Source organism: Triticum aestivum, chromosome 1A (assembly GCF_018294505.1).
Source record: "Triticum aestivum cultivar Chinese Spring chromosome 1A, IWGSC CS RefSeq v2.1, whole genome shotgun sequence".
In the NCBI taxonomy this organism is placed as follows: Eukaryota; Viridiplantae; Streptophyta; class Magnoliopsida; order Poales; family Poaceae; genus Triticum; species Triticum aestivum.
In genome coordinates, this window is record NC_057794.1 from 79,794,977 (window position 1) to 79,919,295 (window position 124,319).

Here is a 124,319-nt window from a genome sequence, read left to right on the forward strand (position 1 = left end):
AGGGTGCAGTGAGGCCTCTGCGACATCATAGCTGGGCATAGGAGGTAGGAGCACGCGGCACGACCGGCGCTGGTTTGGGCAGCTGGAGCAAGAAGACCAGAGGTTGAAGAAGCACTACGGCCGTTGGATGGACATCGTACGGTCACTGGAGCTAGAATCATTCATATTGACTAAGTTGACAAAGCCCTCCGTCCCCGTCATCTTAATAGGCCCACAAGTCATCCTCCCACTATGGTGGGTCCCAGCTAGCAGGGGGAGTATTCATTTTTTTTGTGTAATAAGGAGGCACTTCCTTGCGTGCGAAGATATAGCTGGTGGGACCGACCTATTAGCGGGGGGAACATTTTTTCGCGAAATATGGAGGCCCTTCCGGTGGGTCCCAGCTGTCAGGTGGAGGAATCATTATGTTGCGCGTAATAAGGAGGCATTTCCTTGCGTGCGGGCGGGGACCCAGCTGTCAGCCTCTCCACGTACAGTCCACTTCCGATGGATGTTGTTCGTTGACCACGTTAACCATGCCGCACCGAGAGCACCATGGAGGTGGAAGACGGCGAGGCCTAGGAAGGGAACGACACAGAGTCAGGGAAGACTCGACAGTTGTTTCCCAGGCGGAGGGTAGTACGAGGGTTTACTAGTTCGTCTGTCATCGCCGGAGAATAACAGCAGGTGCGGGTGAGTAGAGGGATGGCTAGGCCAGCGATGGGAGGACAATGGGGTGGTGAGGCCTGCGCGGCAGCACAGCCGGCCGTGGGAGGAGGGAGCAGGCAATCCAGTCGGTGCTTGTTTGAGCGACTAGAGCAGGAAGAGCAGAGATTGAAGAAGCACGACGGCCGTTAGATGGACATCAAACAGTCACTGCTTGTGCGTCAACCTTTTTTTTAGGAAAGCCTCAAATCTGTGGAGAACATCATACATCCCAGCTGCCATTATTTCTAATAATTTACAGCCCATTTGCTAATTCTTAAGGTTTTTTGGAGTTCATATTCTTTTTGTTAGCATTACAACCCATACTGTGGCCACGGTTAAAAAATTATACGAAATTTTGCATATTTTAGTGCGGTCCGAACTGTTTTTAATCCCGAAATTTCATGTCACATTCAAACTGATTTTAAAAATAAATGTATATCAATATAAAATCCAACAAATTATACACGCATAAAAATCAATGGAATTGGAAATCTCGAAATGAAAAAACGAAATTTGAAACTAATTGCCGGTTGATGTGTTTTAAAAATATACAGCCCATTTCTCATTACTGATAGGCCATTTTCTGGGCCAGCCAAATGAAGCTCTCCTCGTCTTGAAAGACTTGCAGCCCAACAGTCTTGACAAAGCGACTTAATTGACAAAGCACAAAAAACTGGGCTAGCCATTTTTAGAAAGAAAAAAACTACTGGTCTGGTCTGTGGTAAACATAAAAGAAAAGGTTGTCTAGACAGGCCAGAGTGCCCCGCACAGCTCAGTTGACACCCTGCTTCCGTCTCAAAAACAAATTAGATAAATGCCACTCCAATTATGGTGGTTCATAAAAATGCCATTGCAATGTCCAAACTTTGAAAAATGCCACTGCAATTTTTGCAAACTTTGAAAAACACCACTCCAGACTTTGAAAAATACCACTGGAAATGGCATGAAATGGCATTTTTCAAAATTTGGAAATTGCAGTGACATTTCTTGGAATCACCATATTTGGAGTGGTATTTATCATATTAACTCAAAGCAAAAATAACTGTGCACTTCCTTGCGTGCGAAGTGAGGAGGCACTTCCTTGCGTGCGAAGATATAGCTGGTGGCACCAACCTGTCAGCGGGGGGAATGTTTGTTTCGTGAAATACAGAGGCGCTTTCGATGGGTCCTAGCTGTCAGGTGGAGGAATCATTATTTTACGCGTACTAAGGAGGCATTTCCTTGCGTGCGGCTGTGGACCCAGCTGTCAGCATCTCCATGTACAGTCCACTTCCGATGGATGTCGTTCGTTGACAGTGTTGACCACGCCGCACCAAGAGCACTAGGGCAATGGACAACGGCGAGGCCTAGGAAGGGAACGAACGGAGCCAGGGAAGACTCGGCAGTTGTTTCCCACAGGGTTTACTGGTTCATCTGCCGTCGCCGAAGAATAACAGCAGGTGTGGGTGACTAGAGGGAGGGCTAGGCCAGTGATGGGAATACGGTGGGGTGGTGAGGCCTGCGCAACAGCATAGCCGGCCATGGGAGGAGGGAGCAGGCAGTCCCGCCGACGCTTGTTTGAGCGGCTGGAGCAGGAAGAGCAGAGATTGAAGAAGCACGACGGCCGTTGGATGGACATCCAACAGTCACTGCTCTCGTGTGTTGACTAAGTTGACACGGCGTTGCGTGTGGTTCAACCCTTTTTTAGGAAAGCGTACGCGTCAGCCTGTAGTAGGCGCACATGTCAGCCTCAAATCTATGGAAAACAACATACATCCCATCTGCCATTATTTCTAATAATTTAGATCCCATTTGCTAATTCTTAAGAATTTTTTTGGAGCCCATCTTCTTTTTGTTAGCATTACACCCCATATTGTGGCCACGGTTAAAAATTATACGAAATTTTGCATATTTCGGTGCGGTCAACTGTTTTTAATCCCGAAATATCGAGTTACATTCAAACTATTTTGAAAAAAAATTATATAAATATGAAATCCAAATAATTGTCCACGCATAAAAATTAATGGAATTTAAAATCTTGTAATGAAAAAAAATTGAAACTAATTCCCGGTTTGATGTCTTTTAAAAATGTACAACCCATTTCTGGGCAAACCGAATGAAACTCTCCTTGTCTTGAAAGATTTGCAGCCCAGCAGGGCTGATAAAGAATGTAGGCCTCATTTGTGTATTTCTTAAAAAAAATATAACTGGACTAGCCATTTTCAGCAAGAAAAAACACAATTGGGCTCATGATGTGGTAAACATAAATAAAACCCTGGCTAGACGAGCCACAGCCCCCGCACAACCCCGTTGTTACCCTGATCGCTAAAACTAGTATAAATAACAATTTCTTGTTCCTCAAAAAAGTAAATACGACTGCACGACCTGCTTGGTCCCTGGTGTCGGTCGCTCATTGTGTAATTTTCTCATTTATTAACTATGTTGACAATGGTGTGAGCCCCAGATGTCCAACCATTAGGAGGAACCACTTTTTGGGCTTGTAATAACGAGGCACTTGCTTGCATACTGCCATGACGCTGTTGGGTCCCTACTGCCATCCTCTCAACGTACAGTCATCTCCTTGTTCCTCTCGGTTGTTGACGATGTTGACAACACAAGAGGGCGGCGCACCGCACATGGCGAGCTAACCAAGGCGGAGGACGACGGTGAGGCCTCGGACGGAATGGACAGGATCTATGGAAGATGTGTCGGTCCAGTCTCAGGCGAAGGGGAGTATGAGGGTTGATTGGTTCGGGTGTGGGTGCGTGTTGGGGCTGACGTTGTCGGAGAATAACAGGACGTGTGGGGGAATAAAGGGAGGGACATGCCAACATTGGAGGGTACAATAGGGCGGCGGAGGGGCAGCCAGCCATGGGTGGTGGGAGCAGGTGGAGCCGATGGGGTGGTTTGGTTTGGGGGGCTGGAAGAATAAGACAAGAGATAGAAGAAACACGACAGATGTTGGATGCCAATCCAACGGCTGGTATGCAGAATCGTTCATTGAATAGCTAGTAAGTCGACACCACCTTTGGATAGGCTATTTCCTCGTGGGTCCCAAATGTCAGAATCCAAATCCGTCACGGTCATGCAGCCTTTCCTATGAAAATTTTACAGCCCATTTGGTGTGCTAGTTCGAAATAAGTCTGTGGGTGCTGGTGGGGGCTAATCACTTGGCTTCTGTAATGCACAGTGAGCTCAAGCAGCCGGCGAGAGTGATGTTATTTCCATTGGTTGGGATTTTTTACAATATTTCACTCTAAATTAAATGAATGGAAAGCCATTTGCCTTGTTTCAAAGAAAATATGATAGTCACATCCGAGTTGAAAAGGGCAAGAACATCTAACTCCAGCACTGTTTTCAGCAGTCACAATCAAATGGATCAGTCAGGTCCATAGAATGAACATCCTAGGTCGTAAAATTTACCGGATTATGATCACAATATGTTGTAAATAGAAGCCCAACACGTTCATAAGCTCTTTTGCCCACCTAAAACTCCTTTTTTTGCTCTTCGACATACCCATCCGTCAAAACCATGGTGCTGATGAACTTAAGCATAATGGAAAATAGTAACCTCGCATTCAGTAGGAAGAATGTGACAAATCTAGTGTTTGCATGGTTGGCTACATATCGTTCTAGCGTTATGTCTTCAGTCGAATGTCATGAGAAGTGAGAAAATCCCGGTGCTTACGAATCCACCAATTGGTAATAACTTTCTTACCCCGTCCTATTGCCTAAATGGACATGAAGATTGAAAACAGTTAGGGTCTAAAAAAGAGTGTCGAAAGAGCAACAGCTGAACGGTTAATTCTAGTATGCTATATGCAGGCTTCCAATGTGTGTGAAATTACCACCTTTATATACAAATTCTCCAGACATGGAAAGCATTGCGTCAAGCCAATAATCTTGTTCAGATCAAAACTATTCATTTGGATATATAAGATCTTGATAGAATCTAGCACCATTGATAGGCTATCCATGGAGAAACTCTTCATTGAGCATAGAACATAATATTAGTACAAAATGTGTACTCCGAGATGATATATAACTTATGCACAGAAATTTAAAATGCAGCTTATGGTTACAAGTGTAGATGATAATATAAAGTACCTGAAGAACTGTGGAGCCAAACACCATATTGAAATGAGCACAAAGATCATGTATTACACCCCAAGGTCTCCAGTTTAGGCGCAGAGAGGACGGTTATTTGCGATGGTGAATAACTAGATCAAGGATCAATCTTTGAAGTGAAGGGGCATCTTGGATGATGAGCTGCCTTCCGTCAAAAGAAATTCCAATTCTTACAAGGTAGGCGACTTTATTTGGAGACAACCGATTCTAAATGTGAAAACAAGCACCAAGCACTCCAGGACATGGCAACTGGAGTGGATGATGTTGTGCAATGAGGCCTCCGATATACGAACCCACACAACTGAATGTTTCTTGAGAAATGGGAGTCGAAGGTTTAGTACCAGATTGTCTGGTAGGTAGCACAGCACAAAGGTGGCGGTGTGGGGAGAGGAGGAAAACCGCGAGATGGACATCGTTGTTGATGGCACAAGTACATGGCGTTCGGTATCTGGTAGGTGATTTCCATGGGAATATTAGAACTCAAGCAACTGTAGTTCTGTGAATTCAGGGGATTTCAGCCAGGCGTCCACCATGCAGGGCATGATATGCTTTCTTAGGTAGCATGACGGGATGCAAATGCTTTGAACCGAGTCCTGGTTGGAGGAGATGATGGCTCTGGGGATTTCAAAATCATTGAAGAGAGATAGCTGAAGGTAGTCGAGATTAAGGTGCACGATGCACTATACAGGGTGCCACCGAATTGACAGGACTTGGGTGCGACAGCAATCCTTGGTGGGAGAAGCGAGACGATCTCCTCAAGGACGGCGTCCGGGAGATCGCTGATGCGGTCCACCCGAGATTCTACGTGTTCCTCGGATCCGATGGGGGCAGGGTCGCCGCTTCTCCCTGCGCTGCCCGGTGCGGGATCTACAACAGGCGTCACCGCTGGCGGGAGCCTCATCTTCTTGGCGCTGGGGTCATCCGACTCCATTTTCCTCGAGGGTGTCGCGTCGCGTTCACGGATTTGAGCAGAGTAACGAATGACGAGCCTAGTTGTAGTGCGAGTGAAGAAGAAGGTGAGCTGGGGTTTTTCTGTAGTAGTGAGGAAGAAGGGGAGCTGGGGTTTTCTGTAGGAGTGAGGTGAGGAATTTGGGGGTACGAGTGGAGCGAGCTGACGTAAGGTGGGTGGGAGTGAGGAGGAAGAAGAGCACCTGGGTTTTTTGGGGGGCGGTGTGCTGGGTGTGGGTAGCTCCTTTCATCAAGTAAATATATGGGCTTTTGAATTGATTTTATTATTTACTAGGGTGGATGGGTTGTTTTGTCTTGGGACCAGATAAACAATTACTACTAGTACAGTGGAGACACTCTACAACTACCCAGAAAAACAATTACTACTAGTACAGTGGATACAATATTGCTTCTGGCTCCTCCTAGGTCATCTAAACGTCTCCCTCTATTGAATGTCGCTTTACTTTTGTTCACCAACATGCGGGCCATGCCGCAGGCGGGCCCAAATGCCATCCACCAAATTAGATGGCAGTATGTAGGCGGAGAGTCACCCCAGTCGTAGCGCGATAGTAACAAGTCATCGTATCACAAAACCCCACCTCCCCGCAGTCTAAGTTTGACGAATGAAGCAACCATCATTTCACTCTTCACTGAATCCCCTTCTCCCTCACCGTCTTCAAGAAAGCCCACACTCGCATCTGCCACTGTTCTTCTCTCCCAACAAAGGGAAGGTAAGCGAATCCGCAATGTTGGTATATTTTCGTTCAGAGAAAAAAATGAACTTTTGCAAAGCAGTAACCGATCCTCACTCTCTTTTTTGTTTCATTGTCATTGCGATTGTGTTTTCCTTTCAGTGGTCTCCTAGTATTCGGCAGTTTCATGATGGACCAAGGAGAATTAGACAAAGATCCGCCGATATTGGAGGAGACATGGGAGGTTGATCCCCACGAGACAGAGAGCTCCAAGAAGATGGAGGCAGCCACCGAGCCGACCCCAGATACGCTCACGACCACTACTGAGATGGTCAATGCCCCGTTTGAGGTTACAACCCCCGTGGCACTGCAGGAGCAGTTTCCCCCCTTCGAGGATTTGTCCCCCCCCCCCCGCTGAGCTGCCCAAGGTGATTTTCTTCTTTGCCGATCTCGATTGTGGTTTTTCATCTAAGTATGTGGTGATGAATCATGCCAAATTTTATTATAGCTTCAATGCCATTTTATACATAGTGATTTAAATAACTTGTGTTTCTTATATTGGAAAGTAATTCAGAATTTGTTTCTATTTCAATTAGAGCCCTGATGCAGACAAGGATTGTGTGGTTGTCCATGTCACTCTCTATGAGGCGGATGACCTGAATATACACACTTGGAAAACAGAGTTCTTAGGCTGTTGAATCCTGGAAGCCATCTGCGCTTATACCGATGTCGAGTTGTATTCCCGCCTCACTATTGTCACGTGTGTTGTCCAGGGTGTACTGAAGCACAAGAAGTTCAAAGCAACTCCTTCATTTGTGAGGCATACTATTCTTGTCAAGCTTACGCAGGAAGATGACATGCCATGTCTCCACAAACAAGTTTATGAGTGGCAAGGACACAAGGTTATTTTCATGAAGGTTTATAGGATTGAGATGCTGCCGGACGTCCTCGATGATGTTCATGGCAAGGTCCGTCTTGTGTCTAGTCCAAATTAGATCGAGGCATGAAATAGTTGCCCCAGCTAGTGTTTAATAATAGTTTGGATTGTGTCTAATTATCCGAACCTTGCCTATTATCGAGCCCTTTGGGGCTAGTACTCTGTTTGAATCCATCTATGGAAACTGCTACTACTTTTGTGTGCCCGTGAATCATGTGAGAACCATCATAATTGTTGCCAAAAATAGATGTGTCCTCACTAGTTTTTTCATGAATATGGCATGGTAAGACATAAGTTGTCATAGTTTATCATACGAGCAGTGTGTGTTTGATGAAATAGAGTACTCGTTCGAGAAGTGTGCGCCGACATATACATAAGTACTTCTAAACACGGTTGGTCCTACCCCACTTGTAAGCAGTTGGGCAAAACACGACACATTGGCTCAGCTCGCTTCAACACTAGGCTATCGACCAGCTAACAATCAATAATCTGCTGTCTGATATATAAGCAACTACGTATCTTGTTACAGTGGTTCATGCTGTTAACTGAGGCCACAATGTAAATTCCAAACGTTCACACGCTTGTCCAGCATTCATGTGAAACACTCGCATTAAACTCGGCTTCATAAAAAACTTGAAAAGCATAAGTTAAGAAAATTTATACATCTCAATAATTCATAGAACATAACAAACATATGCTAGTTCACAACAAAAGACAAAGTTGTGAGAAGGTTTAAAAATCAAGAAAAAAAGCAAGGCTTCTCTGAGCAAAGGGCCTCCTGGCAGGCTTAAATTTCAAGGAGTTCACTCTGGTTTTTTCTTGTTGCCACCATCCAAGGTTAGTGAGGGAATCCTGGATTAGGGGGTCTCCGGACAGCCAGACTATATCCTTTGGCCGGACTGTTGGACTATGAAGATACAAGATTGAAGACTTCGTCCCATGTCCGGATGGAACTCTCCTTGGCATGGAAGGCAAGCTTGGTAATACGGATATGTAGATCTCCTCCCTTGTAACCGACTTTGTGTAACCCTAGCCCCCTCCGGTGTCTATACAAACCAGAGGGTTTAGTCCGTAGGACAACATACAATCATACCATAGGCTAGCTTCTAGGGTTTAGCCTCTATGATCTCGTCGTAGATCTACTCTTGTAATACTCATATCATCAAGATCAATCAAGCAGGATGTAGGGTATTACCTCCATCGAGAGGGCCCGAACCTGGATAAACATCGTGTCCCCTGCCTCCTATTACCATCCGCCTTAGACGAACAGTTCGGGACCCCCTACCCGAGATCCACCGGTTTTGACACCGACATTGGTGCTTTCATTGAGAGCTCCACTATGTCGTCATCATAAGGCTTGATGGCTCCTTCGATCATCGGTAATGATGCGGTCCAGGGTAAGGTTTTCCTCCCGGGACAGATCTTCGTATTCAGCGGCTTCGCACTGCGGGCCAACTCGCGTGGCCATCTGGAGCAGATCAAGAGCTATGCCCCTGGCCATCAGGTCAGGTTCGGAAACCTAAACTACACTGCCGACATCCGCGGAGACTTGATCTTCGATGGATTCAAGCCCATGTCAAGTGCGCTGCACGATCACGACAAGCATGATTTAGCTTTGCCGTCGAACAGTGTTCGGGAGGTCACACCTACAACTACTCCGGCCTTTAATCTGGAGCAAATTGCGCCATCCGAGGACGGAGGGATAAACCCCACCACGGAGGCCGCACTCTCAGTGGCGATGGAGCCGGATACTGACTTCACCCCTTACGAGAGCTGTGTTGTTGAACCACTGGATTCGTCTCCGGCCACGGACTCCGAGCCGCCTGCATCCGTGCCTATGGAATCTGATTGGGCGTCGATCATGGAGTTCACCTCCGTAGATATCTTTCAGCACTCACCTTTCGGCGACGTGCTAAATTCATTAAGGTCTCTCTCCTTGTCAGGAGATCCTTGGCCGAACTATGTCCGGCTAGATTGGGATGCGGACGACGAAGAAATTCGCTGCCCACCCACCACACACTTAGTAGCCTCTGTCAACGATTTAACCGACATGCTCGATTTCGACTCCACAGACATCGACGGCATGGACGACAATGCAGGAGAGGAACAGGAACTAGTGCCCACAGGGCACTGGACAGCCACTTCATCACATGACATATACATGGTGGATACACCCAAAGAAAACGATGATGAGGAACGGGAGGAGATAGCGGAGGATGACCCCTCCAAGAAGCAAACAAAGCGTCGGCGTAGGCACTGCTCCAAATCCCGCCTTGGCAAAAACAGCGATAACAGCGCAAGAGAAAATAACACTCCAGTCAACTCTAGAGGAAACGATGACCACATTGCCCCGGCGGCAGAGCACGATGAAGCTGCAAACGGTGAACATAGTACGGATCCGACATCCGAACATGGCGATGCCGAGGATAAACCTCATCATACCCCCTTTGGGAGGAAAACAGTCCGGACGAAGATGCACACATTATCCCAGAAACGCACTTGGAGCAAGAGAACCTCCGCAGAAGGCTTATTGCCACAGCGAGGAGTCTGAAGAAGTAGAAGCAAAGGCTTAAGGCCGAACAGAATACACTCAACAGCAGGTTGAACAAAGTGCTCGACAACGAAGAAAAGTATGGTGGAGGTTACCACACAAAGAGCTATCCAAAGCACAAGCTATTACCAGAATTCGACGATGAGGCCTTAGAGCCCATATAGCCGAAAAATAAAATGGCCAACCGGCCGGATCAACCACCTTGTGACCGCGATAGAGCGGCTAACAAGGTCGCACATAAGTCAACACACGATCTACGTGAGGACTTGCGCCAAAAATCTAGTATGAGCAGATCCATCTATGGATCTAGGAAGCGTGCTCCGGCACAAAATTAAAACCGAATACTACAACCGTCCGAATGCCATGATACATCCAAATACAGGGGTGCCGTACACCCCCTATGTTTCACCGATGAGGTGCTAGATCACGAATTCCCAGAAGGATTCAAACTAGTGAACATGGAGGCGTACGACGGGACCACAGGCCCTGGGGTCTGGATTGAGGACTTTATCCTCCATATCCATATGGCTCGCGGAGACGTTCTCCATGCCATCAAGTACTTGCCCCTCAAGCTTAAAGGACCAGCTCGGCACTGGCTAAAAAGCCTCCCTGAAATCTCAATTGGAAGTTGGGAGGAGCTTGAGGACGCTTTTCGGGCTAATTTTCAACGGACCTATGTCCGACCTCCGGATGCAGACGATCTAAGTCATATAATTCAACAGCCCGGAGAGTCAACCTGAAAGCTTTGGAATAGGTTTCTCACTAAGAAAAACCAAATCGTCGACTGTCCGGACGCCGAAGCCTTAGCAGCTTTCAAACACAGCGTCCGAGATGAATGGCTCGCCAGACACCTCAGCCAAGAAAAACCGAGAACAATGGCAGGCCTGACAAGCCACATGACACGCTTTTGCGCGGGCGAAGATAGCTGGTTAGCCGCAGTAGCACCAGCGACCCAAACACATCCGAAGTCAGGAATGGCAATGGAAAACCACGACGCAGTAAAAACAAGCATTGAAATAAAGAAGATGGCCCAGATAATACGACGGTCAACGTCGGGTTCAGGGGCTCTCGACCAGGTCAGCGGAAAAAGCCTTTCAAAGGCAGCAGATATGGACCATCTAGCCTAAACAAGATTCTCGACAAACTATGTCAGATTCATGGCACCCCCGATAAACCTGCAAAATCACACCCATAGAGAATGCTGGGTCTTCAAGCAGGCCGGTAAGCTAAACACCGAACACAAGGGGAGGAGACACCAAGCGAAGACGAGGACGAACCTCGCCAGCAAAGCACCGGAGGACAGAAAAAATTCCCACGAGAGGTTAAAACAGTAAACATGATCCATGTGACGAAGAGGAGAAGCAAACATGCACTCCGAGACATACACGCCATAGAGCCCGTCACCCCCAAGTTCAACCCCTGGTTGGCCTGCCCGATCACTTTTGATCACGGGGATCACGAGACAAGCATCCGGCATGAAGGATTGGCTGCCTTGGTGTTAGACCCAATAATAAACGGATACCATCTCACACGAGTCCTTATGGACGGCGGCAGTGATCTAAATCTGATATATCAGGACACAGTCCGCAAAATGGGGATAGACCTGACAAAAATAAGGCACAGTAATACTACCTTCAAGGGAGTAATACCAGGCCCAGAGGCCCGCTGTATGGGCTCTCTATTACTAGAGGTTGTATTCGGTTCTCCTGACAACTTCCAAAGCGAAAAGTTAACTTTCTACATCGCCCTATTCCGAAGTGGCTATCAAGCACTACTCGGAAGAGTGGGTTTCGTTCGTTTTAATGCAATACCGCATTACGCTTCTCTCAAGATTCAGATGCCCGGTCCATGTGGCACCATCACAGTTAGTGGAAATATGGAGCATTCTCTACACGCAGAAGAATGTGCGGCGGCTTTAACAGCCGAGCACTAGACGGCCTCACCAACCAGAAAAAATGACAAGTCGTCAAGACCACGGACACGGTTGGACGAGTCCGGTGCATCACTACATATACATGAGATTGGTTTGAGGGTTAAACCCTCATAGACGGTACCAGGGGCTTCCTGCGTATAATCAGGGCTAGTTCGGCTCAACTCGACTTATCTTGAATTTTAGTGGTTTATTGATAATAACCAATTTTCTGGCATGACAACTTTCACCTAAATTCTTCTCTTTTACATATGACAATCATGCTACACCCGTCCAGGACACGGCACAACGGAGACACATGCGCAGACATGCAGTAGGGACCCGCTCAAAGGTTTCTTTTTAGATTAAGACCCTGCGTAGACCTTTTTTACTGTCTCTTTAGTTCACATCCTGCGGATATTCAATACAACCGAGAAGGATGCTGACGTTATTGGCATGTGGCCACGTCAGGATATTGCACGTACCTGGACACTCTGGGTTTATTATTAAAGGCATTGTTCAGCCCGGCATATATTATAAAGACCGAATACCTTAGGGAGTGTTCGGCGTCGCGAGTTTGGCCTTATATGCATCAGCTCCGAATCATGTCTTTGGTCAAATGTTGGGTTTGCCCGGCTCCCGTGTTTTGCTACCTTACGTTCCGCTCTATCGACTAAGGCGGCACCGGGAGAACTACTGCGATTGTTCCCTGGTTCATCTGGATGAGCACCTTAGTAGAGAAAGCCGAAAACTGACTGTCATGATAAAGCGCGAGACTGGTCAACCACTCGATGAATTAGCGGAATCTTTGGGATTCCTCCGCATTAACGAAGGGCCGTTTCCCACTCATGTACATACGCGCCCCGTATTCGGACGAGCGCGGAAGTACCAGGGGCTATATAGTACTCCCACCGTCAAACTCCTATGGCTAAGTGAAAGTGTTAAAGCAATATAGTCTGATTGCCTCGTTCGCTGTGCTACCACCTCCTTCATGGACCAAGACGTTGGATCAAGTGTGAATACGCGTTTTTGCAAACACCCCCGCATTATATGCGTGGGAGCTAAAGTCGACGACTGCAATCTTTCAGGTTATATACATATATACATAAACGGCCGCACAGGAGGCATCATAATACTTTCAGGCAAAAGTATAAACACATCATTTATAATTCAATAAAACATTGTTTTACAATGGGAATACTAGAACATAATATTCTTCGAGCACTGATCCTCTATCGAACGAGCACCTTCAAGGACTTCCTGAAAGTAGTGTTCGGCAGCTACTCGGCCCATGGCCGAACCCTGTGTTGCAATAGTGGTGGCCTCCATCTCTGCCCAGTATGTCTTGACATGGGCAAGTGCCATCCGCGCACCCTCTATGCACGCCGACCGCTTCATAGCGTTGATGTGCGGCACAACACCAAGGAATTGTTGCACTAAACGAAAGTAACTATTTGGCCTTGGCCCTTCAGGCCATAGATGATCCACAACAGACCTCATGGCAAGTCTGGACAACCTATGGAGCTCGGCCCACTCAGCCATTCACTCATTCAACAACAGCGGACGCACTAGAGCATGAAACTGTGACCAGAACAGATATTCCACTTCATGATCTTTTTGATCCTTGAAGTACTCGGCCGCATCAGCAGCACTTGCTGCCAAATCCACGTATGCGTCTGCAGAACTCCATAGTTGATCAAGAGGGGCATACTTCGGATCTCCGAACTTAGTCCGCAACAAAAAGGGCTTCCCAGCCGCGATATCTCCAGCTTGATGCAGCTCCTACTTCGTCGCTCTGATTTTGGAGTGGGTTTCCTTGGCTGCTACCATGGCCTTCTCCAGATTTGTCGCCTTCGCTCGACTTTCCTTTTCAAGAAGCTGGTAACGGTCGGTGGCATCTTTCAACTCAACGGCCATCTTGGCTATTCTTCCTTGCTTTGGCAATGCGCGGCCTGTTCGGCCCTCGGCTCTTCGACCGCCTTTAGAGTGGCCGCATCGCTATTCCTGGCTTGTTCTTTGGCTCGGGCAAGCTCCGCCCGAAGGGTCTCCATGATGGCAGCTCCATCTTCAGTCACAACATATTAAAGATACTGGCATCATGCTCCTCTTACTATGTGGTGATAAACGGAGAAATCACATACCCTGTGCCTCGTCAAGTCGCTTGTTGACAAGCACGATGTCAGCATCTGCCGCATCAAGTTGCCGCTTTAGCTCGGCAAACTCATCAGTCCGGCTAGCCACCAGACCTTCAGCCACCTGCACATGAAAGCGGCCTGATTATTACTTGGGACTATGATCCACTGTTTGCCGCCGTCCTCGACGGCAACCAGTCTCAGGGGCTACTATCTTCATAGGGCACACCTAATGTGTGCGGTATTGTCAAAAACATAAACTATTTCACGTACCTCAAAGCCTCTTTTGGCGGATGAAATCATTTCAATCACCGTACCCATTAGTGTATGATGCGCTTCTGAGATGGCCGCTTGCTCCAGAAGATCCTTCAGTGAGTCCGACCACACACTGTATGGTTCTGAACTCTTTCTGTTGCTCTCTTTCGGAGCCAAATACTGAGGACTTCGGGTGGCCAAAGGATTACCCTCTGGCCTTGGCGGATCAGGAGAAACCCTCCGCGACGACACTTTAGGGTCGCCCACCTCATGAGGCAGGGTGGCAGGGGGAGGTGTTTCGCTCTCCATCATCTCCGAAAGAAGATCCCCCGAAGACAAACTCTGTCGAGAAGAGCTACGATCCGAACTACAAGATATAAGCTTCAGTTATTGTCTTCAGAAGTAAGGTAGGATACTTTTCACTATTAAGTACCTTTTGTTTACTTACAGCTCAGTCGAGGGCTGATCCCCTTGCGGGCACTGTGCGGCAGGAGTACCCTCCTAGGCAGGACCCTCTGGCGAAGATTTCTTGCCCCGTTTGGAAACCTTTATTTCCGGGTCTTCAGAGGTGGTCTTCTTCCTTCCTTGGGGAGAGGGAATGTCAGATTCTTCTCCCTGGTAATCCTCCTTCGCGGAGACGCTAATTCCCCCGGTTTGGACGAATAGTGAGTGAGGCCCGCTTTCAGCCTATGTATTCCCCCCTTTATCTTCCCCTGAGGGCGCCTGATAAGGCGCCGGCTCGAGCATTCTGGCTAGTACTGGATTGGCCGAGCCTTCGGGAAGGGGGGACGAACACCTGATCATCTTCGCCTTTGTTGTCCAGTCCTGGTCAAAGATTGACTTTTCATAATGATGTTATGATAAATAAAAAGACATCATGTTCGGCCATGGGATTACTTACTTGGGTATCAGGGCGATTACAGCTCAGACCCGCATCCTCGGTGGTGTCCGGACACTTTATTTGAGGTCCGAAGAACAATTTGTACATCTCTTCGAGCGTCATGCCAAGGAAGTGCTGGATAGTTTGCGGTCCTTCCGGGTTGAATCCCCACATACGGAGGGGTCGACGTTTGCAAGGCTGGACTCGACGAACTAGCATGACTTGCATTACCATGACTAGGCTGACATCTCTCTCAAGGAGATCTCGGATGCGACTCTGCAGTATCGACACATCGTTTACTGGCCCCCAGTTCAGCCCCTGGTTGATCCATGACATCAGTTGTGGTGGAGGGCCTGAGCGAAAGGTTGGGGTGGCTACCCACTTGGTACTCCGGGGAGCTGTGATGTAAAACCACTCCCGTTGCCATAAACTGGACACCTCTGGAAAGGAACCCTCTGGCCATGGAGCATCAGATTAACCAGTTAACTTTCCGATTAATCCCTACTCATAGGGTCCCCGAGTAGCCGATTACCCGATAAATCGTCCGACTAATTGATTAAATGGCCGATTAACTTGCCGATTAGTCTATTAATCGCCTACTCACCAGCCGACCGAGCAGCTACCAGTTAACGATTTCCTCAACAATGCTTATTGTGGCACCTCCGCACTCTGCGTGACGCTCCTCGATCATCTTCGGCTTCACAGTGAAAGTCTTGAGCCACAGGCCGAAGTGTGGGGTAACGCGGAAGAAGGCCTCACACACGACGATGAACGACGAAATGTGAAGGAGGGAATCCGGGGCCAGATCATGGAAATCCAGCCCATAATAGAACATGAGCCCCCTAACAAAGGGATCCAGAGCGAGGCCTGGCCCTCGAAGGAGGTGAGAGATGAACACAACGCTCTCGTTGGGTTCGGGAGTGGGGATGACCTACCCTCGGGCAGGCAGCCTATGCGAGATTTCGATGGTCAGATACCTGGCCTCTCTCAGCTTCTTGATGTCCTCCTCTGTTACAGAGGAAGGCATACACCGACCTTGGAGGTTGGATCCGGACATGGTTAAAGGTCCGAAGCACCTGACCTGAGCCTTGGGTGTTGGAACTCGAGGCGGGGGAAGGATTCGATTGAGCACGAGAGGGGAAAAAGGACAGGCATTGGCCTCTTTATAAAGAGGGTGAATATCAAGCGTCCTCCTCGTGGCCATTTGGGACTTGCCTAAAATCGAGGAGTCATACCAACATGCACGATTGGGTTACCCACGTCCGTATTAATGAGAATCCTGTAATAAGGGGGACACGATCTCTACTTTGACAAGACGTGTCAGGAAAACCGCCTCGCGATATGTGCGGTGCTGGTTGAGAAAAATGGTTTGAATAATGACCGGGCCGTGGCGTGATGTCATGCTGTCAAACGTGTCAGCAGATGAGATTTGTGGAAATATTATTCTCTCTATGGTGGTATGTGCAACTTGTTTTGCAGAGCCGTACACTATCCTTGTGTTCAAAATCTTCTATGGAGTATTCGGAGGAGGAACCCGCCTTGCAATGCCGAAGACAAATCTGCGCGCCGGACTCATCGTCATTGAAGTCTGGTTCAAGGGCTACTGAGGGAATCCTCGATTAGGGGGTCTCTAGACAGCCGGACTATATCCTTTGGCTGGACTGTTGGACTATGAAGATAAAAGATTGAAGACTTCGTCCCGTGTTCGGATGGGACTCTCCTTGGCGTGGAAGGCAAGCTTGGCAATACGGATATGTAGATCTCCTCCCATGTAACCGACTTTGTGTAACCCTAGCCCCCTCCGGTGTCTATATAAACTGGAGGGTTTAGTCCGTAGGACAACATACAATCATACCATAGGCTAGCTTCTAGGGTTTAGCCTCTACGATCTTGTGGTAGATCAACTCTTGTAATACTCATATCATCAAGATCAATCAAGCAGGACGTAGGGTATTACCTCCATCGAGAGGGACCGAACCTGGGTAAACATCGTGTCCCCTGCCTCCTGTTACCATCTGCCTTAGACGCACAGTTCGGGACCCCCTACCCGAGATCCGTCGGTTTTGACACCGACAGTTAGGTTCTCTCATTCCAGAATAACCAATTATAATTAACTTCTCAGCTGGAATGCTGAACTGAACCATGTAGTGTACTGGCAAGGTGAAATTCTTGTGCATTCCACTAAATTTAATTAAGCACATCTATTTACAGAAATAAGCAGACCACAATGCCTCTTGTCCGTGCACCTGTCCAAAAAACCTCCGTGCAGCCGTGCCAGCTAGTCCTCGGTCCATGGACCAACTCATAGAAAGTGCATTTCAGACTAGGTTGCAGTTGTTTTCGCTCGTCCCTGCACTGCAATCAGGAAGTAAAACATACAAATCAGTTTCTTTTAGATTGCGTTGGTCAATCTACCTAGTTCCTACCAATGTAGGAATACCTGGAACACCGGTGGTTGGAGGACGACAGCTAGGAATAGCCATCTCATTTTGTGCATTTGTAGTAAAACTAAGGTGTGTACTTTTGATTGCGCAGATAGAAACGATATGGAGACATACATCCCTGTTTGCGCAAATACAAAATACGGTTATTTAAATAGTGACGGATATTTGTAGTGGCGTATGATTAACAACAGCATCTATTGTGTTATAATTGGCACTAGATTGCCAGTATGAAAGTGCCCTTAAGTAAGTAGCATCACATCACATCAACACTGCCACTAGATTAACATGAAGAACAATAGCATTAGTATTACTGTCATGAGAGTAGCACATGGTCAGTAAATGTGCAATCAAATTTGTGCAGTTCCACTAGGATGAAGCAATATTAGCAGTGTGAGATTTAAGTGTAACCGCAAAAACACAATTCATGGGAAATAAAGCAAAGACAGAAGCACTTCATAAAATGGTGGTGGCATTGCTTCAATTTGTCGACGACACCAGACCATTACTTATAGTGACATTAGGTGCCATTGCTTAATGCTTCATGTGATTTTACATAAACGGTAGCGATACGGGCGTACGGACAGCATGGGCATAAGTGGTGAGGCAGATGTGGTTGCCGAGAGCGGCAAACACTCAGGCAGCTTGTCTGCATTTGTCCCAGTTTCTATCTCCTCAGCGACATTTTCCAATGTGAGCACAGGAAATCTAGACCTGCTCATTCTCATTTGCGTTGTCCCCCAACACCCCTCACTTTCTTTCCTTTTTCAACCAAGAGACGGGTCTACTTCCCCCCACCCTTCTCCATCCACCATGATTTCTTCAACTTTTCAACCAAGAGACCGGTTGGGTAGCCAGTATCTACTACTTTCCCCCGTTTCCTCTTAGAACCAAGTCCTAGATTCATGTTATAGCTTTCCCACTTTCTTCCCTGTTTGAACCAACTCTTAGATTCGACTGTATGAACTAGCTTTACCTCTAATAATAGTAAAAGTCTAGGTGGATTTGGAACAGCCGACGGAAGTAGAAAAAGATCCACACGCAAGCACGTGGGGAGCTAGGGCAGTAGAGCAAGGCAGGTTTCGAAAAAATATATACCTGAGGGTCGTCGGCATGTGGCAAAGACGGCATCGGGAGGCCGCAGCTTGGCCACAATACTGCAAGGACGAAGAAGGGGTCGAAGGCCCTCCCGAGCTGGCGCTCTCTCGGAGAGAACAGCACGGCCATCGATCGGGATGCGCGGGCAGCGGCTGGTCTCCTCCATCGCCGCCAACGATAGTGTGAACGATGCACCTACACCCTTACCCAGGTCGAGGTGGTCTCGCCGGATTTGTGACCAGTCGTGAGCAGAGAGAGTGTGTGTGGCCACCTATGTCTTTCTTAGATCTGGAGAGCGTGAGAGAGTGAAAGAGAGGAACCCTAGTAAAGCAAGCTCTAAGGCTCCGGTTTATATATATAGTGGAGTCATTTTGTTGTACCATCTTCAAAAAAATGCACTCCTACATGTACCCGCGAGTGGGTGTGAGAGAACTAGTGCGTGCGTGCGCCACTTCTCTTCGTGAGAGTACAATATACTATGCCCAAAGAACGTTCGCCACAAGAGTAATAGTATAAGTGTGTGACATGTGAGCTAAAATAAAAGGTGCGCGATATCTTTTGTTTTTTAGAAGTTCTGAGGGTAGGGTGTGAAGAGCACATATGTGTGTGACGTCTACCTGCAGATAGACAGTGGGTGCGAGAGGACTCGGGAGAGTCGTGACTCATGAGGGTGCATGTGTGCTTGAGAGAGAGGGGCACGTATCAATGCAATGCATGTGTCCGTAAATCATTATCCGACAAATGTTCGCCACAAGCCGTTTCCCGACGAACGCCGTAAGAACCGTTAGATCGGCATCCGACAGTGTCAGTTTTGCCATGTCATTTAACAGAGCAGTCACTCCTCCTACACACAAATCTTCCACGTGAGTGTTAGCAACTGTTGTATGCTCCTCCCCCCGTTTCAAAATGCAGTGCATATAGCTTTATTGAAAATTTGAACCTCGCAAACTTTTAACGAGTTTTCGTGTACCAAAATGCACATATTGAATACCCAGTATATATCATTTCATTCATCTTCGAGAGGTAACTATAAATATATAAATATGGGGGAGGAGTCTACAAACAAAGACCGTCGTACCACCTACATCAATTTCAACCATCCTTTGGTCTGGAGGAATATCATAGGAACTCTATATGATATGATTTTTATAGGATTTTTCCTTTAGAGCCAATTAGTTCATGGGAATAGATTCATATACTCCACATTTCAAAGGAAATAACCATGATATTTATACCTACTAATAAAAGGGCTATCGCTTCTTCCCCCTATTTTTCGTCCGATTATAAGTAACTAGGAAAATTGCCCGTGCGTTGCAACGGGATACACCGAGAAAAAATAACGAAATGATTATGTATGTTTTTAATTCCTCACCATGTCCTGGTTGATACCCATCCTGCTCTGCATCATGACGTTTCATGCGCCATTGCCATTGTCAGTTTAGCTTATTCGCAAGTACAGCAACATGCTTCCCAAATTCGTGTCATCCTTAATCAAATTATTGCATGTGCAGGCAGCCTGCCGGATGGAACACAACCGTACTGAGTGCAAAATGATTACATCAGAGACAAAGGTCGTATTGTCTTTCTACCCAAAAGTGTACTACTTTGAATCCAGAAAAACAATAGCATATAATTAATACTGATACATTGTGATTACCAGTTAACATCCAGCAACCTCTGTTGCCATACCTATATATCAAGCTTAACATCATTAGAATTAGTCCTAAGCCCTGCAAAAAGAACAACCAGTCATAATACAAGATGTAGGTATTTCAAGAAATAAATTTCACATTTGCAGCTCCAAATGCTTCTTATCGTTGGGCTCGAATCTCTCACAATTTGATAGCCCTTATATAATCTAATTTCAAAACAAATGGGTACATTGGTCAAACCTTGATGTTATGTAATCAGACCCTTATGCCCATAGCAGAGAGCCAGTCGCAGGTTAAGAGAAGTGGTATGATGTAGTCATCCAGCGCACCGGTGCAAGGAGGATGCTCTTTGCCTCTAGATGGGAATTACTGCTCGATCGTTCTCCAAATAAACATTTTTTTACTGGTACCAAAACAGAAACATGGTGTATGCATGTATGCAATCGGAAGAACACAATCTAAAGAAAAATATGTTTTATTTCAGAATCAAATACATTAGCTACATGTACACACTGTGCACATTAGGTTTCAGTGACTACATAGATCACACTCAAAATCCTTAATGCGTAAAAATATGACCAGAATCCATATCCACATAAAACAACAAAGAAACCATTCTGATGCATTGATTCAAAAATTTCTAAGGGGCAACAATCTAAACTCAGAAAAGTAACATAGATTATCGGACAAACTGTTGTCCCGAATTAACCAATGAGCAAGGACGTAGAGAACAGAAAGGGGACTATGAGCCTAAGGCATCTCGATATAGAAAATCTCTTACTTGACAGAGCTCATGGTCATTTTCTCTATTTTAAGCTTCAGGTCACCTTCTGACTGGCAAATTGTAGATGGCAGGGTTGCATAAGACATTAACTCGTCAACAATGAAGCAACTTCATAAGGTGACATCTGAAAACATTAGTTGTGATCCTGAAAATAGGTTCAGTCAGAGTATCATGGACAAATTCTCGTTCCCTGGGCAACTGAACTCCTAGCATAGCCTATTTACATTGCGGCACATTTATCTCTCAACAAATAAAAAAATTACTATATCTGTTACATCGTGGAAGGAAACATGAGGGATCGAGGGAGGCGACAAGGCCATTGGGACAGCTAGTCCAGGGCCATCGACTGGTGCAGAGAGGTAGTGTAAGTTCCATACCTTGAGGACGTAGACCTGGAGTAACGTGCTTGTGGAGCTCGAGCTGGGAGTAGCATAAGTCCTAGTTGGTACTCCCTTCGTTTCTAAATATAAGACTTTTAGAGATTTCAATAGGGGCTACATACGGATGTATATAGACATATTTTAGAGTGTAGATTAACTCATTTTAAAGTTCAAATTAGAATCTCTAAAAAGACTTATATTTAAGAACTGACGGAGTACTTGCTATGAAGGGGAAGCAAGCCAAATTCAGGATTGCCGAGACTGCGAACAGAGAAATTACATGGTGAATTGGGAAGGAGAGGGCAGGGAGGAGAAGTAGTGTACCAGAGGTCGTGGATGGAGGAGGGCGCAGGAAAGGATGAAGTCGAGGATGCGGGATGACCTTCAGCCAGTTCCAGCCGCTGCAGGGCATGCGAGCACTCTGTGGTAGGAGTACATGTCTTTCGCGTCGGCGATGAGTTGTCGGACGTGGGCAAGGTGGGCATTTGCGTGCCGAACCAACCAGCGCAACCGCCCAAGGAGAGATGCTCCACGCGCACAAGACCAGCGCCCTTGCACCGCTGCGCCCCTGCCGCACCCTTCCTTCTTCTCCCTACCTCTTCTCCTCGAGCTCATGCGTTGCAACGGGGTATACATATTATAGTGGTTTAACAATCATGCGTTCAACATATACTCAACACGAATATGTCCAACATATACAATTAGGATCGTCATGCACAATTGCACATGCAGATTGGAAAAACATCCCAAAGTGATGGTCCCAGCTATACCAAAATAGAAACTAATTTAATCAAGTTTGTCCAGGCCCTCGCAATACTCCTCATTGTGGGTCAAAAATTGAAGGAAATTTAGCAAGCAAAATCATTGAGTTTACATAATAAATCCAGTGCCAACAACTTGTGATGAGTACGGGCAGCTACGCCTCTGATGACCATAGCAGACGGCACCTTCAATGTTAACGAGCCAGGGACGGATGGAACAGGACACACCATCATGTTCTACTAATTCAATGTTGAATTTATTTATTTCTGTTTCTTTAAAAAATGATTGTGCATATGTCAATCAGCTATGTAACCATATCGCCTTATTAGGACCAAAAAAAGTTCAAGTTCGAACTACCAAGATACATGTTCCTAAGTTTACCTGAATTCAAAACATGTTCTAAGATTGGTATGATAGGTATGACCAATTATTCATGTTTTTAAGACAATACTATATGCCACTATATTAGTTACCGGAAAAAGATTGCACCTTGGATTTGGTTTGCCAACTGCTGCTCTGAGATAGATGGCTACACCAGCAAGCGATACGATTGTTATAGAGCATTTGAGGCAAAAATCAATATACAACGGATCCATGAAAATAAAAAGGGACTGGACCATTTGCATTGTGATTCATTTTGGTGAATTTTGCACCTAAGAGCTCCAAATCAAACAATATTGGAGATAGTCTTAGAATATGTGTGCCGGTATTCTCTTGCTTATGTGAGATGAGGAAAGGATACTTAATTCTTTTTCTTATAGAAAACAAGGGAGGCTCTCCTCGGCTCCATTGCAAGACAATGGAACCTTACATAGTTCAGTCTTATACAAATTCTGGACCAGCAAGATGGATGATTGGATGCCCTAGATGGACATGAAGTGACTACTCCTAGGAAGAGCTCGGCTGCCCAAGACACTGCACACACATTTCAATCTTCAGAACATCAATCTGAACTGTGTATAGAAGAACAAGATAAGCTGCACAATATGAGCAGCAGATAAAACCAGTACCAAATGTAATTCAGTCGTAATGCCAGAAGATTACCTGATGCCAATATAACACAAGATTACCTGATGCAAGGTAATTCAGTCGTAATGTCATCCAGTCTGATTGTACAATCCTTTTGGTATCTGAAACTACATTAACTTAGATTAAATGAATCAGATTGTACTCACACTCACAGAGTTCAAAAAGCATAAAGCATCCACCTACCACTCAATTCGCCTTCCCTCCGTCGCAGTAGTGCAAGCACATCGTCCCATCCTTCTCCATACTTCCACCTCCATTGTCTGCTCTTGCTGTAGACAATCTTCCCCCATCCCCACGGAGGGCACCTCTCCTACATTTCTCAGCACCCGCCATGGCCTTCGAGATCTTCCTGCCAGCCATGGAGGCCCGCCTCCACCTGCAAGGACTTCGCGCCGCCACGCCGGATCCCTCCATCTCCCGCTTCCGCCCGACTCCCGTGAGCTCCTGCCTAGGTCGCAGCACAGCCCCTCCTTTCTTCCTTCTTCTCTCCCTCACCTCACCATCTCCTTTCTGCCCAGGACCGTGGATGCCATGGATCCGCCCGTGAATCCGCGCTCCGGCGACCCCCGCCTTTGTATCCGCCTCCCCAGCCCCTGCAAGCTCCAGTCGCCGCCTCCGCCGCCGCCGTCCCAATGCCGCTCGAGTCGCCGCCTGCCCACATTGATCCGGTCCCCAGACATAGACATATGGACCGCGGGTTGAATATAGCAAAATGCAGGGCCTTTCTGAAAAATCGAAAGGTTATGTCAGATTAGCCACTTAAAAAAGGAGTGCGGGTTAAATTTCTAGAAACGGAGGGACTTTTATGTAAAAATACCGACGACGTACGACCAGAAGCCATAAGCGCTTTATTAGTAGGGAAAGATTTTTGTTCGTCCGTCCATGTACGAGATTTTTGTACGCAATTGGATTTTTATTTTTTCTGTATTACCTGCCAGTCGCATGGGCCTTAGCCCACTCACGTCGTGGGCCAAATTGTGTAGCCCGGGAGCCAAAAATATGGATTGTTAGGAGTCGATCTCCCAACCTCCCGTTTAATTATCGAGCACATGTCCAGTTGAACAAGCTTGCTGTTGTGTTTTAAATGTAGGCTCATACGTATTAGATTGTCCCACATCGCTCCCTTACATAAAATACTATCAACTTATATACTTCTACGAGTTGATAACAATAAGCGGCCTAGAAAAAGACCAGTAGAAAATTATGGAATTTTGGAGACAGAGGACGGAAAATTGTGTGATCATAGAAGAGAATTAATGGGAGAGAGAGACAGGGCGGGAGAAATTTGAGGGGGATTGTGGGATAGAATTAATTGGAGAGAGGGCTGGAGAAAATTACGGAATTAATGGGTGAGAATTAAGGAGAAAAAGACATGATTTAAACCGGCTCATGCTGTACGCATCCACTCCCCTCTATGTCCGCGGAGAATAAGGAGGATAGTAAAAAGGAGGAGGAATTAAAGAGGAGAGAAAACAGTCCGCGGGGAATAATAAGGAAGGGGAATGAAACGGTATATAAGGACAGAATTACAGAGAGAAGCAGACAGCAGATTTAAAAATAATAGTGCATGCACGCACCATGGCGGTGTTGTTCAATTTAGATTGATCCGTTATCACCGCCGGCCATAGATGGTCAATAGTTTCCTTTCCTTCAAACTCTCCCTGGCTCGTCAACAACACCGCGTGAGGCAGTTTAAACAGAGAGCGGATCTCATATAAGGTGTTTGTTTGGTGCTGGTCGGTTTTAACCAAAGTTGGATTCTATTTGTTACTGTTTTTGTGTCCTCCACGGACTGGTATTAGAGTAGAGTCTTGCATAATAAACTACTACGACTAATATATATATATATATATATATATATATATATCCCTAATAATAAAGCACGGATTGGGTCTTCGGGTTCACCGTCACAATACACTTCTTCACGTGAATTTATGCTTTCAGTTTTCTTTACCTATATTATTTTCTACATCTAAAATGATACTATTTTACCTGCAAACTAATACATCCGCTAGGAGTCCCAGGGATCGACCTGGTCAAATAATTATCAGCTAGCTAGGAGTCCAAGAAATCAACGTGGCCGGAGAATTAGTGTCCTTATTTATTACACAAAACGATGCAGCTTGGGCCACGTCCTAGGTCTCCACGGCCCTGATTAGCCTTATCCAGTGCGTAAACATCTCGCCTTTCTCTTCGCCTCTGCGATCTCATCTATCTTGGCAGCCTCCTGCTCCTCTCTCGAGCCCCTCGATCAATGGATGCAACTGAGAGGAAAGCGACGGTTCTATGATCGCGAATGCCGGCGACGTCCTGGAGCTCGCAGGCGAGGAAGGCTAGCAAGCGCTTGCCGACGTTGGCCACGACCACGAGTCTCTTGACGGCGTTGGACAATACGATCGGCATGGCTAATTAGCTGCCGCCGCCATGTCGGAAGGGCCAAGCACACAGCTGACTAACCTTGCACCGTCACCGTTACCGTTTGTGATTGGTCGTCAGTACCATTGCTAATGGCGGGCAAACCTCGCGATTCATGCTTTTGTTTGTATGGCGTACAACACTGAGAAATACTGCGCTGCCACTGCCACTTGCAGGCCGAAGGCGCATCGCGGTCCATAGGTGACGCTCCTGCTGCTGGGCTAGCGTGTAGGCAACCGCATCGGGGAAGTGGCAGAGGGTGAAGGACAGCATACTCCGATCCGAGTTGGCGACAAGCGCCCATGGGAGTACCAAGCTGGAGGAGTTTGAGGGTGGCTGCGCAGCTTCACGACGGCCGCTTGCACCGTCAAGCCGGCGGTGCGGATCGGCAGGCTTCAGATTGAGTCGCATGGTAGCAGTATGTTCCTTGATCGAGGTTCTACAAATTTATTAAGGTGGCTGCTTGCCTGCCTTTCTGTGCTCGCTCCCTTACTTTTTGTCCCAGTATGCAAGATTTATGTGGTATTACCAAGTAGTGAATTAACAGGATTAAGTTCTCGTGGGCACTGTTCTTTTGGTGAACAGCGGGCCATGCAAAGAGTAAATGGGTAATGAAACAAATGCATGAGATCCTGTGTGCAGAGTTTCGATGTGTATGGAAAAGTTTCAGTAAGGAATTTTGGAGAAGCTAATTTTGCAGTCTGATGTATTGTCAAAGTGTCAATTCAATTTCGTCGGTCTCACAAAAACAGCCGATCGTGGTTCCAACGTCATCTGGCTCCATGTTGCGCTAACAAAACCCTCCTTCTTTGTTTTTAACTGAATTTGGATAGATTTCTGTGGTATCTATTGTCTGAACAGATTTATGTTGTACAGTATGTGTTACCTGAACATATTTGAAGTACTTTTTTGGCTGATGGATATGTTAGCAGCCAGCATGGCGCTCACATGGCTGTTGTCACGGGCAGCTGCCTCATTGTGTGCATGGGAGACGTACTGCATGAACCGTGGAGGCTTCTCGGAGAGGAGTGGTTGCAGGTCCGCGTCTGCATGCTTGGAGCAGCAGCCGATGGATATCACCGGCCAGAGGAGCAGCAGAACGACGGTTCAGTTTTTCTAAATTTGCTTTGTGTTTTTTTACTGAATTATTTATTGGCTTGCGCGTGAGATTAACCAGGTGCTAGCATGTCGTGTGTATCTTCTGTTCTTTGTTTACATACAATTGAAGACTATTTTCTTTTCCTTCTAATTTTGGCCTCATAAATATGTACAATACTGCAGTCGTGTTTTAGTGAAGAACTCTATGCACTATGCATATGGAGATTCAGTTAAATTCTTTCATTAGAAGAAAAACATCTATATATTTCACAAAAAGAATGTACTACCGGAAGAAAGTCCTGACATTGGGATGCCTACATGCAATTACTTTCTACTCACTCGGTTTCTAAATATAAGTCTTTTTTAGAGATTTCAATACAGGCTATACATATATAGACATATTTTAGATTATAGATTTACTCATTTTGCTACGTATGTAGTTCATGTTGGAATCTCCATAAAAATAGTTATATTTAGGAACCGAGGGAGTACTCCACAGATTAGGTTTTCATTGGATGCCTCGATGAAACTTGAATAGGCAGGACTCATCTTCCTATATTTATTAGGGGCATCTCCATTATTAAGATCGGCCAATTAGGCGGATACTCAACTTCCATGCTCTCGGCCACTTAGGGCCAAAGCAATTAGCTTAGGTTGGATCATAAACAGCATGAGAACAGTTTGGTTAGGCCATGCACTTGACCACAATTTTATTGTATTTGTCGAGTTGTCAATTAGTGAAAGGAGACTGTTTGTGGGATTGATCAGCGGGCACCAATTCAATGCCAGCTTGATTGCCATTACTTTTGATAGAGTTCTTATCAACTCAACATTGCTTTTGATTAGGATTTGACGAAGACACAAGATGGTGTAACAAGACAATGTAATACGATAGTATTTCACAAATCACAATCTATGAAGAAGAATATGAAGTACTACACCAGCTTAGATAGATTCACACTTGATCTACATAGTATTGTAGCATTCATTCAATACATAATGAACAAGAATTATTTCTAGCAAAAAAGGCAATTGCCGTAGGTTGCTACCTTGGTTATTACTAGCCCTAATTAATTACTCCACTTGTCATATATTATAAGAAATTTTTGCAAACTACACATGCCTGCAATAAGAGAGCGGTAGTTGCTACCTTGGTTATTACTAGCCCTAATTAAATACTCCCTTTGTCATATATTATAAGAAATTTTTGCAAACTACACATGCCTGCAATAAGAGAGCGGTAGCCTCATGGTGCATGTAAAAGTGTTTGTTTCTCCCGTTGCAACGCACGGGCATATTTCCGTGTGTGTGTGTGTGTGTGTGTGTGTGTGTATATATATATACATGGGTTAGCACACACGGCAATATGTGATTGCATAATAAATCACCGGCACCAAAACACATAGATTTAGAAGTCATGGTCATAGAGTCTGATCTCAACGAAGTTGTTCGTCTGGACCACGAAGAAGATGCCATGCTTAATGTCCCTGAAGGTGGACATGCAGGAGGTGGTATGGAGGAACAATTCCATCTAGGTAAATTTATTTTAACTAAAATGTTGCGTGTAGGACATTTTTATTGTCTGATTTTGATAACTCATTAGGATAGTTAATTTGGCCGTGTGATATGCTTTGTCACTATGCATCCATGATCCGATCTTCAACACCTGAAAAATGTTGTGTGTATGCCAGTGCCGTTATGTCAATATCGTTTCTTTTATTTCCTAAATTGCTCCCAATAAAAATATGACACTCTATCAACACATCCGTCGACATTGATTGACTCATTCATGTTTATGCCAAACTTAGTTTAGGGATACCAGACTAGAATATATTATTTAAACAAAATAATATAGTAAACAAAAGTACCTTACTTTATTAAAAAAGCTTGGGTAATTACGACAATTGAAATATCTTACCACCATGATTATAATATGGGCACTATCTTGGTTTAAGGCAGTAATGTAAGGCGTCTAACTTACTGGCAAACTGAGGTCATAACATTAAGTGATAGATATTTATTAATTCTATGTATGATTGTCTTGCCTTGCGTAATAAATCAACCAAATAGGACAAAGAGTGAATACCTAAGTTGTAATATCAACTTAAAACCTGCAAGGCAAAATGGCTACACAACTTTAAAAAGGAACCACATGGAGCTGGAGTACAACATTAATGGAGGAACAAAACATATATTCAAATGCTTATGTCCAATGTATTGAAGTAACTTATAAGTGGCTATATATGTTCTATTTATGATTTAATATCTAATCCATTTATTTTTTTAATAAACATAATAGATTCATACAATATAGAAAACTCCCATCCAGCCAAGCAATTTGGGTCGCCTTCTTCAGTCCTGGATGCCAAGGAACAAAGAAATAAAAGAGATAGAGAGCGATATGCAGGGATGACCAATGAAGGAAAACAAGAAAAGTTGAAAAAGCGACGTCAAGCCTATCAACGAAACAAAACAATTAAAGATTCAACTCAGTTGTAGAAAAATGCACACAATGGAGGAAGAAATATGCAAATATGGAGCTATCACAAAAAACAAAAAAATGTGCAAGAGAAAGGCTGAAATATGCAAATATGTATCCAGAGCAAAAGAAGCTAGAATAGCGCAAATTGCAGCTAACCGCGAATTGAAGCACAACACACCATGTAAAGAATCAATTGCAATGGAGAACCCAGCATTTGTCGCAACAGAAGAGGAAGTTAGTACATCTATACAATGAAGACTTCACATTTAGCATACACACAACAATAGATACAGATGGACGGTCCATAAAGTATACGACATTTTATGGTCTTATGTAATCACTCTTATGTGCTTGTTCTCACTCTTTTGCTTCTTTACACCCATCATGTCTAGAATAAAACTAACCATCTGCTTCATTTGAGTTTGTGAATTATTTAGATAGGTGTGTATGTTAATTTTTCTCCGTTGCAATGCACGGGCATGTTTCCTCTTCTACGTTATCAAACATGTTACAATGTAAAGATCGTGCCTCTTCAACCGTTTCGAAACACACATTAGCATTGACCATGAATGACTATCACTAATAAGTAGTGTCCGACTCGCATTTTACACATTGTCCCCTTTAGTGGAAGGGTGGATGTTTTTGCTCCTGTGACAGTTGTTTTTTTTACCCGATGCAATGAACGAGCACTTTTGCTAGTCATTTTAATAGCTTTAGAGCCACTTGGTTCATATGAATGGATTCCTATACTCCCATAATTTTCAAAGGAAGATAAACATTAGAGTATATTCAAGAGAAAAGTTCCTATGATGTGAACCGAATGACACCTCTTTTCTAATCCCTCCTCATAGGAATTGAGATACACGTCATCTCTTTCCCTACAACTTCCATCACTACAAAACAAAATACACTTCCGTGATGATACGTGTTTGTCACAGTAGGTCACGTTTTCTGTCATGCGTGTACATCCATGACAAATTTATGACAGAATCAAGATGGTCATACCTGTGCTGCCGTAGAAGTGTTCCATGACATTACCAAAATCATCATCACGGAAGTGTCCACTTCCATGACGATAAATCGCGTGTCACAGAAGTGTTTTCATCAAGGGTGACTAACACATGGCATCCACCGTAACGGAACGCCGTTAAGCTATCGGGTCCAGTTTTGGATCCGATAACCCATTAACAGCCCCGACCAATGGGGATTTTCCACGTGTAAAATCATCATTGGCTGGAGGAAACACGTGTCGGCTCACCGTTGGGACAGATGTCATCCACTCATTGGACCCAAAGCGCCTATGATACGTCAACACGTGGCACGGCCCAACAGAGGCCCATTCATGTGAAAAGGCCGGCCCGTTTGACTTGGTCAAAAGGTGGCGGGTTGGCCCACGGCAAGCCTGTTAATGGCTTGTTCGCATATAGCCCATTTACAGCCCGCTATCCTAGGGCCTATTTACGTCCTATCCGAATTAGGCCCAGTAGCGTCATCTGAGTCGTCCAATATAATTCCAGCCCGTTTTAACTTTCGGCCCATGTATGGCCCATGACGTCTTTCGGCCCATATGAGGCCCTTAGTAACCCTCGGCCCCTTAATGGCTCGTGGTAAAACTGGCCCGTAATGTACAGTGTATCGCTTTATACCCATTAACGGCCCATTATTCCATTGGGCCGTTTCCAGCCCATGTTATCTTTCGGCCTTCTCAGGGCCCATTTAATCTTGGGCTCATTTCCAGTATTCGGTTACTTACGACCCGTTACTGTCATTTTCTGTTTGTGGGCCAAATTCAGCTATGGTTACAGTCGGCCCCTTTGTGGCCCGTTAATACGTTGGGCCGTTTTCATGTCGAAAAAAACCCGTTGGGCTATTTTCATAGAGTTATCAAATACGGCCTATTAACAGCCCGTTATTGTCCATGAATAGTATGGCCCACGATTGGTGAAATGATGATACGCCCCGTAGAAGGCCCATGGATCCTATGGCCCGTAAAAGGCCCATGAATCGTACGTCCCGTAGAAGGCCAATGGATCCTATGGCCTGTATAGAAGGCCAATGGATCCTACGGCCCGTAGAAGGCCCATGGATCATACGGCCCGCAGGAGGCCCATGGTTACAACAGTCCGTGTGTTGCCATGATTATTTTGGCCTAGTTTCCAAAAATAGGTTATTGGGGCCACTAGAAAAACATAGGAAAGGAACTGTAGTGACTACAAGCAAACAACTAAACAAGACAATAAGGATATAAATAAGCAAGCAATTAACGCTAGCCTATTACCGCTATTACACATATTACATCCACTAGGCATCAAAGTTCGCCACCAGTGCAAATATAGGGAACAAAGCAGCATATTACATACACTGGCCGTCAAAATTGGCCACCAGTGCAAATAAACGCAGCAGCAAAACAAGAGGATAACTAGAAAAACTTCAAAAGAGCTCAAGAAACGTGGTATCCACCATGCTGGCAATAAGCTTAGCAAGCTTATTAGCTTTGTCCTGTTTGGCGCTAAAATCCTCCAACGCTTGTTGTTGCACCAGAAAGTATGCATCTGAATGCTCCAGGGACTTCCGCAGTCCTTCCGCTTCTTGTCGCAGCACAGCTGATCGATATTTTTCAGCTTGTAGTTGAGACTCAAGAAACCAAACTAATTCAGACAGTGAGTTTGAATAGCTTGTGCAAGTGGTAGTAGCCAGTAACTCGAACACTAAACCAAGACAGGACTTTGGGGTTGTCTCACTGTCTTTGAGATAGTCTTCCTTAGTTGGTTTATCAACTTTGTTGGATACCAACAAGGATGTGTCACTATCCTGAACCTTATCTACATTACTTCCTTTACCATTGCTTAATAACGCACTATTCCCCAATATTCTATCAGCATTCTAAAAGAAGAAACAAGCAGAAACATAACAGATTTAGCATGTACTAGTATATGAAACTCATTCCGGTGAACCAGTTCATTAGTAAGGTGGACATGATTAAACTACCAAGTCTTCTATTGCCAAGTACTAGTACATAATAAAAGCATCAAACAAACATATATCTATGTCCTATGGTCACTTCATTGTCTTGCCAAATCAAAATAGAGACACGGTTCAAATCATATCAGTTCAAGACAAAGCAGCAGTGAAAGAATACAAAGCGTGGGAAACTACACGGCACAACAAAATTTCAGATAGGTACCACGGGACTACATGTACAACAACACTATTGGCTCTGTTGTGATGCTAGTAATGTGCATGATATGAGAAGTCAACTATATACATAATTGAAATTGAAATCAACAGAGCTATTGATAAGAGCAAACATGTTAAAGAAACATGCGTGAACATACCTGCTGTGCCATTGGAGTTTCGATTAGATCCTTCAATTTAAAAATAAGTTCGTATGAGTAAATACAGTGATACAAGAGCAAAGCAGTATGCACGACAACAATCATAGTTAAAAAAGGCGCGCCTAAGCGAGCGCTTAAGCGCGCCTAGGCTCTAGGCGTTTGCGAAATGCATTGCGCATAACTACGCTTAATCTGTGCATAACTGCGCATAAACGTGCGCTTTGGTCAGTAAAGCGCACGGCGGTGGCAAAACGCACAATTAACGCCTAGCGCTTTTTTGAACTATGATAGCAATGGAATCTTAAATTAGAACAGTTGTTCTTCAGGTTTAGGCACTTGTTCTACATGAACAGAGTACAGTAAGACGCAAGAATATAGTACTTAAAAATAGAAAATGAGCTCCTAGACCTTACCACATTCTTGGTTCGGGACCAGTACAGAACAAGGTGTTCCCAGTCATCGTCCAGTAAATGTGTCTCAGGAGAATGTAAGGGAATTTGATGAGTTTCTTTGCTGGTGAAGTACATTTTCTTTAGGTAATTCCGATACTGCCACCAAGCATTCTTGAAGATAGCAGAGGTATTAGCACAGGTTCCTCATCATGGGTTTCCAAATCGGTCCTTCTTTATAGAGAAAAATGGGAAAATTTGATGTATTCTAACCATCATGGAGGTAGGATGTATGGGACAAAGCAAAGTAATTGCCATGAATAACATTACTTACACATAACTCCTGGACAAACACCTGCAACTGGTATTTTCCTTCATCTTTAGTATAATATTTCCAAGATGGGAAGATACGCACATACGATTTAACAACATCAAATGTGATAGGTGCTAAACTACGACTAGTTGGTTGGGATTCCTCCACGGGAATAGGCATACAAACTGGTGGAGTTAGGGTTCGTCGTAGTAGTACTGTCCCTTTGGGCACTGAAGATGCCTTACTAACTGCTCTTGTTTGGGAGCTCTATGGTGGAAATGGAGCTGTGTCAATAAGAACTGGGTTACTATCTGCTGGGGTTGGGGTTAGATTGGGTGAAGCTGGTTCTCTGTCCATCACAGTAGGGGTAAAATCTGTGAGAGTTTGGGTTATGTGTGGTAGGGCTGGTTCTCGTGCATGTACAACCGGGGTGCTATCTCCACCAAGAGGTAGCACTGTTTTAGCTGGTTCTCTGTCCATCGCAGTAGGGTTACAATCTGCGAGAGTTTGGGTTATGTGTGGTAGGTCTGGTTCTCGTGCATGTACAACCGGGGTGCTATCTCCACCAAGAGGTAGCACTGTTTTATTTGAAGACCGTGTTTTTAGTCCGCTAGATGCTGGCATCACCCGCTCCAATTCAAATGGCTGATAAACACGAAACATAGTTGAATGTACAGACATTGTATGAGAGACAGATGCAATAGATAGTGTGGAAAAAAAGGGCATGAAATAGTTGACATGTATATTGTTTAACTAAAACAGATAGCATGACATAATTTCACATATATGATGTCTATCTAAACTGGATAGCATAGCATAACATAATTCAAAGATATGATGAATAACTAAACAGGATCGCATGACATAATTCACCTACATGTTATCTAAGTAATCAGGATCACATCATTTAATTCACATATGTGATTTATATGCTAAACAAAGGGCATTAGATATGATGTCTGAACTAAGAACATGGTGTTGAATATTGTGTATATGATGTCTAAACTATGCAATGCAAGACACCATATGCATGATATGAGCAGTATAACCGTGCCAAGTTAGAGCATACACCTCGGTGGGGGAATATGACTGGTCATCTGTCTCTGAATCCATCTCTAAGGAGCTATCGGGACCCAACAAGAGATCTGCTTCGACAGGTAGCACTGTCTACTCTGCATGCCTTGTTTTCACTCCAGATTTTTCAATCTCCCACCCAAATTGCTGATTCGCGGGAAGAGTAGTTTAATGTACAAACATTGTGGACAAATGGAAATGTAATGAAGAAAAGGATGGGCAAGATATCATTCAAATATATGATGCCTGGTTAAACAGGATGGCATTGCACATTTCACGTATATTATGGCTGGCTAAAAGACATGAGACTGCATAATTCCCATATATGATATAGAAACTAAACATGTGGCATTACAGAACATGTCTAAACTAAGCAGATGACATATACGATGTCAAAAGTAGGCACTACAAGGCAACATATGCATGACATGACTAACATCATCATGCCAAGGTAGAGCAAACACCTTGGGGGGTCGCCAGTGGAAAAAGGGCCTAATGTGAAGCACATTAGTCCCGGTATGTAACTGAACCGGCACTAATGTAACCATTAGTGCCGGTTCCAACGGCTAGGCGGGCAGCGCTCATTAGTACCGGTTCGTGCCACGAACCGGTACTAATGAGGCCAGTGCGGCTGTGGTCAGGCTGGGGCCCCCACGAAGACCTTTAGTACCGGTTCATGGCATGAACCGGTACTAGAGTTTCTTAGTAAACTGATTTTTAGTCCCACCTCACCAAGGGAGAGGCAGTATGAGCGGTTTATAAGCCGTGAGTCCAGAGACAATGACGAAGAGGCGCAATGCTCACCTGCACGTTGATTAGCTTCAAGCCTTTCGGAATAGCATAGATTGCACTGAGCTATGTGCAGTGCAGTCTACACTATTCCGAAAGGCTTGAAGCAAATTAACCAGCATTGCACCTATTTTTTATTTTGAATAACTTATTTGAACTCCGGACTTCTTGTGTGTTCAGTATGCAGCATTCAAAGCAACGTCATCAATTTCCAACATGTTTTGACATCATTTGTTGTTTTTCAGTCATTTACCTAATTGTTTAGAGAGCTAAATGACCGTGAAATTGAAAATCACTACAAAATGAACAGTGAAAATGTTGAAACTTGGCATGGTATCATCATTTCACCCGCATAGCATGTGCGAAAGAGTAGAGAGGGTCACGGCAAAAACTGGACGCACTTCATGTACAAACTGGACAATCTCTATCGGAGTATCAGGGTTTCGGACAAGAACTCATCTGTTACATGGGCACTTTAATGTTTTTTAAACTTATTTGAACTCCGGACTTCTTTTGCGTTCAGTATGCACCATTCAAAGTGACATCATCAATTTCCAACATGTTCTAACTACATTTGCTGTTTTTCAATCATTTACCTAATTATTTAGAGAGTTAAATGACCGTGAAATTGAAAATCACTACAAAATGAACTATGAAAATGTTGAAACTTGGCATGGTATCATCATTTCACCCGCATAGCATGTGCGAAAGAGTAGAGAGGGTCACGGCAAAAACTGGATGCACTTCGTGTACAAACTGGACAATCTCTTTCGGAGTATCAGGGTTTCGGACGAGAACTCATCTGTTACATGGGCACTTCAATGTTTTTTAAACTTATTTGAACTCCAGACTTCTTTTGCATTCAGTATGCAGCATTCAAAGCGACGTCATCAATTTCCAACATGTTCTGACTACATTTGTTGTTTTTCAGTCATTTACCTAATTGTTTAGAGAGCTAAATGACCGTGAAATTGAAAATCACTACAAAATGAACTGTGAAAATGTTGAAACTTGGCATGGTATCATCATTTCACCCGCATAGCATGTGCGAAATAGTAGAGAGGGTCACGGCAAAAACTGGACGCACTTCGTGTACAAACTGGACAATCTCTTTCGGAGTATCAGGGTTTCAGACAAGAACTCATCTGTTACATGGGAACTTCAATGTTTTTTAAACTTATTTGAACTCCGGACTTCTTTTTCGTTCAGTATGCAGCATTCAAAGCAACGTCATCAATTTCCAACATGTTCTGACTACATTTTCTATTTTCAGTCATTTACCTAATTGTTTAGAGAGCTAAATGACCGTGAAATTGAAGATCACTACAAAATTAACTGTGAAAATGTTGAAACTATAGCAGAAAAGAAAAAACTATATAAATCAATAAAGCAGAAAAGAAAAAAACTATAGCAGAAAAGAAAAAACTATATAAAAAACTACTCAGAAATAAATAGAAGAAAAAATAAAGCTGAAAAGAAAAAACTATATAAATAAATAAAGCAGAAAAGAAAAAACTATAGCAGAAAAGAAAAAAACTATATAAAAAAACTACTCAGAAATAAATAGAAGAAAATAAATATAGCAGAAAAGAAAAAACTACTCAGAAATAAATAGAAGAAAAAATAAAGCAGAAAAGAAAAAAACTATATAAAAAAATTGGGGCGCTGCCCTATGGGCCTGCTAGACCACGGGCGTGCAATTTCAGGCCCACAAGGCCCAGCAGACTCACAGGGTATCGCGCCGTAGTTAGGCCCAGAAGCCTGCTTTATAGAGGAGTTCGAAAGGGCAGCCGCGGCTGGGTTTATAAACCAGTGCGGCTGCCCTTCGCCCGGCGAGGTGGGACTAAACTTTATGCACCGCGGGTGGCAGCGCACAACCTTTAGTAACAGTTGGTGGCTCCAACCGGTACTAATGATTGGGCCTTTAGTACCGGTTCGTGGCACGAACCGGTACTAAAGGGGCCGTTTCCCGCCCCTTGGCCTAGCGAAAGTTGGCCTTTAGTATCGATTGGTGGCTCCAACCGGTTCTAAAGGCCCCTCCTATATATATGGCACTTCAAAAAATTCAGTTTCTCATCTGCTTCTTCTCATCTGTCCCGTCGCCCGCCGCCCCCGTCGCTGCCCCCTCGCCGCCCCGTCCCCGTCCCCGTCGTCGCCGCCCCGGCCGTCCCCGTCCCCGTCGCCGCGCCCTGCCCCGTCGTCCCCGCCCAACCCGTCCTCGTCCCCATTGTCACCGCCCTGTCCCCATCCCCGTCGTCGCCATCCCCGTCGTCACCATCCCCGTCGGCGCCGCCCATCGTCGTCCCCGTCGCCTCGCCTCGCCGGTGAGATCCTACCCCGGTCGCCATGTCCACACACACACACATTGTTTTTTAGTTTTTTAGTTATAAATTTTAGTTTATTTTTAGTAAATTCTTAGTTGAATTAGTTGAATTAATAGAACTAGTTATTTTTAGTAAGAAAATTTAGTTATATGAGATTTGATGATCTAATCAAAATATTACTATATAGAACTACTTTATTTTAGTAAGAAATTAATAGAACTAGTTTATTTTTAGTAAATGCTTAGTTGAATTAAAGAACTAGTTTATTTAGTTGAATTAATAGAACTAGTAAGTGTTTAATGTTTCACCTATATATGAACATATGTTAGATATTAATGTCAAATGTTAGATGAATTAGATATAAATTATATGTTAGATATATATTTAATTTAGTTATATGAGATTTGATTATCTAATTAACATTTTATTATATAGAACTAGCTACCATATTTTTAGTAAGAAAATTAATATAACTAGTTTAGTTGAATTAGTTGAATTAATTAGTTGAACTAGTTAGTTGAATTAGTTGAGTTACTTTATTTGGGTATATTTCGTAAGTGCTTAGTTGAATTAGTTCAATTAATTAGTTGAACTAGTTGATTTAACAGAATTAGTTGAATTAATAGAACTAATAAGTGTTTAATGTTCACCTATGAACATAGGAATGTCGTCTGACGACGAACACGATTTCATTATGTGCGAATACTGCGAAGACCAGCGCGGCCTGTGCGGCAGAAATTTTCTAGTTGATGATAGATGCTTCAGTATCAAGCTGGATGAGAACTTCGAAGTGGATACAGTAAGTCACAACGACAAGTCTTTTTTCATAATTAAGCATGAGTTATGCTTCATTTGCTTCAACTTTTAATTTTAATTTTTCACTATTCTACTAGCGTATCCCCTGCCATGCAAGAATTTTTGTCTTGGATAAGATAGGTTTCAGTCCTAACGAAACTATGGAGGTAAAAAGAGTTTACTTGAAGACCGAGCATGGTTATACCTTCAACGTCAAATTATACAATGCAGACACATACACCTATTTTGAATGCAAAACTTGGCAAGCACTATGCAAGGCTTATGCATTTGAGCCTGATATGGTTATCACCTTTGATATTCGTCCGGAAGATGATATTGAAGGTAATATAGACATCTGGGTTGATGTGCAGACACCTCCAGTTCTACCATTATGTGAGTTTCTCAACCATATTTATGTCTTCAATATGAGATTATTTGAACCAGTTGAATAATTAATAGATCTCGATTTACATTGACAACTTATTTCCAATCAAGCAAACATGTCCGACGCTTGGTAGACAGGACTGTCCACTGTCCCGGGGCTGAACTAAACTGCGAGGAGACAAGTCATTATGTTTCATGGCTTGAGTGTCTTGATGCTGTCAAGACAAAAAAAATTCCTTCACTTAGAAATGTTAGTACTCAAAACATGCGACCAATAGTGTTCGTACTGAACTATGGTCACATATATTTAGGAAAGATGGTAAGATTTCTACTATTTCTCCTCAGTGCATCCGTTGCATACATTATATTTTTAAGCTAAACTTCATGGCTAAGTATGTTACTATACGATGTTCTTCAACAGGGACTCTCGATGAATGTTGTGCCTAATTGGATCGAGACTAAAGGTACCATGAATATTGTTAGCTTATGGCCAAGATATCCTACAATGCACTTTAATGCATTCAAGATTTCTAATAGCGAGGAATGCTTAATAGTAAAAGACTGGAGCAAAATTGTGAATGATCGCAAAGAAGTACTAGGGGGCAGCAATCAGAAGCGCAACCCACGATTAGGAGACAGGTTCATCTGCATGCTCCAATATGATGAATCAAGAAAGCTATACATGTTCTATGCTATTTTACCTGAGAGAGAGCAGCAGGAGTGATTAATTAGCTAGTTCATGCTCTTAGTAGTTGTCCTCTCATGTCCGTGTTCTTCGTCCTAAACTTAATCTCAAAGAGAGATTTGCTTTTGTGGTGTTATGAACGCTTATAATATCATTACCATGTTGAACTCGATGATATTTTTGCTTCTGGTACAAGTGAATGTTTCTTCTTTAAGCTAGTGTTGTTGGTGATGATATATATGATGCAAGAGTTTTTATATTAATATGATGATGATGATGATGAGTTATTATATCATTTATTAAAGAAACCGCAGATTAGTTTCAACTGGATGGATTCTAGCTAAGTGATCAAGTATATGCCATATCCATATTACCTCGATCACTTAATTAGGTGATCAAGTATATATAATATGGATATGACATATACTTGATGACTTAGCTAGGATCCACATGCATCCAGTCAAACTAATCTGCGGTACATTCACCTAATGATTTAACAACTCATTATAATGTAAAACAATCACTAAATTAAATTGAAAACAAAAAATTAAAGTAAAAATAAAAATAAAACCAAAACACACCCAAACATTTAGTCTCGGTTGGTGTTACCAACCGGTACTAATGTCCTACGCGCCCACGGAGTTGGCTCGTGCCACGTGGTTGCCCTTTAGCACCGGTTCATGCTGAACCGGTACTAAAGGGGGGCCTTTAGTGCCCACACTTTAGTGCCGGTTACTAAACTGGCACTAAAGGGCCTGACGAACCGGTGCTATTGCCCGGTTCTGCACTAGTGAATAGGAGTGGTCAGCGGCGTCTGAATCCGCCTCAGAACAGATATCTTCCTTTGGATTAAAATCTGGAGAGGGTGTGGAGGGTTTGACATTGAAGCCACAATGGAGCGATGTCTCAATGACATTGTATAGCCGCGCAAAACTCTTCTCTTTTTCTCTACATGTTCAGCATGACTGTGTACAATATCTGACATGCATACGAAAAAATATGGTGAGATTATGTAAGGAGAGCATGCAAAAATTTAGAGTGGTGGTAACAACCAGTGGATGGATTCAAAAATAATGATAGCATGCAGATGATTGCTTTAATTTAATAAAAAGACAGATGATGATTGCTTTACTATTTGTTTCCCACCCAAGATGAACAACATAGGCATACCCTAGGTGAACCAGATATTAGACAGAGATACTATTCATTGCTTCCTCGATATGTGCCCCACAACTAATTTAGAACTCAAGTTTGAACATTAATTTGGACCTGACTTGGAGTCCAAGAGGTGAACATGATGATAAAGTAGCACGTAATTTTAAGCAATGCATAACATAAGAAGAAACAAAAGAGTGCGACCTCTCTTGTGGACTCGTGTACTCCTCAGGTTTATCTGCTGAGTCGATGATGGTGATGCCGTTGCGGTGGGTGCCGGCGGCAGGGAAGGAGATCTGAGGCGGCGAAAGACGGTCAGGAGTCGTGATGTATGGTTTGGTGGATGTTTCTGTCGATGGAGCAGCTCAGTTGAGGTGGACGACATCACGGCAGGAGCAGGACAAACCACACAAAGTTCCCTTTGACACCTACCTGTAACTGAAGTAATTCTGTAAGGGCTCATTTGGCTTGCATGATTCTAAAAATGCAGGCATAGGAAAAACACCGGAATAGGATAGGAATGCACATGGTAAATAGAGCATTTGTAAACGCAAGATTTCTGTCAACTTGAGTGTTTCGTTTACAGGAATTGGAAGAGTAGAGGAATGCAAAGAAACATGACCAAAATAAAGTGAAACCATATGAAAGCGTGTATAGTTAGAATGTTATTATACCAGTAATGCACTTGGTTTTGTTTTCATGCATAGGATTTTGAAAAGTAAGTCCAGGTGGATGTTTTGCTCCATTCCTTTCAACAAAATGCATGAATAATTGAATAGTAGAGTGCCATTGGAGGTGTGGAAGAAGATCTGAGGAATCTGTAGACGGCGTCCATGGCACTGCTCTGTTGTGATGGATCATTCTGTTGTTGGAGCAGCCCCGGTGAGCCGTAAGATGTCAAGGCTGAAGCAGCACAAGACAGACATCGTCAATCTCAAGTGGGATTCTAATAGCATCTCCAATAGATGATGTAAAATAGATGTAAAATTTACATCACCAAAAACCACCTCACTACAACAGATGAGTTAAAAACTGTTGACTCTGAACTTAACTGTCGAAATTGAAATTTACTGTCGAATCTGAATGTTACTGTCGATACTGAACACAGTGGTAGCAGAGAGGCACTTGACATGTAGTTTATGGAGCGCATGTAGTTCATCTTCAACCTGCACCCCCTGAGCCGCCAACCACCACCGGCCAAACCGCCGGCCCCAGCGCCGCCTCGCCTCCCCGAAACAACTCCCCACCGCCGGTCCGCTGCCGCCCCGGCCAGCCCTATAGCCCCCCGCCCCACCCTGAACCCTAAGATAGATAGTGGGGTACCTCTCTGGCGAGCCCCTGTCCCCACTGCGGGTGGTTCTTCCTTAACTCTGGCGAGCCCCCCACCCCCTGAAAATCAACTGACCCAAAAGTTGATTCAGTCGATTGAAGTGTAGCTAAATCAGAGCAGAGCAGCAGCACGAGCGAGGGGGAGAGCAGCAGCGGCAGCACGAGCGAGCGAGCGAGAGCGAGAGCAGCGACAGCTAGACAAGCGAGCGATCGAGCAAGAGTCGAAGCAGCAGCAGAAGTTCCGGCTGGTATGGACGCCGCCACCGAAGGGGCCTCGCACTGGGGGAGAGCCGCCGTGGAGATGTCGCCCGCGGCGTCGTCATCAAGGTAGCCCCTCCATGGGGGTGTGGGATGGAGCACCGTCAGCGCCGCAGGGTCGAGCTAAGGAGAAGGTGCGATGCGATGAGTGTACAACCTCTTTGGTGGCGCCGAGTAGGCCTCGGCTTCGTCTGAGGAGTCGGTGAGGATGTTGCGGTTCCGGTGGAGCAGGTTAAGGCGGCGCTGTGGGAATGGAGCAGCCGCGATAGATGAGGCAATCATTGGAGCAGCTCCTTGGAGGTGGAGGATGGGGCGGCCGAACCGGCGGGATGACGAGATGGATGACGGATCCTCATCCGGGGAGGTGGACGAGGGACGTCGAGCTGTTGCGGTGGACGACGTCGTCGGGGAAGAGGCTCCGGCTGGGCAGCGGTGAGGTGGCGGACGGAGGAGGGTGGGGTTTCACGGCTGGAGCGGAGAGGTTATGGCGGCCTGGGATTTCTAATGGCAAAAAGGAGGCGATGGGAGGGGGTGAACCATGACTTACGGACGCGCTTGTCCAAAATGTAGGGTGTGTTACAAAAGTACCCCCACCGATTTGAACTAGCGGCCCTTTCGGCTCAGGGTTATAAGGGGGATTTCGCGTGTCGGGATTTGGCAGCTGGAGGGAGTTTTCGCGCGCGTTGTAATTTCGGGATAGCAAGGCGCGGGTTGTGAAGGCACAAGTTTTGGGAGCACGATATCTGAATTTTCGGGATATAACAAGGCGTGGGTTGAATTTTAGGGACAAGCCTAACGTGTAATATTCTACTTGTACGTACCAAATCAATTCACACTCCCCTCAACCAAAAAGAAAACGAAAAAATAAAAATATTCACACCACACAAAGAGAGAGTCTTGCCCCATTTACTATAAAAATGCTATTAAAAGCTACTCCCTCCTTCCATCTATATAGGGCCTAATACGTTTTTCGATGCTAACTTTGACCAAATATTAGAGCAATAATATATGACATGCAACTTACAGAAAGCACACCGTTAAATTCGCCTGTGAAAGGTTCTTTCAATGATATAATTTTCACATTGTGCTTGTCGTGTACTATTAATCTTGTCAATAGTCAAAGGCAGTCTTAAAAAACGCATTGCGCCCTATATAGATGGAAGGTGGGAGTATGAATCCATGTTATGTCGAATTAAATTTTTTCGCTTGTTGTATAATGCATGTAACCTACTCATACCAAAATTTTAGTGCATTCCAAATGTCTATACTACCACTGCAATTCGAACAGAATTTGAATTCGTTTCTCTATTTCATTAAGAATCTACAATCATGATTGTTGCCAACTTCAACCATCATTCGTGTATTACCTTAATAACACACCACATGATTACTATAGAGATAGATATGAACTATGTGTACTACATGAACTCGAATTCTATTTTTTGAATAGACTCGATGTTGATTCCAAATAATAGTACATTTGATGTACTAACTTTATATTCATAATCTAAACCATGTTCCATACGTGTACACCATGTTTATCACACATAGTATAGTGCCCCACCCCCTACATTATGACAAGTAGTTAGACCTGAGCTGCAAAAGCCACACATTAGCCTAAATTATGATCAATGTTCTATATATTATATGTAGTACTAGCAAGATGCCCATGCGTTCCACAGAACATCAACATGATCAAGGGGAGGCCTAATTTGCAAATATGGAGAGGGGTGTGGGTATCTTTTTTTCAAAATTGCCATAGTTTCCTTCCTATCCGTTAGATATAAATCGGACGGCCTATATTGCAGGATGGCAGGCACACCATCATCAACAACTCCGTTTTTTATAAGAGTAGAGATAAAATATATTATATGTAGTATAACATGTTCATAACCACACCATGTGTATCACCGTTATATATATTCACACATGCGTCGGTTTAAAACACTATGATAAATTCTTCAAATATCTGAATTCGCTTTTTATAATGAAGTATGATCTCTCACTACTAGGGAAAAGCCTAGCAGTAGCGCTAGTTTTTGGCCTATCATTAGCGCGGGTAAGCGCGCTACTGATAAGGCGCTACAGCTAATGCTTAGCAGTAGCGCCTACCGGCACTCGCTAGTGCTATATCTACTTAGTAGTAGCGCTTTCCAAGTCAAGCGCCACTGCTAATTACTAGTAGTGCTTTCGAAAACAATCACTACTACTATTATTCCCTATTCCATTTCTCTTGAATTTTAGGTCGTACGTATATACAATTTTTCATATAGTAGCAATTTAGAGATTGTTTTTACATCATAATGAGTTATTAAATCACTAGGTGAAAGAACCTTGGATTAGTTTCAAGTGCATGGATCCAAAGTAACCAATGGTCACTTTGGATCCATCCATTTGAAACTAATCGGCGGTTCTTTCACCCAATGACATAATAACTTATCATCATCATCATCATAATATCATTAACAACTTATCATCATAATATATCATTGTCATATAATTCCTCATAATCATCATTTTCGTCCATGATGGGACATCATATAACACCTTCGTCACTAGTTATAATAACAACTCCTCATCATCATCATAGTACTCATAATCACTACTCCTACTCAGCATCACCATCAAGTCTAAGACATTGTAGTCATATATAATCAACACTAACTAATTGTTCTTAATACTTAGGACCTACTCCTCTCTCCTAGCTAAAATACCATAAAACAGATAAACTGGCCTTCACCATAATGGAGAATGGACATAAACCTATCTCCAACTTGTGGCTTACGCACATTCATTTTTTCTCCAATTATTTGTGTGTGAGCATTCATCGGTTTGCTCCATTCTTTGATTTCGAGCCTTCCATCATTTGAAGAAATCGAGTATGCAGTATGGTAAGCCTCCAAAGGAGTTGGTCGTAAGCTAACCATATGCATATCACCTTCGGTAAATAGCATGTCAGGCACAACCTGCTTCGGGAGCCTCTGTTCAAAAACGAAATAGTAACATATATAGTTAGTAATGGTTTACTTAAGAATAATGTATGCAATGAAGTTACCATCATTAACAAAATCTTACCAAGTTTTTGGCAATGAAGTTATCATCAAGCAATGTATGAACTAGTGGCATGTATCTAGTATAATTTGGGTTGATAAAGTGACTGGTTTTGAAGGCCTCAACATCTTCTATGAATGAGATAAGCTTGGAGTCATAGTTAAGCTTGGAGTCATAGTTGTAGTATGTGTTGTCTACTACCTCCCGAGTATTTCTTGAATATACGAAATAAGCTGAAAATTATAAATAAATAAGTTTAGTACGGATGAACACCAAATATTTTTAAATTAACAACATAAATTACTGAACTTAACAAAATATTTTGACAAACTCACATCTAAGCAAAATTGGAGGCATATCCACATCCACCCAGATGTCGATATTATCATCATCATCATCATCATCATCATCATAATCTTCGGGACGAATATCAAATCTTATTTGCATTCCCTCCTCAAATCCATATGCCTTGCAGAGAGCTTCCCAATTAGAGCAACCGAAATGGGAGCGATCGACCTCATTGTAGAACTTAAGCAGAAACTCATAACCATGTTTAGTTCTTAAGTGAGCCCTCCTCGTCTCCACATTCTCAAAGTCATCTAAACCAAAACCAAGCTTCTCCAATACATATGGTCTAGCATGGCACAGGATGTACTAATCGAATTGAAAAAATCGATAAATTACACGTTGAACAAAAGAAGCACAAGTGATGATATTAATTACGATGAAATGCTTGTCATTGTGTACCGTACAAACATCGAAGGTCTCTTCCAGCTTCACGGTGAAAAACCTATCATTTTGCAGGTGAGCAAACCTGTCGCACACACCCCGGTCATTGTAGCAGTACCCGCACTCCGGGATCCCATCGTCATCAGACATCTCCTATGTTCAAAATTCAAAGATTATAACTCGACGACAAAACCCAAAAAATCCGGCATGACCTTTTCTAAAAAAGGACATATCAAGCGCCTGAAATTTGCTGGAACGGAAATTAATCAACACTCCGGCAAAATATAGGCCACTTATCGATGGTCATTGCATTTCAATGGTTCAAAATATGAAAAAAAAACATTTGAAAGTATCTCATATATAATCCTAACACTAAATAAACTAGTTTTATAACTACTTACTAAATAAACTAGTTTTATTAACTACTTACTAAATAAACTAGTTCTATTAAGCACTTACTAAATAAACTAGTTCTATTAAGCACTTAATATAAATAAACTAGTTATATTAATCACTTACTAAATAAACTAGTTACCTATGATTTGCAAAAATTGAGACAAGGGAGGGAGGGAGGAGAGAGGAGGGGGAGGGGGCGGCCGGAGGAGGAGGGGAGGGGCCGGCCGAAGGAGGAGGAGGGAGGGGCGGTCGGACGAGGAGGAGGGAGGGGCGGTGGGAGGAGGGCTGCCGGAGGAGGAGGGAGGTGGGGCGGCCGCAGGCGGAGGGAGGAGGGCGCGGTGGGAGGAGGAGGGGCGGAAGGAGGGAGTACCTCGGTGGCAGACGGACGACGGTGGCAGCGGCGACGAACGACAACGGTTATCGGCATGGGCAAGAGTGACTGAGAGGGAGAGTGAGTGTGAGAGAGAGAGGGTCGGCCGCATAGGGATAAGGTAGGGTTAGTAGTAGCGCGAGTAAGAAAAAGTGCTAGAGATAAGGATAATAACAGTAGCGTGGTACGGCATAAGGCGCTACTGCTATAACTAGCTGGACGACGAGGTCATGGCAATTAGAGCAATAGCGCGGTATGGAGATGACGTGCTACTGCTATTTTTCTTTCAGCAGTGCGTTTTTCGGGAACGCGCTGCTGCTAAATAGCAGTAGCATCGTATTTTGAAGAGCGCTGCTGGTAATATTCTGTGTATAAGGTTTTCCCTAGTAGTGTCTATTCATCTTTTACACCCACACAATCCTCTTATCTTTGTAGCTAGCTAGCACTAGCTTTCTCTCGTGCATGCACACGCCCGCATCCCTCTCACCCTCCCTTAGCATTCTCTTGCTCCATCGCGCAAATTCGTCTTTTCACTTTAGGTCGTTCACCCACGGTGTGTGTAGGCCCCCCCAGCTCCTTCTTTACGGCACACATCGATCGATATGCCTCTCTAGCCAGGTGTGCCTAGCACAAAACACAAGCTTCCCCTCTTCTCTTATCACCGTCCATGCCTCACTCCAACCACTCTTTTCATCGACCTTGAACTCGCACAGTCCATCCCCCTCGATATAGTATGACTCTCGCACCACCTCCTAGATGCATCCCTCTCTCTATCATTCTCCCCGTGCCTCATTTGCTTCTAACACACACATGCATGTATACCGATCGATCTCCCAACATATACCTAGGTCGACTTTAACTATTCCCCCCCATCGATCGACGTACCTCACAAGTTATGTCTCTCCTTTCTCTGATGAAGGGCGATTGATCTTTCTATGTAGTTATGTCTTCTTACCACAGCCATATCGCCCTACTCATCATTCGTGCATGCCTCCTGACCCGTCTCTCACACGCACGTGCATAGACAGGCAGCCATCCCCTCTCTTATTTATATTGCAGGTGTGCCCTCCGGTTGTCTAGCAAGCCTATCCCACCATTTGTTAGAAGCAACTCCACTACCACCCCCTCCAACACTCTAGCTCTGTCTCTCTCCCAACCTTATTCCTCTCCTACACATATGCATGGATGGCAATCAATCTCCCTTAATACATGAGGTCGATCGATCTCCCTTAATACATAAGGTAGGCCTCTCTCCTCCTCCACACATATACCAGCCATTGTACCTCTATAGTTAATTAGGCCTCCCTCCCCCCCACCACACACCGATACTCGAGCGATGTAGGTAGGTATCCATGCCATAGAGACAAACTGCACCTGTCCCCTCTCACATTCCAGTAGGCTAGCCACTCTATATCTTTGACGTGGGCACACACAAATTCGATGGCACTCTTTGTCGATCGCGTGTGCACACACACACACACACACACACATCATCCCTCTCTTCGATTCTATGGACACCTCAAGCCGATGATACCTCCACTCTCTTCTCGTGGATCGCCCCCTCTATATATATGATATATCCAGGACTCTATTTTAGACACATTGCATATGTTACATTTTTTGATTGACCCCCCCCCAAAAAACTCTCATGGACCCACACACTATACTATCTCTCTACGTTTGTATCTCTCTCACACAACCCCACGTAGGTGGTGTACGTATACAAGAAGAGAATAGGTGCACCGTGCACGTACTCAAGCTTCGTGCCAAGCCACACCCGCGTGGGTACACGGTGGAGCTCATTTCTGTACGAAATGGCAGCCCATGTGCTAATTTGAACGCGTGTAGCGGTTGTTTACCTACGGAGGTCGTGTACCACACGTGCATGAAACAAAGTTCGACTTGATGCGTTGGCGCATTATTTTTAAATAAAGTTATATGACTCAATGGCACATACACAGAATATAAAACGATTTTTATGGAGAAAAAGGTAGTCCTCTCCACTATATACAATGGAGCCTGCTTGCCCGGTTTGTCTCTCTTTAGAGTATCTCAGACAAGGCTGCGGTGGCCTCTCTCTCTCTCACCATTGGTCACTGATCCGGCCGCATCCCGTCCGCCGGTAGAAAGGGAGGACATGCATCGTTTCTCCATTCGACGGCGCCGAGGCAACACGTCCCGATCTGTGGTGCACGCTGTTCTCTCTAACCAAGCTCCGGCGTGGTAGGGCCTATGCCACCTGCTCGCTGCCGTAGTATGGGCAGATTCCGCCCGCCGCCACTCACCTAGTTACATCCCGACGACCTCCAGGTATCCCCTCTGGCCTTGCTCCATTGCCTGTCTTCCCACATCGCTGCATGTGGATCTTCCATAGTTCTTTGCCCAAAACATAGCTCGTCCAACGTACTTTCCATATTGCAATCTCATCCTCACACCGTTTTAGACAAACACAACCCTGTTGTTATCTTCCCTTAGGACAAGGGATATGCTTATTTTTTGTCGTCGCATGTGTCATCAACTATTATTGGCCAGTAATTGTTTCCTTTCTACCTCTTTTTTGAAAACAGGGCTATCCATTTCACCTCGTTGCTATTGCGACCTTTTGGTGAACTGCACAAATCACTTTTTTCTTAAGAGTGTTTTGTGCAGTTCTACCAAAATGTCACACGGGCAACGTCTCTACATTTCAGTGCGACTACACAAAGGGAGATTTGTTTTGCTCTATCCTCCTCATCCAACTCCGAGCCTAATCTTCTCCAACTAGTTAGTCTTAAGAGAGACTGCAAAGGTGACCGACTTCTATTTGTGTGTTTATTGTTTCATCAGCAGTCCTCTATTATCGTAATCACACATAATATCTTTGGAACAGGGACGCTCGGGTCTATTTTAGTGGAACTACACAAAATGATCGGAATATTGCATGCTCTAGACAGCTACTTTTTTCCCAACATGCCTTGTTGATTTAGACAGAGCTGGGGGGACGTTGCTGCCAATGAAACCATGGATCAATTTTAATTTAACACATTCTCACAACTTTGTCTTCAATTGTGATGCAAATATTGTCTCTGATTAGCAAGGAAGTTAGTTTTTTATTGTTTCCGAAAGAGCATCGATGGCAAGACACACGAAACAAAAGCTGAAAGCTCACACCATTGTACAATTTCATGTCGCTGGAAAATTATTTGTATAGGACGTCAATTATGTGAACAAATGCTGGAAGCTTGATAGCATTGCCAGAAGCCTCTTCGGCATCCGGGTCCATGTGCCATGCACAAAATTATACTCCTTTGTTCCTAAATATTTGTCTTTTTACAAATTTCAAATGGGCATATTTTAGAGTGTAGATTCACTCATTTTGCTTCGTATGTGTACTCCCTCCGTTGCTAAATATTTGTCTTTCTAGAGATTTCAACAAGTGACTACATACGGAGCAAAATGAGTGAATCTACACTCTAGAATATGTCTATATACATCTGTATGTAGTAGTCCATTTGAATCTCTAAAGGGAAAAATATTTGAGTAGTCACTTGTTGAAATCTCTAGAAAGACAAATACTCCGGAGTATTTTTAAGAACCGAGGGGGTAGTGTACAGCCGCATGGGAGACTCAGACCGGTCGTTGCACCGCATTAATAGTGAGTAATGAGCAGTCAAATCATAAGACCCACCTTTCCCACTGTAAGTTGCTCGGAAGAAGCAACCATCAATACGCTCTTCTTTGAATCCTCTCATACTACTCCATCCGTCACTGTTTATAGAGCGCGCTTCAGAAAAAGAGAAAATCTCTGGGACCAAGGCGACTAGCGATCGGCCTGAAAAATAGCATTGGTAGTTATAGCATGGCGTCTATTACTAGAGGAAATAATGCGTACACACATGCATGCAGTGCTTCCACCCCGGGTACACACATGCATGCACTTACTCCACTCCGTAGTACCACATCGAGAGAAAATTGCAGTTACCTCGCCCTAATTAATTGAGCATTAAACCAAACGTGTTTAAAGTCTCTCTGGTGGTGGAAATGCATTGAGAGAAATGCATCATAATGAAGCGCGCCCTGTAAACTGTGATGGAGGGGGAGTAGTATGAAGGTGCAAAACCAAGTACGCGTGTGGCCAGTCGGTCAACGCACCTCCTCTTGGCATATCACTGACATGTGGGACCGGAGTGTGAGCAAACCGTTCTCATTTGACGGCAAAATGTCCAACCCGCCGTTCCTTAAGAGAGACGAGGAGCGAGAACACACAGACGGGCTCGCACGGAGGCCAAGATATATTCGAGCATGGTTGATCGATATCATCATTACATGTTGGGCTGCCATTTTCCGCCCTTCTCCGGAATAAATGTGTACTTTATCAGAGATTAAAAAAAATAAGAGTACAGAGGCTCCACCATGCGGTTCTAGTAGTAGTACTACTCGTACTACTAAACCTTGCGCTTGGCTCTTCGCTTCTTCGTGAAGTCGACAATGATGGTACTCCGCATGTTCGGTACTAGTACAGTGTATGCCTCTGGCAATCTGACACCGAATGAACCGATGCATGTCCACCGCCTGGGCGAGGGTACGTTGCATTAGTCAAAAGGCGTAAGCGAGCTTCACCTTGTTCTGCAAGTTGACGGGACACACCAATAAGTAGTGCTAGTCCATACTCCCTCCTTTCCGGTTAATATGGCTTAATCTTTTTTGCGGGCAAATGAGAGAGCTTTATTCATATATAAGCATTCTTAGGACGATCAGCCAAGACACTGGTCACTAGGAAGCGAGGTACCCCACAAAAAAAGAAGTAGGAAGCGAGGTGTTTCATCAGGCCAGCTCTCGGCCACATTCAAAGTGCAGCAAGCACGGTTCGCACAAAGATGCGCCGCAAGGTTTGCTAACCTGTTTACATGTTGAATAACAAAAAAAGAGGAAATATTACCAAGCGCTCCTATTTGTAACAGGATATGAGCCAAAATTAAGTGAGAATTGTGGTGAGTGTTCCATGCAATCAACTTCCATTATCACATGCGAGAACCCTCGAAGAGAACCAAATGTGTTGAAGATTGCTTTATCACATTTTAAAAATATAATAAGAGTGCAAACACTCCTCCATCCGGTTCCTAGTACTAGTATAGTACATACCTCTATAGACTATAGTAGTACTAGTACTAGTAAACTTTGCGCTTGGTTGTTCGCCTCTTCGGGAAGTGCAACAATAATAGTACTAGTACAGTGTATGCTTCTGGCAATCTGATACCAAATTAACTGTTGCACGTGCACCCTTGAGCGAAGGAGAGCTTGCATTAGTCAAAAGTTTCTCCTTGTCATGCGAGCCACCACGCGCAAGCTTCTCCCGTCCTGCAAGCTTCTCCTCGTTCGGCAAGTTGACGGGACACAGGAAAGTAATGCTAGTCCATACAGCCTCCTCTCCGGTTAATTTGGCTTAATTTCAAACGAGATAAATACACTGTCTGTCATTGTATATTTGTAAAAATACAGTCAATGGACTTCATAATACGCTCATTGTGCTCAATATATACATTTTTCGGTGTTTATACGTTCACTAGCTCACCCTGGCTGAGTATGTGTGTGCATGCACGTGTAGGTTGAGCACTTGAGCGTGACCGTGTGTGTTCCGTCGTGTGCTCGTACATGCATGCATTAGGGCATCGCACGCGTTTTTGCGTCCATGTGTACATGTGACTATTGCATACACGTAGGGGGAGTACGTGTAGGGACCACTAAAGGAGCAGTTAAATCACACAATAAGTTAGTCGGAAGAAGCAACCATCATTTCACTCTTCAATGACACGTACGCAATATAAAATGGTGGATATGGAGGGAAAAAGAAAACCACTATATATACACTAGCAAGAGCCTAAGCTACAAGACTGCTTGCTTGGGTTGCTCTTTTCACAAGCCTAGAACGACGGTGGCCACACCACTGGTCACATATCCAGCCTGATCCCGCAGCTGGGGAAGGGAACAATGTTCTGAGTAGACGTGGTCGACATCGGCGAGGGAGAAAATCCACAGTCGGTGCGTCCCAATCGGGGGTCACCGCGGTATGGGCCAATGTCGCGTCCCAATCGCCCTTCTAGCTACAGCCCGACGTCCTAGGTAGTCCATCTTCCTTTTGGAGTCGGCTTGCTCAACTGCCGCAGCTCCCCACGTAGCTCCATCTCCATGTCAATCTTTCTCTACTTCTACCGGCTTCTACTTGTGATGATTTTATGTCTCATGAACTAGTGCTAGTACTATTATTCTAATCACACCTCTTTAATATCTTTGCCATCAGGGATGCTCAGCTTGATTTTAGTGGAACTACAGAAAAGCATCGTATGATCCGAGGGTGCCAGCCATCTTTCCTTCAACAGGTTCTACCTGGCCAGGAAATTAAATCCTATTTGGGTTTAGGGTTCAAGTCGTAGTGACCCCATTAGTAGTTTCTCTTTCGTACACGCTCTCACAACTTTTGTCCTTAGTTGTGAAGTAAATATTGGCTATGATTTGTGAATCATTGAGATGCATCAGCATGCTTGTTAGTTTTCCTTTGTATTTGATGGAATGTTGTAACGGGGCAACCTTGAAGTAGGAATGAAAATGGAGTGGAAAGTTTCCGTTTTTCCGGAGAAAAAATGGAAAATGAGAGAAACTAACGTTTCGTTTCGTTGGATCGCGCCATCGAGCAAATCCAACGTTTAAATCATGTTTGTCACGTTCGTGTCTCACCCTCCTCCACGGCTCGACCCCACACGGTCGCTCGGCATGCCACTCACCGCAAACTGACTATACGTTAACTTTCCCGCCTGCTTGTCGATGGATCGCGCCATGGAGTACTAGTACTACTGGAAGAGATTGACGAGTTGGGGGAGGACAACTAGCTGTAGCACTGACTCCCAAGAACTTTTTACATGCATGTTGTGGCCGAATATTGCGACCTTTGAACGCGGAGCAGTCGCGTGCACCAGGAAGCGGCGCGGGCGACGCTCTCTCGGCTGGCGCGCTGCTTCAATGCCGGTGCCAGTGAGAGGTCGCGTCCGCTCTGGCCGGGCATGAATGCGGCACTAACCATTTCGGGCGGGAAGCACATGCGGGTGATGAAGAGGGTTCAGGTTGGTCAGGAGCGGCCATGGCAGCGGTTCGGACACCCGCAAACAAGAGATGATATACGTTAATATTGCCGCATATATAATTAACAACGTAAATAATGTGCCAGTTGGACAAATATGATTGGACAAATATGCGCGGATATGCATGTCTATGTCTATGTGTGTGTGCGCGACGACTCTCGCGACCTGGAAGCGGGGGCGTGTTTTTGATCGAGTTTTCTTTCTTGGTACGTTAAAAAATTATCCACCAGTTTTCGTTTCTTTTTTTCGGGAACGCGCATATTCTATTTAAAACCACTGCTATGGAGAGATTGTTTTACTCAATTATAGCCTCTTGTTTGATAGAGTTTCTCGTGTCTCGCTCTCTCACCCTCTCCATATCAAAACACGATGACAGTGTCCACACTATCTCTCTCCTCACCGGTGGTCACAGATCCGGCTGAATCCCATCCGCTGCAAGAGGTGAGGAGGTGCAGTGTTAACGTTGTCGCCGTCGGTGATGGAGGAAGCCGATGTGCACCGTCCTCTCAGAGCCGGCGCTGGCGCGGATGAAGGTCCTCCGTGCCCTTGTTCGCTGCCGTCGTGTGGGCAGATCCCGCCTACCCGCCTAAGCGACATCTCGCCCACCTGAGGTATAACTTCTTGTACTGGTCCAGCTCCCTAGGTCGCTGCATGCGGGTTTTCTTCTATGCGACTACTCCCCAGCTCCCCATGTATAGTAGCTAGGGTTCGTCGGCTGGTCCAACATCACCTACTATTATAGAGGAAATGCCACTCAAAAAGTTGTCCTGATTTATGCCTCGGTGGAGGTATACATGTTGTTTCGACAAAAAGTACATGGTGGTTGTGCGGTCATTGTCCATATGCTCCTATTGTTGATGCTAATCTAATACTATCACTGGTTAAATGAAGGAATGTTTTTTCTCGGGTATCCTGGTTTAGTTCCCATGAAGATAATCGTGATGCTTCTGTTTGTTGGTGTACTTTCATAATTCTTATTGACAATTGAGATGTCGTTGTTAATCTTGTAAAACAAAGTAACAACACTATATCCCTTTTTTATATTTTTGGAAACAGCGATGCGTATCTCCATACTCGGGCATGTCTTCCTCAATTTTAGTGGAACTGCACAAAATTGGATGGCCATTGTTGTTCCGCCTCACTGTCCTCTGCCACGTGGTTCTTCCTTCCTCGATCTTGACTACTGAGAAGAAACAGACCACGATGAGGATTTGTCAAACTTCATAGGTGCCTCACCCAAACTTGATGCCAAATGGATGATGCATCACCAGGATGACCTATCAATGCTCATGGTTACGCCTCATGGTTGCGTCGGCTGGTGAAGATGATCGATTTTCAATGAAAAACAAGTTGTCTTCCATCAGTGCTCTTTGCTTGTTACCCACAAAGATGATATCCTTCATCAGTTCACCTTGGTTGCATTGGAGACGCAGTCGTCTTTCATGTTGGTGCAATTTTATCACACAATTGGCTATGAACCAAATGTTTCCTCGAAGAAGGATCGACGTTGGTACTAAGAGCATAAGTTTTGCATTGATTTCTAAGCCTTCTCACAACTTTGTCTCCAGCTCCCCTGTAATTTTATTTGTCCAGCTATTAACTTTGATTAAAAAATGGTGTGGACTAAAAACCCAGATGGACATAGTAGCCCTCCATTTTTATTGACTCTGCATATTATATTTGACTAAAGTCAAACTTTGTAAAGTTTGACCAAGTTTAGGCCGAACACAACAAACCATAATTATTAGAGAGGGCAAACAGTACATACTCTCAAACCATTCCGATAATAGAAATTAAAATTCTTTATTTGAACACACTCTCACACGTTTCCAATAATTTGGCGCATGTGTGGTTGTTCACTTAAGGGAGGGTTGTGTACCGCACGTGAAGGACAGGAAGTGCGACCAGGACACGTGGACAGTAGTTTTCTTCACTGGTACGTTAAAGAAATAGTTTCGTTTCGTACTTACACAATTTAAAATGATTGTTATGGAGAGAATAAGAAAACCACTCCACTATATATTAGTCGTATACACGAGTACTATATGGACGTAGCTTCATTGACTTTAGTGCACCTGCCTTTGGGTTTATGACAGGTGGGCCCAAAATGTGGCTGGCCCACCTGTCATACAGCCAAAAGCAGGTGCAGTTAAGGCACTGGAGCTCAGTCCGTACTACAGTATATATATAAGCTAGAGCCTCAGCGCTTGTTCGCTGGGGTTTGCACTCTCCACACTCTCGCCGCACTACATATATATATATATATATATATATATATATATATGTATGTATGTATACACGCTGGAGGCTCAACGTTCCTTTGCTAGGGTTTGCTATATTCACTGTCCCTCACCCTCTTCACTAGATCTAAACAAGACTACGTTGTGGCCTCTCTCTCTCTCACCCCCCTCACATCTGGCGAAGGAGGCGTCCGGATCCCGTCGCACCGGGAAGGGGAGGAGGTGCAGCATTCAGTCTATCGCCTACGGTGAGGGAGGCAATCCACTGCCAGTTGCGCTTTTCTCTTTCACCCAGCACCTATGCGGGAGGGCCACCGACCCCTTCTTCCTTGCTATCGTACGTAGTGTGGGCAGATCCGACCTCTCGCCGCACGCCATTTGGTAGGTGCATCACTAGTAACAGAAAAAATGGTTTCAAAAAAATTTGATTTTTTTTCAAAATATGATATGTAATATGACCGGCAAGTTTGAAATATTTTTTCAAAATTTCATCACACTCATGAACATGAACAAAGTCCTAGACATCAACAAGGTTTAATAGTATTTATATGATATATATATATATATATCAAGAAGTGCCTGTGAAGTGAGCTGGTGCTGGGGTTGGATAGAACAGCGAAATTAAGCGTGCTCGGGCTGCAGTAGTGTGAGGATGGGTGACCTTTTGGGAAGTTTGACCACAGAGTGCGATTTGACTTGAGATTAAGCATATTGACCCGAGATTAAGCCATAGTGACTCGAGATTAAGAAAAAACGAAAAAAAATTGAAAAATTACTTTTTGAAAAAAATGGTTAGTAATGGCACACTTCTATGGCGTGCGCCATTACTAAGCCTGATAGTAATGGCACACTATGGGATGTACTAATGGCGCACTGCGTGGTGCGCCATTAGTATACCAGATACTAATGGCGTGATGCTAGTGGCGCACCTGTAGTGCGCCATTAGTAGCCAAAACAGGTGCGCCACTAGCAGGCCTTTTCCTAGTAGTGTAGAGAGGGCAAACTGTACATACTCTCAAACCTTTCCGATAATAGAAATTAAAATTCTTTATTTGAACACACTCTCACACGTTTCCGATAATTTGGCGCATGTGTGGTTGTTCACTTAAGGGAGGGTAGTGTACCGCATGTGAAGGACAGGAAGTGCGACCAGGACTCGTGGACAGTAGTTTTCTTCACTGGTACGTCAAATAAATAGTTTCGTTTCATACTTACACAATTTAAAATGATTGTTATGGAGAGAATAAGAAAACCACTCCACTATATATTAGTCGTATACACGAGTACTATATGGACGCAGCTTCATTGACTTTAGTGCACCTGCCTTTGGGTTTATGATAGGTGGGCCCAAAATGTGGCTGGCCCACCTGTCATACAGCCAAAAGCAGGTGCAGTTAAGGCACCGGAGCTCAGTCCGTACTACAGTATATATATAAGCTGGAGCCTCAGTGCTTGTTCGCTTGGGTTTGCACTCTCCACACTCTCTCCGCACTACATATATATATACACGCTGGAGGCTCAATGTTCCTTTGCTAGGGTTTGCTATATTCACTGTCTCTCACCCTCTTCACCAGATCTAAACAAGACTACGTTGTGGCCTCTATCTCTCTCACCCCCCTCACAGCTGGCGAAGGAGGCGTCCGGAGCCCGTCGCACCGGGAAGGGGAGGAGGTGCAGCATTCAGTCTATCGCCTTCGGTGAGGGAGGCAATCCACTGCCAGCTGCGCTTTTCTCTTTCACCCAGCGCCTATGCGGGAGGGCCACCGACCCCTTCTTCCTTGCTGCCATACGTAGTGTGTGCAGATTCGACCTCCCGCCGCACGCCATTTGGTAGGTGCGCCACTAGTAACGGAAAAAAATGGTTTAAAAAAAATTGATTTTTTTTCAAAATATGATACGTAATATGACCGGCAAGTTTGAAATATTTTTTCAAAATTTCATCACACTCATGAACATGAACAAATTCCTAGACATCAACAAGGTTTAATAGGATTGATATGATATATATTAAGAAGTGCCTATGAAGTGAGCTGTTGCTGGGGTTGGATAGAACTGCGAAGTTAAGCGTGCTCGGGCTGGAGTAGTGTGAGGATGGGTGACCTTTTGGGAAGTTTGACCATAGAGTGCGATTTGGCTTGAGATTAAGCATATTGACCCGAAATTAAGCCATAGTATCTCGAGATTAAGAAAAAATTGAAAAAAAAATTTGAAAAATTATTTTCTGAATTTTTTTGAAAAAAATGGTTAGTAATGGCGCACTTCTATGTGGTGCGCCATTAGTAAGCTAGATAGTAATGGCGCACCGTGGGATATACTAATGGCGCACTGCGTGGTGCACCATTAGTATACCAGATAATAATGACATGATGCTAGTGGCGCACCTGTAGTGCGCCATTAGTAGCCAAAATAGGTCCGCCTATAGCAGGCCTTTTCCTAGTAGTGTAGAGAGGGCAAACTGTACATACTCTCAAACCTTTTCGATAATAGAAATTAAAATTCTTTATTTGAACACACTCCCACACGTTTCCGATAATTTGGCGCATGTGTGGTTGATCACTTAAGGGAGGGTAGTGTACCGCACGTGAAGGACATGAAGTGCGACCAGGACGCGTGGACAGTAGTTTTCTTCACTGGTACGTTAAATAAATAGTTTCGTTTCGTACTTACACAATTTAAAATGATTGTTATGGAGAGAATAAGAAAACCACTCCACTATATATTAGTCATATACACGAGTACTATATGGACGCAGCTTCATTGACTTTAGTGCACCTGCCTTTGGGTTTATGACAGGTGGGCCCAAAATGTGGTTGGCCCACCTGTCATACAGCCAAAAGCAGGTGCAGTTAAGGCACCGGAGCTCAGTCCGTACTACAGTATATATATAACTTGGATCCTCAGCGCTTGTTCGCTGGGGTTTGCACTCTCCACACTCCCGCTGCACTATATATATATATACACACACACGTTGGAGGCTCAACGTTCCTTTGCTAGGCTTTGCTATATTCACTGTCTCTCACCCTCTTCACCAGATCTAAACAAGACTACGTTATGGCCTCTGTCTCTCTCACCCCCCCCCTCTTAGAGCTGGCGAAGGAGGCGTTCAGATCCAGTCGCACCGGGAAGGGGAGGAGGTGCAGCGTTCACTCTATCGCCTTTGGCGAGGGAGGCAATCCACTGCCAGCTGCGCTTTTCTCTTTCACCCAGCGCCTATGCGGGAGGGCCACCGACCCCTTCTTCCCCGATGCCATACATAGTGTGGGAAGATCCGACCTCCCGTCGCACGCCTTGCCACATCCTGACGACCGTAAGGTATACTTTTCTTTGAAACCGTCATTGGTCTAGCTGCATGCTAATCTTTTTTGATTCTGTAGTCGAATCTAGGTCTTGGTTCAAAGAGGAAGAAGGGTGCGGTGGGGTGGAGCATGAATCTAGGACGTGGTTCAATGCGGAAAGGAGGGAGGGAAAGTAGTTTAGACTAGCTATCCAGCCGCTTTGTTGGTCGAAAAGGGAAAAAGGGGGTAACCCAGTACACACATCTGTAAGGAACCAAACTCTTTGTTGAAAAGGGAAAGAAACTGGGGGGTTCAGCTAGTTTGTACAGGACTAGATTTGCTGCCCTCACATTGGAAAAAGTTTCAGAGAGAAAAAATATGGGACCAATGCAGATATGCTGCTTGGGACCAACATGGTGCTGGCATGTCCCATGTCCCATCCACATGATCGTGCAATGTGTTTTGAGATGTTGTGCTACTTCTATTGGTATGTTTTAAATAAATGTTGAATTGAAGCTATTGTATTTTAAGCAATGCCACTCTCAGAATTAACTACTGAACTATTTTAAGAGAATATCTCTGTTAATATGAATCAATGCAACCTTTTTAGAAATGCTACTGTCCTATACTTTGTTTTCCATCAAGATAAGGTACATGCTTCTTTTTGTGGCCGCATGTTTCATCCTCCTTTATTGGCAGTAATTCTTTCCTTTTTTGCCTTTGTTAAATCAGAGATATCTATTCAACTTGTTGCTATAGCAAACTTAAATGTCACACCGGTGACTTTACTTGATTTTAGAGTAACTGCACAAAACAAGATTGGATTTCCTATTCATGTTGGCAGATTCATACGTGATTTTGTGTGAGTCATGACAGGTTGGTAATTGCCTTCATCCACATGATCGTGCAGTGTATTTTGAGATGTTGTGCTACTTGTATTTGTATTGTTTTAAATAAATGTTGAATTGAAGCTATTGTATTGCTATCTTTTCCCATTAAGTAGTGAACAAAAATGGGACCAACCCAGACATTATGCTTGTTGCTTTGTTACAACAAACTCTGCATCACCCCCTTTATAAGTAGATGGAAGCACATTGTTGTTGCGCCCACTCTCCCCTAGAACTGTTTATGCTTTTTGTTAATCCAATGCTGCTGGTAAAATTAAGCAATGCCACTCTCAGAATTAACTACTGGATCTTATTTCAAAACTGCAACACTTGTTAGGGAGGGATTACCATTTTTGTGGCCGCATGTTTCATCCTCATTTATTGGCCAGTAATTGATTCATTTTTTGCCTCTGTTAAAACAGGGATATCTATTCAACTTGTTGCTATTGCGACATTTTTCTTCGCTTAATTTTGGTGGAACTGCACAAAATGAGACCGGATTTCCATATATGTGTTGAGATCTCTCTCAGGTCTTCCTCACGAGTTGTTTCAAATATTGGTATTGAAAGGTCAGTACCGACATTCCTCAGAATTAACTACTGAATCTTAGTTCAAAACTGCAACACTTGTTAGGGATCGGCGGGAGTACCATTTCTGTTAGGGATCGGCCGGAGTACATGTTTAAGAAATGTATTGTTCAAATAATGACTCTGTTATTATATATCAGTTGCAATGTTTTACAAATGGTACTATCCTGCTTTGTAGTTCTTTCTACATGTCTAGCCAAGGTATTGTTAAGATAATGTCTCTGTTAAAATGAATCAGTCGCATTGTTTTAGGAATGATACTTTTCTGCTTTGTCGTTCTTTACACATGTTGAAACAAAGCATTGTTAAGATAATGTCTCAGTTAATATGAATGAATCACACTGATTGAGAATTGCTACTCTCCTGCTTTGTTTCCCATTAAGATAAGGTAGATCAACAAATGTTTTTCTTCTAGGAGTACAAGTCATCAATCGTTATTTCTCAGTAATTGTTTCCCTTATACCTTTTGTTGCTTACATGGATATCCAAATTAAAGCTCGGTTTTATTCCGACTTTGATTTTAGTTGAACTGCACAAAAGGAGCCAATGTGTCTAAGGCAAACTGCTGCATTAGTAGGTCCAGTTGGTCTTACCACTTTGCACAAAGAAGCAGTCACTATTTGTGCTACATTACACAAGGAATGATCGAGAAGCTTTACAGAGTATTAGTAGACGTTGGTGACATGACTAGTCTGTAGAGAGCATAGGAAACTCTACAACACGTGGAGTGCACTGGGCAAAAGGTGCCCAAACAAGTACAGGAAGCCAGGACAAGACTCCAAATCTGTCAATGTCATTCTAAGCAACAATGATGGGGCATCTGGCTATGCTAATATGTTTACCATACTTTCAGTTCGTTAGTCCACCGATTGGTGGGTTGACACTGGGGCCAATATTCATGTGTGTGTTGTTGTGTCTTTGCTTTCTTGCAGCATATAAATACGATATCCACAAGGATGCTCAGCTTGATTTTAGTGGAACTGCACAAAATGTCCAGATGGTTTGTGTCCTCCATAATACGTCATCATGCACAATACATCGAATGGTTCTCTAATCATTCGTCGTCACCTTGGGCCACCGGACTATATGTTTGAATGGTGCTGCCAGTGTCGGCCATTAAGAAGGGTAAGAAGAAAGATAAAAAGAGAGATGGCTACTTTACTTGTGGTTTGAAGGAACACTGGGAAAACAAGTGCCCAAACAAGTACCAAGAAGCCAGGACGGGACTCCAAGTCTGTCAATGTCACTCTAAGCAACCATGATGCGGCATCTGGGTATGGTAATCTGTTTACCATACTTTTAGTTTGTTAGTCCACCGATTGGTGGGTTGACACTGGGGCTAATATTCATGTGTGTGATGATGTGTCTTTGTTTTTTGGAAGCATAGAAATACGAAATCCATAGGGATGCTCAGCTTGATTTTAGTGGAACTACACAAAATGTTCAGATGGTTCGTGTCTTCCATAATACTTCACATCATGCACAATACATCTAATGGTTCTCTAATCATTCATCGTCACCTTGAGCCACCGGACTATCAGATGACAAACTAATGACAAACCCTGCCCGTTCCATAATCATAGGCATTACATATTTTGAATGGGAAAAGCTTGTCAAAGTTGACATTAGTTTAATATATTGGAATTGGAAAACCTTGTCAATTTTTGCTCATTGATGTTAGCGAGAAGATACGCATTTGATATTTTTGAGTGGGACACCCTTTGATGTGAGCAACGTCGATTGTTTTTTCCTATTCATGTCTTCAGTTCAGAAGTAAATATTTACTCTGCTGAGATGCATAGTCACATGAATGTTGACTTATGTGAGATATTTTAAGAGTTTATTCTGAATATTGTCTATGTAAGGCCAGGCCTTGTGTTTGATTGCAAAGTTGAGCTTGGAATGTTGTGGCAGGCGGCATCACGAGCTGTTCACGGTGCCTCCTGAGAATAATGTTTAGTATTGTTTTGCATGTCGATCAAATGCTAGTGATTTTCTTGTTAGGAAGATCATCGTCTTTTGTTGTTTTCGTGCTTAAGAAGTTCATCGTCTTATGTTTCATGCATAGCCTATACGACAAGTCGGGTAGGTTAGACGTGAAACCATATGATCTTCCGACCAACTCATCATCTTAGGCTGTGATTGGATCGTTGTTTTCCAACCAAAACCGCTTGTAAAATTGACGCAAGTAAATAAAAGCAGATGGTCTCGGGCGAAGTGCTTGGTTGGTCAATTTCGACTAGTAAAATAAACACCGGTCTCTCAAATTACACGTGTAACCCGCCGGTTTTACTTACAGACCTCAGGCCCTCAGTTTCATTACGCCTGTATTTTACGCGTTGTTTTGGATGACGTGTAAATTACACTTGTATCTTAATACATGTATGAAATAAACCAGAGCTTCCAAGCACAGCCTTACCATTTCATGCCGTCTCAGTCTCTTGAAGGTGCCCATATGTGTCCGATTATCCTGGCTTCCTGAATGAGCAGCGGGCGATGTATCAAACCATCCGTAGGGCCCTCGAGGCCCTCTCAGTCGTCCTTCGAGTTGTTGCGCTTGTCGTGGCACCGAGCATTGTTAACATGGTCAATGAACATGAGGATTCAGGAGATGACTTTATTTTGACTGGATGACAGTAGGGACCCACTAGGGCCATAGCCGTACGTACGCAAGTGCCTCCTTATTATGTACAACTATTTTTTTTTGCTTCCTCCTGGTTTCCTGACATCACGGTCCCACACCATTGTGAACCTATGAAGTCAATATAAACGAGAGAATTGCACAAGGTGCGGCCGACAACTGGGACCAAGCAGCTCGAGCAGTATTTGTGTTTTGAAGGCGTGAGCACTACAGAGTTTTTCTTGGCGATGTTTTCATTGTTGTTTAGAGTAGAGCAGGGTATTAACTGGGCGGGCTGTGGCCCGTCTAGCCCAGGATAGATATCCAGCCAAGATATTAATTTTTTTCAAGATGAAAATGGCTAGCCCAGCTATACATTTTTTTGAGGAATACCCAGGCAAGGTCAACTTGTTATTCTCCGCCCGGCTGGGCTGCAAATCTTTCCTAGGAGGGATGCATTAGGCTTAATAGGAAAATAGGCTTTAAACAATAATAAATGGGATGTAATTATAAAAACTGGGCAGTAACTATAAAAAATGCACCAAGCACGAAATTAGTTTATAAAATATTATTTATGGATTTTGAAAATCTTAATTTTTAATTGGTGCGCGCTAATTTTTAATTGTTGCGCGCGCAATGTTTCGCCAGATTTTTATGTAATGCAAATTTATATTTAATCTGACTAGAAATTTCGGGATAAATATATTTCGAATCCCATCAAAATGTGGGAAATATTATTGAATTCTATCTTGAACGGTTGGTTGAAATTATTAAATGTTGTCCTAGCTAGAAAATGGGCTTTACTTTTAACAAACTGTAAATGGGCTGTAGTAAATTCCATTAGAATTCAAAAATGGGTTGTACATTCTTACAAATCGCAAATGGGCTATAAGTTCTTTGCCACACACTTGTGGGCCTACTAAGTTGACACATCCCCTAAAAAAAGAAGTTGACGCGTATGCAAGGCTTTGTCAAATTATTATAGTCAACACACGGTTCTGGCAGCAGTGGCCGTTGGATGTCCTTCCAAGGGATGTTGTGCTTCTTCTTCAATCTCGGATATTCTAGCTTCACCCGCCCAAAAAATGATCCCTCCCCCTGACATCTAGGGCGCACCATTTCGGAAGCTAACCTGTGGGCCTACGAAGTTGACGCGTACCAAGGGCTTTGTAACCTTAGTCAATATGAACGATTCTAGCTGCAGGGACCGTATGATATCCATCCAATGGTCGTAGTGCTTCTTCAACCTCTGGTCTTCTTGCTCCAGCCGCCCAAAGCTGCGCCGGTCATGCCGCCTGCTCCTGCCTCCCGTGGCCAGTTGTGCTGCTGCGGGGGCCTCACCGCCCCTACTACTCCCACCGCTGGCCAGGCCATCCCTCCACTCACCCACACCCCCCTGTTATTCTGCGGCGACATCAGTCTCACACCGCAGCCGAACGAGTGAACCCTCGTACTCCTCTCCGTGCGGGCTTCCACTACCGTGTCTTCCCCGGCTCTGCATCGTTCCCTTCTTAGGCCTCACCGCTCACCGTCGTCCACCGCCCTGGTGCTCTCGGCGCGGCGTGGTCAACGTGGACAAGGAATGACTTCCATCGGAAGAGTACTGTACGTGGAGAGGCTGACAGCTAAGTCCATGGCAGCCGCAAGGAAGTGCCTCCTTATTACGTGGAAAATAATTATTCCTCCACCTGACAGCACGGACCCATCAGACGGGCCACCGTATTTGGCGAAAAAAAACATTCCCCTCGCTGTCAGCTCGGACCCACCGGAAGTGCCTCCTTATTACGCACAAAAAAATGAATACTCCCCCTGCTAGTTAGGACCCACCTTGGTGGGAGGCTGACTTGTCGGCCTACTAAGTTGACGGGGACGGAGTGCTTTGTCAACTTAGTCAATATGAATGATTCTAGCTCGAGTGACCGTATGATGTCCATCCAACGGCCGTAGTGCTTCTTCAACCTCTGGTCTTCTTGCTCCAGCCGCCCAAAGCAGCGCCGGTCGTTCCACATGCTCCTGCCTCCCGTGGCCGGCTGTGCTGCCGCAGAGGCCTCACCGCCCCCTACTATTCCTATCGTTGGCCAAGCCCTACTGTAGCGACCAGACCTCAAACGGTCCAATCTCTGTGCTCAGGTGTCATCCCTGGATCAGTAATGCTGACACCACATAGTACTTGAAGGTTTTATAACAGAGTAGCAATCACACACTTATTACATCGAGAGTATCAAAAGAGAACTTATTACAATAAATATGGCTTAAGGCCATGTAATAACGATAACAGCAGAAGGCTTGGAAGATAAGTGAGTCCATCAACTCCAACAGCATCACCGAGTATAGAACCACGACCTAAAAGCACCTTAATCGTCATATGAAAAGTCTGCAACATTAACGTTGCAGCCCGAAACGGGTCAGCACATGGAATATGCTGGCAATGTAACACATAGAGAGCAATGGAATGAAATAGACTATACTATATGCATATTTGGCTGGTGGAAATCTCTATGGTTACAGTTTTGCATAAAGCCAATTTTTCCCTACTACAAAGTAATAAATTTTATTTAACTATCATGGTAGTTTTTAAACATTGAGAATGGTTGACAGCATTCTCAATCCCAATTAAGCTTCGTCATTAAATAAAACCCAGCAAAATTACTTTTAGAGTAACATGATGAGATTCACATGATAATCCAGGTACTAGATACTCAAGATGTCCATAACCGGGGACACGGCTAACCATGATTAGTTTATACACTCTGTAGAGGTTTGCGCACTTTTCCCCACAAGACTCGATCGCCTCCGTTTGATTTCTCGCACTACATGGTGTTTGAGAAACGGATGACCGAGACATAGTCTTTCAGAAGCGCTAGCACCTTACGATCGGGTAGACCGTTACACCTACTTTCCCCTACATCTACTAGTCTACCACTGTAAGAGTTCGCACAACTTAGTCAACTATGCTAGAGCCCATAGTAGCTTGTGGCCGCACACGGAAGTTTCTAGCATGAATAATCTCATGATCCCTTTGAGCCTGGGTGGCGGTCCAAAAGAAAACAGGCAATCGCTAGAATACCCAGGTGCCTCAATCCACCCAGATGTATATTTAAGTTGCCACCTTAGATACCATCAATTTAAATATCTCACATCTATCATGGATACACTCACCCAATCCACGTCTACTAACATAGCATGGCATAAGCAAATGTAGAAGTAACTCCCAAAGGTTTGATAATAACAGGTGATAGGTACTACCTCATCTACTTCCCAAACCCACAATTTAATTTGATCCTAATCATGCAACGTGTGAGGATTGATCTAATGCAATAAAACTGGGTAGTAAGAGGTATGATCAAAGTGTTACTTGCCTTGCTGATGATCCACAAAATCTAGCGATTCGAAGTAGCAAGCGGCGCACTCCGAGTACTCTATCGCCAACAAACAAGCATACAATAAGTACTCAACTAATGCACAGGTAAAACTCAAATAAGAGATCTAACCAGAAAGTTCAACTTAAGAACTCCGGTTGGCAAAAAGAATTAAATCGAACAAAGCAACGAAAGACAAACGGCAAAAGAAACAAGCTTCGTTTACTATTCTGGATCTAGGGCAATTTTTACAGTGGCAAAAACTTGTTTGAGTTGGTTAAACAGAAAGAGGGTTTTGAGACGAAACTCCAAGCGCTTGAATCGCCTGATTCCGATAAACGAGCGAAAAGTTATACTAGAACGAAAAACGGATCAGGAATCGCGATCAGAAAAATCGCGAATTTAATCCGAGAAAAAGAAAAACGACGAACAGATTAACGAACGAACGTTCGTTATCTGGACCTAAACGATGAACACATTCGTTAAAACGAACGAACGAGCGAACGCTCGCTAATTAAATAAACCGGAAAACCGATCTATTTAAAAAACGAAACTAAAAACACCGAACAAAACCGACGGAAAACCGATCAGTTTTCTAAAAAAACCGGCGGCGAGATCTACCTCCGGCGGCGGCGGCGGGCGGCGGCGCGGGCGGCCGTGGCGCGCTAGGGTTAGGGTTTGGGGCGGGGCGGCTTGGGCTGGCTCAGGCCTCGGGCGGCACTATTTAAAGGCCCGGCCAGGCGGAGTCCTGGCCGGTTACGGCCCAAGGTCGGTTCAGACTTTTTTTTAATAATTACGCTCGGAAAAAAATAAAAAGAATACTAAACGGACTCCAAAAATCCCGAAATAAATTTTCCCCGGCTTCTAAAATCAAGCCGCACAGGATTAACATTTATTTGGGGCCTAAATGCAATTTTGAAAAACGTGCATTTTTCCTAAATTCAAATAAAATAGCAAATAAAATCTTATTTGATTTTTTATTAAATCCTCAATATTTCTTTATTTTTGGGAAAGTTATTTTATTCCCTCTCTCATATTTTGATAATATAAATAATTGAAGATAAAATAAATAAAATCAAATGATCATATTTTCAAAATTTGAGAAAACTCAAATATGAAAATACCGAAATCCCCAACTCTCTCCGAGGGTCCTTGAGTTGCGTAGAATTTTCTAGGATCAACCAAAATGCAATAAAATATGATATGCAAATGATGATCTAATGTATAACATTCCAAATTGAAAATTTGGGATGTTACACCTGTGGCGACGGCAGCCTCACACCGCAGCCGAACCAGTGAACCCTCGTACTCCTCTCCGCGCGGGCTTCCACTGCCACGTCTTCCCCGGCTCCGTGTCTTCCCCTTCCGAGGCCTCGCTGATCACCGTCTTCCACCGCCCTGGTGCTCTCGGCGCAGCGTGGTCAACATGGTCAAGGAACGACTTCCATCGGAACAGTACTGTACGTGGAGAGGCTGACAGCTGGGTCCATGGCGGCCGCAAGGAAGTGCCTCCTTATTACGCGCAAAATAATTATTCCTCCACCTGACAGCAGGGACCCACCGGACGGGCCACCGTATTTCACGAAAAACTGTTTCCCCCTGACAGCTAGGACCCATAAGCTACATCTTCGCACGCAAGGAAGTGCGTCCGGGCAAAAAAAAATGATTCGCCCCCTCACTGCTGGGACCCACCAGCTACATCTTCGCACGCAAGGAAGTGCCTGACAGTCGGGACCCACCTGGTCGAAGCGTACGTGGCGTTGTCATTCTGGTCGCGAACGTGTACATACATACTGGTCAATGTAGAGGCGGGCACATGTCATAGGAGAGGCGCGCACGTAGCATGTACACGTACATACAGCGGCCAGTGTGCAAGAAAGAAAATACGGCCACGTACCTACATACGGGCTGGGTCTCAAACGCCTACTCGCTCATACGTACGGCCAAGGCTCGTGTACATGGCTGGGTCGGAATGGAGAAACAACGTCGTCGTCATGTTCATGGAGAGCCAACTGGCTGGGTTGGAACGGAATGTCTCGTCGTGTTCATCGGGAGGGCTTGGACAGAACAACCGATGGAAACAAGGCTCGGCGTACCGCAGAACGGAGGAAACGACCTTGTGTTCGACCGGCCACGTTCAAAACGTGATCATGTTCATCGGGAGGGGTCTGGCATACCGCAAAACGGAGGAAACGGTCCTTCTACGGTCGAAACAGGGGTCCTGTTGATCGGGAGGGGTGTGGCGTACCGCAAAATGGAGGAAACAGACTTGTGTTGGAGCGCTACGGTCGAAACAAGGGTCTTGTTCATCAGGAGGGGTGTGGCGTACCGCAAAACGGGACTCCATGGGATACTATTCATCTCTACCATCGACGCCCTCCATCCTCCATGGGCTACTGTTCATCCACCGTCAACCTCCTCCAGCCTCCACCTGCGACTATTCATCCACGGGCTCCTGTTCATCCAGCCTCCACCGCACGCTACTCCACTGGCTACTATTCAACCAGCCCTCTCCACGGGCTCCTGTTCAACCACCCCTCCATGGGCTACTATTCATCCAGCCCTCCACCGTCTACTTTCATCTAGCCCTCCACGGGGTGGTCCGGTTCATCCTGCCCTCCACGGGGTCCTGTTCATCCAGCTCCAACCGGCTTGATCGATCGGGGTCCTGTTCATCCAGAGGCAACACCACGGGGACCTGTTCATCCACCCCCACCGGGAATTGTTCATCCAAACCCCCCTAGCAACGCTCACTGTTCATCTAGAGGCAGCATCGATCGGCTTCAGTTAGCAGCAGTAGCGAAGGAATTGCTCGATCGGGTTCAGTTAATAGCCATCGATCGATTGCTCAGGTTCAGTAACACGTAGCCTGCAGTGCAATCACTCGGGTTCGGTTAGAGCCCAACGCCTCGCTTGGGTTCAGTTAGAGCCCAACGCCTCGTACCCACGCATGTGCGTGTATGAGAGAAACGCGCATCGCTCGGCCCCGACCACCCACCGTAACCGGGAACACCCCGATATTTTCCTCGCCCTCGCTTCTACCACGGTTTTTTCTGTCATGGATGGCCCAAAGAATGTCATGCAGCTGCGTCTCCGGCCCGCCCAGGACAAAAAGCCCATTTTTTGTCATGATTTTTTGTCATAGAAGTAGGACCCCACAAAATATATGATGATAGACATAGAAGTGTCATATGTATGAGAGAGAAAAATTTCGTTCGGCCCACAATGTCACGGATGTGTCTTTTTTTGTAGTTGCATGTATACATCTTCTATTCTTAAATAGCTAGTAGAACCCACTAGTAGCTTTTTTCCTAGACATGCAACTATGGCACAAGAACACATCATGCGTGCAAGTCATAAATCACATTGTTTTTCTACTCTATGCATGCAAGAACCACATCATCAATTCGTGCATGTTACTCATAAGTTATTTCTTGCATTAAATTTTGTATTGACAATGTATGTGCTAGTCATGTGCACACATATGTAGTTCACATTAACATTTTTGTTATAAATGTCATTCTTTTAACTACAATTCATTTTTTCTCTTTGTACTCCCACCGTCTAGGTGTGTAAGTCATCTTCCGAAAACAAAATAATCCCAAAACACTTAGGCACGGTACATTAACTTGTTGGGGAACGCAATATTTCAAAAAAAATCCTACAATCACTCAAGATCTATCTAGGAGATGCATAACAACGAGAGGGGAGAGTGTGTCCATGTACCCTCGTAGACCGAAAGCGAAAGCGTTTAGTAATGCGGTTGATGTAGTCGAACGTCTTCACGATCCAACCGATCCAAGTACCGAACGTATGGAACCTCCATGTTCAGCACATGTTCAGCACGATGATGTCCCTCGAGCTCTAGATCCAGTTGAGGACGAGGGAGAGTTTCGTCAGCACGACAGCGTGGCAACGGTGATGATGAAGTTACCGGCGCAGGACTTCACCTAAGCACTATGACGATATGCCCGAGGTGTGTAACTATGGAGGGGGGCACCGCACATGGCTAAGAGAAGACTTTGTCTCTTTGGGGTGCCCCCTACCCAGATATATAAAGGAGGGAGGGAGAGAGGCCAGCCACCTAGGGGCGCGCCAAGAGTATGGAGTCCTACTAGGACTTCCAAGTCCTAGTAGGAATCCCTTCCCTTTTTGGAGTAGGAGAGAAGGAAAGAGGGAAAGAGAGAGGGAGTAGGAAAAGGCAAGGGGGTGCCGCCCCCTTCCCCTAGTCCAATTCGGACCCATGGGGGGTGCCACCTCCCCTTGGCATGCCTCCTCTTTTCCTGCATGGCCCAATAAGGCCCATTACTTCTCCCTGCGAATTCCCGTAACTCTTCGGTACTCCGTAAAATACCCGAATCACTCGGAACCATTCCGATGTTCGAATATAGCCTTCCAATATATCGATCTTTACCTTTTGACCATTTTGAGACTCCTCGTCATGTCCGCGATCTTATCCGGACTCCAAACTATTGGAAATATGCCCTAGAGGCAATAATAAAATGATTATTATTATATTTCCTTGTTCACGATAATTGTCTACTGTTCATGCTATAATTGTGTTATCCGGAAATCATAATGCATGTGTGAATACATAGACCATAACATGTCCCTAGTAAGCCTCTAGTTAACTAGCTCATTGATCAATAGATAGTCACGGTTTCCTGACTATGGACATTGGATGTCATTGATAACGGGATCACATCATTAGGAGAATGATGTGATGGACAAGACCCAATCCTAAGCATAGCACAAGATCGTGTAGTTCGTTTGCTAGAGCTTTTACAGTGTCAAGTATAATTTCCTTAGACCATGAGATCGTGTAACTCCCGGATGTTGTAGGAGTGCTTTGGATGTACCAAACGTCACAACGTAACTGGGTGACTATAAAGGTATACTACAGGTGTCCCCGAAAGTATCTGTTGGTTTGACACAGATCGAGACTGGAATTTGTCACTCCATATGACGGAGAGCTATCTCTGGGCCCACTCGGTAATGCATCATCATAATGAGCTCAATGTGACCAAGTGTTTGGTCACGGGATCATGCATTATGGTACGAGTAAAGTGACTTGCCGGTAACGAGATTGAACGAGGTATTGGGATACCGACGATCGAATCTCGGGCAAGTAACATACCGATTGACAAAGGGAATTGTATACGGGATTGATTGAATCCTCGACATCATGGTTCATCCAATGAGATCATCGTGGAACATGTGGGAGCCAACATGGGTATCCAGATCCCGCTGTTGGTTATTGACCGGAGAGTCGTCTCGGTCATGTCTACGTGTCTCCCGAACCCGTAGGGTCTACACACTTAAGGTTTGGTGACGCTAGGGTTGTAGAGATATTAGTATGCAGTAACCCGAAAGTTGTTTGAAGTCCGAGATGAGATCCCTGACGTCACGAGGAGTTCCGGAATGGTCCGGAGGTGAACATTTATATATAGGAAGTCCAGTTTTGGCCATCGGGAAAGTTTTGGGGGTAATTGATATTGTACCAGGACCACCGGAAGGGTCCCGGGGGTCCATCGGGTGGGGCCACCTATCCCGGAGGGCCTCATGGGCTGAAGTGGGAGGGAACCAGCCCCTGGTGGGCTGGTGCGCCCCCCATGGGCCTCCCCCTGCGCCTAGGGTTGGAAACCCTAGGGGTGGGGGCGCCCACTTGGCTTGGGGGGCAATTCCCCCCCCCCTTGGCCGCCGCCCCCCTTGGAGATCCCAACTCCTAGGGCTGGCGCCCCCCTAGGGGCCCTATATATAGTGGGGGGGAGGGAGGGCAGCTGCACCAAGTCTCTAGCGCCTCCCTCTCCCCACGTAACACTTCTCTCTCTCTCGTTGGAGTTTGGCGAAGCCCTGCCGAGATCACCGTTGCTTCCACCACCACGCCGTCGTGCTGCTGGATCTCCATCAACCTCTCCTTCCCCTTGCTAGATCAAGAAGGAGGCGACGTCTTCCCAACCGTACATGTGTTGAATGCGGAGGTGCCGTCCGTTCGGCGCTAGGTCATCGGTGATTTGGATCACGACGAGTACGACTCCATCAACCCCGTTCTCTTGAATGCTTCCGCTCGCGATCTACAAGGGTATGTAGATGCACTCCCCTCTCCCTCATTGCTAGATGACTCCATAGATTGGTCTTGGTGATGCGTAGAAAATTTTAAAATTCTGCTACGTTCCCCAACAGTGGCATAATGAGCTAGGTCTATGCGTAGTTTCTATGCACGAGTAGAACACAAGTTGTTGTGGGCGTTGATTTTGTCAATTTACTTGCCGCTACTAGTCTTATCTTGATTTGGCGGCATTGTGGGATGAAGCGGCCCGGACCGACCTTACACGTACGCTTACGTGAGACTGGTTCCACCGACTGACATGCACTAGTTGCATAAGGTGGCTAGCGGGTGTCTGTCTCTCCCACTTTAGTCGGATCGGATTCGATGAAAAGGGTCCTTATGAAGGGTAAATAGAAATTGGCATATCACGTTGTGGTTTTGGTGTAGGTAAGAAACGTTCTTGCTAGAAACCTATAGCAGCCACGTAAAAACTTGCAACAACAATTAGAGGACGTCTAACTTGTTTTTGCAGCATGTGCCATGTGATGTGATATGGCCAAAAGGATGTGATGAATGATATATGTGATGTATGAGATTGATCATGTTCTTGTAATAGGAATCACGACTTGCATGTCGATGAGAATGACAACCAGCAGGAGCCATAGGAGTTGTCTTAATTTATTTATGACCTGCGTGTCAACATAAACGTCATGTAATTACTTTACTTTATTGCTAAACCGTTAGCCATAGTAGTAGAAGTAATAGATGACGAGATAACTTCATGAAGACACGATGATGGAGATCATGACGATGGAGATCATGGTGTCATGCCGGTGACGATGATGATCATGGCGCCCCGAAGATGGAGATCAAAAGGAGCAAATGATATTGGCCATATCATGTCACTATTTGATTGCATGTGATGTTTATCATGTTTTTGCTTCTTATTTGCTTAGAACGATGGTAGTAAATAAGATGATCCCTCACAATAATTTCAAGAAAGTGTTCCTCCTAACTGTGCACCATTGCTAAGGTCCGTTGTTCCAAAGCACCACATGATGATTGGGTGTGATAGGCTCTAACGTTCGCATACAACAGGTGTAAGCCAGATTTACACACACAGTACACTTAGGTTGACTTGACGAGCCTAGCATGTACAGACATGGCCTCGGAACACGGAAGACCGAAAGGTCGAACATGAGTCGTATAGAAGATACGATCAACATGAAGATGTTCACCGATGATGACTAGTCCATCTCACGTGATGATCGGACACGGCCTAGTTGAATCGGATCATGTATCACTTAGATGACCAGAGGGATGTCTATCTGAGTGGGAGTTCATTAAATAATTTGATTAGATGAACTTAATTATCATGAACTTAGTCTAAAATCTTTGCAATATGTCTTGTAGATCAAATGGCCCACGCTAATGTTGCCCTAAACTTCAACGCTGAAAGACGATGGAAGCAACTACACGGACTGGGTCCGTAACCTGAGGATTATCCTCATAGCTGCTAGGAAAGCATATGTCCTTGATGCACCGCTAGGTGAAGCACCTGTTTTCCCTGTAGAACAAGACGTTATGAACGCTTGGCAGACATGTAGTGATGATTACTCCCTGGTTTAGTGCGGCATGCTTTACAGCTTAGAACCGGGGCTCCAAAAGCATTTTGAGCAACACAGAGCATATGAGATGTTCCAAGAGCTGAAAATGGTTTTCCAAGCTCACGCCCGGGTCGAGAGATATGAAGTCTCCGACAAGTTCTATAGTTGTAAGATGGAGGAGAACAGTTCTGTCAGCGAGCACATACTCAAAATGTCTGGGCTGCATAACCAATTGTCTTAGCTAGGAGTTAATCTCCCGGATGATGCGGTCGTGATAATTGTCTTGTTCATGATAATAAAATGATTATTATTATATTTCCTTGTTCATGATAATTGTCTATTGTTCATGCTATAATTGTGTTATCCGGAAATCATAATGCATGTGTGAATACATAGACCATAACATGTCCCTAGTAAGCCTCTAGTTAACTAGCTCGTTGATCAATAGATAGTCATGGTTTCTTGACTATGGACATTGGATGTCATTGATAACGGGATCACATCATTAGGAGAATGATGTGATGGACAAGACCCAATCCTAAGCATAGCACAAGATCGTGTAGTTCATTTGCTAGAGCTTTTCCAGTGTCAAGTATCATTTCCTTAGACCATGAGATCGTGTAAATCCCGGATACCGTAGGAGTGATTTGGGTGTACCAAACGTCACAACGTAATTGGGTGACTATAAAGGTATACTACAGGTATCCCCGAAAGTATCTGTTGGGTTGACACGGATCGAGACTGGAATTTGTCACTCCGTATGACGGAGAGGTATCTCTGGGCCCAGTCGGTAATGCATCATCATAATGAGCTCAATGTGACCAAGTGTTTGGTCACGTTATCATGCATTATGGTACGAGTAAAATGACTTGCCGGTAACAAGATTGAACGAGGTATTGGGATACCGACGATCGAATCTCGGGCAAGTAACGTACCGATTGACAAAGGGAATTGTATACGGGATTGATTGAATCCTCGACATTGTGGTTCATCCGATGAGATCATCGTGGAACATGTGGGAGCCAACATGGGTATCCAGATTCCGCTGTTGGTTATTGGCCGGAGAGTCATCTCGGTCATGTCTACGTGTCTCCCGAACCTGTAGGGTCTACACACTTAAGGTTCGGTGATGCTAGGGTTATAGAGATATTAGTATGCGGTAACCCGAAAGTTGTTCGGAGTCCCAGATGAGATCCCGGACGTCACGAGGAGTTCCGGAATGGTCCAAAGGTGAAGATTTATATATAGGAAGTCCAGTTTCGGCCATCGGGAAGTTTCGGGGGTAATCGGTATTGTACGGGGAGCACCGGAAGGGTCCCGGGGGTCCACCGGGTGGGGCCACCTATCCCGGAGGGCCTCATGGGCTGAAGTGGGAGGGGAACCAGCCCCTGGTGGGCTGGTGCGCCCCCCATGGGCCTCCCCCTGCGCCTAGGGTTGGAAACCCTAGGGGTGGGGGGCGCCCCACTTGGCTTGGGGGCAAGTCCCCCCCCCTTGGCCGCCGCCCCCCCCCCCTTGGAGATCCCATCTCCTAGGGCTGCCCCCTCCTAGGGGCCCTATATATAGTGGGGAGAGGGAGGGCAGACGCACCAAGTCTCTGGCGCCTCCCTCTCCCCACGTAACACTTCTATCTCTCTCGTTGGAGCTTGGCGAAGCCCTGCCGAGATCACCGTTGCTTCCACCACCACGCCGTCGTGCTGCTGGATCTCCATCAACCTCTCCTTCCCCTTGCTGGATCAAGAAGGAGGAGACGTCTTCCCAACCGTACATGTGTTGAACGCGGAGGTGCCGTCCGTTCGGCGCTAGGTCATCGGTGATTTGGATCACGACAAGTACGACTCCATCAACCCCGTTCTCTTGAACGCTTCCGCTCGCGATCTACAAGGGTATGTAGATGCACTCCTCTCTCCCTCGTTGCTAGATCACTCCATAGATTGGTCTTGGTGATGCATAGAAAATTTTAAAATTCTGCTACGTTCCCCAACACGAACAAACCTCAGTCATCCAATCACGCAACTCGTAATATAAATCATCATCGAACGTTAAGCGTGCGGACCGTACAGGTTCGAGAACTATGTATACATGACCGACACACATCGCTAGTCAATAACCAATAGGGGAACCTAGAAGCTCATATTGGTTCCTACATATTCTACGAAGATCTTTATCGGTTAAATCGCATAATAACATACGTTGTTCCCTTTGTCATCGGTATGTTACTTGCCCGAGATTTGATCATCGGTATCATTAACTAGTTCAATCTAGTTACCAGCAAGTCTCTTTACTCGTTTCGTAATGCATCATCCCACAACTAACTCTTTAGTCACATTGCTTGCAAGGCTTATAGTGATGATCATTACCGAGAGGGCCCAGAGATACCTCTCCGATACACGGAGTGACAAATCCTAATCTCGATCTATGCCAACTCAACAAACACCATCGGAGACACATGTAGAGCATATTTATAATCACCAAGTTACATTGTGACGTTTGATAGCACACAAGGTGTTCCTCCGGTATTCGGGTGTTGCATAATGTCATAGTCAGAGGAACATGTATAAGTCATGAAGAAAGCAATAGAAATAAAACTAAACAATCATTATGCTAAGCTAACGGATGGGTCTTGTCCATCACATCATTCTCTAATGATGTGATCCCGTTCATCAAATGACAACACATGTCTATGGTCAGGAAACATAACCATCTTTGATTAACGAGCTAGTCAAGTAGAGGCATACAAGGAACATTATGATTTGTCTATGTATTCACACATGTACTAAGTTTCCGGTTAATAAAATTCTAGCATGAATAATAAACATTTATCATGATATAAGGAAATATAAATAACAACTTTATTATTGCCTCTAGGGCATATTTCCTTCAGTCTCCCACTTGCACTAGAGTCACTAATCTAGTTCACATCGCCATGTGATTTAACACCAATAGTTCACATCACCATGTGACCAACACCCAAAGGGTTTACTAGAGTCAATAATCTAGTTCACATCGACATGCGATTAACACCCAAAGATTACTTAAGGTGTGATCATGTTTTGCTTGTGAGAGAAGTTTAGTCAACGGGTCTGCCATATTCAGAGCCGTATGTATTTTCTATGTCTACAATGCTTTGCATGGAGCTACTCTAGCTAATTGCTCCCACTTTCAATATGTATCCAAATTGATACTCAGAGTCATCCGGATCGGTGTAAAATCTTGCATCTATGTAACTCTTTACGACGAACTCTTTATCAGCTCCATAACCGAGAAATATCTCCTTAGTCTTCTAAGGATAATTTTGACCGTTGTCCAGTGATCCACTCCTGGATCAATATCGTACCCCCTTGCCAAACTCATGGCAATGTACAAAATAGGTTTGGTACACAGCATATCATACTTTATAGAACCTATGGCTGAGGCATAGGGAATGACTTTCATTCTATTTCTATTTTCTGGCATGGTCGTGTTTTGAGTCTTACTCAACTTTACACCTTGCAAAACAGGCAAGAACTTATTCTTTGACTATTCCATTTTGAACTACTTCAAAATCTTGTCAAGGTATGTACTCATTGAAAAAACTTATCAAGCGTCCTGGTCTATTTCTATAGATCTTGATGCTCAATATGTAAGCAGCTTCACCGAGATCTTTCTTTGAAAAACTCCTTTCAAACACTCATTTATGCTTTCTAGAAAATTCTACATCATTTCCAATCAACAATATGTCATTCACATATACTTATCAGAAAGGCTGTAGTGCTCCCCCTCACTTTCTTGTAAATACAGGCTTCACAATAAGTCTGTATAAAACCATATGCTTTGATCACCTTATCAAAGCGTATATTCGAACTCCGAGATGTGTGCACTAGTCCATAGATGGATTGCTGGAGCTTGTACACTTTGTTAGCACCTTTATGATTGAGAAAACCTTCTGGTTGCATCATATATAACTCTTATTTAATAAATCCATTAAGGAATACAATTTTGACATCCATTTTCCAGATTTCATAAATGCGGCAATTGCTAACATGATTCGGACAGACTCAAGCATCGCTACAGGTGAGAAGGTTTCACCGTAGTCAACTCCTTGAATTTGTCGAGAACCTTTCGCAACAAGTCGAGCTTTGTAGAAAGTCACATTACCGTCAGTGTCAGTCTTCCTCTTGAAGATCCATTTATTCTCTATGGCTTACCGATCATCGAGCAAGTCAACCAAAGTCCATACTTTGTTCTCATACATGGATCCCATCTCAGATTTCATGGCCTGAAGCCATTTTGTGGAATCTAGGCTCATCATCACTTCCTCATTGTTCCTAGGTTCATCATGGTATAGTAACATGACTTCCAGAACAGGATTACCGTACCACTCTGGTGCGGACCGTACTCTGGTTGACCTACAGGTTCAGTACTAACTTGATCTGAAGCTTCATGATCATCATCATTAGCTTCCTCGCTAATTGGTGTAGGAATCACTGGAACTGATTTCTATGAGGAACTACTTTCCATTTCGGGATAAGGTACAATTACCTCATCAAGTTCTACATTCCCCCCATTCACTTCTTTCGATAGAAACTTCTTCTCTAGAAAGGATCCATTCTTAGCAATGAATATCTTGCCTTCAGATATGTGATAGAAGGTGCACCCAACAGTTTCCTTTGGGTATCCTATGAAGACGCATTTCTCCGATTTGGGTTCGAGCTTATTAGGTTGAAGTTTTTTCACACAAGCATCACATCCCCAAACTTTAAGAAACTGCATCTTAGGTTTCTTGCCAAACCACAGTTCGTACGGTGTCGTCTCAACGGATGAGATGGTGCCCTATTTAACGTGAATGCAGCTGTCTCTAATGCATAACCCCAAAACGATAGTGGTAAATTGATAAGAGACATCATAGATCGCACCATATCAAATAAAGTACGGTCATGATGTTCGGACCCACCATTACACTGTGGTGTTCCAGGTGGCGTGAGTTGTGAAACAATTCCACATTGTTTTAAATGAAGGCCAAACTCGTAACTCAAATATTCGCCTCGGTGATCAGATCGTAGAAACTTAATTTTCTTGTTACGATATTTTCCACTTCACTCTGAAATTCTTTGAACTTTTCAAATGTTTCAGACTTATGTTTTATTAAGTAGATATACCCATATCTACTCAAATCATCTGTGAAGGTTAGAAAATAACGATACCTGCCGCGAGCCTCAACACTCATCGGACCGCATACATCAGTATGTATTATTCCCAATAAGTCAGTTGCTCGCTCCATTGTTCCGGAGAACGGAGTCTTAGCCATCTTGCCCATGAGGCATGGTTCGCAAGCATCAAGTGATTCATAATCAAGTGAATCCAAAAGCCCATCAGTATGGAGTTTCTTCATGCACTTTACACCAATATATGACCTAAACGGCAGTGCCACAAATAAGTTGCACTATCATTATTAACTTTGCATCTCTTGGCTTCAATATTATGAATATGTATATCACTGCGATCGAGATTCAGTAAACCATTCACCTTGGGTGTATGACCACAGAAGGTTTGATTCACGTTAACAGAATAACAGTTATTCTTCGACTTAAATGAATAATTGTATTACAGTAAACATGAACCAATCATATTATGCTCAACGCAAACACCAAATAACATTTATTTTAGGTTCAACACTAATCCCGAAGGTAAAGGGGGTGTGCGTTGGTGATCTTATCAACCTTGGAATCACTTCCAACACACATCGTCACCTCGCCCTCAACTAGTCTCTGTTCATTTTGTAACTCCTGTTTCAAGTTGCTAACCATAGCAACTGAACTAGTATCAAATACCCAGGGGCTACTATGAACACTAGTAAAGTACACATCAATAATATGCATATCATATATAATTTTGTTCACTTTGCCATCCTTCTTATCCACCAAGTATTTGGGGCAATTCCGCTTCCAGTGAGCATTTCCTTTGCAGTAGAAGCACCCAGTTTCAGGCTTGGGCCTAGCTTTGGGCTTCTTCATGTTAGTGGCTACTTTCTTGCCATTCTTCTTGAAGTTCCCTTTCTTTCCCTTGCCCTTTTACTTGAAACTAGTGGTCTTGTCAACCATCAACACTTGATGCTTTTCTTGATTTCTACCTTCGCCGATTTCAGCATTGCGAAGAGCTCAGGGAATCATTTTCGTCATCCCTTGCATATTATAGTTCATCACGAAGTTCTAGTAAGTTGGTGATAGTGACTAGAGAACTCTGTCAATCACTATCTTATCTAGAAGATTAACTCCCACTTGATTCAAACGATTGTAGTACTCAGACATTCTGAGCACTTGCTCACTGGTTGAGCTATTCTCCTCCATCTTGTAGGCAAAATACTTGTCAGAGGTCTCATACCTCTCGACTCGGGCATGAGTCTGAAATACCAATTTTAGCTCTTGGAACATCTTATATGCTCCTTGCCATTCAAAATGTTTTTAAAGTCCCGGTTCTAAGCCGTAAAGCATGGTGCACTAAACTATAAAGTAGTCATCATACCGATCTTGCCAAATGTTCATAACGTCTGCATCTGCTCCTGCAATAGGTATGTCACCTAGCGGTGCATCAAGGACATAATTCTTCTGTGCAGCAATGAGGATAATCCTCAGATCACTGACCCAGTGTGCATCATTGCTACTATCATCTTTCAACTTATTTTTCTCTAGGAACATATCAAAAAATAAATGGGGAGCTACATCACAAGCTATTGATCTACAACATAGATATGCAAATACTATGTGGACTAAGTTCATGATAAATTAAAGTTCAATTAATCATATTACTTAAGAACTCCCACTTAGATAGACATCCCTCTAGTCATCTAAATGATCACATGATCCATATCAACTAAACCATGTTCGATCATCATGTGAGATGGAGTAGTTTTCAATGGTGAACATCACTATGTTGATCATATCTACTATATGATTCATGTTCGACCTTTCGGTCTCTAGTGTTCCGAGGCCATATCTACATATGCTAGGCTCGTCAAGTTTAACCCGAGTATTCTGCACGTGCAAAACTGGCTTGCACCTGTTGTATGTGAATGTAGAGCTTATCACACCCGATCATCACGTGGTGTCTTGATACGTCTCCATCGTATCTATAATTTTTTATTGTTCCATGCCAATATTCTACAACTTTCATATGCTTTTGGCAACTTTTTATACTATTTTGGGGACTAACGTATTGATCCAGTGCCCAGTGCCAGTTCCTGTTTGTTGCATGTTTTTTGTTTCGCAGAAAATCCATATCAAACGAAGTCCAAACAAGATAAAAACTGACGGAGAATTTTTTTGGAATGTATGTGATTTTTGGGAAGAAGAATCGTGAGACGATGCCCGAGGGGGCCACGAGGCAGGGGTGCGCGCCCCATGGGGTCAGGCGCGCCTTGGGCCCTCGTGGCCACCCCATAAGGCGGTTGGTTCCCTTCTTTCGCCGCAAGAAAGCCAATATCTGGATAAAAATCGTATCCAAAATTGACCCCAATCGGAGTTACGGATCTCCAGAAATTTACCAAACGATGAAAGGGAATAATCTGATGTCAGGACCCCGATTCTAAGTCACATCGATCTAGCCTGTAACACCTCATATCACTTTGCGTCCTCACGCACGGTATTCCCACGGGTGTCGCCTTACCATGGCCCGGGACCATTGGCGCCTTTTGGCTCACGTATATGATAGTGTTGCTAGCATCCATATGACAGAGAACCCGGGCTGACATGACTAGTCGTGAACCCAAAGTGGCACTAACTTACAGGGACAGGCATACGTGAATCAACATCGAGCATGTCGGTCAGCAACGTGTGAATCTGGGCTGTAGCACTAGGCTAACAGGACTCCGGGAACCCGGGCTGTAGCAGGCTAGGCAGGACTCCGGATGTCGCCGCGTGTCATTTCCCCGAAGGGACAGACATAGGAACGAAGTGAATCACATGCCGGCCAGTCAAGTGCTCCGGAGCAATAGGGCTGGGCTAGTAGGACTCCGGTGAACCGGGCTGTAGCGGACTACTATGGCTCATGGAAGCACAAGACTACATTTCCCCATAAGAGAGGCTACCAAGGATAAACAACTAGGTTGCCGGATCCCACACATACCAAGCATTTCAATGATACACACAATATGCTTGATATGTGTAAATACAACATAGCATCACAACATAACTCTACGACTCAAGTATTTATTCATTAGGCTTCGAGGAGCGAGATATTACAAACATGGGTCTCATGACCCAACATCCAGAGCATACAAGCAACAAGCACATGCGGAAGCTTAACTTGTCTGAGTACAGACCACTACAAATGAAGAAGGCTCAGAAGCCTGACTATCTACAAGACCCTCCCAAGGTACAAGATTGTAGCTGAGGTAACAAGCTAAACATCGAAATCCACACGGAACTACTAGCGAGACTGGAGTCTCTCTGCCAAACATAAATTAAGCAAACGTGAGTACAAATGTACCCAGCAAGACTTACATCAGAACTAACTACATATGCATCGGTATCAACAAAGGGAGTGGTGGAGTTTAACTGCAGCAAGCCAGCTTTGATTCAGTGGCTAACCTGAACTACGACTGCAAGTAACTCTTTTGAGGTGGTGCACACGAGTCCAAAAATTCACCATACCAATACACCACTATGGATCCGCTCCCGTCTCCCTGCGAGAACGCCATCCATAGCACTCACGCTTATCTTGCGAGTTTTAGAGTATCCACTTTCACTTGCCTATGAACTATGCAAGGGGTCCAAGTTTCCATATCCGAGGAATCCGGCTATTCGAATAGATAATGATAACCCTGCAGGGGTGTACTTCTTCACACACGCTCTCGCCACTTATCGCCCTGTACACGTCATGTACCTCAGCATCCTTCAAGCGGAAGCCAAACGAGGGAGTCGGCCACGACCTGACTAACCAACAAGTCTCTAGTCCAGGTTTATCGTCTATTCGGGTTCCATCCGCAAGGAGATCCGGCCGGGGTGTCGCTCACGGCCCCAAATGATGTGTGCAGGGTTCCCAAGCCCACCATCCGGGTGCCACTTGGTACACCGTGCCACTGTGCCTAGTCTGTCCCAAGCCCACCTGTACTGGGTGCCACTTGGTAGACTACTAACACTACCTACAAACACCAGAAACTAGTTGCAACTCCTGGACAGAGATCGAGTTGATTAATAAGTCGAGAGGGGCAATTAAGCATTCCAATGCGTGGTAGTAGTTGTTCATGGATCACAAACACAGAACTCAGTTCCTAAGGATGGCTGCAATGAGACAACCCACCATGTACTCCTACATGGCCTCTCACCGCTACCTTTCCCAAATCGTGTTCACACACTTAGCTCTCAATAGTAGGACATGTTCACCACATTCCAATTCATCCCCGATGAATCAGACCTAACTCAACTCTAAGCAGTAGCAGGCATGACAAACAAACATGAATGAGTAGGCACATCAGGGCTCGAACAACTCCTACTCATGCTAGTGGGTTTCATCTATTTACTGCGGCAATGACAGTCATGCAGAGGAAAAGGGTTCAGCTACCGCAACATGTAACAGTTGAAACATTGTTGTCCTAATGCAGTAAAAGAGAGCAGGAGCGAGAGAGTGGGATTGTATCGGAATGAACAAGGGAGTTTTGCTTGCCTGGCACTTCTGAAGATAGTAAAGCTCTTCATCAGTGTCATCGAATTCATCGCTGGATCAATGTCTACTGAGGGGGGACAAACACCGGCAACTGAGAAAGAACACAATCAACACATGGCGATATGCAACAATATGATGCATGCTATGACATTGCAATATGAATGTGTTTTGGGCTAGTGCAACAGAAAGTCATTTTAATTGAAGTGGAATTCAAAACTATATCAAATTCCAACTCCAAACCTATTATGAAATTTTCCCTAATCATGTTTCATCCTAAACAGTGAGGTTAACTTGCTCAAACATGCATGAAAATGGTACAGATGGATTCCTTGAATTTTTCTGATAATTTTTCATATATAATTTATTTCATTTGGAGCTATAGATTAATTTCTATGATTTTTAGAAGTTTAGGCAAATTTCTGGAATTTCCTGTAAAAGAATAAATCCAGAAAAGAGTTATTGCATCAGCACTGCGTCATGCTAACCTCAGCAGGTCAACAGAACGGGTCCAGGTCAAACCTGACCAGTGGGACCCGCACGTCAGTGAAACAGGGAAGGGATAGAGGCTGACCAGTGGGTCCGGGTCAATGTTGACGTGGCATGGTCAAAATGACATGTGGGGCCGGCTATATTAACCTAAACTAAGCAGGGAATAAATCCCGGGGTTAATTAAGGTGTGGGGCCCATAGTCAATGAGAGAGGAGGGTTAGTTAGCTGGGTCATTAGTGGCTAATGACAGCGCCACGTCAGCGTCACCGGAGTTACGCCGGCGGCGACAAAAAACACGGCGGAGGCACACTGGAGGGGCTCGGGTTTTGCCTACGGTGCACCGTTCGGTGCGCCCTTTGGCCCTACAAAGAGCTGGCGCGATGCGCGTCGGATGGGGGTGGTCTCCGGGCCTGGGGTGGCCGGAGTCAACGGCAACAAGCTCGGTTGCGGTCGCCAGAGTTCGGGCGCGAGCTGGGACGCGGTTGTGGTGGCCGTGGCGATGTGCGCTTAGCACCTACGGTGTCTACGTGGTGCGGCGAGTTCGATGGGCGCATGCCCAAGACCAAATGGTCACCGGAGCATCACCAGAGACGAGCGCGGGCGGCGGCGGGTTCGGTTGCAGACGAGGTGACGGCTACGGTGCATGAGGAGGAAAACGGAGAGGGGGAGTAGGAGCAGGGGCTCACGGCGAGGTCATAGAGCAGCTCAGGGTGCTCGGGGAGGCGGCGGAGACGGCGAATCGACGGGCGGCAATTGTCGGGGTAGAGGATGATGACGATGGCGATGGCGGCGTTCCAGGGCACCCAGCATTGCGTGACTCAGCGAGGAGGACGAAGGTGATGAGGCGGATCCCTGGGGCACGTCAGGGAGGTGAGAGGGGGGCAGTGGCCATGGTGAACGGCGACGGTGGCGACGAGCACCGCTCGATGGTGCACGCGAGAGGGGAGCAGAGGAGGTGAGAGGAACGGGGAGAGTGAGATGGGCCTGGGGGTGCGTGTCGTTCGTAGCCAGCTCCAGGCGGACAGCGGCAAGCAGGAGGTGGCGAGCTACGACGCGCGTGAGGACACACCTCTGCCAGTAGGCAGAGGTTGAAGACGGCTCTGCCCCTGGTGGGCTGGCCAGTGCAGTTGAGCTGACTACAGGTAAGGCCAGGTAGGTTTTCTCCTTCTTTGTTTTTTTCCTATTTTGGTTTCTGTTTTCTATTTTTGCAATTTGTTTTTGATTTGGTAAAAACACCAAATCATTTCTATAAATCCTGAAATTAATTATGGGCAATAACTGAATTATCTCAGAGGCCCTTAGCTATTTCCATAATTGTTGGAGCATTTAATAATATTAATAGCAATTAAATGCCCCAATTCAAATATTTTATGACTTAAATTCAATGCCCAACTTGTTCCTTAAAATGCTCATTATTTTTGGTATGGATCAAAACCATTGCCAAAAATATCAAACATCAAATAAAAGCATTTTGGGTTCTTGAATGCAATTTATTTAAGCTGGACCTATTTGGATTTCAAAGTGCTAGGGTTGTATCACCCCCAATTCAACTTTTAAATAAAATTTAAACATGATGCACACATGAAGCTAGCCTAGTGCAAAACCAGAAGCTAGGGATGTGACATCTGAAACGCAGAAACAGAGAGAGACAGAGAGACGGATCCAATCTCGGAGGGGCTCTCGCCCCTCCCATGCCATGGAGGCCATGCACCAAAGGGGAAACCCTTCTCCCATCTAGGGAGAAGGTCAAGGAAGAAGAAGAAGAAGGGGATTCCTCTCCCCCTCTCTTCCGGTGGCGCCGGAACGCCGCCGGGGCCATCATCATCACCGCAATCTACACCAACATCTTCACCGCCATCATCACCAACTCTTCCCCCCTATATGCAGTGGTGTAACCCCTCTTTTACCCGCTGTAATCTCTACTTAAACATGGTTATCAATGCTATATATTATTTGCCAATGATGTATGGCTATCCTATGATGTTTGAGTAGATCCGTTTTGTCCTATGGGTTAATTGATGATCGTGATTGGTTTGAGTTGCATGTTTTATTATTGGTGCTGTCCTATGGTTGCTCTCCATGTCGCGCAAGCATGAGGGATCCCCTCTATAGGGTTTGCAATATGTTCATGATTTTCTTATGGTGGGTGGCGTGAGTGATAGAAACATAGACCTAAGTAAGTAGGTTGTTTACGTATGGGAATAAAGAGGACTTGATGCCTTATAATGCTATGGTTGGGTTTTACCTTAATGATCTTTAGTAGTTGCGGATGCTTGCTAGAGTTCCAATCATAAGTGCATATGATCCAAGAAGATAAAGTATGTTAGCTTATGCCTCTCCCTCAAATAAAATTGCAATAATGATTATCGGTCTAGTTATCGATTGCCTAGGGACAAATAAATTTCTTGTGTGACAACAAGCTCTCTACTAAAAATAACTTAGTTGTGTCTTCATCTAAACAGCCCCTACTTTTTATTTACGCGCTCTTTATTATCTTGCAAACCTATCCAACAACACCTGCAAAATACTTCTAGTTTCATACTTGTTCTAGGTAAAGCGAATGTTAAGCGCTTGTAAAGTTGTATCGGTGGTCGATAGAACTTGAGGGAATATTAGTTCTACCTTTTGCTCCTCGTTGGGTTCGACACTCTTACTTATCGAAAAAGGCTTAAATTGATCCCCTATACTTGTGGATCATCAGGACCTTTTTCTAGTGCCGTTGCCGGGGAGTTATAGCGTGGGGTGAATATTCTTGTGTGTGCTTGTTTGCTTTATCACTAAGTAATTTTTATTTGCTATTCTAAGTTGTTCTCTATCTTTAGTTATGGATATGGAACACGAAATACCAAAAAAATTAGGTTTACTTGCTACTCGTGGAGATGGGGAACCTCCTAAAACCCTTGATGCTCATTATGTGAAAGATATTATGTACTACTTTGGTAATCCTGAGAAAACCCCATTCAACTTTATAATGGGAGTAACGTGGGATCAACGCGAATACTTTAGGGATTATCACTTGACTCAAAAAGGGAACCTATTATGGGATCAATTTTATATGTTGCATTGGTATGCTCGACAACTATGCTTGAGATATGATTATACTTGTTGCTCTAGGATGAAGGCTCCACACCTTCCCTTTTCATGTGAATTTAATGATGATGAAATCTTGGCTTCTTATGCTAATGGTATATATGATTATTATGATGTGGAATAGATAGAAGAATTCGTTGCTTTTATTAGTGCTTATGAAATTGAATCTTTGTTTAAAGAGTTTGAAAATTTTGATGATTCAGTTTATAGACCTGAAAATTTAGCTATCCTTAAATATGATATAGATGAATTTATTGAGAAAGTCTCTGCTGTCTAAGAAGAGACTAATATTTTGCAGGAGTCTATGGAAGAAGAAATTGATGAAACTGTGAGCTCATTGGATGAAAAAGATGATGAGGAGAGCGAAGAACAAAAGGAGGAAGAGCGGATTAGCTACCCGTGCCCACCTTATAATGAGAGTAACTCTTCAACTCATACATTGTTTAATTTCCCTTCATGCTTACCGAAGGATGATTGCTATGGTGATTGTTATGATCCCGTCGATTCTTTTGAAATATCCCTTTTTGATGATGCTTGCTATGCTTGTGGCCAAGATGCCAATATGAATTATGCTTATGGAGATGAATTTGCTATAGTTCCTTATGTTAAACATGAAATTGTTGCTATTGCACCCGCGCATGATAGTCCTATTATCTATTTGAATTCTCCCGACTACACTATATCGGAGAAGTTTGCCCTTATTAAGGATTATATTGATGGGTTGTGTTTCACTACTACACATGATGATTTTTATAGATATAATATGCATGTGCTTGCTGCTCCTACTTGCAATTATTATGAGAGAGGAACTACATCTCTGCCTCTCCATGTTTCCAATACGATAAAATTGCAAGAAACTGTATATACTATGCATTGGCCTTTACTATGTGTGCATGAATTGTTCTTTTATGACATGCCGATGCATAGGAAGAGAGTTAGACTTCGTTGTTGCATGATATATGTTACTTTGTGCTCACTACTAAATCACAAATCATTGTTAATTAAAATTGTCTTTGATATACCTTAGGATCCGGGTGGATTCATTACTTGAGCACCTTATGCGTAGCTTAATGGCTTTAAAGAAAGCGCTTCCAGGGAGACAACCCGGAAGTTTTAGAGAGTCATTTATTTCTGCTGAGTGCTTTTATATGGTATAAAAACAAAAAAATAAAGAGGGGAACCTAAAACTTTTCAAAAAGGAAAGCGAAAGTGAGAGAGACAAGCATTGTTGAAGTGGGGGAGCTCCTTGAACTTTGTTCATGCTCACGGAAACTTTGTGAATCTTGATTACAGAAACTTTTCAACAAAAATAATTATCCCCTTGTACAATTCCATTGTATTATAAATATAATGTGCCAAGATTTGCCTTTAGGATGTTTACATTGCTTGTTGGTTTGTGCGGTGCAGAACAGAAAATTTGGCTGTAGTGCATGATTTTACATTTTCTACTGGAACGTCAAATGGTTCTGAAACTTTTTGAAATGTATTTATGTACAAATTTTTTATTTTTCATAATTTTTTCAGAATTTTTGGAGTACCAGAAGTATGGTGAATGTTCACATTACTACAGACTGTCCTGTTTAAGACAGATTCTGTTTTTGATGCATAGTTTGTTTGTTTTGATGAAACTATCAATTTCTATCAGTGGATTAAGCAATGGAAAAGTTATATTAAAGTAGTTACAATGCAAAAACAAAATATGAATTGGTTTGCAATAGTACTTAGAGTAGTGATTTGCTTTATTATACTAACGGATCTTACCGAACTTTCTGTTAAGTTTTGTGTGATTGAATTTTTCAAGTTTGGGGAGAGATCACAATGGATGAAGGAATAAGGAGTGGCAAGAGACTAAGCTTGGGGATGCCCGAGGCACCCCAAGGAAATATTCAAGGACTCCCAAGCAACCAAGCTTGGGGATGCCCCGGAAGGCAACCCCTCTTTCTTCTAACGATCATCGGTAATTTCACTTGGAGCTATATTTTTATTCGTCACATGATATGCGTAAATCTTGGAGCGTCTTTTGCATTTAGTTTTCACTTTTCTTTTATGCACCATGCTGGTATGATATAGTACTTCATTTATTTATAGAATGCTCATTGCACTTCATTTATATTTTTTGAGTATGGCTTTATAGAATGCTTCATGTGCTTCACTTATATCTTTTGAAGTTTGGATTGCCTGTTTCTCTTCACATAGAAAACCGCCATTTGTAGAATGCTCTTTTTCTTCACTTATATTTGTTAGAGTGTGGGCATATCTTTTGTAGAAAGAATTAAACTCTCTTGCTTCACTTATATCTATTTAGAGAAATGACAAGAACTGGTCATTCACATGGTTAGTCATAAAATCCTACATAAAACTTGTCGATCACTGAATATGATATGGTTGATTCCTTGCAATAGTTTTGTGATATAAAGATGGTGATATTAGAGTCATGCTAGCATTAATAGGAAAAGGCCTACTAGTGGCACACCTGTTTTTCCTACTAATGGCACACCACAGGTGCGCCACTAGCATCACGCTATTAGAATTTTTTACTAATGGCGCACAATTGGTGCGCCATTAGTATCTAGTATACTAATGGCGCACCACATAGTGTGCCATTAGTATACCCATGGTGCGCCATTAGTATGCCTCCCAGGGGGGCATATTTACCCATGTACTCTGGCTTAGTAATGGCGCACTAGTTGATGATGCGCCACTAGTGTGCTCTGGCTTACTAATGGCGCACTAGTTGGTGGTGCGCCACTAGTATGAATATTAGGGATTGTTTTCCTGATATTTGCACAGGTTACAAAATATATTACTGGATAGAATATAGACAACACCACACAGCAACAGCAGATTCATTGAATACAATAGAAGATTAGTCTCCGAATGCAATTCATCATATTAATCTCCGAATTCAAAAGACCGAACAAAGATAGAACATTACAAGTCTCAAGACCGCGAGTAGCCAGTTTGTCAAAAGTAATACTAATCCTAACAAGTCCTACTAATCATCATCATACAACTTCTACTCGTTAATAATAACAAGTCATACGATCATCATCTTGATAGTCATCGAACCAACCCTACTTAATTGTTCTTAGCACATGATCATCAGTATTAGGCAGGACCTAAATACCCTATTTAAGGTAAAATAGCATAAAACAATATAGACCCTGACTCTCCATTATGGAGAATGGAGATCATCCTGTCTCCAATTCTTGCGCTTCGCTTCCTTTTGCTTCCAAGAACCTCCTTATGACTGTCCATACATTTTTTCCATTCCTTGATTTTCATGTCTCCACTTCTTTTAGAAATCCGGTATGGACAGTTGAGATTCGTAGGATGACCTGGATATATGTTCAAAACATGAAGGCTGCCATTCTAATACATCAAATGAGGCAGACAATCCTCTGGGATTCTCTGTTGAAAAACATAGTAATAACTCCATAGTTAGCAATGATTTACTAGTTTTAGAAGTATGCAAAAGATGCACGAATGTCGTAATAGTAGAAAATCTTACCAGGGTATCTCCATGGTAGTTACCGTAGTTCAACACGTGCACTAGTGGCATGTATTGACCATAATGTTGAGGAGTTTTACAATAGATATTTTAATTCTCAAGATCAGTACAAAATCCGACCAGATGATTTTTCTCCTGATAAGTTAACTCGGAGCCATCGGTGTAGTGGGTTTTGTCTACCATGTTCCGCACATTGTTTGAACAATCAAAATAAGCTGTCAATGGAAATAAGTTGTCAACTATTTTGAAATGAACAATATAAATTAGTTAATAATTAACTATGTTTGAGAAACTCACATAGCTGTAGAACTGGAGGCGTATCAACAAGGACCCAAATGTACATATTGTCTTGGTCGATGTCAGGATCACCAAGATCCATGGTGACACGCATACTCTCATCCAAACCATACATCTTGCAAAATGCTTCCCAATTTTTGCAACGAAAATGGGTTACGCTCCCAGAATTATACAGATTTACTTCAAAATCCACATCATGATGAGTCCTTAGGTGAATTTTCTTTGTTTCATAATTTTCATGGTCTTCAAAATCCATCCTCTCCAAGACATAGCGTCTTGCATGGCATGGGATAAGCTATACTCGAATTGTAAAAGATTAAAATTACACATAGAAATAGTTGAATTCATGCTTAATTATGAAAAAACACTTGTCGTCGTTGCGTACCGTTTCAACTTCGAAGGTCTCCTGGAGCTTAATGTTGAAGCTTCGATCATCGTCCAGGTGAGGCCTGTCGCACAGACCTCGATCATCGTGGCACTAGCCGCACTCCCCCGGGAGACTTTCGTCGTCCGATGACGACATTTCCTACGTTCATAATTCAAAACTACATCATCTCTGTTGGGTCCAATAAGATAATCCACGGTGTGGTAAAAACACACCCTTTGAACTGGTTTGAGCAATTGGTGAATGGAGATGGTCTAATATTTTTAGTAGTAAGAAGTGAAGTGGTAATTTTGAGAGCAAATGGTTAGGATGAGTGGTTCCTCTTTCCTGTTTAGCTTTACAATAGAATATTGTTAGTCATGCACACTTGTGCATTTTCAGCCATGCCTAGTGGAGTTGGCCAAAAACCATTTCTTTCTTTAAGCCTGCTACATCCATCTCAAGTATTTATGGTCAAGGGTTAGCAGGGCCATCCAAATAGAATATGTGGTATGGGCTTTTTTAGTAGGTCATCCTACTAGATTAGGGTTTATCGATGATGAGCAACTGATATTAGTAATAACTATGAGTTGATATCACACTTCTATATGTATAACACAAGAGGCAGTTGATCCTACTTAATTGAGTAATAAGATACCCCGGCCCATGCATTTGTCGCAAGTACCCAATATGTCCTATTTTTAGCAAAGTCATGCTAAAATTCATGGAAAATTTCAGCATGACCTTTGCTGAAAATAGGATATATGGAGTACCCAAAATTGCCGGAACGGAAGTTAATCGACATTCCGGCAAACTCAAGGGCCTCTCAGGGTACCTGCAAAATCATCACGACACGATGGTTGGAGACAAAACCCAGCAAACTCCTTCCCTTCACTCGGGGTACAGCAATATATCTTCTAGGGGTGAAACCGTACCCTGATTCTCCTTTCTTCCTCTTGCCGAAGAGAAGTTGGCTGCAGAGGATGGTCCAACTCAGATCAGCCTGCAGAAGTTCATTGTATAATTCTGTTTAGTTCCAAGCATATACGAATACTCTTCAGAGTGGGCATAAAGATGGAAGCAAACTAATAGCACAGAGTGAATAGCAAATCGGCTACTGAAACTATACTGAAACCATGCTGAAACTTTACTGAAACTACTCCTTGCAAGAAAACTGAAACTACTCCTTGGAAGCAAATTGTCTTGGAAGGAGTATTATGTGCATAAATCTACTCCAGCTAGTTGCTTTCACTTAGAGATTGTTAGGTAGCCTATAGCACAAACAGCATGAGTCATTCTTCAGACCGTTGCAAATAGAAACAATGGCAACCAAGGTTAAAAACCAACAATCCTTTATATTATTCTAAAACTTCATATATTGAAATCACTTAGCACTTTCTTTCTGTGTTCATTCAACACTTAAAATAGGATTCCAGGAATAAATTTGACTGACTGATGTAGGTTTGACTTCTCAAGTCTATTTGGCCAGGAATAAACTTTTTTAATGTCCTTCATAATAGAATTTACCCCAAAAACAAGTTCCTTTAATGCCATTTTCAAACTCTGAGTTGCCTCTGTTGCACTAAAACTAATTCAAATAATTTTTATAAAATTGCCACAAAAATCTTGGGAGACCCTATAATTCCTAAATCATTTTTGAACAAAGACCCATCCTACTCTTTTGAAATTTTTGAGAGAAACACCCACTTTTCCATTCTGATCCATTTTCAGTTTACAACTACAACCCTATTTCCCCTAGCTCCTAAAAATCTACAAATTTATCCCAACACAAGAACAGTACCTACACTCCTTTTTCCAAAACATCTCCTGATCACAAGTTCTAAATTTTCAATAGGCCACATGGATTTGCTGAATCGGCATAAACCTTTCAAGTACAAAAAATGCAGCATTTTCTTGGCACGACCAAGCTACTTCACAGTAATTCATCTTTTAAGAATTCTCACATTTCATATATTGTCTTTTTCAAAACAAAAAAAGTATGTATGGGGGCTGCAGCTGCATGTTGTGTATCAATGTACCACGACCAAAACCTTGTTGGGCATGGTTATTCACTTCTGGCCTGTTGTCCTCGTCAATATGCCAGTAGCAGCAGTAGCATGCAGCATGCAGCACGCACATGGGGAGGCAGTAGGCGATGGGGCAGCAGGGCGGACGGTGCGCTGACTTGTAGAGGTGGGCGCCAGCGTGGCGTGAGGCCGGGACACGCGGGACGCGGGCAGCTGTGCAAGGACAGGCAGCAGCGAAACAGAGCAAGCAGTCAGCAGTGGTGGCAAAACAATAGAGCAGCGGTAGCAGAACCATCAGCGATGGGAGCAACAAGGGGAAGGGGCGGCCGACGGGGGCGACGGGTGCACGCGACAGAGGAGGGAACGGGGGGGGTGGAGGAGGCTCACCACGGGGAGGGCCGGAGGAGAGCTCGACGAGGCCGGGGACGGGCAAGAGCAGCGGTTGGGGCGACGAGATGTGGGCGGCTGAACGAAGAAGGCGGCAACAGCGGCGGCTACGCGAGACCCCGGCTCGAGCTGGTTCCCTGAATGGAAGAAGCCAAACGCGGCAATCCTCCTGGACATCTTCCCGCGCGACGACGATGACGGTGGTCGCGGCAACGACGAGGGGGGCGTGGTCACCGCGCGATCTAATGAGTTCAAATCAAACTAGAGGGATGCTCGGGGGTGGCGGCGGCTTGCGGAGGTGAGGGGTGGAAGAGCCGCGGTGGTGATGGGTGGAGGAGCGCTGGAGGTGGGGACGGGGCGCGCTAGAAAGGGGTCGTCGGCGGCAAGGGGGAAAGGGATCTGGCGCGCGCGGGGGGCGAGGGGTCTAGGTATTTGATCGGTGCGGGGGGCGAGGGGGAAAGGGATGGAGGCAGGGGGAAAGGGATAGCAATGGCGCACCTCCCAGGGGTGCACCATAAGTACATCCATAGCAATGGCGCACTACCGCAGGGTGCGCCATAAGTAACTTTTTTTATTCATAACAATGGCGCACCCTCTCCCGGTGCGCCATTAGTAACTTTTTTTTAATTAATTTTTTATTGATAAAAATTATTACACTATATAGAGGAGAGGAGTAGAGGAGGGAGAGAGGGAGCATTTACATTCGTTAAACGAGGCGGTGGTTGGCATCGCATCGGAGATGCAGACCACAGAAAGGAGGAGGACGCCGGTCGTGGTCGTGGTCGTGGGTCGGCCTCGTTGCGTTGCGTTGACGTTTGTTGTCAGCCGTCGATGGACTGCGAGTAGCCATGCCGAAGTCTCCACCACCGGGCTCCGGCTTCCTCGTCACAGCGGCGGAACAAGGTGCAGCTGTGTAACATCCCAAATTTTCAATTTGGAATGTTATACACTAGATCATCATTGCATATCATATTTATTGCATTTTGGCTGATCCTAAATTTTTTTCGCAACTCAAGGACCCTTGGAGAGAGTTGGGGATTTCGTTATTTTCATATTTGAGTTGTCTCAAATTTTGAAAATATGATCTTTTGATTTTATTTATTTCATCTTCAATTATTTCTATTAAAAAATATGAGAGAGGGAATAAAATGACTTTCCCAAAATAAAGAAATATTGAGGATTTAATAAAAAAATCAAATAAGATTTTATTTGGTTTTATTTGCTATTTTATTTGACTTTAGGAAAAATATGCATTTTTCAAAATTGCATTTAGGCCCCAAATAAATCTTCACTTCGTCCGGCTTGATTTTAGAAGTCGGCGAAAATTTATTCCGGGATTTTTGGAGTCTGTTTAGTATTTCTTTCGTTAGTTTTTCTGCGTGGAATTAATTTTTAAAAAAATCCGAACCGACTCTGGGCCGTACCCGAGCGGGACTCCGCCCGGGGGGCCTTTATAAGCCACCCGCCCGAGCCGCCGAAGCCCACCAGCGCCTCAGCCCCACAGCCCGCCCGCGCGCCTCAAACCCTAGCGCCGCTGCCGCCGCCTCGCCGCTGCTGCCGCGCTGCCTCGCCGCCGACCCCGCCGCTGCTACCGCGCCGCCTCGCCGCCGACCCCGCCGCCCCGCCGCGCCGCCTCGCCACCGACCCCGCCATCCCGCCGCCCGAGGTAGCCGCTGTAGCCGGCGGTTTTCCTCAGAAAACCGCCTGTTTTTTTAAACCGCGGTTCTTTTTTAGATCCGTTTTTAGAACGGTTTTTTCGGTTTAGTTATTTAGCGAGCGTTCGCTCGTTCGTTTGTTTTAACGAACGTTTTTGTCGTTTAGATCCAGATAATGAACATTCGTTCGTTAACCTGTTCGTCATTTTTCTTTTTCTTGGATTTTCCGCGATTATTTCTGATCGCGATTTCTGATCCAATTTTCGTTTAATATAACTTTTCGCTCGTTTATCGGAATCAGGCGATTCAAGCGCCTGGAGTTTCGTCTCGAAACCCTCTTTCCGTTTAACCAACTTAAACAAGTTTTTGTATCTGTAAAAATTGCCTTAGATCCAGAATAGTAAATGAAGCCTGTTTCTTTTGCTGTTTGTCTTTCGTTGCTTCGTTCGATTGGATTCTTTTTGCCAACCGGAGTTCTTAAGTTGAACCTTCTGGTTATATCTCTTATTTGAGTTTTACCTGTGCATCAGTTGAGTACTTATTGTGTGCTTCTTGTTTGTGATAGAGTACCCGGAGTGCGCCGCTTGTTACTTCGAATCGCTAGGTTTCCCGGATCATCACCAAGGCAAGTAACACTTTGATCATACCTCCTACTACCCAGTTTTATTGCATTAGATCAATCCTTACATATTGCATGATTAGGATCTAATTAAATTGTGGGTTTGGGAAGTAGTTGAGGTAGTACCTATTACCTGTTTATTATCAAACCTTTGGGAGTTACTTCTTCGTTGCTTATTATTGCTACGCTATGCTAGTAGACATGGATTGGGTGAGTGTATCCATGAAAGATGTGAGCTTTGTTAATTAATGGTTTACTTAAGGTGGCAACCTAAACACACATCTGGGTGGATTGAGGCACCTGGGTATTCCAGGATTGCCTATTTTCTTTTGGACCGCCACCCAGGCTCAAAGGGATCATGAGATTATTCATGCTAGAAACTTCCGTGTGCAGCCACAAGCTATTATGGGCTCTAGCATAGTTGACTAAGTCGTGCGAACTCTTACAGTGGTAGACTAGCAGATGTAGGGGATGTAGGTGGTATGGTCTACCCATCGTAAGGTGCTAGTGCTTCTGAAAGACTATGTCTCGGTCATCCGTTTCTCAAACACCATGTAGTGCGAGAAATCCAACGGAGGAGATCGAGTCTTGTGGGGAAAAGTGCGCAAACCTCTACAGAGTGTATAAACTAATCATGGTTAGCCGTGTACACGGTTATGGACATCTTGAGTATCTAGTACCTGGATTATCATGTGAATCTCAACATGTTACTCTCAAAATTAATTTTGCTAGGTTTGTTTAATGATGATGTTTAATTGGGATTGAGAATGCTGTCAACCATTCTCAATGTTTAACAACCACCATGATAGTTAAATAAATTTATTCCTTTGCAGTAGGGAAAATTTGGCTTTACGCAAAACTGTAACCATAGAGCTTTCCACCAGCCAAATATGCATATAGAATAGCTGTTTCATTCCATTACTCTCTATGTGTTACATTGCCAGCATATTCCATGTGCTGACCCGTTTTCGGGCTACAACGTTAATGTTGCAGACTTTTCAGACGATGATTAAGGAGTTTTAGGTCGTGGTTCTATACTCAGTGATGCCATTGGAGTTAATGGATTCACTTATCTTCTAAGCCTTCCGCTGTTATCGTTATTAGATGGCCTTAAGCCATATTTATCGTAATAAGTTCTCTTTTGAGACACTCGATGTAATAAGTGTGTGATTGCTACTCTGCTATAAATCCTTCAAGTACTGTGTGGTGTCAGCATTACTGATCCAGGGATGACACCAGAGCACAGAGATTGGACCATTTGAGGTCTGGTCGCTACAAGATGGTATCAGAGCACACGCTGACTGTAGGACACGGCCACTAAGCTAAAGACCTAGATCACTACTCACTCTCTTCTCTTCCTGACTCCTCACCTTTTCTACTCTTTTAGGATGGCGGATGCAAGGAACAAGTTCACGCAACCAGATGAAGATACACCCTTTGGACGTCACTTGAAGGAAGTCACTAGATATCTGAACATAGGAGTACCAAGCTTCACCGGAACCTACAATGCCACTTTACTGAAGAAGAGCGCTGGATGATTCAAGTTCAAGTTCCAGGAAGGACGTTCATGCCAGTCACTGAGCCCATAGAGTTTTCTTTTGATGCACCAACTTGGAGTCTAGGAAAGAGCATGGCAGCTCACATCGCCATGGGACGCATTGGAGAAGTCTACCGAAATGATCTCAAGGATACTATCTACCAGATTTGTGGGTGCCGAGATGAGCACTGGGAGATGATCAACACTAGAAAGGATAGATCAATTGCAACTTTTATCCAAGAGTTAAACCAACACATTCGATGTCAGGAGAACCAGATGTGCGCCGACATGATAGACCTGAAGAAGGCAAAGACAAGAAACAAGGAACTGGAGGAAGAACTCAAGGCTACACGTGAAGATTATGAAGAAGAAATTGAAGTATTAGTGGATAAGAACGCCGACCTAACAATGAAGATTGGAATATTTATGGGAGGCCCTACACCAGTAGAAGAAGACGAAGAACCCAAGGAGATTCACCCGGAACACTACATCATCATCGACGACACCGACTCGGATCCCGACGATAGCGATGATGACTATGTCGATGAAGCCGGAGCAGATATCATGGAGTCTGCAACCGAAGAATATTTCTAGTAGACCACCTCATCAGTAGTAGTAGTCCACCATGTAAATATTATAGTCCGAGCACTTTCGCGATAGTTAGATCGATTGTATGCCCTTGTTTGATTGAATGAATGAAGTGAATTGTTTGCTTTTGCCTCATGTGCATATGGGTAGTGTTTTATCTTTAGACCCCCTCTATTCTTAAATCTCATCATTTCTAAACCCTCAGATGCCTCCGAGACGTGACCCCGGATTTACCTTTCCATCAGAGCTTACCCAGTTGATCCAGCAGCAGAACACATTGATGTAGTTGCTAGTCCAGAATCAGAATCAAGGGAACAACAACAACAACCCACCACCACCACCACCTGTTGATCACTCAGCCCGTTTTCTTAGGCTGAATCCGTCGGTGTTTTCCAGTAGCACCGAGCCGATAGTAGCAGATGATTGGCTCCGCAAGATAGCTAGAGAGTTGACCACAGCAGGATGCATGGATGCGGAGAAGGTGAAGTTTGCCGCACATCAGCTTGAAGGACCTGCAGCATCATGGTGGGAGAACTTCACAGCCACTTTCCCTGTCGATACTATCACATGGGACCAGTTTCAGCAGGCTTTTTGAACTGCCCATGTTTCAGCAGGAGCTATGGCCATGAAGAAGCGAGAGTTTCGCAACTTGTGCCAAGGAGGACGGATAGTTGGCCAGTATGTGGAGGACTTTAGTAAGCTAGCACGTTATGCCCCAGATGACGTTGCTACACACGCAGCTAAGCAGGAGAAATTTCTGGAAGGACTGAATGATGAGTTGAGCATGCAGTTGATGGTAGCAACCTTCAACAACTACAAGGAGTTGGTAGATCGTGCTCTCATGATTGAAGGGAAGCAACAGCAAATTGAGAATCGCAAGAGGAAGTATGCACAAGGAAAGTACAATTCAGGAGCTCAGCAGAAGCCACGATTTACCCCTAGGCCGGGAGGACATTTTCAGCATACCCATGGAGGAGGAAGCTCGCACAATCACAATGGCCCCAAGAATAGTAATGGGAATGGAGGAAGCAACGGCCAGAACCGCACCAACCCATCAACCCCAGCCAAGAAAGACCTGAGCCAACTCACTTGCTTTAAGTGCTAGAAGACCGGACATTATACCAATGAATGTCCTGAATCACAGAATGGAAATGGCAATGGAAGCTCTGGGAAGAAGTCGAGCCCTTTCAACAGGGGACAAGTGAACCACGTTAACGTGGAGGAGGTTGAAGAGCAGCCGGATGCAGTAATCGGTAAGTTTTTGGTTAAGTCATTTACTGCACTCATTCTTTTCGATACTGGTGCATCACATTCATACATATCAAGGGGATTTGTGGATAAGTATAAACTGCCAACCCATGCCCTTAGGTCACCCATGTTAGTAACCTCGCCTGGAGCAGAATATATGGCTAGTCTATGGTGTGATCGGTTACCATTAAGGATTGGTAACTATGTTTTTCCCTCAGACCTAATAGTATTGGAATCCCAAGGATTGGATGTGATATTAGGCATGGATTGGTTGTCAAAGTATGAAGGGAATATTGAATGTGCTAGTAAGTCAATTTTTCTTACCACCCCAGAAGGGAGAAGGATCAAGTATGTATCCCGACATGTGCCAAAGAGGACTCAAATAAATTGTTTAACCGGAGTTGTGCAGGAGGAAGTACCAGTAGTGAAGGATTTCCCCGAAGTATTTCCAGAAGAGTTGCCAGGCATGCCACCGGATAGAGATATTGAGTTTTTGTTTGAGCTTTTGCCTGGCACAGGGCCAATATCAAAGAGACCATATAGGATGCCTGCAAAGGATTTGGTGGAAATTAAGAAGAAAATTAAGGAGTTACTGGATAAAGGATATATTCGCCCAAGTTCTTCACCTTGGGGATCGCCAGTACTTCTAGTAGAAAAGAAGGATGGATCATTAAGGATGGTTGTCGATTATCGAGGATTGAATGAAACAACCATCAAGAACAAGTACCCACTACCGATGATCAATGATCTGTTTGATCGATTGCAAGGAGCTAAGGTATTTTCCAAGATCGATCTGTGATCAGGATACCACCAGTTGAAGATTAGGGAACAGGATATACCCAAGACGGCTTTTACCACCAGGTATGGGCTGTACGAGTATACCGTTATGTCATTTGGTCTGACTAACGCACCTGCATATTTTATGAACATGATGAACAAAGTGTTTATGGAGTTCTTGGATAAGTTCGTCGTAGTGTTCATTGATGATATCCCGGTTTACTCAAGGAATGAAGAGGAGCATAAGGAACATTTGTGTTTGGTTCTTGGAAAGCTCAGAGAACATCAATTATATGCCAAGTTTAGCAAATGTGAGTTTTGGTTGAAGGAAGTTGGATTTCTCGGACACGTTATATCCGGAGAAGGTATAGCAGTAGATCCCACTAAAGTTGATACCGTGACCAAGTGGGAAGCACCAACCACCGTGGGAGAGGTCCGGAGTTTTCTTGGACTCGCAGGATACTACCGGAGGTTTATTGAGAATTTCTCAAAGATTGCGAAGCCTATGACGGAGTTGTTGAAGAAGGATACCAAGTTCATATGGACGGAGGAATGTGAGGCTAGTTTTTAGGAGTTGAAGAAACGTTTGGTTACCTCACCAGTGTTGATCTTGCCAGACCAGACCAAGGATTATGAGGTGTATTGCGACGCTTCACATCGAGGACTTGGAGCAGTACTTATGCAGGAAGGGAGAGTTGTTTCATATGCCTCACGACAGCTTAAGCCTCATGAGTTGAATTATGCTATGCATGATTTGGAGTTAGCAGCCGTAGTGCATGCACTGAAGACTTGGAGACATTTTCTGATTGGAAACCATTGCAAAGTGTATACGGATCATAAGAGTCTGAAGTATATTTTCACACAGAAGGAGTTGAATCTCAGACAAAGGAGATGGTTGGAGCTCATCAAGGATTATGATATGAGATTGCAATATCACCCTAGAAAGGCTAACATAGTAGCTGACGCGTTGAGCCGTAAGAGCCACGTCAACACCTTAATGACGGGAGATTTACCAAGGGAGTTAGCCGAAAATCTTCGAGAGCTATGTTTGGAAATAGTCCCGAGAGGCTATGTAGCAGCATTGGAGATTCAGCTACATTGATGGATAAAATCGGAGAAGCCCAAAGGACTGACAAGGAGATTGCTTCTATTAAGGAGAAAATTAGCAAAGGAAAAGCTAAGGGATTTCGTGAGGATTAGCATGATACCATATGGTTTGAAGACCGTGTTTATGTGCCAAATGATTCAGAGATCAGGAAGTTAATTTTACAAGAGGCCCATGATTCACCATATTTGATTCACCCAGGAAATACGAAGATGTATTTGGATTTGAAGGATATTTTCTGGTGGACCGGAATGAAGAAGGATATTGTGGAGTACGTAGCAGTTTGTGATGTATGTCAGAGAGTGAAGGCCGAGCATCAGAAGCCAGCAGGATTGCTACAACCATTGTCAATACCCGAATGGAAGTGGGATAAGCTAGGCATGGATTTTATTACAGGATTGCCCAGAACACGTTCAGGCTATGACTCGATATGGGTTGTAGTCGATCGTTTGACAAAGGTAGCTCATTTCATTCCAGTGAAGACTACCTATACCAGTGCAAAGTTGGCAAAGATATACATGACCAGGATCGTATGTCTGCATGGAGTTCCAAGGAGCATTGTATCAGATAGAGGAACCCAGTTTACTTCAAAGTTCTGGAATCAGTTGCATGAGACTTTGGGAACCAGACTAGAGTTTAGCACAGCTTTCCACCTGCAGACAGATGGACAGACTAAGAGAGTCAACCAGATCTTGGAGGATATGCTAAGAGTTTGTGCGCTAGATTACGGATCTAGTTGGGATGAGAATTTGCCGTATGCAGAATTCTCTTACAACAACAGCTATCAATCCAGTTTGAAGATGGCCCCTTTTGAAGCTTTGTACGGAAGAAGGTGCAGGACCCCACTGTCCTGGGATGAAGTTGGAGATCGCCAGTTGTTTGGACCGGATCTGATAAAGGAATCTGAACAGGAAGTGAAATTAATTCGCGACAGGCTAAAGGTAGCTCAATCCAGGCAGAAGAGTTATGTAGATTCTAAACGCAAGGAGACAGTTTACGAAGTTGGAGACCAAGTTTATCTTTGAGTATCACCACTTCGAGGAGTTAAGCGCTTTGGAGTTAAGGGAAAACTAGCGCCACGTTTTGTAGGCCCATACAAAGTTTTGGAATGTATGGGAGAAGTAGCCTACAAGTTAGAATTACCCGAAGGATTGTCAGGAGTTCACGACGTGTTTCATGTATCCCAGTTGAAGAAGTGCCACGCAAAGATGGCTGACATACCGCTGAGAGATACGGTACCACTGGAAGCAATTCAGTTGGACAGTGATTTGACCTATGAGGAGAAACCAATTAAGATTCTAGAGTATGCCAGTCGAGTCACCCGCAGCAAGGTTATCAAGTTTTGCAAGGTTCAGTGGAGCCACCACACGGAGGATGAAGCCACCTGGGAACGAGAGGAAGAATTGCTGAAAGACCACCCTCACCTATTTTCTAGCCAACCCGAATCTCGAGGGCGAGATTCAACTTAAGGGGGTAGGTTTGTAACATCCAAATTTTCAATTTGGAATGTTATACACTAGATCATCATTGCATATCATATTTATTGCATTTTGGCTGATCCTAGAAATTTTTTGCAACTCAAGGACCCTTGGAGAGAGTTGGGGATTTCGTTATTTTCATATTTGAGTTGTCTCAAATTTTGAAAATAGGATCTTTTGATTTTATTTATTTCATCTTCAATTATTTCTATTACAAAAATATGAGAGAGGGAATAAAATGACTTTCCCAAAATAAAGAAATATTGAGGATTTAATAAAAAAAATCAAAATAAGATTTTATTTGGTTTTATTTGCTATTTTATTTGACTTTAGGAAAAATGTGCGTTTTTCAAAATTGCATTTAGGCCCCAAATAAATGTTCGCTTCGTTCGGCTTGATTTTAGAAGTCGGGGAAAATTTATTTCGGGATTTTTGGAGTCCGTTTAGTATTTCTTTCGTTAGTTTTTCTGCGCAGAATTAATTTAAAAAAAATCCGAACCGACTCCGGGCCGTACCCGAGCGGGACTCCGCCCGGGGGGCCTTTATAAGCCGCCCGCCTGAGCCGCCGAAGCCCACCAGCGCCTCAGCCCCGCAGCCCGCCCGCGCGCCTCAAACCCTAGCGCCGCCCCCGCCCGTGCCGCCGCCGCCTCGCCGCTGCTGCCGCACCGCTGACCCCGCCGCGCCGCCTCGCCGCCGACCCCGCCGTCCCGCCGCCCGAGGTAGCCGCCGTCGCCAGCGGTTTTCCTTAGAAAACCGCCCGTTTTTTTTAAACCGCGGTTTTTTAGATCCGTTTTTAGAACGGTTTTTTACGGTTTAGTTATTTAGCGAGCATTCGCTCATTCGTTCGATTTAACGAACGTGTTCGTCGTTTAGATCCAGATAACGAACGCTCGTTCGTTAACATGTTCATCGTTTTTCTTTTTCTTGGATTTTCCGTGATTATTTCTGATCGTGATTTCTGATCCGATTTTCGTTTTAGTATAACTTTTCGCTCGTTTATCGGAATCAGGCAATTCAAGCGCCTGGAGTTTCGCCTCGAAACCCTCTTTCCGTTTAACCAACTTAAACTAGTTTTTGTTTCTGTAAAAATTGCCTTAGATCCAGAATAGTAAACGAAGCCTGTTTCTTTTGTTGTTTGTCTTTCGTTGCTTCGTTCGATTGGATTCTTTTTGCCAACCAGAGTTCTTAAGTTGAACCTTCTGGTTATATCTCTTATTTGAGTTTTACCTGTGCATCAGTTGAGTACTTATTGTGTGCTTGTTGTTTGCGATAGAGTACCCGGAGTGCGCCGCTTGTTACTTCGAATCGCTAGGTTTCCCGGATCATCAGAAAGGCAAGTAACACTTTGATCATACCTCCTACTACCCAGTTTTATTGCATTAGATCAATCCTTACACATTGCATGATTAGGATCTAATTAAATTGTGGGTTTGGGAAGTAGTTGAGGTAGTACCTATTACCTGTTTATTATCAAACCTTTGGGAGTTACTTCTTCGTTGCTTATTATTGCTACGCTATGCTAGTAGACGTGGATTGAGTGAGTGTATCCATGACAGATGTGAGCTTTGTTAATTAATGGTTTACTTAAGGTGGCAACCTAAACACATATCTGGGTGGATTGAGGCACCTGGGTATTCCAGGATTGCCTATTTTCTTTTGGACCGCCACCCAGGCTCAAAGGGATCATGAGATTATTCATGCTAAAAACTTCCGCGTGCAGCCACAAGCTATTATGGGCTCTAGCATAGTTGACTAAGTCATGCGAACTCTTACAGTGGTAGACTAGCAGGTGTAGGGGATGTAAGTGGTACGGTCTACCCATCGTAAGGTGCTAGTGCTTCTGAAAGACTATGTCTCGGTCATCCGTTTCTCAAACACCATGTAGTGCGAGAAATCCAATGGAGGAGATCGAGTCTTGTGGGGAAAAGTGTGCAAACCTCTGCAGAGTGTATAAACTAATCATGGTTAGCCGTGTCCCCGGTTATGGACATCTTGAGTATCTAGTACCTAGATTATCATGTGAATCTCAACATGTTACTCTAAAAATTAATTTTGATGGGTTTGTTTAATGATGATGTTTAATTGGGATTGAGAATGCTGTCAACCATTCTCAATGTTTAAAAACCACCATGATAGTTAAATAAATTTATTCCTTTGCAGTAGGGAAAAATTGGCTTTACGCAAAACTGTGACCATAGAGCTTTCCCCCAGCCAAATATGCATATAGAATAGCTGTTTCATTCCATTGCTCTCTATGTGTTACATTGCCAGCATATTCCATGTGCTGACCCGTTTTCGGGCTGCAACGTTAATGTTGCATACTTTTCAGACGATGATTAAGGAGTTTTAGGTCGTGGTTCTATACTTAGTGATGCCGTTGGAGTTGATGGACTCACTTATCTTCCAAGCCTTCTGCTGTTATCGTTATTAGATGGCCTTAAGCCATATTTATTGTAATAAGTTCTCTTTTGAGACACTCGATGTAATAAGTGTGTGATTGCTACTCTGCTATAAATCCTTCAAGTACTGTGTGGTGTCAGCATTACTGATCCAGGGATGACACCGGAGCACAGAGATTGGACCGTTTGAGGTCTGGTCGCTACAAGTTGCCGGTGGGGTGGGGTGGGCCGGGCGGCTACAGTGAATGGGGTTGGGGGGGGGCGCGACCTAGCCTAAGCTAGATTGGAGCGGGGGAGGGTCCGGGGGGTCAGCGGTGGCGGTGGAGCGGGGGAGGGTGCGGGGCGTCGGCGGTGGCGGTGGAGCGGGGGAGGGTGCGGGGGGTCGTCGGCGGCGAGGGGGGTCGAGATGGAGGGGGATTTGGCGTGGGGGCCGCAAGGGGAAAATGGATAGAGGGGGGAAGAATAGTACTGGCGCATTGTACCAAGGTGCGCCATTACTAGTTTTGGAAAAAAATTGTTAGTAATGGCGCACGGGGTGAGTGGTGCGCCATTACTTGTTAAAACTAGTAATGGCGCACTCTGACCAGGTGCGCCATTACTTGTTAAAACTAGTAATGGCGCACTCTGACCAGGTGCGCCATTAGTATTTTTGGAAAAAAAAATAGATGTCAGGAGTGGCGCACCATTGGTGTGGTGCACCATTAGTGTGATAGACACTAATGGCGCACCAGCACATGGTGCGCCACTGCTATATAGTAGTGGCGCACCACATGTCTGGTGCGCCATTAGTGTCCATATTATCTATAGCCCTTTTCCTAGTAGTGTAGTGGGTAGTTGTGGATTGTAGAAATACTTGTGTTGAAGTTTGTGATTCCCGTAGCATGCACGTATGGTGAACCGTTATGTAACGAAGTTGGAGCATGGGGTATTTATTGATTGTCTTGCTTATGAGTGGTAGTCGGGGACGAGCGATGGTCTTTTTCTACCAATCTATCCCCCTAGGAGCATGCGCGTAGTACGTTGTTTCGATGACTAATAGATTTTTGCAATAAGTATGTGAGTTTTTTATGACTAATGTTGAGTCCATGGATTATACACACTCTCACCCTTCCATCATTGCTAGCCTCTTCGGTACCATGCATTGCCCTATCTCACCTCGAGAGTTGGTGCAAACTTAGTCGGTGCATCCAAACACCGTGATATGATACACTCTATCACACATAAGCCTCCTTATATCTTCCTCAAAACAGCCACCATACCTACCTATCATGGCATTTCCATAGCCATTCCGAGATATATTGCCATGCAACTTCCATCATCATCATATACATGACTTGAGAATGTACTATCATATTGCTTTGCATGATCGTAAGATAGCTAGCATGATGTTTTCATGGCTTGTCCATTTTTAGATGTCATTGCTACGGTAGATCATTTCACATCCTGGTACACCGCTGGAGGCATTCATATAGAGTCATATCTTTGTTCTAGTATCGAGTTGTAATATTGAGTTGTAAGTAAATAAAAGTGTGATGATCATCATTATTAGAACATTGTCCCATGTAAGGTTATCAAAATAAAAGTGGCCAAAGAAGCCCCCCAAAAAAGAGAGAGGCCAAAGAAGCCTACAAAAAAATAAAAAGAAAGAAAAAAAATAAATAATGAGAAAAAAGAGAGAAGGGACAATGTTACTATCATTTTACCACACTTGTGCTTCAGATAGCACCATGTTCTTCATATAGAGAGTCTCTTGAGTTAGCACTTTCATATACTAGTGGGAATTTTCATTATAGAACTTGGCTTGTATATTCCAACGATGGGCTTCCTCAAATGCCCTAGGTCTTCATGAGGAAGCAAGTTGGATGCACACCCACTTAGTTTCAGTTTGAGCTTTCATACACTTATAGCTCTAGTGCATCCGTTGCATCATAATCCCTACTCCTCGCATTGACATCAATTGATGGGCATCTCCATAGCCCGTTGATTAGCCGCGTCAATGTGAGACTTTCTCCTTTTTTGTCTTCTCCACACAACCTCCATCATCATATTGTATTCCACCTATAGTGCTATATCCATGGCTCATGCTCATGCATTGCGTGAAAGTTGAAAATTTTTGAGAACGTCAAAAGTATGAAACAATTGCTTGGCTTGTCATCGGGGTTGTGCATGATTTGAATATTTTGTGTGGTGAAGAAGGAGCATAGGCAGACCATATGATTTTGTACGGTTAACTTTCTTTGGCCATGTTATTTTGAAAAGACATGATTGCTTTATTAGTATGCTTGAAGTACTATTGTCTTAATGTCAAATGATAGACTATTGCTTTGAATCACTCGTGTCTTAATATTCATGCCATGATTAGATTACATGATCAAGATTATGCAAGGTTGCATTCCACATCAAAAATTATCTATTTTCTCATTTACCTACTCGAGGACGAGCAGGAATTAAGCTTGGGGATGCTGATACGTCTCGGTCTTATCTATAATTTTTGATTGTTCCATGCCAATATTCTACAACTTTCATATACTTTTGGTAACTTTTTATACTATTTTTGGGACTAACATATTGATCTAGTACCCACTGCCATTTCCTGTTTGTTGCATGTTTTTGTTTCGCAGAAAGTCCATATCAAACAGAGTCCAAATGGAATAAAAATTGACGGATTTTTTTTGGAATATATGTGATTTTTGGGAAGAAGAATCAACACGAGACGATGCCCGAGGGGGCCACGAGGCAGGGGGCGCCCCAGGGGGTCAGGCGCGCCCTGGGCCCTCGTGGCCACCCCGTAAGGCAGTTGGTGCCCTTCTTTCGCCGCAAGAAAGCCAATATCTGGATAAAAATCTTGTCCAAAATTCAGCCCAATCGGAGTTACAGATCTCCGGAAATTTAAGAAACTGTGAAAGGGAAGAATCTGAAACGCAGAAACAGAGAGAGACAGAGAGACGGATCATCCAATCTCGGAGGGATTCTCGCCCCTCCCATGCCATGGAGGCCATGGACCAGCGGGGAAATCCTTCTCCCATCTAGGGAGAAGTTCAAGGAAGAAGAAAAAGAAGGGGGTCCCTCTCCACCTCTCTTCCGGTGGCGCCGGAACGCCACCGAAGCCATCATCATCACCGCAATCTACACTAACAACTTCACCATCATCATCACCAACTCTTCCCCCCCTATATGCAACTCTTCCCCCCTTGTCACCAACGCTGTAATCTCTACTTAAACATGGTGCTCAACACTATATATTATTTCCCAATGATGTATGGCTATCCTATGATGTTTGAGTAGATCCGTTTTGTCCTATGGGTTAATTGACGATCGTGATTGGTTTGAGTTGCATGTTTTATTATTGGAGCTATCCTATGGTGCTCTCCATATCGCGCAAGCATGAGGGATCCCTGCTTTGGGGTTTGCAATATGTTCATGATTTTCTTATGGTGGGTGGCGTGAGTGATAGAAACATAGACCCGAGTAAGCAGGTTGTTTGCGTATGGGAATAAAAAGGACTTGATGCCTTATAATGCTATGGTTGGGTTTTACCTTAATGATCTTTAGTAGTTGCGGATACTTTCTAGAGTTCTAATCATAAGTGCATATGATCCAAGAAGAGAAAGTATGTTAGCTTATGCCTCTCCCTCAAATAAAATTGCAATAATGATTACCGCTCTAGTTATCCATTGCATAGGAACAAATAACTTTCTTGTGTGATAACAAGCTCTCTACTAAAACTAACTTAGTTGTGTCTTCATCTAAACAACCCCTATTTTTTATTTACACGCTCTTTATTCACTACTGGAAACAGAGAATTTGCCATCTGCCAGCGGATGGCAAAGAACGTCTTTGCCATCAGCTTACAAAAAACAGATGGCAAAGAACCTGGTTGCCATCAGCCAGTTCTTTGCCATCTGCCAGCCGATGGCAAAGAATCTTTGCCGTCCGCTGGCAGACGACAAAGAGGTGGGTGGGGTCCAGTGCTGTAACGGCCAATCAACCCCACCTCTTTGCCATCTGCCAACCGATGGCAAAGAATCTTTTCCGCCTGCTGGCAGATGGCAAAGAAGTGGGCGGGGCCTAGTGGATAACAGAGCTATAACGGCCTACTAGCCCCATCTCTTTGCCATCAGCCAATTGACAGCAAAGATTCTTTGCCATCAGCTGGCTGATGGCAAAGAGGTGGGGCTTTGCCATCTGCTGGCTGATGGCAAAGATGTGGGCCTTTGCCATCCGTTGGCTGATGGCAAAGATGTGGGACTATCTCCTCCCCTCTCTTCTTCACAAAAAAGGAAAACACTTCCCTACATACAGCTGATGAGAAGCATTCGTCAGACCCGTCAATGTCGTTGATTTGTATTTTGATCTCATGGCTCACAAACTCGTTGGAAGCAAATTCCTATTTCTTTGGACACAAATACCAAATTCTTTGGAAGCAAACTCCTATTTCTTTGAACGCAAATACCAAATTCTTGGGAAGCAAAGCCCCGATATAATTTAATTGAAACTGTTAGCCACAATGGTAAAAGAGAAGGTGTTTGATAAAATCATTTGTACTTTTCGAAGCATTTTATTGTTACATTGCAGACACTTCTATAATCATTCCCAGCAAAAATTCCCATAGTATAAACATAATAAAAGGTCGCGCTGGACAATAATCTCACCAGGTTGAAACAATATAGTCTTATATGGAAGCAAATTTGCTAGGAAATAGAAGCAAAACGAATTGTTCTAGTGCTAGCACGTGTTACCATACTATGTGCTTCCTTGTTTTTCTTTGGAGTAGTTTAGTGCAGATTTCAAAGTACGTACAGATGAAGCATTAAGGAAGGGGCTAGAGCTAAAATAGTGTCTAACGTGATTTCTGGGGAGTAGTTGACGGGAAACAAATCGCAATTAGTACTACATGCAAACTAACTACCTAGGCCCACCTCTTTAATCTGTCGTTCCAGGCTGCATCAATCCAACGATGGACTAGTAGTCTGATGGAAAGCTTAATTGAGTAGTCTGATTCTTATCACTGCCAAAAAAAAATTCTCCTCCCCTCTCTGCCAACCCAGCCCCACCCCTCTCTCTCTCTCTCTCCCAGCCCGGCCCCACCCCCCTCTCTCTCTCCCCACCTCTCCCAGCCACCACCGCACCGCGCCCCAGCCCCGCGTTCCCGACGCCGCCCAGCACCGCCACCGGCCCGCCCCTCCCCGCCACCGCAGCACGCCCCTCCACCGTTCCAGGACGCGGCGCCGCCCCCTCCCCCAACCCTCGAGGCTCTTTCCCCTTCCCCCAACCCTAGCCGCCGCACGGAGCAGCCATGCCGGCTGCACCTTCAGCGCCGGCGGCCGCCGCTCGTCCATGATGTGAAGCCATCCCCGCCCTGCTCGCCTAAGTCTGCCGCCGTCGCGGACCGTCTCCTCCGTCCCCGACCACACATCCCCGCCCTCGTCTGCCGCCATCACCGACCGGCTCCTCCGTCCCCGACAAGTCATCCCCGTCCTGCTCGCCGTCTTCCGCCGAAGAACCCGGCGGCTGTGTCGATTCTCTGCCTCCCCGACCACCTCTTCCCATTTTGCGAAGGTGATGCCCTCTTTGCTGCCTGACCACCTCTCCCTGTACATGTTCATGCTCTGCTGCTATATGTTCAGAGAGGAAAATATACGATGACTGAAAGAAATTATTTCTCTTGTTTCATTGTGAGAGTAGATCGAATTGATCATATTTGTTGCTTCCAAATACTATTATTTTAACTATTTTGCTTGGATGAGTAGTGCATTATGTATTTTCTTTTCAGATGTAGAACAATCACAAGCATCAGCATGCACAAAATCGCTACAACCTTGCCTGTTTGTATAAACAGGTCGGGCTTGATCTTGCTTAACATGTAGATATGGCCTAAATATGAACCGTGAAGATTTAGTGCTACTCTTGTGCTCTATGCGTTGGGAGATCATGAATTCAGTTTCATCATGGGGCAAAGCGAAGGAGGCAAATTACTTGTCCTGACTTATATAAGGTGTATGTGCTGTAACATGTTAATACGCACAGAAAATACATGAAACACACTTATGTTGTTGCCTTGAAACACAAATGTAATATGCACATGTCTATACCTGATCCCTGTCCTATATTATATTCAAACTTTGCCTATGTGTATGCCCAAACCTGATTGAATTAGCATGGTTCAGTTTAGCCCTAATCTATACACTGGAAACAGATAAACATTCAAACATAGAGCAGAGGTACACCACAACAGATGTAAACTCCAAGGTGTAAGCCTGTATTTTACAGAGAAGTGTGTTGTTTTTTGTTTTTTGAGAAAAGAGGAGTGTCTTGTTCAGACAACATACAATCAGGCAAACTTTAAAGCACACATAGAAAGACCAATCTGGCTGATTTCTAGACTACCATCTGCTAGGATTTTGCTAATCATGAAAAATAGGAAGCTTGAGTATCCTCCTAATTGGTTGGGAGCATGGAAGTTGAGTATCCTCCTAAATGGTCGATGACAGGGGACTCCCGCCTAATCTCCCTAGTTCTGTCCAGGAAAAATCTAAGTTGTAGAAATTAATGGCCAATATGCATCACAATCTCAAGAGCTTCCAAGAAAAATAGGAAGCTGTATTTTTTCAAATGAAAGAATCCAACTGAATCTGTAGCCGCATAAAGTTCTTCAGTACAACATAGTTGCAGTATTGTACATGTATATGAGCCCAAAATCGGAAGACATGAGAGCACACTTCACAAAAAGAGGGAAAAGAAAATAGTCTCCAACAACATGTAAAATACACAGTGTTAAAATGTGTACTGGATTAATCTCTATGCAATTTCCTTGTATATGTTGTAATTACTTGCAACTGTAGTCCTTTCCATGTAATCCCCCTGGCATATAATAGAGAGGCGTGATCCAATCAAGGGTATCACACGCATATTACCCCAATCAGCATTTATTCACAAGAAGTTGCACACTTCATGCTAGCTCCAAAAAACACATGCATGTAGCCAAGATTTAGGATATGGTTACAGATGTTTTGAGCATTATGTAGCAGGATTTTCTTTATAGTCCACTTTCCGGATAGAATTTATCTTTGTCCCTTTGACACCACGACACCCCCGACCCCCGACACCTCTTCGACTTCCTGTTGACTGAAAAGGTGCTTTTCGGCCTTCCAGAGGCCGACTGGGTCATATATTTATGAATTATGAGTTAGGTCATATATTTTCCGATTTTGTTATGAAAAATATCATATATATTTGTGTTGATCGGGTGGATTTAAATGTGCAGTTGTTTCGTCGCTGCGAGGGTCTGGTGTTCGACGACCTTCCCGTGCGTTCAACGAGCTCCGCCCCGACGTTCGTGGGTGAGCACAAATGACATCTCCTCCCCCAATCATTTGTTATGTTCCGGTCTTCGTGCCGATAAAACATGCTAGCTGTAGGTAGGTTGAATCATCAGTATGCGTGACCACTATGCGTCTCCCGTTCCAAAGGGTTACATCTATAAATATGCATGCATTTGCATATTTATAACCGTGATTCTTTCAAATTGTCCAACGTTATCCATGGACAGCCCGAGTATGTGTAGATTGGGTTCGTTTTCCCATATGCTCTGCTCCAGATCCGATGCAGAATTTCGTCAGCGCCTCCCTGTTGTTCTATGGGTACACATCCTCTTTGCTTATTGCGGAGACGTGTATCAGGAGAACAGCGGGGAGGTGCTGCCGAAATTTTGCGTCTGATCCGGAGTAGAGCATGAGAAAACGAACCCAATCTACACATACTCGGATGGGATTAGGACCTATCTTTACCTATTAGCGTCTAGATTGCATGGACGTAATAAAACTGACAAACTCTATTAACTGATGAATATGGTTTGTTGAATTATGTATATATTTCTTGTGTGTCTAGTAGCTAGGCAAGATGAGTGATCGTGCGTGGATGTACACCGGTCACACTAGTCAGAAAGACATGACCCATGAATGGATAACAGAAACCAAGGGGGTTGTGAGAGTCGCATTTGCAAATGGACAGAGACAAACCTGGTGCCCCTGTGTCGAGTGCGACAACTATCATAAGAGGTCAGAGTTTGAAATGATCAAACACCTGCAGAAGTGGGGTTTTACGCCTAATTATACGGTCTGGACATTTCATGGTGAGGCTGCCCAACGTGACAGAGCTGAGGAGGGCCGTCGTCGCACCGACGAGCATGGTACTGGGATGGAAGACATGGTGGAAGACTTTGATGATGCTCGGGATTCAGATGATGAGATGAAGGAATCTGCAAAGGCCTTCAATGATATGTTGGAGTCTTCAAAACGTCCTCTCCACGAGCACACTGAGCTTTGTCAGCTGGATGCCATCGCACAAGTAATGGCTCTAAAGGCTCAATTCAACTTGGGCAGAGAATACTACGACGCGGTGATGGCACTATTTGAACGCTTTCTACCCAAAGGTCATGTAATGCCTGCAAACCTGTACCAGTCGGCCAAAATCCTCCGTGTACTTAAGATGCCCTATGAGAAGATAGATGCCTGTGAGAAAGGATGTGCTTTATTTAGGCTTGAGTATGCGGACTTGAAGTATTGTCCCGTTTGCTAGTCTTCCAGGTATGTTGTGATAGACAACGGTATGGGTGAGAAGAGTCAGACAAAAATCCCAGTTAATGTTCTTCGGCATATGCTAATCATATCAAGACTTCAACATCTTTTCATGGTCGAAGAGACGATCAGACAGATGACATGGCACAAATTGGGCAAAAGAACCAAACTGGATGCAGATGGGGAGCCGATGTTGGTACACACATCAGACGGTTTTGCGTGGAAGCGCTTCGATGCAATACATCATGCTAAAGTGGCAGATCCAAGGCATCCTCGAATCGCCGTAAGCACGGATGGGTTCAACGTGTTTGGTATGATGGCAGCCCAATACAGCTGTTGGCCTGTATTTGTCATTCCACTCAATCTTCCTCTCGGACAGATTATGCAAAGAAAGAACATTTTCCTAACGTTGATAATTCTGGGGCCCAACTCTCCAGGGAAGAGTATGAATGTGTACATGCAGCCGCTTAAGGATGAATTGCAAGAAGCTTGGGATAATGGGATCAATACATACGTCACCGCTCTAAAAAAACTTCCTAATGCGTGTGTGGTACATGTACTTGATGCATGACTTGCCGGCATATGCGCTATTCGTTGGCTGGTGTGTGCATGGTAGGTTTCTGTGCCCCACATGCAAGGCAACTCTTGAGTTTCGTCGGTTGCAGGCGGGTGGCAAGTTTTCTTGCTTCGACATGCATAGACAGTTCTTGGATCCTCGTCATAAGTTTAGAAAAGACAAGAAGAACTTCATCAAAGGTAGAGTTGTCAAAAACTCTGCACCACCTGCGTTGACAGGCCAAGAGACCCTAGATCAGTTAAACGCTCTCGAGCCGGATCCAAAGGGTCCAAGGTATTTCAAGAGGTATAATTCGGAACACGCTTGGACTCACAAGACATGCTTGTGGATCTGCCTTACTTCAAAGACCTCCTTTGCCCACACAACATCGACATGATGCACACTGAAAAGAATGTCGGCGAGACCCTTTTTGGTACATTATTCGGCATAGAGGGAAAAACAAAGAATAATCCTAAGGCTAGAGTCGATCAGGAGGCTCTATGTGATAGACCACTACAAAACATGCGACAACCGAAAGGAAAGAAGAACTGGGTAAAGCCAAAGGCACGGTTCAATTTTGGAAGGCAATATATGAGGGAAATTATCCTGTGGGTGAAAAATGAGTTGATGTTCCCCGATGGGTATGCAGCGAATCTAAAGAGGGGAGCGAGCCTTGAAAAATTGAAAATATTTGGTCTCAAGAGTCATGATTGGCACATATGGCTTGAGCGGGTAATGCCGATGATGTTGCATGGCTTTATCCCTGAGGATGAATGGCTAGTACTGGCAGAGCTGAGCTATTTCTTCCGTGTTCTTTGTGCGAAAGAACTATTGTCTGGCTTGCTAGAAGAATTGGAAGAGTTGGCACTGGAGTTGATCTGCAAGTTAGAGAAGATCTTTCCACCGGGCTTCTTTAATCCAATGCAGCATTTGATTTTGCATCTCCCGACCGAGGCACGATTGGGGGGACCCGTGCAGAATCGTTGGTGCTACGCAACTGAGAGGATGCAGAAGACACTTCAAGCAAAATGTAAAAATAAACGTCGAATTGAAGCATTGATGGCCGAGGCATTCATTACTGAGGAGGCGGCAAACTTCGTGACAGCACACTACGAAGCCAAAAATCATCATTTGCATAATCCGAAGCCTCGGCACAATGCTGGCGACCCTAAAAAGGGTGGATCCAACCTCAGCCTATTCAAAGGGAAGCTCGCACCAGCCGGTGCTTATACTCCCTTATTGTTGGATGTTGACGAATGGCGGACCATTACGTTGTATGTCTTGAACAATCTAACAGAAGTGCGGCCGTACATCGAGTAAGTTCTCGGTACATTGTTTCGCAACCTCTAATTCCTTTGAACTGCTCTTATTCCCGGATATTTGATACAGTTGATACGTCGTCAAATTCTCGTATTGAGCGGTGATCCAAAAGGATTCCGTCGAAGAGTATGAGCTTCTGGCAATGCATGGATGCGGCTATCCCGGTTTCATCTCTTGGTTCAAACAAACGGTAATTTTTATTAGACCATTTCATTTCTTCGTCTATTTTCCGGCTAATGCAACAATCATTTTGTATTAAACTTGTAGGCTAGTTCAGAGTCTATGGACGCCGAATTGAGACAAGTCGCTAATGGTTTTGACTATAAGGTCCGTTCATTTGACAAATACGACATCAACGGGTATCGCTTTCGTACCTATGCTAAAGAGCTATCTATGGCCGACCGAAAGTCTACAAATTGTTGTTCTTTGCTATCGGCGAAGGAGATACCGATTATTATGGAAGAGTTGAAGCAATTTATGAACTTCTATTCTATGGTGCAAACCCACCGAACGTCGTAGTCTTCAAATGTTATTGGTTCCAGCCGAAGGAGACTATAAGGACTCGTGAACATCTAGGGCTAGTCGAAATCAAACAAAGCACCCATTTGGATGTTCCCGATGTCTATATTACAGCTCAACAGGCAACCCAAGTTTTCTATTTACCGTGGGCCTGCCAAAGTGATTCAAATCTCAATGGTTGTGATGTCTTTTATGAAGTGCAGCCACATGTTAGACCACCTCCCCCCAATGAAGAGGATTATGAACCTCACATTAACCCAGACACATATGAAGGAGAGTTCTCCCAAGAAACACGTCTTTCCAAAAAATGTTTTAAGAACCGCTCTACTTCACCCCAGAACATTGAAGTAGACAGCGACAATCAATCCGAGCATGAGCCGGAATAAGAAGAGCTGGAACAAGAAGAGGTTACTGCTGCGGATGACCTGTCAATGCTTGACCAATTACGTATAGGAGGCCTTTCACATGTTGATGCATTTATTGATGATGATGATGAGCATGTCATTACTGATAGTGATGATGATGATGCATTTATTGACCCCGAAGCATATATAGACGATGAAGATTAATATTATAGTTCATGTTAGGTATTCCATTTTTTATGTTCATGATGATGATACACTTAAATTATATACATATTATTATTTGTGTCAGGTATTCTTTTTTTTATGTTATACTAATTTTGTTTACTCTTTGTCGTTGCAAGTGTTGACAGATGGTGGGCGCGGGTCGAGAGCGCTCCGAGGCTCCTTCCTCGGCGCGTGGTGGGAGGGGTAGTTCCATTCCACCCCAGACCCTCCGGAGAGCACTAGATCTCAGTATGAAGACACCATCGGCGGTCGCTTCTTCTTTGGCCGTGAGAGGTCGGGGGGAGAAGAAGGAGAAGGCTAGTAGAGGTGGACGTGGCGGCGGGAGAGGTAGGAAGGCTGCCACTACGCCTTCCTCGCCACCACCCTCAGCTGATTCACCTGACCACAGGACTGCTCCGTCTGAGATGGAGCCGCCTGAGGTGGACCCGTCTCGGACCCTGGTCCACGAGCCTCGCGGGCCGACGAGCCTTTGCCCCACGAGACTCCGGTCCCTGAGGCTCCGTCCCACGAGACTCTGGATCAGGCTATATCGCAGCTGAACCAATTGGGGGACTGGCCGAAGTCGAGTGGCCATGCTGATGGTGACGAGGGTGGCTATAGTTCTGATAGCTATAATGAGAGTGAGCTGGTTGAGGGGGGCAATGTCTACCAGCGTGGTGGTACAAAGCTCCCGCCCACCCCGGCGCCCCCTGACCAGAGGTGGTTGATTACGTCTGATGGGGAGAAGTAAGTGCATTTATTCTTTGAATATATAATGCGTTAGCCTTGTCATACTGCAGGTCTTAGAAACACAGTCGTGGTGTCCGCAGGCCCAACACAGTCCTTGGTGTGATTTGTCGCCAGAGCTTCCCGGGGTGGGTCAATTTGCCTAGTGAGGGCTAGGTTCCAGAGCTAGGAATGACCTGGGAGCACTACTTGGCTGCCGCGGCCTCGCCGGGGGAGAGGATCAGCGGTGTCGAGTGCCACACGGTGGCCGACGTTGTGATCCAGACGTTTTGGGTAATTTTTCCTCTCTTGTTTATGTTGTGTTTTCTTGTTTGATTGGCAACCCTAGTGATTGTACTAATCCGTGTTTTCTTGTTTGATTGCAGACCTTTTACAGGTGTGCTGAGGGATAGGAGGAGGCCGCGGCTCGGGTTATCGAAGCTGAGTGCAGGCGGCTACTTCAAAACTGGCGGAACGGGGCTCGGACGCAGGCTACTCGAGACTACTTCGCCTCGATTGGTATTAGGATGTCCAAGTTAAAGTGCCGTACAAAGTATCTGAGTAAGGAGAAGTACATGAAGGTAATTACCTATTCTTAAGGCCTTGTATTTAGTTTCCTTGATTTGATTCGTAGGCGTAGCTCTCAAATGTCGTTTACTTAACTTAGGTGCCCCCGAGATGGTGTGCGGATAGGCTGGATTGTTGGGAGGCGCCAGTGGATGAGTGGTGCTCTCCCCAATGGCTATCCACCCACAACAATGCAAAGGATCGACGTGGCAAAAGGAGCAGTGTGCCACACCATCAAGGCAGCGTCAACCTATATCAGTACGGGGATAACTGGGTATGTGGTTTGCTTCATGATTCATGCAAATTCTGTCTTCATGCTAGCTTGAGCCCTTAACTAATACTTTGTTCTTTTCTTTTAGGCGCGGCACAACAAGACGGATGTGCCAGAGCTGTTCGACCTATATGCCATGGCCCATAGTGCCCCGTATAAGAAGGCCAAGGCACTCTCTAAGTCTGATCTCGATGATCCAAATAACTTCACCAACCGCACCTCCCACAACAAGCTCGTGAGGTACAGAGACGAGGGGAAGGCGAGGAAAGGGTCGGACTTTAACCCGAGCCAGCCTATTGATCCAGAGCTGGTGATGATATCTGGTGGCGGAAGGAACCATGGCTTGTTAGCCATTGGGAATGGACTGATACGTTGTACTAGCACTCTCCCGCCGATCAAGAGGCGCCAGACGAGCTCCGATGCTGAGATAAGGCCTCGTCCACGGCCAATGGATCTCGAAATCAAGGATAGTTATACAGAATTAGATACCTTTCCTCCAACATTATGTGTGCGACCGTCGATGATTACAATGCTAGAGAGGAGTGGTTTTGCAGGCTGCTATTGAGGAAGAGAGAGCAAAGACCCAGGAGCTTCTGGCAGAGGAAAGGAGGCAGGCGGCGGAGAGGGAGAGGCAGATTGAGGAGAGGACGGCTAGGCTTTTGGAGGAGGAGAGGAATCGGAACAACTTGGCTAACCGGGCCATATACGAGCTCTTCGCGGTAAGTTTCTTCTACATATTAGCTAAATCATGCACGCAATGTTCCTTTCATTAGTAACTAATATGACTGACTCGTCAAAACCAAATGTGCAGTACATGTGCGAGAAGACGGTCAGACCCCTCCGTCGATGCCAGTCATTGCTCCGGCAGACACGGTGAGTTTCATTTGAATGGACATTACTTATTAGTCTTCACATTTGAGTTGTATCATGCTAATGAGACATTGCAAATGATCTTTAATTTGGTGCAGCATAACTCCCGACAAGCATCGACGTCTGCCATTGGCGCGAGCAAGAACCCCGATCCTCCTCCGTCTGCCACTATCGCGAGCAAGAACCCCGATTCTTCACCTACGGGTTGACGGTAAGTTTTGCCTAGTGCTTTGCTTAATTAGCTCCAAATTGACCTATTTAACCTAGCATAGCTTGAAAATGACCTATACTTAGCATTTTTTCTCCAAAATGACTTAATATGCTTAGCTAGCTCAAAATTGACCTATTTAACCTAGGATAGCTCTAAAATGACCTATACTTAGCATTTTTTCCTCCAAATGACTTAATATGCTTAGCTAGCTCTAGAATGACATAATATATATGCTTAGTTCCAAAATGACCTTACTTAGCATTTTTTACACCAAAATGACTTAGTATGCTTAGCTAGCTCAAAAATGACATAATAACCATACTTAGCTCCAAAATGACATATTTTACAGATATAAGTTGCATCATAATAATCTTCACATTTTAGTTGCATCATAATAATCTTCTTATTCTAGTCTTCTTCTTCTAACTTTCTTCTTTCCCATTTTGTAGATTTGCTTCAGATCACGGAAGCTTGGGTTGATGGAGTGCTTATCTTTAGTTTTTGTTTTGACTTTGTGAAACTTGCTACCTATGATGAAACTGTGTAATATTGATGAAACTATGTATATGTATGGATGAAACTTGCTACTATTGGTAACATGTGTTGGATATATTTGCGTTCATGACTATTGGTAATATGTGTTGAATATGCTATATTGGTCATATATATATATATATATATTTGATTTTCTGTGAAAATGAATTGATATAAGAAAAACAAAATTAAATGAGGCAATATAGGCACTTTGCCATCTACTGGCTGATGGCAAAGAGCTTTGCCATCCGCTGGCAGATGGCAAAGAGGCCACGTGGCAGCAACCTGTGAAGCGCTCGTCTGGCCTATTTGTTCTCTTTGCCATCAACAAGTAGATGTCAAAGAGCCTGCATGCTTTGCCATTAGCTGGAGGATGGCAAAGAGCTTGCAGCATTTGCCATCAGCTGGCGGATGGAAAAGAGCCTGCAACCTTTGCCATCAGCTGGCCGATGGCAAAGAGCCTGCACCCATTGCCATCAGCTGGCAGATGGCAAAGAGCCTGTAGCCTTTGCCATCTGCTGGTGGATGGCAAAGCACACCTTTAGCCTACTAACGTGGCTAACCCCGTTCCTCAGGCTTTGCCATCGGCCAGCTGATGGCAAAGGCTACAGGCTCTTTGCCATCTGCCAGCAGACGGCAAAGAAGCCTTTACCAGAGTTTATTCAGCCGGCCCTTTGCCATCCGCCATCCGTGCCTTTGCCATCTGCCATGGCAGATGGCAAAGTGCCTGATTCAAGTAGTGATTATCTTGAAAACCTATCCAACAACACCTCCAAAATACTTCTAGTTTCATACTTGTTCTAGGTAAAGATAACGTTAAGCGTGCGTAAAGTTGTATCGGTGGTCGATAGAAGTTGAGGGAATATTTGTTCTACCTTTAGCTCCTCGTTGGGTTCGACACTCTTACTTATCGAAAGAGGCTACAATTGATCCCGTATACTTGTGGGTTATCATGTCTCGGCACAATGAACTGTCGCAACGGTGCATACTTAGGGAGAACACTTATACCTTAAAATTTTAGCAAGGGATCATCTCATAATGCTACCGTCGTACTAAGCAAAATAAGATGCATAAAAGATAAACATCACATGAAATCAAAATATGTGACATGATATGGCCATTATCATCTTGTGCCTTTGATCTCCATCTCCAAAGTACTGTCATGATCTTCATCGTCACCAGCATGACACTATGATCTCCATCATCTTGATCTCTCTCAATGTGTTGTCACATGGTCGTCTCGCCAACTATTTCTTTTGCAACGATTTCTATCGCATAGTGATAAAGTAAAGCAATTATATGACACTTGCATCTTATGCAATAAAGAGAAAACCATCAGGCTCCTGCGAGTTGCCGATCACTTTTATGAAACATGATCATCCCATACAAAAATTTATATCGCATGATGTCTTGACCATATTACATCACAACATGCCCTGCAAAAACAAGTTAGACGTCCTATACTTTGTTGTTGCAAGTTTTAAGTGGCTGCTACCGGCTTCTAGCAAGAACCGTTCTTACCAACGCATCAAAACCACAATGATTTTTCGTCAAGTGTGATGTTTTAACCTTCAACAAGGACCGAGCGTAGTCAAACTCGATTCAACTAAAGTTGGAGAAATAGACACCCACTAGCCACCTGTGTGCCAAGCACGTCGGTAGAAACAGTCTCATGAACGCGGTCATGTAATGTCTGTCCGGGTGCTTCATACAACAATACCGCCGAATCAAAGTAAGACGTTGCTGGTAAGCAGTATGACTATTATCGCCCACAACTCTTTGTGTTCTACTCGTGAATATAACATCTACGCATAGACTTGCCTCAGATGCCATTGTTGGGGAACGCAGTATTTCAAAAAATATTCCTACGATCGCGCAAGATCTATCTAGGATATATATAGCAACGAGAGGGGAGAGTGTGTCCACGTACCCTCGTAGACCGTAAGCGGAAGCGTTTAGTAAAGCGGTTGATGTAGTCGAACGTCTTCACGATCCAATAGATCCAAGTACCGAATGTACGGCACCTCCGTGTTTAGCACAGGTTCAGCATGATGACGTCCCTCGAGCTCTTGATCCAATTGAGGACGAGGGAGAGTTTCATCAGCATGACGGCATGGCGACGGTGATGATGAAGTTACCGGCGCAGGGCTTCGCCTACACTACAAAAAAATACACTTCTGTGATGATATGTGCTTGTCACTGTAGGTCACGTTTTCTATCATGCATGTACATCCATGACAAATTTATGATAGAATCAAGATAGTCATACATGTGCTATCGTAGAAGTGTTCCATGACATTACCAAAATTATCATCACGGAAGTGTCCACATCTATGATGATAAATCATGCGTCATGGAAGTGCTTTCGTTAAGGGTGACCGACATGTGGCATCCACCATAGCGGGACGCCGTTAAGCTATCAGGCCCGGTTTTGGATTCGATAACCCGCTAACAGCCCGGACCAATGAGGATTTTCCACGTGTAAAATTCTCATTGGCCGGAGGAAACACGTGTTGGCTCACCGTTGGGACAGATGTCATCCATTCACTGGACAGGAGGCGCCTATGATGCGTCGACACATGGCACGGCCCAATAGAGGCCCATTCCGGTGAAAAGGCCGGCCCGTTTGACTTGGTCAAAAGGTAACGGGTCGGCCCACGGAAAGCCTGTTAACGGCATGTTCGTATATAGCCCATTTATGGCCCGCTAATTCACGGCCCGTTACGGCCTATCCGAATTAAGCCCAGTAGCTTCATATGGGCCTTCCAATATGATTCCAGCCTGAGGGGGTCCTGGATTAGGGGGTCTCCGGACAGCCGGACTATATCCTTTGGCTAGACTGTTGGACTATGAAGATACAAGATTGAAGATCTCCTCCCGTGTCCGGATGGGACTCTACTTGGCGTGGAAGGCAAGCTAGGCAATACGGATATGTATATCTCCTCCTTTGTAACCGACCTTGTGTAACCCTAGCCCCCTCCGGTGTCTATATAAACTGGAGGGTTTTAGTCCGTAGGACAAGATACAATCATACCATAGGGTAGCTTCTAGGGTTTAGCCTCTCTGATCTCGTGGTAGATCAACTCTTGTAATACTCATATCATCAAGAACAATCAAGCAGGACGTAGGGTTTTACCTCCATCAAGAGGGCCCGAACCTGGGTAAACATCGTGTCCCCTGCCTCCTGTTACCATCCGCCTTAGACGCACAGTTCGGGACCCCCTAGCCGAGATCTGCCGGTTTGGACACCGACATTCGTGCTTTCATTGAGAGTTCCTCTGTGTCGTCACCATAAGGCTTGATGGCTCCTTCGATCATCGCTAGCGATGCGGTCTAGGGTGAGGCTTTCCTCCCCGGACAGATCTTCATATTCGGCGGTTTTGCACTGCGGGCCAATTCGCTTGGCCATCTGGAGCAGATTGAGAGCTATGCCCCTGGCCATCAGGTCAGATTTGGAAACTTGAACTACACGGCCGACATCCGCGGAGACTTGATCTTCGACGGGTTCGGGCCCATGTCGGACGCACCGTATAGTTGTGACAAGCATGATGTAACTCTGCCGTCGGACAATGTTCGGGAGATCGCATCCGCAACTACTCCGTCCATCAATCTGGAGCAAGTCGTGCCATCCGAGAGCGGAGGGATGGACCCCGCCATGGAGGCCACACTCTCAGTGGCGATAGAGCCGGATACTAACTTCACCCCTTACGAGAGCCTGGTCGCCAAACCACTGGATTCATCTCCGGCCACGGACTCCGAGCCGCTCATATTCGTGCCCGTCGAGTCCGACTGGGCGCCGATCATGGAGTTCACCTCCGCAGATATCTTTCAGCACTCACCTTTTGGAGATGTGCTAAATTCATTAAGGTCTCTCTCCCTGTCAGGAGAACCTTGGCCGAACTATGTCTAGCTAGAATGGGATGCAGACGACGAAGAAATTCGCTGCCCACCCACCACCCACTTAGTAGCCACTGTCGACGACTTAACCGACATGCTCGACTTCGGCTCTGAGGACTTCGACGGTATGGACGACGAAGCCGGA

General features: G+C 44.4%; 1 protein-coding gene across 1 annotated transcript; it reads left to right on the forward strand.

Annotated features, from left to right (window-relative positions):
- Positions 1-23,575: 23,575 nt before the first annotated feature.
- LOC123136191 (vegetative cell wall protein gp1) lies at positions 23,576-114,650 on the forward strand. The gene is made up of 4 exons (XM_044555795.1): positions 23,576-23,680; positions 110,676-111,117; positions 112,823-112,898; positions 113,695-114,650. Exons 1-4 carry the CDS (start codon positions 23,576-23,578, stop codon positions 113,807-113,809), a joined length of 738 nt encoding a protein of 245 aa, XP_044411730.1. The 3' UTR covers positions 113,810-114,650.
- Positions 114,651-124,319: the final 9,669 nt, after the last annotated feature.

What these genes read in the sequence shown, in the direction of transcription:
- LOC123136191 (XM_044555795.1), top strand. Translation starts at nt 23,576, where the DNA reads ATGGCCTTCGAGATCTTCCTGCCAGCCATGGAGGCCCGCCTCCACCTG. An exon ending in CCCGCTTCCGCCCGACTCCC is followed by an intron (nt 23,681 to 110,675) that starts GTGAGCTCCTGC and finishes CACCTCTCCCAG; the next exon opens with CCACCACCGCACCGCGCCCC. An exon ending in CTCCGCCCCGACGTTCGTGG is followed by an intron (nt 112,899 to 113,694) that starts GTGAGCACAAAT and finishes TTTCATGGTGAG; the next exon opens with GCTGCCCAACGTGACAGAGC.